The sequence below is a fragment of the Rhinolophus sinicus genome, chromosome 18 (genome assembly GCF_057876585.1).
Source record: "Rhinolophus sinicus isolate RSI-liver-muscle chromosome 18, RSI-T2T, whole genome shotgun sequence".
NCBI lineage: Eukaryota > Metazoa > Chordata > Mammalia > Chiroptera > Rhinolophidae > Rhinolophus > Rhinolophus sinicus.
The window spans coordinates 42,106,921-42,247,107 of NC_142518.1; the positions used below are offsets into that span (position 1 = coordinate 42,106,921).

Below are 140,187 nucleotides of genomic sequence, written 5' to 3' on the forward strand. Positions count from 1 at the left end.
AACTCTGTGTGTGTGTGTGTGTGTGTGTGTGTGTGTGTGTGTGTGTGTGTTCGCTGCAAACTTCCCAGATCAGGGTTTTAGAGCTTTTAAATGCCTGGCGCATTGTGTTGGAGATTGAGGACTTGTTTGCAAATAACCTTGATTGGAGGGGAGGAGGGGAGTGGGGGACTGGTATCCTGAGAGGGGCAGAGCTACTTCAGAATCCACATTTTCATACAGAGTTGGGGACAGGGCCATGCCACACACCTCCACCTCCACACAATGCTGCTTGGCTCTGGCATCTGGGCCCTGGTAGCTGTGTCAACTGCTTGGGGGCAATGTGGACATCACCAGGGTCATTGCCTTATTTGGAAGCTACACTGAAGCTCTCTCAGGGACTTACAAGTTTGCTTGTTGGAGACTGTAGTGAACAGGTAGGTCTTGATAGCAATTTATGTCACACTTTTGGGACTCTCAGACACAACTGTGGGAATCTTTGCCAAGTGGGCTGATGATGTCAACAGTGAAAATAGAGGGGGCTCTGCATCAGGGAACTTATTTGTATTAATGCACAGAAAACTGGTGTAAATATTTATAAATACATGTGTATAGCATTAAGTACGTCTATATCACTATTATTATAATTTTTACTATATTATAATTATCTTCCTGAGTATGCATTGAAAGTATGCACACAGGTAACCTCTGGATGTTGGCATTAAGGCTAAATATGTCCTAAACTCTCTGTGCTTTCAGGACTTGCAGAAATGTGTGCAATGAGCATGAAGTTTTCCTACAAGCCTAAAATACAAAAAGCTACAAAGTAAATTTCATCGTTCCTTGTCCGCCCAGGCCCAGAGTAAGTCTTGACTACTGTGATATCTTGTTTTTGAACTCCTGTAATACTTCTTGGTGCACACAACTCTGGATGCTCCGTCAGCAATCAAATCATTTGGTATTTTTTCTATTTACCGGCAATTTCTTGTTAATCTCCTTTATGATAAGAACCACATTTTGTAATAATGCCCTCGGTATAGCAACTACCGATTGAATATCTCTGATGGGCCAGACAGTGTGCCAAAGCAGAAGGGATGAAACTACAGTCTCTGTGGACATTTGCTGCTTCACAAACGTGTGTTACCGATCTGCAGTAAGTACAGAATTTGAAAGTATGTGTTTAGAAAATTCTATGGCATATGGTGAGGATCTCTGTGATATTCAAAAACCTTGGGGTTTGTATTTTGTGTGTCTTTGTCCTTTTTCTTCTTATATTAGTTCATTTTCCTTGTGTTATGCAAATGTATTGATCCATGAGTGATTGACGTGAGAAAAAGCAAAAAGAAAAACTTATGTAAACCACAGATAGTTTTAGAAGCAGCAGTGTAAGGGCTTTGTGAAGATCAGCTGGTTTATTTTCCACAATGTGTCTATACAGTAGGAGGCATTATTCATGTTTTTGGTGATGTACACATTATTCATGTTTTTGGTGATGCCACAAGTTTGTAACTTTGACTAGGTCCCCAAGCTATTATTGTGTAGACACCTTGGGTTTGGGACCAACATATTTCCACTCAACTTGCATAATGTACCTCTGCTACTGCTCCATTGGTGCCCAGCACTTGCTTATCTTGTCAGGACTTCAATAATGTCAATTACACAATCCTCCTGGCTTTTCCTCACCTTTCAACATTATATGAGGCCAGACCGCAGGACCAGTTAAGTGACAACGTACGTTGCAGGGCTGGGAGCATCTTGGAGGAGTATATCTCTGAAAAGAGAGAAATGGTTTCCAATGTGTTAACTAGAGCACTGTTTGAGGGAGAAACACAGTAAGATGATACTAAATGTCTTTTTGCAGAGGAGTGGGAACTTTAAGACTTTGATTGCAGTTTCTGGGTCAGGGATATTAGAGGTGGTAGAAAGTGGGTGTATGCCTTGGAGGAGCTCATCTATAAAATAAGTTGCCCTCCAAATCTGGGTCTCTGATGGTTCCAGTGCCTTCTCTTCTTCCTTTGCTCCTTTCTTCTCATGGAGTCTGAACTCATTCACTGGCTCAGATCAGCCACATAATTATTCTTTTCCCGGGATAGGCCTGGACTGTGTGACCTGAGATCCAATTCTGTGAAAGCCTTATCTGGCCTCAGGCTTACCCGACAGATGAGGCTCCACTTCACTGTGAAGCTCATGCTTAGGGTCATATTAGATGAGATCTTTTGCGAGACAGGTTGGGTAGGGACTATGGAGAAGACAGAATGAAGCCAATGGGAGGAAGCCTCCCACAGAGAACAAAGAGATTGTGTGCGTGTGTTCAGCAGTCTAAAGGATAGTGTCCAAAATGGCACAGTGGCTTTTAGTTTGATCAGTGTTGTTAATGTCCTCAGGGAGTTACTATCCTGGCTTGGTCAGGCAACTGGCCTTCTGGTGGTAAGGATGTGCTAAAAGTCAAGGAGAAGACAGTTCTGTGTTCTGGGATGTTGCTTCCACTTGGAGTTGGGCCAGCCTTCCCAGGTGGGGAGGGGGGTTCTTTTTTAAGCAAGTCAAGATCACAGGTGCTCTGCCACACTCAGCCTCAGACTCAGGATAGACCTCCAGCACTGAAATAGCAGTGTCATATAGAAAACTGAGGCAGGTGCTTGGACATACAGACTGGCTGTTGTGCAGTCATTCAAAGCAGCTGTGGTGCAGTGGGGAAGCTTGTTACCAGTGCAAGGGGCAGCAAACGTAATTGCATATTCTGATCTGCCAGCAGGTCTGAGCCTATGGTTATGACTTCCTTGAGAATCAGCTAAAAACTTGGGTTCTAAACTTTACTCCTCCAATTATTTGCTAAGTGCCCTTGGCCAGTCCATCTGACCACTTTGTATAGCACATCTCTAACTTGTAAAATGGAGATCATGATATAACCTACGTTGAGTTGTTCGGAGTATAAAGTGTTTAAAAGGTGCTCTGAAGTGTGCCTGGGCACATAATAAACAGATTCTCAACAGACACAGAGTTGCAGCAAATAGGAGTTGCAACAAATAGGCAGGCACCTGACCTCAGCTAGAGGAGTTTGTCGGTGGCGGTGGGTTGGGGGAGGGGGCGCAGGAAGCCTAGCTTACCTCCCAGGAGCCAGTTAACTACTTGATTTGCAATTCTTTGCGCATGCTATAGCCCTCCTCATTATGCAAGGTCCAAATGCCCTCCTGCTTACTCAAAGTGCTCCAAAAATTCTCTCTGCTTTCCCTGTGCTTGTTGATTTCACTCCTCTCGGCTGAGCACCTCGGTTCAGCATAATGCTGTTTCTTCTATCTGAAGTCAATCTGGTTCCCTCTTCCCTTACCAGATACTGCCCGATTTCTTTGCTTCCCTTTGCAACAAAACTCCTTTTAAGACACACCTGTACTCACTGACTCCTCTTCTCCCAGTATTTCTTAACCTGTCCAAAGCAGGCTTTATCACCTAGTCCTCCCATGAATCTGCTCTTATAAAGGTCACCAGGGACTTCTGCATCGTTAATTCCAATGGTCAACTCCCACTCTTCCTCTTATTTCATCTGGCATCAGCACTTTGAGCATAGCTGACCACTGGCTCTTCCTTGATACACTTCACAGGGCTAATGAGACAATATACTCTCAGCTTACAGTACTAGTGACACCTTTTCAGTCTCCTCAGCTGGCATCTCCTCTTCTCTCTGATCCCTTTATACTGCAGGTCTCTGACCATGATCTTTTGCTCTTCTGCTCTTCTCTATGTACTCGCACTCTCTAGCCAATTGCCTATAGTCTCATGGCTTCTTAGGCACACAACTTTTCAGCCAATTTCATGACTTCTATACTGCCTACTCAACTTACATGAGCGTCAAAGAGACATCTTAATTCAGTGTGTCCAGAACTGACTTCCTGATCCCCTCTCCTACCTATATAACCTACTCCAACCACAGCATCCCCCCATATCAACTGACCATCATTCCATTCTACTAATTGCTTGGGGGGGGAAAATGGAGTCAGGCTTGACTCCTCTCTGACACTCCACACCCAAATCATCAGGAATTCTGTTACGTCAACCTGAAATATACCCAAAAACTGAGCAGTTCTCACCATATCTACTGTTTTCAGGATGATCCAAATCATCATCTCTAGCTGGACTTATAGCAATAGCTACCTATCTTGTCTCCCTGCTCCCACCATTGCCTACTTTCACTCTGCTCTCAACATACTAAGTATTCAAAGTGATCCTGTCAAAAGGTACATCAAATGGTGCTACTCCTCTGCTCAATCCCTCACTGCCTCTCTCCTGCCCCACACATTTCATTACCAATAGGAGCCATGTTTCTTAAAATGGCCTACTGGGCCCTACATAATGTGAGATTCTGTTAATCTCTTTGGCCTTATCTCCAACTCTTGTCCCATTTACTCATAATGTGCCAGTCACAGTGGCTTCTCCACCCTTCTTCCTCAAACCTGCTAGATGCTCCTGGGCCTTGGAGCCTTTGCACTTACTGGTTCTTCTGCCTGAACAATATTTCCTTTACATATCAGCAAGGAGAGTCCCCTCACCTTCTTCATTTCTTTGTTCAAATGTCACCCCTCTAATGAGGACAACCCTGCTCACTCTGTATTGCATTTAATACTCCTTTATTCCCTGGCATTTCCAATCCACCTTTCCCTGTTCTTTGTGAGCTTACTACCATCACTCCCACCACCACCACCAACCAGAGTACTTATCACCTTCTAAGGTACTGTATATTTGTTATATAAAAGGTTTACCATGCATGAGAGCTTGTGATTTGTTCATATATGTATCTCAGGCAACTGGAACCGTGGCTGGCACAAATGGACCTTTGTAAATATGTGTTAAATGAGTGAATGCATGATTTATTAGATAATCTTAACATCCAAAACAACGTAGGTCCAGTTACTTTTGAGACTTTACAAGCTGAGAATGAATCAAGGGCCTCCTTGGTCAGAGTTACAGGAGGGATTTCAGGCACTTCTTATATATTACTTTTGAGATAACATTTGCAAGGGTGTCATTAGTCACAAGCACTGAGGCAGAAGTTGACCAGTCAAGAACTGGGCCTGATTTTCACCAGCAGTTTATGGGCTTTACCCTCGGCTTTAAAACTATACTGTGTGAGCTTTATGTCTATTGAGTGTTGAGCAGTACAAGCCTAGAATCCACTATTCCTCCTAAAACCTGTTCTCCAAGCGCTAGCTTTGACTGAGCGGAGACCCTCCTTTGTGCAAATGTCCTCACACAGATTTTCAAAGAAATTCCATTAGCTCTTTGATGTTTAACTGTTTCACGGCTTGCAAGCCCTGGAGTAACCTGTATAAAAGTTTCACTACCTCTTTATACCAATCACCCTTCTCTACCACCACCACTACTTCAAAATCATTTCCTTCAGAGAGATGGAATTCTGTATTTCTGCCAAAAGAAGGAGACAGAGGGGTCCTGATCACTACCCACCTCACAAGGGTGCATGTGAGCCTAGGCAGAATCCATATCTGCCTTTCACCATGGCCATGGTCTGCTCTGCCTGTGACTGCTGAGGCCATGACCACAACACTGGGTCCAAGGAGGACACCCCTCAGCCTGTTTTTTTTTTGATACCCACTGCTTGCTGCTTGTGTTTTACCCCGGGAAATCTACTCTGCTCAAGGTAAGAGTTCTGCCAGCCTGTTGTACCTTCTGGATTGGAAACAGCATCAGTGAACAATGTTGCAGACCCAGAAAGTTTGCTGTTTGGTTGACCTACTGTCTGATAACCAGGACCTATGATTTGAGGATTAATTGAATGTTCAGCGTGGTAAAGTTTCTGAGCAATGTGTTGTGATGGGGGAAGATATACTGGTCTTGGAAAGAAATATTCATTCCACACTTAGCAAACCCTCAAGGATACCTGGTGACTGGGGTGGCCACAAATCAGAATGAAGAGACATCCACAGCTAACCCTCGAATGGCTTTTTAACATTTTCCCATGCCTCCTCACCCCACCTCAGCATGCTCCTTCTCACTTTCACCCTGGGTCCTGGTGGAGTTTGAAGACAGAAGATTTCCCCAAGGCTGGGTGGAGTCCCAGACACCCTGGTGATGCAATCTTTGTTTTAGTGTAACATTGTGAGCTTTAGACTTGACAGGCCCTGAGTTCATGTCTAAGGCTGTCATTGACCAATCAGGTGACTCTAGCAACCTGAGTTTCCTCCTCTGTAAACTTGGCCTGGTGATGCCTACCCTGTTGGACTGTTGCAAAAGTTAGAGACAATGCATGAAAATAGCCATCAAAGTGACTGGCACAATTTAGGCACACAAGATGGTAGCTGCCACTTTTGTTATGCACTGGGGACTTTTGGACTCTATCCCCGAGCTTCCTGAACAACTGGAGGGTTCTAGGACCCAGAAACCCAATCCATTTCAGAGGCATCCTGGCAACTAAAACTGCAGCTTTTCCTCTCACTTTGTGGAAACTGCTGGGGTGGGGCCCGCTTAGGTTGCCAAGTAACACAGCTAGAGGCTCCCAGATGAGAAATGTTTCTCATCTGCATACTGCTCAAAGCTCAAAGAATTTATGGAAACGAAACAATTAATATTTTTTTTCTCACCACTTTCCAGAAGCCCCTTTCTCTGCTTCTCCCTCAGCCTTGTCATCCACTTCACAGGCACTGGAAATCTACCCCTTGTTCAGCATTTACCTAATCAAATGAAGATTAACTCTTTACCATACCAATGTAGTGTATTGAGAGGTGAGGGGGGGAGTGGGAGACACAGTAAACCTCCTGGGCCAAGGGGTGGGGAGAATGAGCCTGGGCCACTGATTGCTTCCTTGCTGGATTAGGGGAGGTCACCCAATCCTTTGTGCATTCCTGTGACGCCTCCTGCTTGAGCTCTTCAGGATTCCAGCAGTCATCTCTTTTACAGTGCAGCATGTGGTATACTCCTACTCTTTCTCCCTTTATACTGGGTACTACTGGTTCTCTGACTGAATTAAGCTTCTGGACCCACACTTGCAAATAACCATTGTAGATCATTGGATGATTATTCCCCACCAGAGCCAAAGAAAACATGGATTCAGTTAGGTTTTGGAAGGAAATTATTTCTTTCCCTGAGCTAGCTGGTGCTTCCTATAAAATGGGGGTGGGGAGAATGGCGGCTGCAGTCTTATCGACCTGGTAGAGATATGGCAAGCCCCTGGTACAGAGGGGATACTTAATAAATCTTTGCAAACTTTCCCACTTACTAGCTGACTGACCTGGAGCTGTCTGACTTCAATGAGCCCCTTTCTATAAAAGGGGGAGAATTTAAGGTCAGCGTTGTCCACAAATGGTTTTGAGGCTGCAGTTGGGGTAACTGAGAACTGTCCCACTGAATTCACCAGTTTCTTTTGAAGACAGAGACCTTGTGAGTGTATTGGCACACACAGATGGACAACAGGGTGGCCTATAGGAAAGCACTCTGGATTTGCAGGGAACGGACTTGGGGTTTTTCTAGAATCTGTCACTCGCCACCCCTATAGCTCTAGACAGGAAAGCCACTTAGTAATCTGAATCTCAGATTCGTACCTTGTCTACCTCTGGAGGTGGTCTCAGTAAATATGGCCCCTCCGTCCAGGGCCAGAAACATGCCTTTTGATTTCCTGCAGCCCGTTTCTGTTACACTGCCTGAATCATATAGAAGGCTTTATTTTCTTGTTTGCTGAATGAATTTGAAGCTGCTGAGGGGGGTCATAGTTCCTCCTTTTGTTTGAAGCCGCCTTTGCCTGCAGGCTTATATCTATGGGTCCCTGAGCCTTTGCCAGAAAGTAATTTGCTAGCCTACCCTGGCCCCGGGGACTTTACTTGCACACACCCCTGGAAGCAGGGTAAGACTAAAGACAAAGAAAGAAGGTACCCTGGCCACTGACTTGTGTGTGATAGCTGCTCCCTCTAAGTCCTACAAAGCTAGGTCAGGCATCCTTCCTTGGTGCTTCCTATTAGTGGACTTCATACAGTGTTTAGCTCTAGGGGTAAATGTGGTAGGCTTTGGGGGTGGCCAGAGCTTCTTATGTGTGTTCTTTGCCTGTAGCTGATAAGAATGTGTGGGATGGCTCCCACATCTCCACATTTGCTGTGGGGTGAGGTAGAGGATTCTGTAGGCTCTGGTGATAGAAAGGATAGGAAGGACATTGAACTCCTTGGTACAATGAGCTAAGAAATTGTGAAAGTTCCTGGAGGTGGGAAGAAACCTGATACCACTTGACTTACATGATGGGCTACCATGTGAGGTTTCCCTCTGGACTTACCACACTGGCTGAAGGAGAGTCAAAGTGCTAATTGTGACCTGCTCTCTACACACACACACACCTCACTTTTAAAACAATTCGTACACCTTAAAGAATTGTACTTCCTGAGAGAAATGCCAGGTTACCTCTCAGAGATGCCCAGGTTGAATCTTCCCTCTGATTCACCCAAGAGGTTCTGCTTTTCTGAAGCCTTTTATTTTTCATTATTCCAGGACTATTATTATTATTAATCATTTTGTTCTTATTAAAATCAGCCATAACTCCCACCCTTTGAGATTCTAGCCCCTTCTCACCTCTTCTCCATCTCATTTCCTTTTCTCTACTTTCCCCTTGACATAACCTTAATAACTCAATGTACTTTCCCCCTAATGACCATGCAGCCTTTACTACTTCCATATTTACTCTTTTCCCCATCTCCAATATTATTTTCAGACCTCATGTCATCTCACCAAGAATTTTCTGACAGTCACACCTTTTTAATTTTTGTAGTGCCTCATAATGTCCTTTTCCCTGCAACCACCCCTCTTTCCTCTGCCCTCCTGTCAAACTGACTTAAGTGTATTTTCTATTTCCACAGCACGCTATGATGTTCCTTTCCCTTTGCCAATGCCCCCTCCCCAAAGCTGAGTTAAGTATCCAAAAAGTACCTAATATACCATATTTTCATAGTACCCTGTTTCCCCGAAAATAAGACCTAGCCGGACAGTCAGCTCTAATGCGTCTTTTGGAGTAAAAATTAATGTAAGACCCGGTCTTATAGTACAATAATAAATATAATACCAGGTCTTATATTAATTTTTGCTCCAAACGACGCATTAGAGTTGATTGTCTGGCTAGGTCTTATTTTCGGGGAAACAGTATGTTCTGATGCCTCTTGCAAATCCCCCCAAGCTTATTTAAGCATCTCTTGGATTTTCATAGCACTCTGTGATGTCCTCTTTGCTGTCCCACCCCCAAGACAGGTCACATTAGCTTTCCCACATTTTCGTGCACCTCATGCTCATTCCCTATGATAGCGTTAACCACACTGCCAGTTTATATATTTGTCTCTCCCATGTAATCTAGAACATTCTTTAGAACCGAGTTCTGTGTGCTAAGGAGTATCCCCAGAACATAGACTGGTACTTCACACATAACCAGTGGTCAATAAATGAACAAGGTGTCCTTGTCATTATACTTTTATTTTTTTCTATATTCTGCAGTAACTAAGCAAAATCGTGACAGTTGTCAGTCTTCTTTACACAACAGCAGACACAAAAGTTTTCAGAAAGGTCAGACATGTATGAATCCCCCCATCCTTCTTTCACATTTTACTGGTTATTTCAAAGTTTCAAAGAACAGCCTATTTGAATGATATAAAATATGTACCAGATCACGGAATATGATGGAAAGACTTCATTATATAATGTTAGGAAAACTGTGACACTAAATCTCAATGACTGAAAATAAAAGAAAAATAATTTTTCTCCAATCATATTTTAAACATATTGTGACCTTAATCAACACTGTATTAAAATGAATAAAATTTTACAATATCCAAAGCAGATGCTCTATTTTGCAGTTAAACTATTAGCACTGATCACAAATACCAAATACAGTGCACCCCCTTCCCCATAATATTCAATTCAGAACCCAAGTGATATACTCCTTGGGGTACCTATGAAGCTCTTTCCAACCCCCCAACACAACGGTCTGTGCCAGATTTCCCTAAGGAGCAGAGTAACTCCTACCACCTGAATTGAGAATAGCCTCAACTTCTGCATCATCATCTGAATCCCAATCATAATTACATGGCCAGTCCTTGGAGCATCGATTACGCACCCTTGCCACAAAATGCATGACTTTCAGCTTGCTCGATTCCACGTGTGCTCGAGGTCCCCAGAAGAACTCGTACTCTACGGGACTGCTACGGGGCACTGGCTTATAAATCAGGTACCCTCTGCGCACGAACTCTTCTGTGACGACCTTCTTTGGATCTCCAAAGATGCTGTGCTGCCGGCCAGGCTGCATCCCCAACTTCCCCAGCACTTTCCAGACCAGGGCCTCCTTGGCGCTGTTGCCCATGATGAAGATGAGGGCTAATATGGACATCAGGAGACTTTTCTTCGTGCCTTGAAAATTGCTCCGGGCTACCAAGGGCTTTTGCGCTTGAGCAGTACTGGAGGATTCCTCGGGGGTGGAAGAGGCCTCCTCCGGAGTGCTCGGATCTTCCTCCGGGCCGCTCAGATCGTCTTCGGGGGTGCTGGGGACCACAGAAGCGGCCATTGGGGTCTCGGAGGCTTCTGAGGCCTGGATCTTACGATTGTTACGGTTCTCTTCTGCGGCTCTTGCGTTACGGCGGCGCCTACTCTTTCGTCCCCGTGGCATGTCTCTTGCTAGGGGCCCTGAGCCCAGCAATCCTAGGGAAGGATGCCTGTAACCTCTGTACAAAGCAACTATCTCTACCTTAAGAAGGGGCTGCCGCTGAAGCCACCAACGTCAAGAGTCTTTGTAGCAACAAGCCAGACGTTGTCAGGGAGCGCGCTCCCTCCCACGCAAACCGACTTGCGTGAGCAACCGCCGCCTACAATCGCCCCAGCTGCAAGCGCGCGAGAATGCCGTGCAGAATTGGCTCCGCCTCTCCTGCCACGCACTCGCCTAACTCTAAAAAGGAGGTGGACGGTTCCCCCACTCAGACTTCCGCTGTCAGATAGGAAAAGAGGTTGGCCACTGCAGGGGTGGGACTAGAGCAGAAATGACGGCTAGGGATTGTCAAGGTCGGGGGCATGCAGAGGAGAAATGCTTAGGGCAACTCTGTCTCTGTCTCTCTCTGTCTCTCTCTGTCTCTCTCTGTCTCTCTCTCTCTCTCTCTCTCTCTCTCTCTCTCTCTCTCTCTCTCCCCCTCCCTCCCTCCCTCCTTCCTCCCCCTCTCTTGGAGGGGGAGTGTATTCTTGAAAGGAATCAGGTAGTCCCAGCTCTCCTTTGTGTCTTGATTTACACAGCGCATTCATTCTCTCACCCTGTTTTCAGAACGAATTTACTTGTATGGTAATTCGTGGGCTCATCTAGGACCCAAATAAAATGGGTACGGCTGAAGTGCTGGGCAATAAGAGGAGGTGGGCCTGCAAAAGCGAACAGTGTGCCTGAGGTGCAGAGCCTTTAAAATGTTTTATATTCATGGGATTATTAAACCGGGCACTGACTGAATCTGACTTGCCTTTGGAGAGCCTTACAGGGGAGCAGACTATTGTCTGGCAGTTCACTTTAGGAAGCAATTAGAATAAGAAGCGAGAGGGAGTGAACTGAGTCTTAAGGTGGTTGCCATGGGGATGGAGAGGCAGAAAGGCATTTTAAGGGTGATGATTGACTGGCTTTAGAGACTAATTGGGTGGAAGTGGGGAATGGGGAGAGGGTGGTGGAGTGCAGGTTGGCTCTAAGGTTTCTAGGCTCCAGCCTACCTGAATACCTGATTTATTTTGCTTCTTTCTTTCATTTGGTAATCCGAATGTAATTCGGAGCATACTCTGAATGTTACTCGCTCCAGGTCTTTGCTCACAGTTTCCTCTGCCTGAATTGCCTTTCCTCTTGTCTTCAACTATGTAAATTCCATCTGCTTGCCCATCAGAGTCCTCTTCCTCCCTGAAGTTTGCCTTGGTCTGCCCCAAAGGGTAAAGAGTCCATTTTTGCTCCCCACTGTGGGAGTGGGCAGAGGAGTATTTAAAGCAAGCACTCTATATCTTATGTCATTACAAAGATACTATTTTGCACTAGCCATTTCACCTCTCTGAGCCTCGGTTTCCTCATATACAAAGTGGGGTTAATTAAAATACCAGCCTAATGGGATTGTGAGAATTAAATGAGATAAGTGAAAAGTGTTTAGCACACAGGAAGCACAGCCTTTGCCACTCAAGGTGGTTTAGTAATGTGTGAGTGTGGTGTTTAACAAATGCATGTTGAAGGACTACATGATGGAAAAGATTTTACACGTGTTTTTACCTGAACTTTTTAAAAGCAAGTTATACTTTATACCAGTTTGACTGGAAAAGATTAAACACTTGCTTGTCAGGACCTCAGAATAATCCCACTGAGGGAAGAAGCTCTGTCTAGCCCCTTGATGTCTCCCAGCCCTTGGTAGAGTTCGTGAAATAGGCTATGGCTATGCCTGGTGAATAAGTTCCGGGGTGGAGTAGTGTGTTCTGTTCAGAAAACAGAACTGCCAGCTGAATTGCACCCAACAAGGCCCAGTCATCTGTACATGTGTAGAAAGGGGATGCCTGGTATAGAAGAATGCACATTAAACTCAGACCTGGGAACATGTGTTCTGTCCTAGCCCCTGTAATTTACAAGCTCTTTGACCTTGATGAGTTTACCAAACATTGTGTCCTGTGATTTGTACTTTGAACAAACAGAAAAGGTTAATCTCTCCAGCCTTGTCTGCCAGGCTCATTGTGAGGCTCCCTGGAAATCCAACAGCACATACCAGTGACTCTGGATTAGAGCAGGTTGTTTTGAGTTCAGCTGTTTTTCTCATTTGCTGTTTGTTTTGTGTTTGCTGTTTGTGAATCTGTGTGCCTAGAGGACTGAAAAATTACCTATATTGTTTCAAATAGCTTCTCTATTCTGATGGGAGTTTATGAGAATGTAATGCGCAAACTAATTATCTTCCCAAACAGACACTTTCTAATGGAAATTTTCTTTATATCCAGAGTCTACCAAGGCCTCCTATTGGAGAAGTCTAGCCATAATCCAATCTTGGGCAGTGCATACTTGTTGTTGCAATGCTTTCTGCCCACCAACTGGCTGACTGAGGACGAGGTATCATTTCTGTGTCCATACACATTATATAGGTGTTTTTTTTTTGGAGCGGATTTATTTTTATAAGCATGTTTTAAATTAATTTATTTTCCAATTATAGATGATATACAATATTATATTAGTTTCAGGTATACAACGTAGTGATTAGTTATTTATATACCTTATGATGTGACCACCGATAAGTCTGACACCAGTTATTACAATATTATTGACTATGTTTCCTATGCTGTACTTTATATCCCCATGACTATTTTTATAACTGGCAATTTGTACTTCTTAATCCCTTTCACCTTTTTTCACCTGATGTTATTATCTAAGTTGGTAAATGTAGCTCTAGCTCATTTTAATTTTTAATTTAATTTTTGTATATGATTTCTTTTAGTATTTGCAATTTACCTTTCCTTCTGATGTACTGGAATTTTCAGTTTCCATTTTTCCAGAACAAATAATGTTCTCATTAGAATTTTTGTGCCTTGAGAAAATGTGCATGGATACCTAGGATCACCATCTATGAGTAGAATTACTGGGTGTGTCTTCATAGATGTGTTTCGATAAACTACATGGATATCTGCTTTGTTTCCTTTATAAAAATGTGATCATTCTATACACAATTTCCATTTTGTTCTTTTTCCTAATTAATAATAACATCTCCTCAACTCATACCTCTAATGCTTTCTTTATAAAGGCTGAATGATGTTCCTTGTAGTAGTTTTACCATAATCTCTTCAGGCATCCATCTTTTGGCTGGGTATACTGTATGCCAAATTATTTCCTCCTCTATAAACAATGCTTCTCCAATAAAAGTTCAATCATTAGTTTACTAGGATTTTTTTTAAATGAGCAATATATTTCAACTGAGTATGAGAGCCAAGTTTATATTCAGTATGTTTGATGAATGATTTAAAATTCTTTTTCTACTTCAGTTGAAATCAAGGTGATTTATGACATTTTCCTTAATCTCAAATAGGAAGCAAAGGCTTGCCTGATTAAATAATTCTATGATATATAAGGTTGGTTGAACATTATCCCAACGCCAGTGAATGGGACATCACTGAATGCTTTCCAGCAAGGGACTGGTCTGATTAGTGTTTTGGCTGCAGTGCAGAGAATGGACTGTGGAGGAGGGGAGAGTGTTGGGTGGAAGACCTGATTAGAGGCTGTGCCCTAATCTAAATTAGTGATAGTGATGGCCTGAGATAGAGTGATGGCAGTGAAGGTCATGGGAAGGAATGGATACCAGAGCTGATTAGAATTAACAAGCCTTGGTGATTGCCTAAATCTAGGCAGTGAGGGGAAGAGGCTAATTGGGCCTCTGAGGGTTCTGGCTTTAGTAGGTGATGAGATTAGGGATGTAGGAGGATATACGCATGTTGGCTGCCTGCTCTTCTCTTGGGTGCCTTGGCCTTCTGGAGCGGCCCTTTGTTTGGTCCACTCTCTGCAAAACCATTGGATTTGAAATGCCTGCAGAAGCCTTGCTGTGCTCAGCCTCTCCCAGAACACTGGTCACAGAGTAAGTCAGGGTGCAGCTGGCCCTCAGTATTTTGGAAAGACTGGATATTGTCTATAGAATTTGTGTCTTGGAGATTTTTTTTAAAGCAATGGTAATCCCATGCTGGATTTCCCAGACTCTCGAATCATAAGTCCCCACAAAACCTCAAAGTGAGCCTATTAGCCAACTCTGCATCATCACAGGAATGATAGCGCTCCCTAAAATTCACCTGAGGTTCTTTGGGGTCTTCAGGGTGCTGACTCGTCTCAAGTGACATCAGGGATAATATGAACAAAAGGTGCCAAATATTATACCCATGAAATCAGCCTGTGTGCTCTTGTGGACTCTAATTGCATACCACTAGTAGGCTTTAGGGTCCTTCTTTGGCTACTCCTGGACATGCCCAAGCTCTTTTCCATTGGAAATACTAGTCCTTCGTGCTGTTGTTGGGTGGGAATGACTGAGGAGGAGGTGGAATATCCCTCCTGGAAATAAAATAAACACGCAATTACATTAAAGTTCCCCCAGCTGTTAGCTGAAATGACACTTACTTTTAACCAATTAATAATTGCTGTGTTTCTTTCTTCACCATATATCTTAGATCCAGCCTAATGTCAATAAGTAACTTCCTTCTGCCATTCTTAATATGCCTTATCTCTAGGTGGTCACTCTCATTAGGATGCCCAATGTAAATATGAGGCATCTGATGCTGTGATGGGCCCAGTAACTAGCTGATATCAAATCTCTGACAGGTGATGGAGTCAGGATTTTTGACCCACTTCCCCTGGTACCACAGACATATTCTTTTCTCCTCTGAGTCATTAATGTCACAGTTCCCATTATCACCACTCTGACTTACAGTTTCCTATCTAGATTTATGCAGCAGCTTCCTTCCCGGCTTTACCCCACCTGCAGTTTCTCCTCAGCTAACTGTACCTTGCATGTGGACATAATAAGTTCCTCTAAGTGTGGGCCCCCACTCATTGTTCACCACCAGACTATGCTCTTTAGGTATTGTGTGAGGCTCCTTGCTAGCTCTGTGGGGCCTGGTGGCCCACAGAAAGTCCTCAAAAAGTGAAACCTGATGGACTGAATGAATGTAGAAATGAGGCGACCTATATTTCTTCCACAGTATCTCTCAGCTGAAGCCATAGTGTGCTTGCCATTTAGACCCAGGTTCACCTAGGTCCTGAGCTTTTCCTGACCAGGCAGGGGGAGACCCTGTGGACTCAGCCCCTCAGTGCGTGTGCATGCTTGTGTGCACTAATTAATGTAAGTGTCCACCATTCACATGTTCACCAGTGTTTGCTTGCCCACTTCTCTGCGTGGTTTTGGTTCTGTGTGGAGGTTCCAACATTGGTTCCTCTGCGTTAACTCATCTACTCAGAACCTGTCTAGTCAGGGCTTGGCATACATTATCTCATTTAATACTCACAACTTTCCTAAAGAGTGGGTACTCTAATTTGCATTTTGTAGATTTGGAAGCCTGACTTGTAGGTTCCTTACACAGGTAATAAACACAGACACAGAAGAGGAATGGGAGTAGGATATCTACAATAATGGTGACCATTTCTTGAGCAGCCAGGAATTTTTTGTACATTATTCCCACAGTAATTCTACAAGGCAGTTACTATTCTGCCCATAATTCTGCAGATGAGGAATGCTAGATTAAACAGGAGTATACAATTGCTCAGTGTCAGAGTTGAGTTTTGGGAACCTGAGTTTAAACCCAGGTTTGTTTTATATTACAGCCCTTGCCCTTATCACAATACTGAGACTGAAGTGTGGGGGTAGACTGGAGGAGCAAAGACTGCTTGTGTGAAGGATTGGAAGTAACAAGGCAACTGAGGGAAGGAATCTCACTTCACCGTAACCCTAGTCCTCACCACAGAGCACTCAGAATCCTGACAGTGCTTAGGCTGGGTCTTATCTGCTGGCCATCTTCACCTTCTCCACAGTTGCCAGGTGTTAATGCTTCATCACCCATAGGAGCCTTAATAACCTGGAAACTACAAAAGGGGATCAACTTCCTAATCACAACATGCTTTCTGTCTGTCAGTGACCCAAGACTAAATGGACCAGTATCCTTTCTAGAAGACATTGTGTGGCTCAGGACATTATTAGTATTAGTTGCAATTCTGCCAGCTCAGTGTGAGCCCTTGAGCTAATATCACTGTTGAATGAGTTCGATTGTTGAATGACTTTTTTTAAATTGGGGAATATTGGGGAACACTATGTTTCTCCAGGGCCCATCAGCTCCAAGTCGTTGTCCTTCCATCTAGTTGTGGAGGGTGCAGCTCAGCTCCAAGTCTAGCTCAGCTCCAAGTCCAATCGCCGTTTTCAATCTTAGTTGCAGGGTGCTCAGCCCACCATCCCATGCAGGAATTGAACCAGCAACCTTGTTGTTGAGAGCTCATTGTGGGGACAGAGCCCCAGAAAGCAGTTTCCAGGCTCTCGGCCTCACATAGAAAGGTGTTGGCTCAGGTAGTAAATGGCCATCAACTGTGATTGGATGGCCATCAGCTGTGGCTAGTTGGCCGTCAGCTGTAACCAGTGAGCCATTGGCCACTAATATAACTGCTGTGTCTACGCTAGCAGAAAATGGGGGCTAGCAAGAAGATGGCCACTGGGCTGGCAAGCGTGGATTGCAGTTAGGATGGCATGTTGTGGACAGTGTGGATCCAGTCTCCAGTGAGACTATAGTGTCGCCAGCGAGAATATACTAGTATGACTCCCCTACCTATGGCTCCGTGGGTGTTCCTTTTTGGCCTCACCATATCCTGCGTTCTACTGTGGGGAGCGGGAGCAGAGACCCCACAGGCCGCCCCGCACGACAAATGGCACAGTGAGCAGCATCTCCCGCATGACACCCTACATGACACTCGTGCTCTAACTAACTGAGCCATCCGGCTGCTCCTCCAGAAGCTCAGCAGCAGCTCGTTGTCTTCAATCTAGTTGTGGAGGGTGCAGCTCACTGGCCCATGTGGGAATCGAACCGGCAACCCTGTTGTTCAGAGCTCGCGCTCTAACCAACTGAGCCATCTGGCCGCCCCCTTGAATGACTTTCTTTACACTAGCACCTAGATGTTTGTACCCAGTGACCACAATAAGAAGTTCATTTTCAACTGTAAATACGCCATTTAATATCCTCTTATACTTGTGTTACAATGGTGGCAGTAGAGATGGAGAGCAGTGGACAATGTTAGAGATACACATGTGGTAAAATAGACTAGATTTAGTGTCTGACTGGAAAGCAGGAGAAAGGGAGGAGTCCAAGATAAGCCTAATGGGTGTTTGTTTAATTTTTGCTTTACATAATTAATAGGGTGCTGATACCATTTCCTTAGACAGGTAATAAAAAAGGAGGAAGAGGTTAATGAGGGGAAATGACAATGAGTTCAGTTTTGGATATTATGAGTTTGAGGTACCCTGGGACACCTTAGTGGAGATGCTCATTAGATAGGCAACTGGATAAAGGAACTTGGAATTTCTAAAGAGATCCAGGCTAGAGATTCAAAGGAATTACCAACACATAGATGATACATTAAAGAAAGATGAGCTCACCCAGAGCAAATGCTTGAGTGAAATTATACAGGAATGAGCAAGCCTAACGTTTAAGGTTTAGGAAGAAAATGAGAACTCACAATGTTTAGAAAGCATTGTAAGACATTAAAAAACAAGTAAAGAGTAAACTAGGTTTAAAAGTCATTTTATATTTGAAAGAGAGTTGATTTTCTGTTAGTACTCAAGTAGTAATCTATCAGTAAGATGCTGTGCAGAAAGTCATTTTAGGACTTGGTTTTGAAAACTCTGGAAAAAGTTAAATGACTTTTCTATTTTAGTAAGGCAGTATTATACTGTTACTCTGCAGTCAAGTGAGTAAACCTCTTTAGTTGTTTCTATGGTAGAAAATTCATTGTTTTAGGCCCACAAATATGAAACGTTTCTAAATCATGATTCCTTTTCTCAGGCATACCTCCCAACCCCTGTTGTCTTAGTCTTCTGGGACTACCATAACAAAATAGTATAGGCTGAGAGGCTTAAAAAACAGCAATTTATTTTCTCACAGTTCTGGAGACTAGAAGTCCAAGATCAAAGTCCAGTAGGGTCACTTTCTGGTGAAAGCGCTCTTATTGCCTTGCAGATGCCTGCCTTCTCTCTGTGTGCTCATATGACTCCTTTGTGCATTCAGAGAGAGTGAGCAAGCTTCCTCGTGTCTCATAAGTACTTTAATCCTGTTGGATCAGGGCCCCACCCTTATGACATCATTTAACCTTGATTACTTCTTTAGAGGCCCCATCAACAAACACTCACATTGGGGGTTAGGGCTTCCGTGTATGAATTTGAGGGAAACAAATGGTCAGCTCATAATACCCACACTCAAACCCTTCAGATATGATACCTCCCAGAAACAAACACATAGAATTGTACCAGTAGAAAAAGAGCTCACTGGAAAAGTGTCATGAAGTAAGAAAAGCAGAGGATACACCAGGTTCCAAATTGTTCTCTGCTTCTCTCACTCCCAAGTAGTTTACAATTACACATAAACCTCTTTATATTATATTTAGTATTTCTTCCCAGAGATACCTCTCTTTATAAATTCCAGTTTCAATCCAAGCCTATTTTTCACTTCCTCTTGTATACAGAACTGTTTGTGATCACAAGCGTGCACAATCATATGCCAAAGGTGTATTATGACATTCAAGATTTTTGAGAGACTACTTTTTTGTCATGAACTTTGAGCATCTGTACTCCCTAAACAAATGGAATTCACATGGTTTCACAACCTGCCCAGAGATAACTGCTATTCATAATTTTCTTTAGTTATTTTCCCCTCATACCTTTTTCTGTACATTTACACACAAAGGTATTTGTGCACTTACAAAGGCTCACTCTCTTTAGGTTATGTGATCTCCATGTCACATGCCAGATCTTCAACTCAGGTAGGTGAGGGGAGTGCTGCTAAGTGGATGAGGGTTTTATAGCCAGGATGTGAGATAAAACAAAACAAAACAAAACAAAAAACCCGAAGCTGGGTAAGGTCAGTGAGGAGGAAGATTTGGAAGAGTCCGAGCTTTGACCAAAAGTTAGGTTCTGAGACTTTTCCTGGAGGAAAAACAGGCTGGGAGTTCTCTCCTTCCCTTTCTCCCACAGGTTTTATGACAATTTTGGAGTTTTACATATTCTTCTTTTTTTCTTCTCCTACATAGTATGTACTATGTGATCATGATCAACAATGCTGACAAATAAAAGAGAAAAACAAAGTCACTCAAATTTCCAAAACCCATTTCAATCTTTCACAGTTTTTCCAGACAATATTCCCATGGTTAGGAAAAAAAAAAGCATCTATATAATTCTTTTACTGGCTACATAGAATTCTATTTCAAACTTTGAAACCATCCTGTTCTGTGAGAAAAATTTCATGCCCATTCCACGTGAAAGTGCACGCTTTCGTACAATTGTTACTTTTAGGTTAACTATGACTAATTGCCCACACACTATCCTGCAGAAAGAGAAACAACGAGAGGAAACAGGCAAAGTGATGGCTCTATAGAGAACACTGAAGTGTTAGGCAGAATATCTGCACCCCAGTACCAGACCCTTTACTCACTGCACCATTTTCCATAGGTCTCTTTTTCTCCCTGCCTCATTTATAAAACTGTGTGATACAACCCATCTCTCCTTAGCCATAAAAAAAAGACTTTCCAGTGTCTCCTCTCCTGACCACCTAAGGGGAGGCAGTAGTGCACAGTGGTAAAAGGCATGGGCTCTGGAGGGAGACTACTTGGGACCAATTCTAAATTCCACTATACACGAGACTGCGAACCTTGGCAAGATACTGAACCATTCTGTGCCTTGCTGTCCTTATCTGTGCAATCATGTAAGATATGCCTTTCTGGTAGAGCGATTATTTTGAGGATTAAATGAATTAATACATGTAAAGCACTTAGAGTAATGTCTTGTTTGTGGTACATGTACAAATAATAATAGCTGTCTCTGGGCTGCCCAGTAGGTGTTCCCCTAAAGTGTCTCCAGTTGTATCTAAAAAATTAATCCTCAGGATTTGCCCTCAACATCTAAATTTCCTGGCTGTTCAGCAACTTGTACTATTCTCATTGACTTCCTATCTCTTCTTCCATAACATCTGGTCCAGAATAAAATAGTAGTAGCAATAGCAATGGTTACCATTTATTGAACACCTACTATTTGTCAGGCACTTTATTCATTTAGAAATCATATTTACTGAGCATCTATTATATGCCAGGCACCAGTCTACTTATTGCAATTTAAGGATGTGGTCACAGTGGATACAGATAATTTAAAAAGCTAAGCATGACAGATACTGTCTTGATTAGGAGAATCCTGGATAAGGCACACGGGCATGAAGCAGGGGAAATCAGACCAATTTAGAAGATGTGGTACATATATGTAATGGAATATTACTTGGCCGTAAAAAATAATGAAATCTTACCATTTGCAACAACATGAATGAACCCAGAGGATATTATGCTAAGTGAAATAAGTCAAACAGAGAAAGACAAATACCATACAGTCTTACTTATATGTGGAATCTAAAGAACAAAATTAATGAACACACAAAACAGAAACAGACTCATAGATGCAGAGAACAAATTGATGGTTGCCAGAGGGGAGAGGGGATGGGGAATGGGATTAAGAAATACAACTTGGTAGTTACAAAATAGTCACGGGGATGTAAAGTACAGCATAAAGAAAACAGTTGATAATATTGCAACAACTATGTATAGTGCCAGGCGGGTACTAGACTAATTGGGGGGATCACTGCATAAATTATATAAATGTCTAGCCACTATGCTGTACACCTGAAACTAATATAAAACAGTATTGAATGTCAACTGTAACTGAAAAAATAATTAAAACAAACAAAAGAAGAACCGCATAGGCAGACAGGGTTGTAGAATTGACTGTTAAAAAAAAAGTAACAAGTGCCCCTCTGACACCCTACAAAATCTTTACAACATTATTGATTATATTCCCCAAACTGTCTTTCATATCACTAAGGGCAATATTGTGACTACCAGTTTGTGCTTACCACTTCATAGGCAATGTAGATGCCTCACCACTGAGCTATACATCTGAAGCTGAATAATATTGAATGTCAACTATAATTTAATATATATATATAGTCGCAGGATGTGGAGTACAGCATAGGGAATAGAATCAATGGAATTGGAACAGTTGTACATGATGTCAGAGGGGTAGTAGATTGGGAGGGGGGTTATCACTTTGTGAGGGGTGTAAATGTCTAACTGTTACATTGTTTTATAAACCTGAAATTAATTAAAAAGTTTCTTTAAAGTAACAATTATTATCTTACTAATACAGAGGGTGCCAAAAAAACGTATACACATTTTAAGAAAGGAAAAAACTGTACTAAAATTGTAATACTCAATATATACTGATAACAAAAGATGAATACAAGTCACGTTTGACTTCTGCAATTACAAGAGGTGCTCAAAGTGGTTACCATCAGCGTAATTTTAATACAGTTTTTTTCTTTCTTAAAATGTGCATACATTTTTTTGGCACCCTCTGTATAATCACATTTGGAATTATGGGATACCAACAATTAACAACAACAGGTAATAACCAAGAAACAAAGTGAGTGCCCATATAGAGAGAGCTAAATGAAATTAATCTACATTAAGTTCTAGGTAGAAACCCAAATTCCTAAAATTTTCCAATATTTTCTGACTGATAACATATATAGAGCAAAAAATGGAAATTATATTAATTATTTTTTAAATTTAATCTTGTTTCATTATTTATTTGTTTATCTATTTATTTATTTAAAGTTTATTGGGATGGCAATGGTTAATAAAGTTACATAAGTTTCAAGTGTACAATTCTGTAATACATCATCTATGTATCACATTGTGTGTTCATCACCCAGAGTCAGCTCTCCTTCCATCACCACATATTTGATCCCATTTACCCTCATCTACCACTCCCCTCCCCCCTTAATTAATTATTTAATGTCAGGATAACATTTCTGCCTAGATCATCACCTGCTTGATGGGATTGGGGAGGAGTAGGGTTCAAATCATGGAAACTTTCAAGTAATGTTATTTTACAATGCTTTTCAAACTTTACTGTGCATATGAAGAAAATGGAGAGTATATTAAAACATAAATTCCCAGTCCCTTTCTCCAGTAGGTGTGTGGTGGGGCCCATAACTTTCCATTTCTTACTCCTAGGTGATAATGATGCAGCTGATCCAATGACTACACTTTGACTAGTACTGACATATCTTGGAACTTAAGAATGGGGCCAAGAGTCGTAGTGTTCCAATAATATCCTGCAATTTTTGCCCTTTGAAAAAAGCTTCTGGAACTTTTTTTAAACAATTCTCAGCAAAATATTCACCTAAGTGTAAGTTTTCCTATTTAACTCTGTAGGAAATCTTCAGATTGGAGACAGTCAAATGAGCCTCAGTCTTCAACAGTAGAGACTTTTTAAAGTACTTCCACTCAGTATCAGGAATAACCTAGCTGTGTTCATTTGCAACTATGACTTCAAATACTTCATGGCCACCAGTTGATGGACACACTGCCTTTGGAGAGAATATATGCATTTCCAGAAAATAAAAACGCACATGTATTCAATGTTTAGAGATCTGTCTGCTGAAGCATTTTTTTCTTCTGAATAATGTGAAATCCTCTTAAAAACAATCAAATGATGCCACTGAGAATGGTGGAGTAGGGAGCTCCAAGGATCAATGCCATCATAGAAGCAACCAATAAGCCGGCAAAAACTGTCAGAATTAACTTTGTCAGAACTCTAAAATACAAGAAAAAGCTTAAAACAACAGGGAAGTGCTTAATGAAGAAAGAGGCTGCAAAATGTCATAAGAGAGCCTTGAAGTATTTTAACTACTCACCTACTGCCCTCTACTCCCCAGTCTAGCAGTGGCCATGAGACAGTGGCCAACTTTCTTGATGTGCCTTACTGCTGTCAGAGTTAAATAGACCCAGTTCTCAAAGAATTGTGGTTATATGCCTTTACCTGCCTTGCTTTTGCCCCTCTCAGAACTCTTTCAGAGGTGTAGGAGACTCCCGTGAAGCATTTAAAAAAATCATTTAAAGAAAAATATACTGCGTGAAGTTGTTTGAGGCAATGGACAACACAGGGGACAAGCACCAGACATACTGAAAACTTAGAAAGGAAGAAGCTGGGGACTGAGATGCCTGGGGGAATAAGGGCTTAGAAAAGACCCTGCATATACCAAGAAGTCCAGAAGGCCATGCATACACCAACAGTTATGTGTAAGCTCAGAAAATACCTGAGAAAACCCTAAATTTTTTGCTCAGGGTGATCTTTAGGCTCCCTGTAAGCAGAAAATGAAACCTAAAGCAGAGTTGTACGTAGCCTGTCTAAGCTTTGAAGGAGTGCCCCAACTGCATAAAGGAACAACTAACCGCAAACAAGCAACAACAACACCATAGAGAGGGAAGAGAATCTGGTTTTCAGAATTATCACACCATAATATTAAAAATGTCTCATTTTAAACAACATAAATAACAACAAAAAAAGGCAAACAAAAAAAACAAAGCAGAAGAAAGTCTGGCTCATCCAAAGGAAAAAAAAATTAAACAAAGCTGTCCTTGAGGAGCCCCAGACATTGAACTTAACAGAAAAGGACTTTAAATCAACTGTCTTAAATATGCTCAAAGAGCTCAAGGAAACCTGGCATAAATAAGTAATGGAATCTAGTAGAATGATATTTCACCAAAGAGAATATGAATAAAAAGAATTTATAAAAAGGAACCAAATAGAAATTCCGAAGCTGAAAATCACAATAACCAAAATGAAAAATTCATTAGAGGGGTTCAACAGCAGATTTGAGCAAGAAGAAGAAACAATAAGCAACTGTGAAAATAGGTCGATTGAAATTATTCAGTCTGAGGTGCAGAAAGAAAAAGAATGAACAAAAATAAAGAGTACACATGGTACACCATTGAGTGTATCTAACATATGCATATGGAATCATCAGAAGGAAAGGAAAGGGGCAGAGAGAAATTGATATCAATTTAAAATAGATTGTTATTTATTTTTAATACCCTGGTGCCTGGTGACCACTAAGAAAATAACAAAAACAAACTATACACACACACACACACACACACACACACACAAAAGTAAAATAAGGAGGGAATCAAAGTGGTACACTAGAAAAAAATCAATTGATCACAAATCAGGTAATAATAGAGGAATTGAGGAGCCAAAAAGATATAAGAAACATCAAAAACATAGCAAAGTGGCAAAAGTCCTTCTTTATCATTGTAAATGAAAGTCATTGTAAATGAATTAAAGATTTTACTTAAAACACAGAAATTGGCAACATGAATTTTTTTAAAAAACATGATCCATCTACATGCTGTCTACAAGAGACCCACTTTAGATCCAAAGACACATGTAAGTTGAAAGAGAAAACCATTAAAAAAAATGTTCCATGTAAAAGAAAGTTAGGGTGGTACATACTATTAATCGGACAAAATAGGCTTCAGTCAAAAATTGTTACAAGAGACAAAATGAGATATTATATAATGATAAAATAATCAATTCAGCAAGAAGATAGAACAATTATAAATATACATGCATCTAACAACAGAACCCCAAAATGTATGAAGCACAAAAATTAACTAAACTGAAGGGATAAATAGTTAATTCTATGGAAAACAGTATAGAGTTTCCTCAAAAAATTAAGAATAGAATTACCATATGACCCAGCAATCCCGCTTCTGGGTATCTACCCCAAAAATCTGGATACATTTATCCATAAAATATATGTACCCCTACATTTCATTGCAGTATTATTCATGGTGGCCAAGACATGGAAACAACCAGTGTCCTTCTATAGATGATTAGATAAAGAAGATGTGTTACATATATACAATGGAATATTACTCAGCCATAAAAAAAGATGGAATACTACCATTTGCCACAACATGGATGGATCTTGAGATTATCATGCTGAACAAAGTAGGTCAGAAAAAGTCGAGAAATATGACTTCACACATATGTGGGATGTAAAACTGAAAACAACAAATGAACAAGACAAACAAATAAACAAAAAGTCATAGATACAGACAACAGTTTAGTGGTTTCCAGAGGGTAAAGGGATAGGAAGGATGGTAGAAGAGGGTAAAGTGGACCAAATATATGATAATGGAAGGAAAACTGACTGGGTGGTGAACACACACTGCAATTATATAGATGAGGTGTTATATAAATGTACAGTTGAAACCTACATAATTTTACTAACCAATGTCACCCCAATAAATTTAATAAAAAATAAAAATAATAACAAAATAATAATTGAAGAAATAAATACACCACACTGAATAATGGATAGAACAACCAGATAGAAGACTAATAAGGAAATAGAGGACTTGAACAACACTATAAACTAACTACACCTAATAATAAATTATTATTTTATAATAAATAATAATAAAGAGCAGCCTACACATTCTTCTTAAGGGCACATGGAACATTATCTTGGCTAGGTCATATGTTAGACCCCATAACCAGTCTCAATAAATTCAAAAGATTGACATACAAAGTGTGTTCTCTGAATGAAACTAGATATTGATAGAGAAGGAAAATTGAAAATTTCACAAATTTGTAGAATTTAGGCAACACTTCAGCAACCAATGGATCTAAGAAGAAATAACAAAGTAAATTTTAAAAAAATACTTTGAGATGAATAAAAAGTAAAACAACATGCTAAACTTTATGAGATGCAGCAGGAGTGCTCAGCGGAAAATTTATAGTTGTAAATGCCTACATTAAAAGAGAAAAATATTTCAAAATAGTAAACTGCATTTACACCTAAAGAAACAAGAAAAAGAAGAATAAATTAGCTTGTCAACGAACTAGTGTAAGGAAGAAGATAATAAAGATTACAATAGAGATAAATTGAATAGAACATTTTTAAAGGATTAGAGAAAAAATAAAACCAAACATTGATTCATTGAAAAAATCAGTTTAATTGATCAACCTTAAGTTAGACTGATGAAGAAAAAAGAAGTCTCAAGTTTAAATAAAAGAAATGAAAGTGGGGACATTATTATCAACCTTACAGATATAAATTGGATTACAAAGAATACTATGAACAATTTTATACTAAGAAATTAGACAACATAGAAGAAGTGGCAAATTTAAAGAAATGCCGATTACCCAAACTGACACAAGAATAAATAGAAAATCTGAATAGACCTATTACTAGTAAGGAGATCAAATTAGTAATCACCTCCTAACAAAGGAAAACACAGGGCCATATGACTTCACTGGTGAATTCTATCAAATTTTTAAAGAAGTATTATAAATTCTTCTCAAATTCCAAAACAACTGACTTCGTAACTCAGTCTATGAAGCCAGCATTACCTTGATACAAAAGCCAGAGAGATTACAAGAGAATTACAGACCAATAACACTTATGGATACAGATGCAAAAATATTAAACAAAACTACCAAATTAAATCAAGCAGCAAATGGAAAGGATTATTCAATCATGACCAAGTTATATTTATCCCAGAAATGCTAAGGATAGCATTGTTACTAGGGATAGAATGTGGATGCTAGTGTTTCAACACATAAAAACCAATCAATGTAATATACCACATTAGCAGAATGAAGAAGGAAAACCATATGATCATCTTAATTGATGGAGTAAAAGCATCTGACAAACTCCCAACATTCCTTCATGATGAAAACACTCAAGCTAGAAAAGGAAGATCTTCAACATAATAAAGAGCATTTATGAAAATTTCACAGTTAACAGGCTAAAAGCTTTCCCTCTAATATCAGGAACAATATAAGGGTGCACATACTCATCACTTCTATTCAACATGATATTGGAAGTTCTAGTCAGATTAATTGGTCAAGAAAAAGAAATAAAAGCCATCTAAATTGAAAAGTAAAAAGTAAAAAATGTGCATTTGCAGATGACATGACCTTATATGGAGAAAATACTAAATAATCCATTAAAAATTATTGGATTTAATAAACGAATTTAACAAAATTGCTATGAGATCAACAAGGAAACATATGTTCTTTTTCTGTATATTAGAAGTGGACAATCAGACAATTAAATTAAGAGAAAATTTTATTTACATTCCCTCTGAGAATCATCAGGTTGTTCTCTGTATGTATGTGTTTGCTTCTGTTTTGTTTTGCTTACTCTTTTGTTTTGACCTTCAGATTCCACATATAACTAAAATCATACAGTAGTTATCTTTCTGTGTCTAACTTATTTAACTTAGCATAATACCCTCTAAGTCCATCCATGTTATCACAAATGGCAGGATTTCATTTTTTATGGCTGAGTAATATTCCATTATATACATATTCCATATGTACACAAATCTTTTTTTTTTTAAGATTTTATTGGGGAAGGGGAACAGGACTTTATTGGGGAACAGTGTGTACTTGCAGGACTTTTTTCCAAGTTAAGTTGTTGTCCTTTCAATCTTAATTGTGGAGAGTGCCGTTCAGTTTCAAGTTGTTGTCCTTTCAGTCTTAGTTGTGGAGGGCACAGCTCAGCTCCAGGTCCAGTTGCCATTGCTAGTTGCAGGGGGCGCAACCCACCATCCCTTGCGGGAGTCGAACCGGCAACCTTTGTGGTTGAGAGGACAGGCTCCAACCAATTGAGCCATCTGGGAGGCAGCTCAGCTCAAGGTGCCATGTTCAATCTCAGTTGCAGGGGCAGAGCCCAGCATCCCTTGCGGGACTCAAGGAGTTGAACCGGCAACCTTGTGGTTGAGAGCCCACTGGCCCATGTGGGAATCGAACCGGCAGCCCCCGGAGTTAGGAGCACGGGGCTCCAACCGCCTGAGCCACCGGGCAGGCCCCACAAATCTTATTTATCCATTCATCTGTTGATGAATACCTAGGTTGCTTCCATATCTTGGCTATTATAAATAATGCTGCAATGAGCATAGGAGCACATATACCTTTTCAAATTAGTGTTTCTGATTTCTTGGGATAAATGCCCAGACGTGGAATTGCTGGGTCATATGGTTCTAATTTTAATTCTTTGAGGAACTTTCATACTGTTTTCCATAGTGGCTGCACCATTTTACAATCCCACCAACAGTGCATGAGGGTTACCATTTCCCCAGATCCTCACCAACACCTGTTATTTGTTGTCTTTTTGATAATAGCCATTCTCACAGGTGTGAGGTGATATCTCATTGTGGTTTTGATGTGCATTTCCCTGATTATTAGTGATGATGAGCATTACTTCATGTATCTGTTGGTCATTTGTATGTCTTTGAAGAAATGTCTATTCAGGTCTTCAGCCCATTTTTTAATCAGATTTTTTTTGAGCTGTGTGTTTTTTATGTATTTTGCATATTAGCCTCTTATTGTATATATTGTTTACAAATATATTCTCCCATTTGGTAGGTTTCCTTTTCATTTTGTTGATGGTCTCCTTCATTGTGCAATAGCTTTTTAGGATGATGTAGTAACATTTGTTTATTTTTGCTTTTGTTGCCCTTGCTTAAGGAGACATATCCCAAAAAAATTGCTAAGGGTGAAGTCAAAGAATTTACTGCCTATGTTTTCTTCTAGGAGTTTTGTAGTCTCAGATCTTACATTTAAGTCTTTAATTCATTTTGATTTTATTTTTATACATGGTGTAAGAAATGGTCTAGCTTCATTTTGTTTCACGTGTCTGTCCAGTTTTTCCCAATACCATTTATTGAAGAGAATGTCTTTTCCCCATTGTATATTCCTGCCTCCTCTGTTATAGCTTAATTGACCATAGAAGCACAGGCTTATTTCTGGGCTCTCTATTCTGTTCCATTGATCTATGCGTCCATTTTTGTGACAGTTACCATACTGTTTTGTTTTCTATAGTTTTGTAGTATAGTTTGAATTCAGGGCACATAATACCTGAATTTGAATGCCTTTTAATTATTTTTCTTATTTAATTACTCTGGCTAAAATATCCAGTATTACTTTGAATAGAAGTGGTAAAACAGGGCATCCTTGTCTTGTTTCTGGCCTTAGGGGAAATACTTTCTGTCCAGTTGTGTGTTGATTTTGTATTCTGCAACTTGGCTGAGTGATTCTTGTTTTATAGTGCCAGATAGCTTAGCTTAATTGTAACCTGTAGCTGTGAGGAAACCCAAATTTGTAAGCAATACTTTAATATTTCGTTGAGATTTCCATGGAAACTGTTCAAGGTGTGGCCTGATTTCTTGCTGTTTATAGTAAAATGAGAGAGGAAAGGGATAAATTGAGGGAAGAACTGTTCAGCCTCAACGAACTATGACTTGATGATTCCAGAAATTCTCAGCCTGTCCAAATTGCAAAGAATGATAAAAATAAATACAATTAGGAGAAAGTGTCCTCTGGTGTGAAAGCCAAGAGTGTAGCTGGGGATCCTTTTCCTATGCCTTAAAAATATCAAAAAGTCAGGGGCCGGCCCGGTGGCTCAGGTGGTTAGAGCTCCATGCTCCTAACTCTGAAGGCTGCCGGTTCGATTCCCACATGGGCCAGTGGGCTCTCAACCACAAGGTTGCCGGTTCAACTCCTCGAGTCCCGCAAGGGATGGTGGGCTCCGCCCCCTGCAACTAAGATTGAACTTGGCACCTTGAGCTGAGCTGCCGCTGAGCTCCCAGATGGCTCAGTTGGTTGGAGCACATCCTCTCAACCACAAGGTTGCCGGTTCGACTCCCGCAAGGGATGGTGGGCTGTGCCCCCTGCAACTAGAAAACGGCAACTGGACCTGGAGCTGAGCTGCGCCCTCCACAACTAAGACTGAAAAAACAACAACTTGAAGCTGAACAGCACACTCCACAAGTAAGATTGAAAGGACAACAACTTGACTTGGGGGGAAAAAAAAGGCCTGGAAGTACACACTGTTCCCCAATAAAGTCCTGTTCCCCTTCCCCAATAAAATCTTTAAAAAAAAAAAGATGTGAGGAGGAAGTTTAAAAAAATATATATCAAAAAGTCAGATTATTCAATTGCAGAGAGGTCTTTGAAGAAATTTGGCATGTCACTCATGTATACCCTCAGGCATCTCAGCAGAAATCAGAAACAGCAATGGAATTATTTAAAAAAAAAAGTCTACCAGAGGGTAAGGGGGGTGAGGGGTGGGGGGTGGGAGATGAGGGTAAGGGGGATCAAATATATGGTGATGGAAGGAGAACTGACTCTGGGTGATGAACACACAATGGGATTTATAGATGATATAATACAGAATTGTACACCTGAAATCTATGTAATTTTACTAACAATTGTCACCCCAATAAATTTAATAAAATAAAATTTAAAAAAATGTGTATGAGTTACAAAATAATGATTTGGTAGTTGGTGAAATTTATTTTTAACCTTTTTAAAAGAAATTCATGTATACATCATGAAAGATAAGAATGAGAATACATGGTTTATAATATAAATAAAATTGCCCTTAAAAAAAATCACAAAACCAAAATTGCCTCCAAATTGTGAAAAACAGAATAGAAACTATATGCATAAACATTTTTTAAGTGTTTAACATACTAATTTTAAATTATATCAAATTTGTAAAGAAATGATACAAATCATTTAATTTCTCCCAATTTGGACTTTGTGTATTTTCATCAGAATACTTAAAGACTATCCAGATAATACATGACAAACTATGAATCATCTTTTGCTCAGTCAAGATCATCACCTCACAAATCAGTTTCTTTCTTTTTCTCAGAATAAGTCAAGAAGATGTTTCCTAGTTTTGTGCTTATATCAAGAGTAGTAGATGTGTTAGAAGGAAACCCTAGCCCTCCTGCTCCCTCAGCTGCTCCGTGGGTGTTCCTTTTTGGCCTAGCCACATCCTGCGTTCTTATGTGGGGAGCGGGAGCAGAGACCCCGCAGGCTGCCCTGCGTGACAGGTACATACATAGAAGTAATAACTGCTGAATCTTAAGGTAGTCAGATTGTAACTTTTAATAAACACCGACAAATTTCCCTTTAAAATTGGCTGCACCAATTTACACTCCCACAAGTAGTGGATGACACTGTTCTTGTCAAAACTTGATGTTACTGTTTTGTTTTGTTTTTTTCAATTTTTGCCAAAATAACAAGTGTGAATGGGCATCGCATAATTGATTTATTTTTCCCACATTAACCCCCCAGTTGAAACTCCCTGTATATTCCTCCCTAATCCTATGTTCTTTTCTCTCTTTTCAAAAATTACACTTACTTTACATGTTTTTGAATCTAGATATTTAAAATAGTGTTGTATTGCAGCTTTTAAAATTTAAATGATGACAAACAGTACATTGATTGCAAATTTTCATTCGAAATTATACTTTTGAAATTAATCCATATTGATAAGTGTAGCTCTGGTTCATTATTGTAATATTAGAATAATCCGTTATAATGATTATACCCAAATTTACATATCATTTTTCAAACTACTATGGACATTTAGGTTGTTACACATTTTGTTTGTTTAATCATTTCAAACTGTTCTGTTTCCCAGTGTGCACATGTGCAATAATTTAGCTAAAATATTCGCCTAAAAGTAGAATTCTCAGGTAGTGAGTTTTAAATATCTTCAAATTTACTGGATACTGTTAATATGATGGTGTGTAACATCATCTCATTTTTGTTTTAATTTTCACTTTTCTGATTACTAGTGAGGTTGAGCTTCTCTTGTGTTTTTATTGACCATTCAGTACTTTCATCTTCTGTGAATGGGCCTTTTCATATTATTTGCCTATTATATTGGGTTGTTAGTCCTTTTGTCCTTTTCTTATTGGCATGTTGGAGTTCCTTATGTATTCTTGCTTGTGTGTCTCATAAATCTTCCTCCAGCTTGTTGTGGCTTGTTTTAAACCTTTCTTTATAACGAATGGTGTGTGTGTGTGTGTGTGTGTGTGTGTGTGTGTGTGTGTGTATGTGTGTATGTGTGTGTGTGTCCACGTCCACGAGTTTTAAATTCACATGAAATCAATTTTTGTGTGTTTTTCTAAGAAATTCTTCCCTACTCCAATGATATAAACATATTTACTTCCCTGGATTTTCTTCTAAAAAAAAAATCCTAGTTTTGATTTTTACATTTAGGTTTTTATTTATTCATTCAACCAATATTTATTGATCATTTACTTTGAGCCAGGCACTCTTCTAGGCACTCTTCATTGAAAACAAATAGGCAGTCAAAATCTTGGTCTTCACTGATCTCATAGTTTAGTGAACAGAGACAGACAATAAACTAAATAAATAATGGAATTATATAGCATGTTAAAGAATGATAAGTGCAAAAGAGTAAAACAAAGAGGAATAAAGAATAATGATAGTGAGGTCTGTTTATGGATTCTGTTATGTTTTTTGGCCTTTTTGTCTTTCATTTTGATAACAGTCTTAATTTGCTATAGCTTTATAATAAGTCTTGGTGTTTGGTAGGGGATATCTCCTTAGTGTATTTTCTTTAATATGTCTTAGATATTCTAGGCCTTTTGCTCTTCCCTATAATGTGAGGATCAACATAAAAAGTTGCTTTGTTTTAAACAATCCTTTCGGGATTTTGACTGGATGGTACTGATTTTGAGTAAATTTCAGAATATTGATATTCTTATAGTATTGAGCCATCCAGTATGTAAATATGGTATATTTCTTCATTTATTAAGATTGTCTTTTATGTTCTTTAATATAATTTATTCATTTTGATGGTTTTTTTCTATCTTTTGTGGAAGGCATCATTTATATTATACATTCAATATGTTTTACTTTTTAATAAAATTGTTCAGTGACAGCTATAAATTCCCCCCTTTAAATACCACTTTACTACATCTCACATGTTTCAGAATATAATGTTTTTATTGTGGTTTGAGTTTGAATATGTTGTAATTTTCATTCTGAATCTTCTTTAACCAATGAGATTTTAAGGAGTGATTTTTGAAGTTTGTAAGCAATGTTTTACTTCATTATTATTTTATCATTATTCATGGTTAATTGCATTGTGATCAGAGAAGGGGTATGATATAGATTATGTGAATTTTTTTATAATTCCTTTGTGACCTACTAAGTGGTAAATTTTTGTAAATTCTTGAAAAGAGTATATATTTTCTATATCTTGGTGCAGGGTAATATCTCTCTATATAAGTTTATCTTTTAAATTTTATTGTTCGAAGCTTCTTATACGTATGATTTTATCTTTGTCATCTGTTTAGGATAGAGGACAGTATAATTCTCTGTCTTATTGGTGTATTTGCAAATGTCTAGTAATTCTATCAGCTTTTGTTTTATTTGTTTTGTCGCCACCTTGTGACACACATCCAAGTCCATAGTGCATTGTTTCTTTTATTATTATGGAGTATCTCTCTTTAGTATGGATGATTTTTTTCTTAAATTCTATTTTCTCTGATATTAGTATTTCCACACCAACGTTTTCTATTTTGGCATTGTTTATCATTTTTTTATTCTTTAATACTTTGTGGAGTGGTTTTATTTTAGGTGTAGTTCTTATAAATGGTATATACCTGGATAAAAAACTATTATGGCAATCTTATCTTTGTTAGGTGAGGCTAATTTGTTTACGATTATTCTGCATGTTGATATATTTTGATTCATTTCTACTCTCCTTTTTGTTTGTTTTTAGTTTAACATCAGCTTTCTTGGTTTCTTTGTCCTTCTATTATCTCTGCTGATTTGGATGCTATAAATTATATTTATATTCTTACCTTTTGTCCTTAAGTATTTTAGATATATATGTGTATATAGGTAACTGAGACTTTCTAAGAAATTCTTCAGTTATTTAATGTTTCCATCTTCTTAACTATGGCAAGGGCTTTAGTATGCTTGAATTACTCATTGAACCCATTCTTATTATTTTTGGATAGAATTTTAGTTTGCCCTTTTAAACCAAAAATCAGTTAATTTTTTTTAACAGTTCAGGCCATTTAATTAGGTTCTTTGTAATTAATTTAGAACACCAGTTTGTGAGGATAAACCCCATTTATAAGAGCAAACACAGAGTGGAGGTAGCCCTGGAGCTGAGGAACAGCTTTGATTTTTGGCAGAATTTGCGAGTCCACCGCTTTCTGATCAATTTTGCGCTGCTCTGTAATCTCGTATTTCTCTTTCTCCGTGTTGAAGAGCGCCCCCTCCCGGTGTCTGGGCTTACGCAGCTGCTTCTTGAAGTACGCATCAGTGAGATGTTTGGGGATTTTCACACCACTGATACCAATTTTGGTGGAGGTGGCGATGACAAATTTCTGGTGTGTTCTACGCAGAGGAACTCGATTGAGGAACAGAGGTCCAGTCACAAGTAGCAAGCCACTGCTCAGCTGCTTCAGGAAAACCACCCTCTCGCCTCTATGGCGCCCAGTGAGGATGATCAGAATGGTCCCGGGAGTGATGCTTGCCCGCAGTTTTCTCACGTGCTGACTGAAGAGTTTCTTGCCGTGGCTCAACAGCTTTCGAGGCACATCTTTAGTAGGATAGTATTTAGGCATTTGGCGAAGTTTAACTACTCGGGTGCCACCATTCTTGTTGCCACCAACTGGTTTTGTGACAGTAGCAAGAACCTTCTTCTTTTTCTTTTCAATCCTGGATTCAGCTGCTGAGTACTTCCTCTTGTACATGGCCTTTCGGGAATACATAGCCGATCGGGAATACTTAGCCGATCGGGAATACCTGCCTATTCCTCTGACCAGGACAGGCTTTCGGCTACAGTGCGGCTTCCCGTTCTTAGGCGTTTTGGCCCTGAGGTTAGCCTTCTTAACTTTGCCACCAGCATCAGCCTTCCTGGCTTCAGGTTTCTTCTCCTTAGTGTCCAGCTTCCCAGCTTTTTCACCCACCATCTTGCAAGTTGGGAAAGAGAACTAAGGCCCCGAAAAAAAAATCAATTAATTTTATAGTCATATTAAACATAACTTATCAGTTGCTTTGCTCATAATTGATTCTCTTTTTCCACTATATTTTCTCTTTGGCTTTTATTTTATTTATTGCTAAAATACATTGTTTACCTGAGTATATAATGACAGTACCTGTCGCTAGTTGGTTAACTCTAAAGACTGAAAATGTCTTCATTTTGCTCTCATGCTTGATTACTTGATTACTTGGTACAGAGATCCAGGCCAACAGTTTTATTTCAGCATGTGTAAATATTTCTGGCATCCATTTTTGCCTGCCCACAGTCTATTGGATCTTCAGAGGGAGGCATTTTTCCCTTCAAGTGGCTCTAAATTATTGTTTTATTATTATTGTATAATTCTTTTTACATAAAATAACAAGTACAGGCACAACTAATCTGTGGCGATATAAGACAGAAAGTAGTTGCAAGGGTAAATGAAGATTGATTGGAAAGGGGATGAGAAGACCTTCTGGGGTGACAGAAATGTTCCACATTTTGTTTTGGGTGAAGGTTACATGGCTATAACAGTTGTTAAAATTGATCAAACTGAATATGTTCTGTACATTTTAATGTATGTAAAATATTTCTCAATTTAAAAAAAAAATGTGAGAAGGCTTCAGTACATTGTGGTAAACTTCCTGCAAAGAGCTCTCGGAAGTCTTTGAGGCAGAGTCAACTGCTCAACCATCACACTGTACAATGGTCTCAGAGAGTGCATGTGAAACAGTTGGGGTCACTTCAAAGGAATAAAACATGGTATCTGGATCTGCATCTTCTAATCCAAATTGCACATCCAGGTTTAATCCAAATCGGACTATACTCTCCAGTGTCATTGTCTTTTTGTAAGTGAACCATTGGTTCTGTGCCTCCTCTCTGGCTTTAGCAATTAAAGCCTAACTTTAGCAATTGGCCTGCTCCCAACACAGCTTGTATGAGCATGAAATCTGCAGCTTTCTCACTGCTGCAGGGCAGTGGGAGGTGATTCTCTTCCCTATAGTTAGGCAAACTCACCTATAACGTGTGTATCCCAATAGCTATGGAACAAAGCTTGATCATCTCAATGGCATACTGCACTTAAAATAATCTTTGAAGTAATGAGAGAAGATTATTTCATATAAGGAACATGTAAAGGGCAGAAAGTACTGGTGGCTTCTCAAAGGTTCTGAGGGCTAACACACCTCCACCAGCACCGAATTCAGTAAAACTGTCATTGTATTAAGCACCCACCTTTCCTGACACTATACCTCATGCTATGAGGTTTTATCCATTGTGTCTGGGAGTTCATTGATTTATTTTAATTAAAATTTATTGGGATGACAATGGTAAAAAACTACATAGTTTTCAAGTGTACAATTCTATAATACATCATCTATATATTACATTATGTGTTCACCACCCAGAGTCAGTTTTCCTTCCATCACCATATATTTGATCCCCTTTACCCTCTGGTAACGACTAAACTGTTGTCTGTGTCTATGAGTTTTTGTTTCTTTATTTACCTTGTTCCTTTGTTGCCTTTAGTTTTATATCCGACATATGAGTGAAGTCCTATGGTTTTCGACTTTTTCTGTCTCATTTATTTCGCTTAGCATAATAATCTCAAGATCCATCCATGTTGTCGCAGATGGCAGTATTTCATCTTTTCTTATGGCAGAGTAGTATTCCATTGTGTATATGTACCACATCTTTATCCAATCATCTATCAAAGGACACTTTGGTTGTTTCCATGTCTTGGCCACCGTAAAATAATGCTGCAGTGAACATTGCAGTACATATATCTTTACAGATAAATGTTTTCAGATTTTTTGGGGAGATACCCAGGAGAGGAATTTCTGAGTCATGTGGTAATTCTATTCTTAATTTTTTCAGGAACCTCTCTACTGTTTTCCATAGCAGCTGTACCAATTTACATTCCCACCAACAGTGTATGAGGGTTCCTTTTTCTCCACAGCTCTCCAACACTTGTTATTATTTGTCTTGTTGATGATAGCCATTCTAACAGGTGTGAGGTTGTGGTTTTTTCATTGTGGTTTTGATTTGCATTTCCCTAATAGCTAGTGAAGTTGAACATTTTTTCATATATCTGTTGGCCATTTGCAGGTTCTCTTGGGAGAAGTTTCTGTTTATATCCTCTTTCTACTTTTTAACTGGATTTTTTGTCTTTTTGTTGTTGAGTCGTATGAGTTCCTTATATATTTTGGATATTAGCCCCTTATTGGAGGCATTTTTTTTGCAAATATGTTCTCCCATTAAGTTGGTTGCCTCTTTGTATTTTGTTGATGGGTTATTTTGCTGCAGAAGCTTTTTAGTTTGATATAGTCCCATTAATTTATTTTAGCTTTTACTTTCCTTGCTTTTGAGGTCAAATTCATAAAATCCTCTTTGAACCCAAGATCCATAAATTTGGTACCTAGGCTTTCTTCTATGCAGTTTATTGTTTCAGGTCTTATGTTTAGGTCTTTGATCCATTTTGAGTTAACTTTGGTAAATGGTGACACACAGCAGTCTAGTTTCATTCTTTTGCACGTGGCTTTCTAATTCTCCCAGCACCATTTATTGAAGAGGCTCTCTTTTCTCCATGGTATGTGTTTTGCTCCTTTGTTGAAAATCATCTGTCCATATTTATGTAGGTTTATTTCTGGGTTTTCAATTCTATTCCATTGGTCTGTGTGTTTGTTTTTCTGCCAGTACCATGCTTTTTATTATTTATTTATTTATTTATTTATTTTTAAAAATTTGTTGGGGTGACAATTGTTAGTAAAATTACATAGATTTCAGGTGTACAATTCTGTATTACATCATCTATATATCCCATTGTGTGTTCACCACCCAGAGTCAGTTCTCCTTCCATCACCATGTATTTGATCCCTCTTACCCTCATCTCCCACCCCCATCCTCCCTTACCCTCTGGTAACCACTAAACTATTGTCTGTGTCTATGAGTTTTTGTTTCTAATTTGTTTGTCTTGTTCTTTTGTTGTTTTTGGTTTATATACCACATATCAGTGAAATCATGTGGTTCTCTGCTTTTTCTGTCTGACTTATTTTGCTTAGCATTATACTCTCAAGATCCGTCCATGTTGTCACAAATGTTCCTATATCATCTTTTCTTACTGCCGAATAGTGTTCCATTGTGTATATATACCACAACTTCTTTATCCATTCATCTATTGAAGGACATTTTGGTTGTTTCCATGTCTTGGCCACCGTAAATAAAGCTGCAATGAACATTGGAGCACACGTGTCTTTATCTCTAAATGTTTTCAGATTTTCTGGGTAGATACCCAGGAGAGCAATTGCTGGGTCATATGGTAATTCTATTCGTAATTTTTTGAGGCACCTCCACACTGCCTTCCATAACGGCTGCACCAGTCTGCATTCCCACTAACAATGTATGAAGGTTCCTTTTTCTCCACAGCCTCTCCAACACTTGTTACTATTTGTCTTGTTGATGATAGCCATTCTGACTGGGGTGAGGTGATATCTCATTGTGGTTTTGATTTGCATTTCTCTGATGATTAGTGATGTTGAGCATTTTTTCATATGTCTGATTGCCATCCGTGTGTCCTCTTTGGACAAATGTCTCTTCAGGTCGTCTGCCCATTTTTCAATTGGGTTGTTTTTTTGTTGTTGAATTTCATGAGTTCCTTGTATATTTTGGGTATTAGCCCCTTATCGGAGGCACTGTTTGCAAAAATCTTCTCCCATTCAGTTGGTGGCCTCTTTATTTTGTCAATGGTTTCTTTTGCTGTGCAGAAGCTCTTAAGTTTCATATAGTCCCCTTCGTGTATTTTAGCTTTTACTTCCATTGCCTTTGGAGTCAAATTCATAAAATGCTCTTTGAACGCAAGGTCCATAAGTTTAGTACCTATGTTTTCTTCTATGCAGTTTATTGTGTCAGGTCTTATGCTTAAGTCTTTGATCCATTTTGAATTAATTTTGGTACATGGTGACAGATAGCAGTCCAGTTTCATTCTTTTGCATGTGGCTATCCAATTCTGCCAGCACCATTTTTTGAAGAGGCTGTCTTTCCTCCATTGCATGTTTTTAGCTTCTTTGTCAAAAATTATCTGTCCATATTTGTGTGGTTTTATTTCTGGGTTCTCAATTCTATTCCATTGGTCTATGTGTCTGTTTTTCTGCCAATACCATGCTGTTTTGATTATTGTAGCCCTGTAGTACAAGCTAAAGTCAGGGAGTGTGATACCTTCAGTATTGTTCTTTTTCCTTAAGATTGTTTTTGGCTATTCGGGGTCTTTTGTGGTTCCAAACAAATCTGATGATTTTTTGTTCTATTTCTTTAAAATATGCCATTGGAATTTTGATGGGGATTTGCATGAAATCTGTATATTGCTTTGGGTTATGGCCATTTGAACTATGTTGATTCTTCCAATCCATGAGCACGGAATGTCTTTCCATTTCTTTGTGTCTTCTTCAGTTTCTTTTAAAAATGTGTTATAGTTTTCAGCATATAGGTCTTTCACATCCTTGGTTAAGTTTATTCCTAGGTATCTTTTTTTATTATTGCTGCTCTGTAGTACAAGCTGAAGTCATGGAGTGTGATACCTCCAGCATTATTCTTTTTTCTTAAGATGGCTTTTGCTGTTCGGGGTCTTTTGTGCTTCCATGCAATGATGGGGATTGCATTAAATCTGTATACTGCTTTGGGTTGATTTTTATTTATCTTGCTCACTGGACTTTTGATCTGAGAACTCATGTGTTTCTTCAAATCTGCAAAGTAATGAACAATTTCTCTTCAGTTATCAATCATTATTCTCCTAATATTATTTCAAACTTAAATTAGATGATTTAGATGAATATATCCTGTACATCTTTTAACTATTCTTTTGTATTTTTATCTTCTTATCACTGTCTATTGCATTGTGGGTGAGTTCTTCAGTATCATATGTTCCAATTCACAAATTTGCTCTTTGGCCATGTGTAGTCGAGTTTGTCTTATCTTTTGCACATTTAAAATTCAGTGACATTTTTTATTTTCACAATTTTAAATTATTTCCCTTTCATATTTACTGCTTCCTTTCATTATATATATTTTTAATATGTTAGCTCTTTATCACTTTCAATATCCTGAACATACTTGTTTTATTTTCTAAATGGCTCCATAATAGTATTGGTACCTGGAATGAATTAATGATCTGGTTGTCAATTTTTCTTTATTAAATTTCTTCATGGATTTTGGGATTTTGGTTTTCAGCTTAATTTAAGTGGAAGAGTTTTATTATCTACCTCTGTTTATTAGTCTATGCTTACCCATCTCTATCTGGAGGTTTTTGGTTGCTTTCTTCCAGCTGTCCAGGCTCCAATCCACTACTAGATCTCATTATTGCCTCATGATGTTACTGAGGATACCACAGATACAGGCGATCCCATAGAACCAGTTAAAATAGCTAGTTGACGCCTTCGCTCAGCATCTGGTTGCAAGGTTTTGTCTGTGACTTTCTGCTTTCTTAAACCTGTCATTTGCCAGGGTTTGGAAGCAATAATTTTTAGCTTCTTTTCACAAGCAGAGGTTTCCCCATTCTAGTTCCTGACTTTTGGTCTCCTTTCCCCCAAAGAATCTAAATTCCTGACTTCCGGTTCCTGTTTGATTATCCAGAGCTCGGCAAGCCAATGTCTTCAATTCCATTAGTTATTTTGTGTTTCTGGGCTAATATGTTTTCTTATATTTGAGCTTGACTGTCTTTTATGGTCTGTCTCTCTATGTAATTTTATTCATTATTCTTTATATGTTTGGAGCAAAGAGGAGAGGGTTATCAAAGTGTGAGAAATTGAAGTGCCATATTACCTTGGCTAGAATATGGTTTTAATATATGTATGTTGCTATGACTTGTCCTCACAAGGATAACAAAAACCAGCTAAGATGGTGTGAAACATGTACTGTACTTAGGATCCTGAGTCTAATCTCTTTGTAGTTTGTGCTTGACAAGTCACTTAATCCTTATTGTAGATCTTTCTTTGCATTAAGCTGTATGAAGCTCACCCCAGCATGTAGCTATCTTGACAAGCTTTTTATTTATTTTTATGTTGTGTTTTGTCTTGTAGAAAGATTTCTTCCCTTGACCAGTCACTCAAGGTTGAACCCTTGGAGAGGATAAACAAGCAGTAAGTGGCAATGAAGAAGGAGTTATTGGTTTTCAAAGTGTCTCAGAACACTTGGAAAAAGTATTCCAAATAAAGAGGTGCTTTGCTCCCACAAATTCAATACTCTCAAAGCTTTGAAATAAAGCTTTGTCCTTTTGGAAGTCTTCCACCTATCTTTCCACTAAAGATGGATATAAAACTGAAAAATCGTGAATTCTGGTACAGTCTCCATGGCCAGGTCCCAGGGCTGCTGGACTGGGACATGGGGAATGAGTTCTTCCTTCCCATCACCACAGACCAATACCCCATTTCTCAGCAGCACCTTGCCAAATACGTACCCAGAATAGTGGAGCCCCCAAAGATGCCTCAAGTGAGAAGACCCAATCCCAACAAAGACGATCCTGACTCTGAAGCCAACCTCTGGATGTGGGTGAATCCCAAAATCGTGTGCCCCCTTGCCTGCCAGAAGGCCCCAAAACCCCGTAAGAAGATTAATCTGACAAGCATGCTTCTTTTCCCTCAGCCACTCCCAAAAGATAAAGAATCTAAACTGTAGTGATGGAGTACCTGCCATCTTCCTCCAGTGAGCAGTCTCCCCCACAAAAGCAATTTCCATCATCCTCCAGCAACTGGGAGCTCACAAAAGAGGAGACTGAGGAAAAAGATGACAACTCCTCTGTGGCCCTCCAATCCACTAACAAAGGGGAGTGCTTCCAGAGCTCAAAGCTGTGGCAAGGCAACTGTCAGGAGAGGAAGTCCAGGCTCTGCCCCCTCTCAATTACACTCATCTAATTGCTCTGGCATTAAGAAACAGAACCTCTGGGCCGGCCGGTGGCTCAGGCGGTTGGAGCTCCGTGCTCCTAATTCCAAAGGCTGCCGGTTAGATTCCCACATGGGCTAGTGGGCTCTCAACCACAAGGTTGCCGTTTCAATTCCTCGAGTCCCGCAAAGGATGGTGGGCTCCACCCCTGCAACTAAGATTGAACATGGCACCTTGAGCTGAGCTGCCTCCCGGATGGCTCAGTTGGTTGGAGCGCGTCCTCTCAACCACAAATGTTGCCAGTTCGACTCCCGACTCTCCTGCAAGGGATGGTGGGCTGTGCCCCCTGCAACTAACAAAGGCAACTGGACCTGGAGCTGAGCTGTGCCCTCCACAATTAAGACTGAAAGGACAACAACTTGAAGCTGAACAGCACCCTCCACAACTAAGATTGAAAAGGACAACAACTTGACTTGGAAAAAAAGTCTTGGAAGTACACACTGAACAATAAAGCCCTGTTCCCCTTCCCCAATAAAATCTTTATAAAAAAAAAGAAACAGAACCTCAATAGTATCATTTGTGACAACATGGATGGATCTTCAGATTATAATGCTAAGCGATATAAGTCAGACAGAAAAAGTAGAGAATTATATGATTTCTCTGATATGTGGTATGTAAAACTGAAAACAAAAGAACAAGACAAACAATTGAAGAAACAAAAACTCATAGACATGGACGATAGTTTAGGGGTTACCAGAGGGTAAGGGGGGAGGGGGGCTCTAGAAGAGGGTAAACGGGATCTAATATATGGTGATGGAAAGAGAATTGACTCTGGGTGGTGAACACACAATGTGAGATATAGACAATGTATTACAGAATTGTACACCTGAAATATATGTAATTTTACTAACAATTGTCACCCCAATAAACTTTAGTTAAAAAACAAACAAACAGAACCTCCCACCCCATGGCCTCAATGTGCAAGAGAGCTACAGTATCACCTGACAACATTTACCTTTATTCCAGACAGCTCCAAATAGCTAAAAGAACACAATCTGCCACAACTTCTACTTCCTGGGAAGCTTCAAGAAGACGCCAATCAGCCTTCTGGATGAAGTTAATGCAAGGCCACAGTCTGGCCTCTAGAGACTTACTGAGGATGGACACTGCCGCTTTTAGAAGGAGACTAGTGCCTTAGCTCCATTCATAGGGAGATGATCCAATCCTGCTCAAGCCAGCCAGATGTGATGACCTCTCCTTTGACCTCTGAAATACCACTGCTCCCTTTCTGGAACACTGCCCTCCTTAATGGGCCGACCCTGCCTGGTAGGTGCCAAGCCTGTACTGCTCCAAGGATGGTATCTAATAAAGTAAGAGATGGGTACAGAGGAGACAAAACTTAAATCTAGGTGGGGATTCATGGAAAAGTGGAAAGGGGACAATGGCAGTTCTGCATTTTGAGCAGAGGCAGGAAATCCTAGAAACAATAGCATGGAAGTCAAGGAGAGAAAGGGATATTTTATAAGAAAAGGGGTTCTTTTTACTGAAGAGTATGCTCACACATGAAAACAAATGGTGGAGACCCAGTAATCCCACTTCTGGGTATTGATCTGAAGAAACCCAAAACACTACTTCAAAGGGAAATATGCCTCTATATGTTCATTGCAGCATTATTTACAATAGCCAAGATATAGAGGCAACCTGGGTGTCCATCAATGGAAGAATGGATAAAAAAGAGGTGGTTCATATATACAATGGAATATTACTCAGCTATAAAAAAGAATGAGATCATGTCATCTGCAACAACATGGATTGACCTAGAGGGTAATATGCTGAGTGGAGTAAATCAGGCAGAGAAAGACAAATGCCATATAATTTCACTTATATGTAGGACCTAACACACAAAATAAATGAATAAACTTAAAACAGAAACAAACTCATAGAAACAGAGAACATTTTGATGGTTGCCAGAAGGGAGGAGAGTTGGGGGGAAAGGAATAAAAAGTACAAATTGGTAGTTTACATACAATATTATATTAGTTTCAGGTGTATAACATAATGATTAGACATTTATAAAATTCATGAAGTGATCACCCAATAAGTCACCCCATCTTACCTCATACATAGTTATTACACTGTTATTGACTATATTACCTGTGCTGTACTTTACATCCCTGTGACAATTTTTTTTTTTCCCTGTGAAAATTTTTATAAATGGTAGTTTGTGCTTCTTAATCCCTTCACTTTTTTCACCCATCCCCCACCCCTCTCCTATCTGGTGACCATCAATTTGCTCTCTGTATTTATGAGTTTGTTTCTGTTTTGTTTCTTCATTTATTTTTTTAGACCAAACAGCTACTTTTTTTTTTTAATTTATTTTTTTAATTAGTTTCAGGTGCACAAGACAAAGCAAAACTTAGACGTTTATCATTTACATCCCTCACACTGTGCAAACAGCTACTTTTAATTTGGATATTGAAAGCCCTTGAATTGAGCCTGTATTAACCCTAAGTCATTTGATGACAAAACGTTGCTTTCCATTCTTTAATTTGTCAAAACTTTGTTGAGGAAATGCCAATGTGTCAAAGTCCAGCTTAGGTGCTGAGGATACAAAGCTGACAGTTTAATGGGAGACAGACACATAAACAGATATTTGTTTTTCTTTTTGTTCTGTTCCCCCCCCCCCCAGATATTTGTAATGTAGACGGGATGAAACAAATGTGCAAGGTTGCCATGGAAATGGGGAGACATACTTACTGGGAAAGACATTGAAAAGGAAATAACTTTTGAACTAATTTTGAAGAATAGGGATTTGCTGGGCATATAAATTAGAGAAAAGACATTACAGAAGCAACAGTGTAAGCAAAGTAAATGCTTGGAGTGTTTGGAGGAATGGTAGGAAGTTCAGTGCAGCTTGGCTATATTGTATTAGGCCCAAGAGTGACAACAAACCTAGACAAAAGACCTTTCCTGTGCTACTTAGGTGTTGGACTTTATTCTGTGGGCTACTGGGAACCAAGAGATATCAGTGGTGTTTTACTAAAAAAACAAAAACGTAGAACAATGAGCATTTCAGCTTTTGGTTTTCTAATTTCAAAATTCTCTTTAACATCTTTTCTATACAAATAAACTTCCTTTTATCAGATTTAAGCATATTTTTCTGCCTTTTATTTTGGTATATTATTAAAGAAATAGCCAGGAGAAAATATATTAGATTTTTAAGTATGCATTTAGTTGCAAAACCATCAATAATGGGGATACAAATATGCTTGTAAAATACAGAAACAATTCAATATAGTTGTAAATCAATTGAAAACTGCTTTTTTGTAATGGTTTACTATAGCTCACACAAATCTGTATATTTAGGTTGAATTGCAAAGGCAACATTCAAACAGTACTCTCTGAAAAATAATTTAAATGCTACTTCTGTATCATAAGGCAAAGACAAAGTTGACAATACCTTGGAATTAATAAAATATTCTGGCTATAAGTATTAGACATTGTTTTTTTTTTTTTCCAAAATTAACACGTGTAAGTAAAAGAGCCTGTTTTGAAATTAACCAGACTGTTTTTCTTTTGTTGTTAAATCACAAACTACATTTCTAATATATGTAATATACTCTAAACTTCAGGAACAGTGCAGATTTTCATTTTCAGAACTGAACCTGAATTTTCTGCAACCTGGCACCTTGAGCTTTGAAACCCTCTATTTGATTTTTTGGTGAACCTTCTTTCTGCTCCGGTTAATGGCTAGGCACTGCACTTCTTCTCTTATCCGAGATAATTCAGATGAAGGCAGATTTTCCTTTGAAGTCATTTCTTGTTCCTGTTTTCCTCTTAGCCAGTATGCTGGTACTTCAAGTGACTTCGATGCCAGCAGCAGTTCTTGCGCTGGTATTATTAATACTTTGGGAGGCTTCAAAATCAGTTTTGGGGGAGTGGGTGATATTCACCATTCACATCGAGGAAAGCTTTGTAAATGTCAGTAGGTACTTTAATATTTGTCAGAACTGGTGTACAGTTGATACAGATATTTTTTCCCTTAAGCTTGCCACCTTCTTTCTTATTGAATTTGTAAACGACATTTTTCCTGGATTTATTGGGACCTAAACTTTTAGGTTGAGCAGAATGAGAAAAATATATGGATGGCACAGGAATATGTTCATCTAAGCTAATGTCATCATGATTGATCCCGTACCCTGCCTTTGTAATCTTAATTTGAAAACTGCCCTGAATAATAAAGTAAGTTATTTTAGGAAATGATTATATACCTATTTCCTCTGCCTTTCTTCCTCAAAGAGATTTCATTCTCTTTTTCTGTAAGCACAGTTATGAGGAATTATGTCAAATTCCTCTATCAAATCTTCCTCTTTAACTCTTCAAGAGCCCACAGTTCATCTGTATCAGTAGGTAAACTGCCTTTGAATTGTTACTCCCTGGTGCTAAATAAGCTTCAGAATCATGTACTTGACGAGACGGGGCAGTTTGATGGAGGCTAGTAATTAATTTTCTTGAACTTCTATGTCACTTTTAGTATCTTTTTGGGGGAAGAGTTCCACTCACCTGCAGGTGGGCCATTCCAGGCAACTCTTCTGTCATTGTATCTTTGGAATAGAAATTCATATTTTCTTCAAATAATCTAGTTTTTGCTGAGAGTATTTTTTTCTTTCCCAGTACTAAATCAAATGTATAGCTTGCTTTGTAGAGCACTTACAAGTTATCTAAAAGTGCAAGTTACTTCACTAACTAGTACAGACACATCTTGCTGTCACAAAGGCAAGAGGACCAAATGGTACCATAGTATTGTGAAGACAGTCTAAATATGGGGTTTTTTTTGAAGCACATCAAAAGTAACCAATATGAAATTCTGCCCAAACTGGATTCTTTCTGCGGATTGGAGGAGTTCATTTTCAAGGTCTTTAAACACTGACTTCAAAGGGAAGGTGTAATGATGAGCAGGGAAAAGAAGGAGGAGGGACACATGCTAGAGTGGGGCTAATGAATTTATTTAGCAATATCTAATCAATTTATTTAGCAATATGCAATAGCGAAAGACAAAGGCAATTAATAGACTGTGCTAATGACAGAAAGTAAAGGTGGTTAAGACTGAACTATATACATTGATACCAATGTCACGTCAAAGGAGTACACGTACTTATAAGTTTTAGAGATTCCCAACATGTTTACTATTGATCAAAAATCTCTTGGCTAAATATACAAATAACATCAGTAAGGAATATCCAAAAGCAGTACTGAGCTCTATAGGATGGTAACTATTACAGTAGATGTCAAAAGCTCACCAAACTGGGGGAGAACAGCACTGAAAAAGTCATAAATCAAAACCTTGAGAGAGTAATGCTGAGCGAAACAAGTCAGACAGAAAAAGCAGAGAACCATGTGATTTCACTGATATGTGGTATATAAACCAAAAACAACAAAAGAACAAGACAAACAAATGAGAAACAGAAACTCATAGACACAGACAATAGTTTAGTGGTTGCCAGAGGGTAAGGGGGGTGGGGGGTGGGGGGTGGGAGATGAGGGTAAGGGGGATCGAATATATGGTGATGGAAGGAGAACTGACTCTGGGTGATGAACACACAATGGGATTTATAGATGATGTAATACAGAATTGTACACCTGAAATCTATGTAATTTTACTAACAGTTGTCACCCCAATAAATGTAATAAAATAAAATTTAAAAAAACAAACAAACAAAAAAAAAACCTTGCCAGGTCTGTAGCTGAGAGAAACTCAGGCATCTCACACACCGCTATTTACAAGTTCTCAAGAATTTTGCTGCGGCTGTTGTTGTTAGAAGTCAAGGTGTCTTCTGATGCTATAAGCTGTAAACTGCATACAAGTTTTCTAGATGCTAATGAGTTCTCAAGAAGGCTAACCTTGGGGAACAACACTGGAGAGATCGGGAACCAGCCAGCAGTCACCAGGTTCCTGGCTGGAAGTCAGGACACCCCCTGGTGTTGTAAGCTGCATGTTGCTGGAAGTCTTCAAAATGTTAGAATGAGGAGAAATCACCAATGACAAAATGACCAAATGATGAAATAATAATTATTAACACTGCCAAATGAGGTCTGACTTATATGTTTTCTCAGATACCTTAGAGCCAAGTTTCTTGTTCCTGCCTCCCCCTCTGAGAATGGCCAGTTCTGGGAGGGTCTGGCAGTTACTGATATGAGGGTTGCCCATCCGGCCAAAGGGCCAATTCATCCGGATAAGCAATATCTACTGTTCTTGCTGGGACCATCAGCCCAAGGTCTTCCAAAGCCTGGCAACATGCCTGTCACGTCATCCTGATATAACTTAGTTACTTCTTTACTTCATCTGTTGATGTGGGCGAACCAGACAGAACAAAGAGGGAATTCTCTCAACCCCTGATCAAGAATTTCTTTAACCCTAAGCTAACCATTACTTCACAACATGGACAGAACAACAAACATCATCTCATATCTCCCCTACTATAGAGAATGAGGCCAAACAGAAAACCTCATCTCCTGTCTCCCCTGCTAGGGAGAATGAAACCAAAGGGGGACAGAAAAGCAACCTCATCCCATGTCTCCCCTGCTCAGGAGAATGAGACCAAAGGGGGAATTTACTCAACCCCTGATCACAGCACAGAAATCACCTCACATACAGGAACAAATAAAAGCTAATAGACAAAAGCTCACATCAACCAATGAAGGCAAATTTTCTTCAACACATTCCCTACAGAAGATGACAGAGGCAGCAAGGACAGCTGATTGGACCAATAGGCTGCTGACAGTGCCAGGGCTAAGGGTCTGGGTTAAGGAACAACAACGGGGACGGATTTGGGATCAGCCGTGACCGGGTGGGACTCAGCGGAGAGGCAGGAAATAGAGCTTCAAGAGGGGAGGCAGGAACAGGGAAGGGTTCAGAATAGGCAGAGGAGGCGGGGTTGGTTCCAGCTCCAAAGTCTGGCTCCCTCGTCCTTGGCAGTGATGTGGGCAGCTTCGCTGGTCTCTAGCTGGGTTTTCATTGCCAGGACTGAGGGAAGAAGGTAGGGCAGGGCAGTAGGGCTTCGCAGTGGTGCGGGGGGTGGGGGTGGGTCAGTGGCTACAGCTAACTAAACCTTTCTGGGAGAAGACTTGGCCATGCCTCCCACTCCGCCCCCAACTGATGGCAGAACTCAACGCCTGGAGACTGCCACTCAGAATCAGGCTGAGGCAACTTTGGTGAACGTTTCTAGCTTTTGAATCTCATACTGGCAATAACAGTCGCATATGTGCCACTGTCACCGTCAACAGCTCTTGCACACTCACGAAGGAGCTTTTGAAAAGGGGGAGTAACAAAAGTGCGTTTAAAACTTGGAACTCACAAGGGAAGTAAAAGCTAAAATAAATGAATGAGACTATCAAATTATATCAAACTATAAAGCTTCTACACAGCAAAAGAAACCATCGACAAAATAAAGAGGCAACCAACCGAATGGGAGATTTTTGCAAACAACGCCTCTAATAAGGGTCTAATATCCAAAATATATAAGGAACTCATACAACTCAACAACAACAACAACAAAAACAATCGAATTTAAAAATGGGCAGAGGACCTGAATAGACATTTCTCCAAAGAGGACATACAAATGGCCAATAGACATACGAGAAAATGCTCAACATCACTAATTATCAGAGCAAAGCAAATGAAAACCACAATAAGATACCACTTCACACCAGTCAGAATGGCTATCATCAACAAGACAAATAGTAACAAGTGTAATGCTGAGCGAAATAAGTCAGACAGAAAAAGCAGAGAACCATGTGATTTCACTGATATGTGGTATATAAACCAAAAGCAACAAAAGAACAAGACAAACAAATGAGAAACAGAAACTCATAGACACAGACAATGGTCTGGTGGTTGCCAGAGGTTAAGGGGGCTGGGGGGTGGGGGGTGGGAGATGAGGGTAAGGGGGATCGAATATATGGTGATGGAAGGAGAACTGACTCTGGGTGATGAACACACAATGGGATTTATAGATGATGTAATACAGAATTGTACACCTGAAATCTATGTAATTTTACTAACAATTGTCACCCCAATAAATTTAATAAATAAATAAAAAATAGTAACAAGTGTTGGAGAGGCTGTGGAGAAAAAGGAACGCTCATACACTGTTGGTGGGAATGCAGACTGGTGCAGCCGCTATGGAAGGCAGTGTGGAGGTTCCTGAAAAAATTAAGAATAGAATTACCATATGACCCAGCAATCCCTCTCCTGGGTATCTACCCCCAAAAATCTGAAAACATTTATCAGTAGAGATATATGTGTTCTAATGTTCATTGCAGCTTTGTTTACGGTGGCCAAGACTTGGAAACAACCAAAGTGTTCTTCAATAGATGAATGGATAAAGAAGATGTAGTATATATACACAATGGAATACTATTCTGCCATATGAAAAGATGAAGTAATGCCGTTTGCAACAACATGGATGGATCTTGAGACTATAATGCTAAGCGAAATAGGTCAGACAGAAAAAGTAGAGAACCATATGATTTCACTGATATGTGGTATATAAAACTGAAAACAACAAAGGAACAAGACAAACAAATGAAGAAACAAAAACTCAAAGACATAGACAATAGTTTTGTGGTTACCAGAGGGTAAGGGGGGAGAGGGGTGGTAGATGAGGGTAAAAGGGATCAAATGTATGGTGATGGAAGGAGAACTGGCTCTGGGTGGTGAACACACAATGGGATTTATAGATGATGTAATACAGAATTGTACTCCTGAAATACTATGTAACTTTACTAACCATTATCACCCCAATAAACTTTAATTAAAAAAACAAACAAACTGGAACTCAGTTCATCAGCTGCCATCCCCCACCCCATCCTCATTTGCCCTCTCCCCTCAGCTTTACTAGCCTCGGTGATTATGTGGACGGCAAGCAGATTATACTCCCACTTTAGATGAAGAGCGCGAAAAAGACCAAATAAATAATGGAATCATTTGTTCCCCCACCCAATCCGAGGTGAAATCATTACCCAGGGTTAATCTCCTTAAAGAGATTTGTCTGATAGGGACAGAGCTAGGTGCATAACAACAGGAAAACATAAAGGTCCTAGACTTCAAGCACTATTTTATTACAACTGTAAGAAAGTTATTTCATAGCTTCTTTCTCCTCACCTGTAAGATAGAAATAATATTGGATTATTGATTGCTATTAAATTTAAGGGAGAATTTATTTAGAAAGTGCCTGTTGTATGTAGCAAGCACTATATGTTTATTCTGTCTCACCATTTAGAATTATTGATTGCATTGCAGAGGATTAAGTCCTCTAGGCTGGAGGTTAAACAGCACTACCGTGTTTCCCTGAAAATAAAACCTAGCTGGACCATCAGCTCTAATGCATCTTTTGGAGCAAAAATTAATATTAGAGTTGATGGTCCAGCTAGGTCTTATTTTCAGGGAAACACGGTAGCAGCCGGCTTTTCTCTATTTGGGTTATTGGGAGTAAAGAAGTCTATCCACTTTGGTTAGCCTGTTGAGGGATAAAAAAAGAGGGAGATGGGATCAGCCCAGTTATCATTCCCAAACAACTAGAAGAACCCTTACTAAGTTTACTAGAGATCTTGCTTCTTCAGCTACTTGCTGAAGTATTTAGGGGTAAAGTGCCACAATGTAATTTGCTCTCAAATGAATGAGCTTTACCAAGGGAAATTTTAATTTTCATTATATTTTTATTAAATTATGTATATGAAAGTGTAGTGTATCAGGGACAGAAACAATCTTTTGGCACTTATTTTTTTAAATTCTGGAATTCTATAATCTGAACAGTAAATAGGCATATATAGTGCAAAAATTCTAAAGGTTTGAAAAAGTATATTAGTGAAAAGTTAGTTCTGAACCATTTTTAATGGTAGTATTTCTAAAATTTCTCATTTATTCAATCCATTAAAAGATAATTTTCAGAAAAAGGTAAAATCATAACTCATACAAATATAAAAATGAACAAGGCTAAATATTTAATATTACTCCTATGACAAAACATGACAGATGTTATTATAACCTGTTCAAAGGAAAAGTCAAAACAGCACAGATTTACATGTATTAAAGAAAAGTTGAAATGAATTGCAAAAGGAGACAAAAGTGGTTTTCCAACTGGGGATGAAAAGTTAATTAAATCTGAACCTGAAAGTATTTAATTTACATACTTATTAGTTATCTACAATTTAGAGAGTTGCAAAATAGCTCAAAGACAATGAATATGGCTATATTATGATAATCCCAAAGGCTTACTATAGACAATGGATAATTTTCCATTGAAATACAAAATGTCTCTCACAGGGAGTCACCCCGCTCCCTTTGATCAAAAATAGTCTCAAAGAAAGATTATTCTTACTCACAAAATTAAGTCTAATTATTTACATAGCTGCAGTAAGACTTGTTAATATAGCATATAGGCCTTCCTAAATTTGCTTTGCTGGGATCCTAGGTTGGACTTTTTTTAAAAAGTCTGAGGCTAGAAAGCCAAACAAAGAACTCACTGCCAGATTTCAAATATAGTACCTATAAATTTGGGCAAATACTTCTCCTCTCATAGTCCCTGAAATATTCTGTGCCCTAGGCATGCTATGTAGTGACCTTCCTCACTTGAAAGGCTGTAAACAGATGCCAGACAAGTTTTCCCAAGAAAGCTTTGTAAACATTTGCTCAATAAAGTCAACCTTAGATCGCTAAAAGAGTCTGATCATATCAGATTAAATGAACATCATTCTCAAATATGACATCCCAGTCAAAGCTTTGGTTGCATAATCACTGTTTCCAATTACATCCTGATGACAAGGAAAACTAATTTTTATTGAACCTATGCAAATAATTATATTGCCACGAAAATAAGAATACTATTAAGAATTTCCAAATTCTGGAGGGGTTAGGTAAAGAGAAAAAGATGTCATTTATAAGTGTTTCATTTCTGTTTACAAAAGCATAGTTTACTAAATTGTTATGAGTTATATGAAAGAGAAAGGAGTTCCTTATATATCCAGAAGATAGAATATTAAACATCAACAATATTCCAAACAAAATCCACAATCATCCTTCATTCATTCATTCAGTCCAATGCAATTAATTCTTCTTCTGCTTGATCTCTTGGGTTAGCAGTCTCATGAACCCATCTGCTTCTCTACCAGAATTCTGGAATTCTTCATTTATCCTCGTGTATAGTCTCAAAGTTGCAAAAGTAATGCTATTAGAAGCCTGTGACCAAGAGTACCTTTTCTCACAGGGCTCTGAGACAGATTTCTTTGTTGAAGATAAAGAACTCAGGACTGTATCTGATTGCAAGCATTTTCAGTGAAGAAAAACAAAAACTTTGTAGATGACAAGAAACTTAAAATGGTTGTGGTAATTTATCACAGATAACTTTCAAAAATAAAAGATCTGATGAGAATTTATAACAATAATAATGAAACTGAAATGGCAATTGGGTGATTTTTGTTGAATGCAAAACAAGATGATAAAGTCATTCCAAAAAATTAGTGAAATATCTAAAAACAAAATGAATTAACTTTTTTTCAAGAAAGACAATGTATATTATATTTAAATTATGAAGACGAATGAACAATACAAAACACTCCACACAGCAATAGGAGAGTACACATTTTTTTAAGTGCATGGAAAATGTGGTACATTTTCCAGGATAGACCATATGTTAGGCCCCAAAACAAGTCTTAATGAATTGTAAAAGATTGAAATTATACAAAGTATATTTTGTGTTCATAAATGGATTGACATTAGAAATCAATAGCAGAGAGAAAACTGGAAAATCCACAATATGTGGAAATTACATTATTAAACAATCAGTAGGTCAAAGAAGAAATCCCAGGGGAATTTGAAAATATCTTGAGACAAATGAAAACAGAAACACAACATACCAAACTTCTCAGATGCAGCAAAAGGAAGGCTAAGAGGAGAATTTATAGGTATAAATACATACATAAAAAAGAATAGTGATCCCAAATCAACAATCTAACATTATACCTTAAGGAATTAGGAAAAGAAGAACAAACTAAACCCAAAGCTGGAGTGGGTAGAGAAATGTGATGATTTGGAGAAGGGGGAAGGGGAGACTGGCAACAGGGAGACAGTGAATTTTTATAAAAGAGCAGTTTAAGGGAACAATTTGGTGAAGCCTGGTGGTATGGGGGGGGCTGGAATATATGTTTGAAAGCTGCCTTTACTTAACAAGCATATATTACTTACGTTGAATGCTTTTTTGGGGTAAGATGACTGATGAAGATTATTCCACCCACTCCCAACTCCTTTGGAACTGCCACTGTAAGAAAATCACTTAGGAGGCTATTGCAATTATCTAGGCCAGATATTATACAGCTGGAACACAAACAGCAGCAGTTTAAGAATAGGAAGGAGCAGACAAATTGGAGAACAGGACTAATGAGAACTGCAGAACTCTCAGCACATAACCCTGTCCAAACCCCTGCACCAAGAGACTTGTCATGCCCCAGCTCCCCATGGACACCAACTACCCATTAAAATGCTTGCCTGAGAAAGCTCAGCACTACAAGGAGAAATTACTGTTTGTTCTAGTCTGATGGTAGGCCCTTGACCTATTTTTCTCAGAGCACTTGGTAAAAAGGGCTTACATTGTGACTATGTATCTCTTACAACTCAGAAGTATCTTTCTCAAGGAACTGAGTGTCATGCAGGGTCTCTGGTCCCACTCCCACTCTCGGCGGGTGGACACAGAGTATGATGAGGCCAAAAAGGAACACCAATGGAGCCAGAGCTAGGGGAGCATACCACTATATTCTCGTTGGCGGCTGGGTTTGGAGACACAGGAAGCAGGAGCCACACGATCCTCAATCTGCCGTCCGCTTCTCTGACAACCAACCAACTTGCCAGTGGAGCCATGGCAGTTATATTAGTGGCAAATAGCTAACCAGTTACAGCTGATGGCCATATAATAACCGAGCCAGCACCTTTCCAGGTGAGGCCGAGAGCCTGGAAACTGCTCTCTGGGTCTCCATCCCTACACTCCACCCCTCCAGGGTCTTGCCTCACAATCTACATGGCAAATGTCTTCCACAAGGGGCCCTGAAAGAAATAGTCATAGGAACCAACAATGGCAAATCCCTCCCATCTGGGAGGATACATGCCAGCTTTTTGTCCTGGGAAAGGAGGATTGCTGCCACCGGCACCTTTCCTGGTTTGTGGTACCAGACCTTTATGGTGGTGCTTGGGTTCCTTGCGTAGTTTCAACATGAAGCAGAACAGGGGATCCCATAATAGGCCATAGTGAGAGCCCATAGGTTCCCCGCAAAATCATCCCAACATTGGGACCTCCATATACCACAGTCACTTGCAGTGGCCATTTGGCCACCACCCCTGGCATCACTTGCAAATCATGGGTCAAACCAGCCCCCCATGGGGCTATCAGGACCAACCACCGATGGTTGGGGCTTTTGACCCACCAGGGCCAAGTCCATTGCTGCCGTTCCCCTGCTTTCAAGCATGTGGGTGCTGGCAGCAAAATGTTTCCATTTCTGCCATAGCCTGGCTTTAACTGAGTTTCACTTTTGGTAACCTGTAACTGAAAGGGAGCAAGCCTTTCAATGTAGCAGAGCTCCTACTGGTGCGGGCCCTTCCTTCTGTGGTCTCTCATTCAGGACTCTCAAGACGTCCCATAGACGAGAGGCCCAGTCACGCATCGTGGGAGGGTGTTTTGACACCTGGAGGCCTTGCTTCAAAAGTCCGTTGTAGCGTTCAATCATGCCAGATGCTTGTGGATTGTATGGGGTATGAAACAACCATTGTACGTCCATCCTGGCAACCCAGTGCTGCACTTCTTGCCCCGTAAAATGAGTACCCCTGTCACTTTCAATGACTTGGGGGTGTCCATAGAGGGCGCACAGCTGTGTAAGAGTGACTACTGTATGTCGCTGATCCGCAGCTAGACATGGCCAAGCAAACATCAAACACGTAGCAGTGTACACTGCTGTAAATGTGTACACAGCATTGCAGGCCTTAGGTAGGGGTCCAATATAATCTACTTGCCAGCGAGTGAGGGGCACCCTCCCTCACATAATCTGCTGTGTTTCCCAGGAAAGCCTCCACCATTGGGAGCTGTTCTGGGCACAGACAGCACAGTCATAGCAGGCATCTGCTATCTCTTGCTATTTCAAAGGCAGACCCCAGCGTCTACTCACCTGCCACATGGTTTGGCTTCCAGCGTGCTGCAATTTCCTATACAGCCAATGGGCCACATCAGTGGCAGGGGCCTGTTCTAACCATTGGACCCATGCTAGGGTATCTGCTTCACTGTTACCTGGGGACCCTAAGGGGGAGTGACCTGTGACATGCATTAGGGTCACCTCCTTTCCCTGCCCTAGGTCCCAGAGGTCCTGCTACATGGCTTGACCCCACAGTGGACGGTGTCCTACCAAGTAGTTTTGGTGTTTCCACATGGGGAGCCACAACGTTAGGCCCTAGAACACCACCCAGTTGTCAGTACAAATAACTAGGGGCCCGGGCTCGTGGCTGATTACCATCCACACAGCCCGTAGCTCAGCCCACTGGCTACTCTGGCCGATCCCAGTATCAAACCAAATGGTGTCTGTTTTGGGCTGCACACCAATAGCCGTCCAAACGGCTGCAGCCTCTCGGCTAGAACCATCAGTATACCAGGCATCTTCAGGTACTGGGGACTGTTCTTCTCTGCAGGACGAGGCCTCCAAGTCCTCTCCCATAGGCAGAGTGCTTGGCTCAGCCTGGGTTACAAGCTCCACGGGCCCCAGGACCTGTTGCAGCTCTGTGCTCAAAGGGCTTGAACTAAGGGTGCTACATTGCTCCAAGTAGGCACCCCACTTGGCGAGGGTGGTGGTCTGTGCCACCCCCATTTTGGGTCCCTGGGTCCACGAACGGACCCACCCCTGGACAGGATAGGTTGTTCGAACCAACACCCATGCTGTTCCTGTGATGGCTACTGTGACCACTAGGGCTGCATACACAGCAGCCAGCTGTTTCTCTATTAGAGAGTAGTGGACTTCCGCTGCTCTCCACAATTGGGACCAAAATCCCACTGGTGACCAGAGACACTCTTGCCATTGCCAGAGGCCCCATCCGTACCCCTCTGGGTTTACGTGAACATCAAATTCAAATGGGTGACCAGGGTCTACCATTTGTAGAGCCTGTGCCTGCTGCACTGCCCGTTTTGTGACAGCAAAGTCTTGCTCTATAGCCTCTGTCCAATCCCATGAGGCCCCCTTTTTTTATCATGTTATATAAGGGCCTTGCCATTTGTGCTAAATGGGGTACAAACGCCTGCCAATACCCCAGCAGACCCAAATACATCTGCAGTTGGGAGACCATGGTTGGCTGCGGAAATGCTTGTATTTTATCAATAATCGCCTCAGGTGTGACCTTTGTCTTACCCAACCACACAACACCGAAAACCTTGACAGATAAGCCAGGGCCTTGGACCTTTTCCTCATTCACGGCCCAGCCACATGACTTCAGGTGGCGGAGAAGAGAGGGAGCTGCTCGCTCTAAATCTGAAAGAGAATCAGAAGTTAGTAATATGTCATCAATATAATGAAACAAGGCCACAGAAGACGGGTGATCCCACTGTGCCAAGTCCTGGGCTTCGAGCCCATGGCAGATAGTGGGGCTGTGCAATTATCCTTGTGGGGGGACTTGTAAAGTCCACTGCTGCCCGTCCCAAGTAAAAGCAAACTGCTCTTGACACTCAGGTGCAATGTCAATGGAGAAAAAAGCATTTTCCAAGTCCACTACATAGTGATACTTTCCCAGGCGGACAGTCATAGGATCCATCAAATCGTGAATTGACGGCACTGCAGCGTGCAAGGGTGGCATCTCCTTATTTAACTCCCTATTGTCCACAGTCATTTGCTAGGTCCCATCTGGCTTCTTGACAGGCCATACTGGAGAGTTAAAGGGAGTTAATCGGCCTCTCAATATGTGCCTTCTCCAATTCCAATATTGTACGACCAATCTCCTCCTGTCCTCCCGGCAGGTGGTACTGTCGCACTGTAACCACACGCCAGGGCTGTGGCAACACTTGAGGAGGGTGGTGAGCATGCCCACGTGTCACCGCTTTCACCACCCAGATCCGGAGATGGAACTCTCCCACCGACGTCTGTAAACTGAGGCCATGTAGCACGTCCACCCCTAGAATATACTCCGGGATGGAAGAGACATACACCGTGTAGGTACGGGGTGGGGGGGAAACTTTCCTATACCCAGTGGTAAGGAAACAGCTTTTACTGCCAGTCTTTCTTCCGTAGCCATCAATGCAGATTGCTGGTCTGGGGAACAGTTCTGGGTTCCCATGAATAAGGCTGCAGTCTGCGCCAGTGTCAACTAGGGCTAAAACCCTCTGCACATTAGAAGGGGACCAATGTATGGACAGTTCCACGTGGGGTCTCCAGTCCCTGCTCGTCCCCTCTGACCGGGTACCTTGCCCCCCCCCCCCCCAATCAAGCTGAAAGGAGTCGGCCTCAAGCTGCTGCATGAAGTCCTGGAGGGACACGGGTCACACTTTCCCAGACTTCTTTAGGCTTTGCCGGAATTGCTGTTCTTGGACGCAGCTGTTTCCAAAGTTCCAACAAGAGTGAATTGGGTTGTTGGTCTATTTTTTCCCGATCGACCCCTGCTGCCACGAGATCACGCCACATCTGTGCGCGTGTTACTCTCTCAGCCCCGCGATCTCACCCCTTTACTTTTGATTTGGGCTTCCAGGTCTTGACTTCTCGGACCTCCTGTCTTAACTTCCTTTGCCGCCGGCTTTCAACATCCCCCAGGGAGGCCATGGCGGTGGTAACTTCATGGATCTGCGGCCCCACAAAGGGCCTAAGAATGCCAACCAAGGATCCAAAAGCTCTTGCAGGGCAGTATCCAAAACCAGATCTCTCCTGCTGGTTGTAAAACGTTCATCATCTGGCACCTGCATATTAGGGTTGGACATAGCATGTCTCATACCCATTTCATGGATGATTTGAGTAAGTTCAGTATATGATTGCCATTTACTCACAATGTCTGGCAGTATCGCCAGCCTCTCCCCATACTGTGCGTACAGCAGCAGTGAGCCACTCTATTAGAATGTGGTTGCCCTGGTCTTGGGCCAACCTACGGCAATTCTGTAACCTTTGTCACAGGGACAGATACACTGTCATGGAGGTTAGCTTTTCCATTTTGCCTGGGGAGCAGAGAATGCTGTCTGCACCTTCATCCCATAAAGATAGTAGCCAAGTCGAGATTGGCTCTCCAGGACTCTGTCTGTACCGCGTCCCCAGCTCCTGCAACTCAGTGGGAGTGTAAGGGTTGTAGGTTGTGAACTCAGTCACAGCTGGGTTGCCAGCAGCAACACCCTGACAGTCCAAAGGCTGTTCATGCTTCACCTTTTGCTGCAGGATGGGCCAAGTGTGGGGATTGGGAGCTACATTGTTTCTACTCGCATTGTCCACCTCTGCCTCAGAGTCTCTGCCGTGGCACACCTCCTCTAATTGGCAGACCTGAGCTTTCAGCGCCTTCCAGCGAGGCTGCTGGTCCCGCACTTGGGCTATTTCAGCAAGCGCGCCTTCCATGTTATGACACAACGCAGTAAGGAACATCCAGCCCACATGGCCGGCTGTATCCTTCGCCTCCTCTAGCAACCGCTCAGCCAGAGCCTGCAGGGCCCTCTCTACGCTGGCCGGAGACCCATCCATGTCCTGCCACCCCTTCCTTGGGGGTCCAACTCCTGAGAACAGTGGCTACCGGGCACCACACACTGTGTGGGGGCCACATGTCCTCCTGCCCAGAGTCAGACTCCATTCCTACCTGGCTGGAATCCTGCTCACATCACCAGGTGTCTGACTGGGTGGTGGCCTTGGTGTAAGATGTCCACAACCCTTGGAGCCTACAGCAGCAGCAGATTACCAAAAGGAAGGTGATGCCTTCTATGGCCAAGGGGGTGGTGTGCCATCCAGAGGTTCAAATCTCCCAGGCAGACCGCGCCTCCCATTCCAGGCGTTACTCCTTATGGGCCTCCCGAAACTTAGCTTTCATACGTATAAACAGCTCCATTACCCCTTTGAAAATTCTGGACGGCACCATACCCTGCTCGCTGCACCATGTGTCATGCAAGGTCTCTGGTCTCACTTCGGCTCTCGGTGGGTGGATGCAGAGTATGGTGAGGCCAAGAATGAACACCAATGGAGCTATAGATAGGGGGTTCATACCACTATATTCTCACTGGCGGCTGGGTTGGAGATATAGGAAGCAGGATCCAAACGATCCGCAATCCATTGTCTGCTTCTCTGCCCACCAACCAACATGCCAGCATAGCCATGGCAATTATATTAGTGGCTAATGGCTAACCAGTTACAGCTGATGGCCATCTGATTACAGCTGATGGCCATCTAGTACCCGAGCCAGCACCTTTCCACGTGAGGCCGAGAGCCTGGAAACTGCTCTCTGGGACTCTGTCCCCACACCAATCTTTTGTAATTTTTCACTTCTCTGACTTTACTAAGCCCTAGATCTCCCCCACTCCCTCATTGTCCCTTTAAAATGACAAATTACCTCTGCACAAATCATAATGGAGCTCAGCTTTTCCCCCTACTGTCAATAGTTGTTAAATAAAATCTGTTCCACTGCTTTAAATCAGGCTAGGTTTATCTTAGACACTAATCATGACTTAATTTCACTGTCTTGTATGGAGGGCAATGAATCTAAAGTGACTTCCTGGTTTGAGACTCAGGGTCTTTCAGCAATCAGGGAAAACTAGAACAGGAGCTATTTTGGAGGCAACTTGTGGGGAGGAGGAAAGTGATTAGCGAGTGATAAGGCTAAGTGTGGGGACAGAGTCCCAGAGAGCAGTTTCCAGGCTCTTGGCCTCACGTGGAAAGGTGCTGACTCGGGTAGTAGATGGCCATCAGCTGTGACTAATTGACCATCAGCTGTAACCAATTAGCCAATTAGCCACTGATATAATTGCCATGGCTGCCCCGGTTGGTCTGTTGGTTGGTTGGCAGGCAGAGAAACGGACAGCAGGTTGCAGGTCGTGTGGATCCTGCCTCCAGTGAGACTATAGTGGTATGACTCCCCTATCTATGGCTCCGTGAGTGTTCCTTTTTTTGGCCTAGCCATATCCTGCGTTCTTATGTGGGGAGCGGGACCAGAGACCCCAAAGGTCGCCTTGCATGACAAATGGCACAGCAAGCAGAGTCCCCTGCACAACACTAAGGAAACCTGTGATCAGAATAGAATAAATTCGAGGAGACGTCATCAAAATGGAGGCGTGTGTGTACATGGAACATTCTCAAGGATAGACCATATATTGGGACATAAAACTAACCTCAGCAAATTTAAGAAGATTGAAATCATACCAAGCATATTCTCTGATCACAAGGCTTTGAAATTGGATATCAACTGCAAAAAGAAAGCAGGAAAAAACACAAATACATGGAGATTAAACAACATATTTTTTTAAAAAAAAAGATTTTATTGGGGAAGGGGAACAGGACCTTATTGGGGAACAGGGTGTACTTCCAGGACTTTTTTCCAAGTCAAGTTGTTGTCCTTTCAATCTTAGTTGTGGAGGGTTCTGTTCAGCTTCAAGTTGTTGTTCTTTCAGTCTTAGTTGTGGAGGGCGCGGCTCAGCTCCAGGTCCAGTTGCCGTTGCTAGTTGCTAGTTGCAGGGGGCACAGCCCACCATCCCTTGCGGGAGTCGAACCAGCAACCTTGTGGTTGAGAGGACACGCTCCAACCAACTGAGCCATCTGAGAGCTCAGCAGCAGCTCAGCTCAAGGTGCTGTGTTCAATTATTTAGTTGCAGGGGGCGCTGCCCACCATCCCTTGCGGGACTCGAGGAATTGAACTGGCAACCTTGTGGTTGAGAGCCCACTGGCCCATGTGGGAATTGAACCGGCAGCCTTCGGAGTTAGGAGCACGGAGCTCTAACCGCCTGAGCCACCGGGCCGGCCCCCTAAACAACATACTTTTAAAGAATGACCAGGTTAAAGAAGAAATTAGAGGAGAGATCAAAAGGTACATAGAAACAAATGACAATGAAAATACACCCTACCAAAATTTTTGGGATGCAGAGAAAACAGTTTTAAGAGGGAAATTTATATCATTACAGGCCTATCTCAAGAAACAAGAAAAATCCCAAATAAATAACCTCATGTTATGCCTAAAAGAACTAGAAAAAGAACAAGTGAAACCCAAGATCAGCAGAAGAAAGGAAATAACAAAAATCAGAGCAGAACTAAATGAAATAGAGAACAAAAAGACAATAGAAAAAATTAATGTGACAAAGAGCTGGTTCTTTGAAAAGATTAACAAAATTGACAAACCCTTGGCTAGGCTCACTAAGCTAAAAAGAGAAAAGACACTAATAAACAGAATAGAATAAATTCGTGTTGAGGCATGGCAGTTGTGGTGAGAAAGGATCACATAGGATGGAAAATGGGGAAATCTGGGAGCAGACAGCACCCTGTTTTTGTTGTTTTCCTTCTCTTCTCTCCTGTACTTCCCTCCTTCTTTCCTTCCTTTTCTTATCAATATACACATATGGTTTAACTATATGTATGTGTATTTCACTATATATACACTATATAGTTCCATCTCTCTTTCTCTCTCTCTCCTGCCCCCCTCCCACTCCAGAAAGAGAGAGAGAGAGACTACAAATGGGTTTAAGATGAAAAGCAATGGTCCCCTCACTTCCCATCGCCTGTCTCTCTCCAGAAGCAACCACTTTGAACTCTTTTGGCCATTTTTTTCTGGTGGTTTCTATATCTAAATATAGTAAGTACCATGTTTCCCCCAAAATAAGACCTAGTATGATGTTTCAGGATGCTTGTAATATAAGCCCTACCCCCAAAATAAGCCCCAGTTAAGATTGTCAGCCAGACGGACACATTTAGTACGTCTGTTGCAACACACAACGGACTTATTGAATTATAAAATAACAATATTAATATATAATTAAATATAAAAAATATTATTGACATTAATACTTTAAATAATATAAATTATAGTTAAGTATTTGTAAATACCCAATTGTGCGCCTTTGGGCAAGAGGTAAATGCCTATGTAAACAGATGAACTTGAGACTTAATGCTGAATGATCAATAGGAGTACAGATACAACGCACGAATAACATGCACACTTGATAACAAACGGACGTGATTGTGTCTAATATGAATTTTCATAATTCAATACGTCGTGTGTTGTAACATGCATACTTAATGCACTCGTGTGAAATAAAGAAATGTTTTCTGAATTTTGGTGGCTGCAATTTTTCGTCGCTGTCGTGTGGACCATCTTTCTTAGCTGTCATCATTCTTGTTGCCACTCCTGTCTCCTAAGTCTTCAATTAACACTTGATTTAATGGTAGATTTAAAGGGAATAATATTTTGACCCCCAGATAAGATGAGTGGAAAAAGAAAGAGTTATTCTGTCGAGTACAAGAAAGGAATCGTGGAGGACACCCGGGTCAAGAATCTTGCGGCTTTCTGCAAAGAGAAGAAGTTGGATCTCCGAATGGTCCACAAATGGTGAGCAAAGTACGATAATCTCACTCAACAGGTGGACGAGGGAAATGTAAGAAGTGCAAGTGTGGATCAGGTCGGCAACCATTATTTCCTGAGCTGGAAGACATTATGTGAATGGATTGCTGACAGGAGAACAAAGGCTTTGATTGTAAATAGGGCTGATAGTCAGGCATTTGCCCTTGCAATGGCACCACAGTTAGAAATATCCCCAGAAGACACTTGTCTTATTAGGGAGACCACCTCAGGGATGATGTAGATGCCTGATCACTGCACTGTACACCTGAAGCTGAAGCTGAACAATAATGAATGTCAACTATAATTTATATATATATATATATATATATATATATATATATATATATATATATATTTACAAGAAGTGAAGTACAGCATTAGGAAAAGAGACAGTGGAAATGTAATGGCTGTATGCGATGTCAGAGGGGCAGTAGATTGGGGGAGGGGGGTCATCACTTTGTGGGGGATATAAATGATAAATGTCTAACTATTACATTGTTTTGTACACCTGAATCTAAAAAAAAAAAAATACATAAAGAACTCTTAAAACCAAAAAAAAAGAAAGAAATATCCCCAGAAGAATTCAAAGCATCACAACACTGGCTGGATGGCTTCCTTCAGCGCTATGAACTGTCTGTAAGATCGACAACGCTGTTCAAGCTGGAAGATACTGAAGTTATTAAACGTGCACTTGCATTCAAGTCCTTTGTTGATGGCATCGACTTTTCTAAATACCAACTCTCCAACATGATTGCTATGGATAAAACTGCAGTGTTTATGGGCCAAGGATCTCAAATGACAACTGATCAGAGACGTGCCTCGTCAATCTACATTCCCTCCACTAGTTACGAAAGTGTACATGTTACCTGTATTTTGGCAATTTGTCTGGATGGCAAGAAAACCCCACCTCTAATCATCACTAAGGGCAAGAAAGATAAGGTTGAATGTGTTTCAGGCATTTATGTTCTTGAAACCAAAAAAGCCTGGTGCACACAAGCAGTTATAAGGAAGTGGGTCGATTTAATGCTGCCACTTGTTTTGTGAGGTGGCCAAAGAGGTCTGGGATTCAGCCAGCACTCACTGTGCTAAAGACATGAAGAACTTCCTTGTAGAGAGAAGAATAGATCAAATAATGATTCCCTCACGAATGACTACCTATCTCCAGACTCTTGATATTGCAATAAACAAGCCATTCAAGGACCATTTGCGCATGGAAATCAATGACTACACTGAAAATAGAATGGAGAGAAATCAGCGTGGAAACTTTGTGAAGCTTAGCCTGCAAGAGGTCGTGAGTTGGGCGAAGAATTCATGGGATAAAATCACCGACAGCTGTGTTGCAATGAGCAGGCTACATGGACAAGAAGTGCTCATTTAAGGAGAGCTCTGTTGCTGGACATGAGAGATTGGGGCCAATGGTTCTACAGGAAATGGAGTCGCAAGACGTTCAAGCCGGAATTCGGGGTTTGGAGAGTTATGATGATGTTCCAGAAGAAAATGACATGACTGTATTTGAATAAATGTAGATTTTTATACATGAATAAATGAATAAATGTAGATTGCTGTACATGAAAAAATAAGACATCCTCTGAAAATAAGCCCTAATGCGTCGTTTGGAGCAAAAGTTAATATAAGACCCAGTCTTATTTGGGGGGAAATATGGTACCTACCAGTAGTCCTGCAATTATCAATTTTAGACTTTATCTATTGACCTCTTACTATGGTATATGAGAATTTATTTCCCTTACTTCCAGTTTTAAACAAGTGGGGAAATGAGTGTGTCCTAAAATCCCTGATGAACCACTGGTCCCAACAATAATTTTTATTGCATGCTTACTATGTGGAAGACACAGTTGTAATCACTTAAGATGATAGTAACTCATTTAATTACAAGCTCGGTTACAGGGCCTAATAATGAAAAATAGGAATGATAAGGTATGTGGATAGAAATGTGCAGGAGAAATTAAGCCCTGATTAGAAAGCCACTTGCTGCAGCTCCTACTTGGGTCAAGACACCTGGCAGCTGCCCAACAGGGCTCCAGGTTTACATACACTTCTAAATCAGAGAGATATGTTGTTAAAAATCAGGAGAGGGGGGAACACATCCTGTTTTTCACCAATCCGTTACTAGTCCAACAGGATTCCAGGTTTTTCACACACCCCTAAGGGATATGTTTACATATGCCCTGAAATCAAGGAGATGTGTTTACCCAACCACCTAAATCAAAGAAATGCACTGCTAAATGCCAGAGGACCAGGCACCTCCGTGGGAGAGAGATAAGAGAAGGGAGAGGGGGAGGCAATTCCACCCATAGAAATAAAAGCCTTCAAACATTGTAAGGCTGCTTCCCTCTGTTGGGTCAGCCTGCTCCTTGTGTCAGTGTACTTTTTTTTTTTTTTTTTACTAATAAACTTCTGCTGTTCATGCTGCACAAATTTCTGTCTCTTGATTGAATTCATTCTTTCAAGAAGACGAAGAGCCGAGGTGTTCAACGTCACTTTCCCGGTAACATGAGGACAGACACTTGAAAAACAGACAATACTTGGCCTTCCCCACCAAGAACGTTAAGGGTGAAATAGCAGTAAAAACAAACAAACAAACGAACAAACAAACGAACAGACAAACCTAGCTTTGGGGCACTGAAATTGCAACCGGCTCCTTTAATTCTCCATGGCTGGCGGGTGCCCACCAGGGAAGTGCTGGCGGGCTGGCAACGCCCCACCAAGCCAAGGCTGAGTAAGAGCCTAGGGTACTTGACGGCTACAGGCGGCACTCTGCCTTTCTCCGCGCACTCTCTATGGTATTCTTCCCAGCGCCCCGCCCCTTGGGTAGCGGCAGTCACGTGACGGGCTCCGGGTTTACGACAGGTGTCCACGTGATCCTGGCCTGCAGTTGGGTGGCTGCGGTGAGGTACCTGGGTTCCTGAAGGGCGGGTGGTTAGGTTGTAACCATCCCCACCCACGGACTCTCCCCGGCGGGCAGGCTCGGGAACAGCGAGCGAGCTGAGGCGTTCACCGCTTAGTGCCTACGGCACGCACGGGTCTGCTCTTTCGGCCACCTCCGCCTTCGTTGTCCCCACCTCTTTGCGGGTGAAGTCACCTTTGGGTTTCAAGACCTTGGGTCCTGAGGCCCAAACTCGAGACAAAATCCCCACCCCCACACCTCTTAACCTCTCTTCCTTTGCACCACCGTGTCACTTAGCTTTTGAGTTGGCCGGCTAGGCCGTGCCTTGAGGCCAAGTTCGAGGCGGTAAAGGTAACCGTGGGGAAAGCAGCCCCCCAGTGGACAAAGGCGGAGGCAAGAATAGAGCGGCCGTGAGGGCCACAGGCCATGAGAATAGGCGGCTGAGGGGTTGAACAAGGGAGAAAAAAAAAGAAAGAGTTTTGCGGCTTTAGAAGGGACTGGAAAGGACTTGTTGCACGATGGAAGAATCTGACTCTGAGAAAAAGATGGAGAAAGAGAATCTGGGGCCGAGAATGGATCCTCCCATAGGGGAACCTGAAGGATCGCTTGGGTGGGTGAAGGGTATTATGCCAAACCTGGAAGGGGGGGTGGGGGTTGTTCTAACTGAAGAGAATATTGTGAATTAGAGCATGCCACCCACGATAAATTGATTCAATTTATCAGTAAGGTTGGTTGGTATCATGCTTTTGGTGACAGGATAAACTGGAAAGAGGACTGGTTGCTAACTGGGCTGAAACAACCCTTTCAGACGACACCGGACAGGCCTGATACCACTCGTGGTGCGGGTGAGGTGTGTTCTAATTGAGGTGACAGTTCTGAGTTGCTTTGATTATCAATAAAAGAGATTTGACATCATCATGCTGAAGATCAGACTGCGAGGAAGAGGGTTGGCATTTCCTGGGCAGAGATCAGTGGCTTGAGCTGCTTTCTGTGCTAATTTGTACCTGAAATTGAACGTTGTATTTTATATGCTTTGTGCCTCTAATGAATTAATTTAATATGACTTGGAAGGACAACTGAAGGACTAAAGATACTCCCAGATTTTAAAAATAGGCTGGTTTAAAAACATAGAGAATATTCAAATATGACAATATTATTTTATTTATTAAAGCACTTCTTTGTGTTGCTTTGATAATTTTTTAAGATAATGAATCTTGAATTTTAATGGCTCAATTATATTCCTAAATAAATCTTCCTAGGAGCTATCTCCTGAGTATGTAATTAAGTGATAGGAAACATAAATGCAGTTTTATAATTAAGGGAAATGAGGGCCTCTACTCAACTGAGGTCCCCACACAGTTTTACTCAGTTGTACTAAACATGCTCTTTTGCAGCTCCACATTTATTTTTATTTAGTTCAAATTTCTAAGGCACATGGATCATGGAAACTCTGTCTTGGTTTATATCTGCAGGTGGGTGCTACCAAATACAGCCATGAAGAAAAAGGTAAGATGTGTTAGGTACCTCAAAAACATGCAAGTAAAGGTAAGAAGTTACTATTCAGCAAATATATTTGTGGTGTTTATATACCATCTTTCCTGGACTGTTGCAGGAACCTCCTAAGTATTCTCCCTGACTCTTGTCCCCTTCTTTACTACTAGATTTAATTTTTCTAATATATAAATCTAACTTGGTCATTCACATACTTAACTTTTTGTAACTTCCCAAAACTCATAGTATAAAATCCAAATGATTTTATAGCATAGACTGCCCTTTAAAAATCTATTCCTGACTAAATCATCTGCCATTGCTATGAACCCTATCATAGCCATGCAGAATTTGTTTCTCTCCAAATTTACAAATTAATTTGCATTTTAATTTGCAAGTTAGCATGCAATCCTACACACACACACACTCTGAACAGGCCTCTGCCCGCACATTTATGTTGAACCCAACTCAGATTTTAACCACTTTCAAGTCTTACATGAGTTCTCCAGATAGAATTGAACACTCCTTCCCTTGTGCTCTTATGGTACCCGACTTGGGTTTAAGCAGAATCGATAAGAGCACAGCTCTGGAGCAAATTTCTGAAACTTTTGGGCTTTCAGTTTCTTCATTTGTAAAATGGTGGTAATGTTTGCTTACGAGTACCTATCTCATAGGGTTGTTATGAAATTTAAATGAGCAAATATATGTAGAGCACTTAGATTAGTACCTAACACAGTTAGCCTTGGTAAGTCTTTCATAAGTAATTGAGGTAAGATTTCTTAAATTAAAAACAAAAGAAATGCACCTATTTAGCCTTAACTTCATCTAATAACTCAGTTATATAAAAAACTTCAGTTTGCCAAGGGGATATACTTGATGAACCTGTCTAAAGTTATTATCAACAAGGATGTCTATGAAATACCTAGATTTTCTTCATGATTAAGAATAAAAAGAAAACTTTTTTGTAACAACTTTAGACTGGCTCTTTAATAACATTTCTTTAGTGAGGTAAAGTTACATAACTAAATAGCTAGATTAAATTGAGCCTGAGTGCAGTACATTTTCATCTGTAATTTAATTTCCCTGTATTTGTAATTAGAAATTTTTATAAAATGTCTTAGAATTGAAGATAGAATATGTACCCCTTTCATTTGAAAAGCAAGGTAATTGGAACTGTATTTCATACATTTCAAGTTGAAGACTCTTAAAAGTCACCTTACCCAATTCCTCCTAGTACAAGAATCCAAAGCATCTTTGACAGGTGTTTGTCTGTTTTTGTTAAATGCTGATATTGACAGCAAGGCTATTCACCTTCATAAGGCCACCCTTTCCATTGGGCGATTCTCATTATTAAAAACTTGCTTGTTTTATATCTTTGTTTTGATAGCTTGTTCATTCTCTTGACCATATTTTGTGCATCTGTTGTATGTTAGACACTGGAGATACAAAGGGGATTCTCTCTGCCATTCTGGAGCTCAGAGTCTTGTGAGAGACCAAAAAAATGGATAACTACAGTTCATTATGGTCTTTGCAATACTATAAGAGTGTCATGGGATGACAGAGGTGAGACACACCTAAGCCAATCTAAGGCTTTGGGGTCAGAGAAGCTTTTTGAGATGATTACTGAACCAAGTTTTGAAGGATGAGTGGAGCTTAGCTGAAGGAAGTAAAAGGAATGGAAAGTTACTGGCAAAAAGTATAATGTGAAACAGAGACCTAGAGCAGGGCTCCCTGGACATCAGGGAGCAATCAAAGGGACTATAGGCTGTTCAGTTCAGTAGGGCTAGACTCTATAAGTCCCAGGCCAGGAGGGTCAGAAGATGAGGGCAGAGGAGAAGATCAGCCATGTCAAGGAGAGTGTTGTATATAGTTTAAGGACTTGATTCTATAGGCCATGGGACACTTTTGAACAGAAAAAGAGACAGAGTAATTAATGGAACACAATTATGGAGGTAAGTAAAAGGTATGAGGTCAAGGGCAGAGGTGGAAAAATTGACCTTGAGCAGGAGGAAGAACTTTCAGTTATACTGAAATCCCCTTCCAGGTAGTTCAGTGCATAAAACATTAGTTTATGAGAGATCAGGGTTCAATTTCCTCTCAAGTTGGTATTTCTCTAACATAGTACTGAATATATGATAGCATATATTAATAGCATAATAAATTCACTGTGATTCTATCACCAAGAGGATGTGTGACTCATGACAGGTAAGTGCCTGGCCCCTGGAATTCTAGGTATCTCTGCCTTCACCATTGGTTTAGGAACTAGTTATCACTATCTGCACAAGGTTGTTGGTACTGTCACTTCAGTAAAACATCAAGTACAGGGGAGAAATAGATCCCTTTAGACTTGATTTGCTCTATATTGCTAACTTCTTTTCATTCTTTTTCCCCCACTTTGTCCTTAGGTGCTGTTGATGGGTAAAAGTGGGTCTGGTAAGACCAGCATGAGGTCTATTATCTTTGCAAATTATATTGCCAGAGACACACGTCGACTTGGTGCAACAAGTAAGATGTTTTATCTTATTGTAAAGTCAGGTGATCTTAACTATTAATAATCTGCATAACACACTTGGTTGCAGTAACTTGGGGATGCAGAGGTTGGAAGATTTGTTTTGGAGCATGTTTTCCCTTTTTTCATTTCTTCTCAGAAGTGTATGGCCTAATTCTGGTAACTGTTGCTCACTCTCTTGGGGAGGTTCTTTCCTTTGCTTACGAAGTGGGATGCCCTCATCCAACTTCTTTTTTATCCTGCTCTTTCTTGAACAAGCATAGGGGCCCTTTTGTTTATTCGGGTTTTTTTGGGGGGGTTGTTTTTAACTGTTACTATATAAAGGGAAATTAATTGATAGGTATTAACAATCATAACGATAAAATGCCCTAAGATTTTTTTTAAAGCAATACTTAGTCCTAGTCTTCTTTAAAAGGTAAATTGCTAGGGGCAAGGGGTTGTGAGAGGGAGGTTAACCTGATCTGTACTCTGCTGCTGCTCTTCCTGCATACACACCAATGTTCTCATTGGAATTCCAGCTTTGACTTGAGAAATGTTTCATTACCCTTTATGGTTTGAATGTTAAATCATGCTTCTTAGTTTAGGCTAGCTGGACGGCCAGTGGATCTATACTCCGGGGAGACCCATTTTGTCTCTGCTCTGTAATGCCATTTCATTTTTCAGCATCCAAACATTTCTGGATTCTGCCTTGGTCCTTAGCCTCTAGGTGAGGAAACCACTGCCCTACCTGGCTTTTAAACATTCCTGATCTGGGTTTCTAGCATCTTGAATGCTTTTAGGGACAAGTCACCCACTACTTCGTAAGGTATCTCACTGTTTTCAAGAAAAACAAACCTTATTTTCCAGACTCTGGGATACAAAGGAGAAGGAAACCTCATTTCTGTTCTTAAAGTGCTGCGAGTGTAGTATAGACTCTCATAATTGGGGCCGCTCTAATGGTTAGAAAGCTGTTTCTTAGTGCAGCCCCAAATCTGTTTCCCTTTATTTATCTTAGCTGGTCCCCTTTCTGTCCTCTCAAGCCTCTACAAATATTTGAGTGTGATTAATGTCTCAATGTTTCCAACTGTCTCTTCCCTCCCAAATCTTATGTTGCTTAAGTTAAACATCTCAAGTTCTTCTATCTGTTCCTCCTTTGAGATCATTTTAAAGAACTTTTAAGGACTTCTTTGAATATGTCTACATTTTTCTTAAAGTGCTGAGACTTGAATGCCAATGTGGTCTGATCAGGGCAGAGTAGGACTATTATATCTTTTGTTCTGGGCATCACACTGCTGTTAGCACAGTCTAGCCCCTACTCTCCTTTTGTGAAGTGACCTTCATCATACAGAGTCATACTAAAAGCACCCAATTTCTTTTCACATATATTGTTATTAAAACACATATTCTGTCTATTTTGCAGTTAATATTTTGAATCTGAGAATAAATGCTTATCTGTATTAAATTATTCAGTTTTGTTTGTTTTTAGCCCTTGATATGTTCCTGTACCCAGTGTTTATTAACTTTGAAGTCCAAGACAAGTCACTGCCTCACTGGGCCTCATTTTCCTTATCTGTAGGGAAGACTTTGGGTCCTATTTTTATTTTAGCTACTTAGTCTCTCATCGGATATGTTACCTATTCTTCTTAGCTTCATGTAGTATGTACATTGCATAAACATTTCATCTAGTTTTCATCTAAGTAGTTCATCAAAATTTTTGGTCAGGACAGGGTCCTTTGGCCTGTCATGCCTCAAGAGACTTCCTTCTAGAAAGTACCTGTCCAAACTTCTCCCTGTCTTGATTTGCTAGATTGTAATTTTTTTCCTATTCTTCCAAGTTAAATATCTGAACCTAATAATCATATCACTTTAGTAAAATTAGAGAAAGCTAATGTTTATTGTATGCTGTTTTATTTAGTCCTTACATTAACTTCATTTTAAAAGATGAAGAAAATATGATCTAGAAGTCTCAAGCTCACTCAACTTGTAAGTGTTAGAGCTGGAATGTCAATCTATATTCCTGTTCTATTCAGTATGCTACAGCCACAATTCCTGGCAGACTTCTTTCTATATTTTAAATTCCACACATTTTATTGAAGCACCTTTTTTCTAGTCCAATTAATATTCTTGTTTTCAGCTAATCAGTAGAGTTGGTGTACTGCCCTAAGTCTGGTGAATAGTCTTGCAACCCAAATTTCAGAACTATCCAAGCTACTTAAAGTAGTTTTGAAATAATCTAGCAGCATCATTAAAAAGGTATTAGGTTGGTGCAAAAGTAATTGTGGTTTTTGCAATTTTTAACCTTTTAAACCGCAATTACTTTTGCACCAACCTAATACAAACAGAATGTTGCAAATTAGATGATCCCTATACATTAAAGCAGGCCATTTATTTCAACAAATGGTTTTCTGGAGCTTCCTGTGTGCCAGGTACTATGAATGGGACAGGGCTCTTGCCCTTAAGAATATGGGACCTTTATTGATAATACTTTATTAGCAATTACTATATTTCCATAAAGGTAGTAAAAATGTACTTTAAAATAGTATGTTGGCCTTAATGTTTTAGTGTATCATTAGCTAGTTTGTTATTGCTGAAGAAAGATCTGGGTTCTACTACTTAACTTATAGACTAATTAAAAGTACTTACAGTACATTGATTTTTTTACTTGTTATTCCTTTTTATGCAGTGGCTAATTTTCTTTACAAGTAGTAAAAGAGTACTTCTTTGAAAATATTACATCACCTTTAATGTTTAGTGTTTTTCTAGATTGTCATTGCTGAAAAAAGTCCAGTTTTATTTTGTTAAACTTAGATTCTACTTTGCTTTGAAATTTGAAGTAAGGATACAAAATGGTGGTATAATTAATTTATTAGGAGGCTGTTAAAATGTGTTTGTTGGAATAGTAAACTTGTCAATAAAAATATGATTATGAAGTATTTTAGTCTAAAACACTGTTGACGGCTCCAAGATTTCCTACCTTCTCAAAATTCTCTGTTCTCTTGGCTTTTATTTAATGCTTTATTACCCTGGTTTCTTCCTTTATCTTTAACCTCCCCCCCCTTTTTTTAAAGAACATTTTCTTCTTTCTGCCCCATAAGTGTATGTGATTTCCCAAAGCTCTGTTCTTGGTTCTTTTCAGTTGCTCTTAGGACAGCAGGATAGAAAGACTAGGAGAGCCAGAGGGCTGCATAGGAGACATGAGGCTAAAGAAGGACACAGAAAGTGGGGAGTTAGGTCATAAAGTGCCTTATAAGCCATGTCAGGTAGTTTGAACTGAAGATAGAGGGAAGCCCCTACAGAGTTTTAAACAGAAAAGTAACACAGTCAGATTTTGCCATTTTTAATTTTCAACTTTAATTACAAGAGTAATACTTGTAAAAATTCAAACACTATGGAAGTGTAGAAAGTCTACTCCTTCCCTTATTCTTAGGACTACTTCCTAGGGACAACCACCACCATTAGTAGTTTGAGGTTACCCGTCTGGCCTTTTTTTTTTTTTTTTTTTTTTTCTGGGCGTATACAGTCATACATATACAGAGACACGTTTTATTTTTTATTTTTAAAGAAGAATAAAAATCTGTATTTTAGAGAGATCATTATATCTGTAATATGGAAGATAGATTAGAGGGAGGCAAGGGTAGAGACAGGTTGACAAGTTACGAAACTATTTTAGTAGGCCAGATAAGAGATGAGAGGGGCTTAACTTGGGTTAGGGTGGTTGTCGTAGATACGATGAAAAGCAAATGGACTTGGGCTATATTTAAGAGGTAGAGTCAGTAGGACTTGCTGATAGTTTGTGGGGGGAATGGTGGGGAAAAGAGTGGACTCAAGGATGAAACTAAGATTTTGGCTTAGGCAATTGGTTATATTCACTGAGATGGAGAAGACTGAAAGAGGAATAGATTTTGTGGGAAGAATGGGGAGATGATAAGTTATATTTGGATACATTGAGTTTGGGATACTTGTGGTTTTTTTCAAGTGAAGATGTCCAATGTATGATTCAGAAAAGGAGGAGAGAAGTCTGTGTTAGAGATACATATTTATGATTTACCAGTATCCAAATGGTAACTAAAGTAATGTGAATACAATAGCTTGCCTGGGAGAAGAATACATAGAGAAAAGAGTAGGAAGAAAAGAGATGGAATCCTGAAGAACTCCAACATTTAAGGGACAGAAAGAAGAATAGGAGCCTGTGAAGGAGGATCTGCCAGAGAGGTTGTAGGTGTGATATCAGAGGCCAAGAGAAGAGAATTTTTTGAGAAGAAAGTAGTCAACAGTGTCATGCTGCAGAAAGTAAGACAAGGACTAAAAAGTCCACTTTGGCAATGGAGCCATTGGTCATTTAATGAGAACACTATCTATGATATGGGAGTAGAAACCAGATTTCTATCCCATGTGCTCCATATCTAAACAGTCACTGAATCCTGTCACTTCTTTTGTTATTGTCTTTGCCTTTCTCAGTAGCACTTCTTTCCATTTTTTTTTAGTACTAGACCGTTTACATAGTCTTCAAATTAATAGCAGTTTGAGCACCTACTCTCTCGTAGACTCTGTTGGAAATACAAAGACATGTAAGATATGATTCCTTTTCCAAGGAGGGGGAAGTAAAGGGGAGAAGGGAAGTAGTTTGTGCAACTACTATGTGCCAGGCACTTTATATACAACTCTTTTAATCCTCATAGTAATGCTGTGAGGTCAATACTATGTCTGCCACCTTTTTTGAATAGAAAAGCAAACTAATACTTAGAGGTTAAGTGACTTGCGTAAGGTCACACAGAGAGGTAAAGCGGGTATTCAAACTAAGAACTTTTGACTCCAATGCCCATTAAAAAAAAACGCTTTGCTGCTTATGATCTAGTTTATGAGAAAATAAAATTACACAAAAGCAATCAGTTTAAGCAACAGCTTTGAGATAGTCATAGAAGAAACACAATTGTGTGATTGATTGACTATAAATTATAAAGATGATAATTGCTAGACCTTGAGAAATTTCCAGCATAAGAATTTTTATTATTCCTCATTGTGAGTTTTAGTGCCTGGCAGAGAGTAGATGCTTAATAAATGTTTGAATGAATTCAGAGGGAGTGATGACGGTAAGTGGGGGTGGCCAGGTAGGGCTTTTAGAGTAGGTGGGATTTAAGTTGGGTCTTAAAAGATGAGTCTAACTTTGAAAGAAAGGTGGGAAGGATTTTCTAGGCAGATAGACAGAATAGGCTAAGTATAGGGTGGAAGGGAAGTGTAAGGCAGAGGTCGCAAACAGGCAGCCTGTATGTTGGATAAGGCCTGTAGATATGTTTTGTTTGGCCTGTGTGGTGTTTTAGAAAAATTGGAATTAGTTATCAACATGTAAAAGTTTCCATAAAAATTTGGATTTCCCACACTACTATTGAAAAATTTAAAGATCTTGTAATCCTGAACCCCTGTTCTTGCATGGCAAATGAGCTAGAGCTGAGTAACTGCCACCCACTCCATCATCCCCTTGGGTGGGTGTTTACTCTCCATAAATGATCAACTTTGCTCTTGTACATTTACTGGCCTGGCTCCTATTAGCAAGTTTGCGACCCCTGATATAAGGTATGTTGGGGGTTGGGGAGGTAGTGGGGTTTGGAAGTACTATGAATAAACCAAATTGGATGGGAGCAAAAGGCATTATTAATGTGACTCATTGGGGAATATAAAGGTAGATTGAAAGCTAAATTCTGAAGGACCTTGAATGCCCCCCTATAGGCATGAAGGAGCCATTGAAAGTTTTTTGAATGGGGAGTGACATGTTCAAAGTAGTGTTAAGAAGATGAACCTGGCAGTAGCCCGTAGGATGAAATAAAGTGGAAAGGCTTCCTGGTGGAAGGTAATTATGGAGCTATGGTATGTAGTTGTGTAGGCTTGAGAAGATAAGGGCCTTCCTTAATGTTAGTGTCAGGTTGTAAAACAAGGAGTGGCATTGAGAGAGATTACAAAGGAATAGCAATGAATTGAATGTGGACAGAGGAGTCCAAAATGATCCCCCCCCCCCAAAAAAAAAGGGAACTTGCTAGGGTTAGTAACCAAAATAAGGAAATCAATGGAGGGAGTGAGTATAGTTATGTTGTATGTTTGTTTTGTATTTTTTGTTGTTTTCTAAAATGAAAAATTTGTTAAGGGTATTGGTCAGGGCAAGTGGGTCAAGGAAGAGCTATTAAATGGTATATGTTTCTGTCTTACATGTTGAAATTTTAACATTAGTGTTATAATTGGAGATTGTTTCTGCTTTAAGCACTAAACTACTAAAAAGTAAAATGACTTACATGAGAGCCAGTCTATAGCTCAGGGTAGTTTAGGTGCCCACCTTGCCACTAAACTGCGCTACTAAGCTGACCTTCTTGTGGCTTTGAGCATTTCACTCCACTTTGGTCCTTCTAAATTCCGTGGGTTAGTGCTTTGCTTGGTTTGAATTTCACCTCACATGCTACAATTACTATATTTGTCATATTTGTCTTCCAGTTGATGTAGAACATTCTCATGTTCGATTTCTGGGAAATCTAGTGTTGAACCTGTGGGACTGCGGTGGGTAAGTACCATTTGCTTACTTGTTTGTGAGGCCAATGGCATCTAGTATAATCAGCATGGAGAATACACTAGAGTGACTATCATTTGTAATAGATACGTTGGATAGAAATTACTTCAGAATTGGCACTTGATTCAATAAAGATCTCTGACTTTTATATAATTGCGAAAATGCCTTCTGTATGTGACATGTTTAAGCAGCAGTAACACAAGCTGTATCTAGGTATCTGTAGTATGGGATAGATTATCCCCCTCTTTTGCAGGTGAAGAAATTAGGTTTCTATCTCAGGCTGCCTAACATCAGTGCAGAGCTTTTAGCTATCAGACCATATCACCTCATTCTTTGTTATTTCAATCATTATCTCCAGGCAGTCTAAGCACTGTAGATGAGATTTGAGCACATATCCTTCAGCTGAGTTACCCACTGTGGAAGGAGGAGGAGACAGTTTTTCATCTTATGGCCAAGGCACTGGAATATCTCAACACAAATGCACATTCACTGTGCTTATATGTGGGTATTACTCCCTACTCTATGGCCATTTGCATCTCCGTGATGAAGCAGCAGCGTGTAGTGTAATGGTTAGGAGCCTAGGCTCTGGAGTTACATTTGGGTTTGTATTTCTGTTAGCTGTGTTACATTGAGTTGATGATTCAAACTCTCTTGAGTCAGTTTCTTCATCCGAACATTAAGGATAATGATGGTGCTTACTCATAGGGTTGTTTTGATGGTTAAGTAAGATAATACATATAAAATGCATAGCAAAGAGCCTCACAAAATAAGTAGATATTGTTAGCTCAGTATTTCCCAGCTCCTAGCATAGAACCAGCCATGGAATAGGTGCTCAGTGAGTATTTGTTGAAAGAATAATGAAATGGCCAAATAGTCTATAAGAAAATGACTCCATTATTCCTAGCAGATGGATCAGTTAACACCCTAGCAACTTTCTCCATACAAATCCTTCCTCATTATCATTTCTTCCAATTCTGTAATCTGTGTCAAGGGATTAGGTGAACTCCCTTGCTTTAATGCAATCAGATGTTATTTTTACAGATAAAGCAGCTGAGGTCCAGTGAGATTATGTATCTCCCAAGGTCACACAGCCAATTAATAGCAAAGTGCAGGACTAGAAGCAAGGTTCATATTTTTTATATTTTGTTTATTGGGGTGACATTGGTTAATAAAATTACATAGGTTTCAAGTGTACAGTTCTGTAATACATCATATATATATATATATATATATATATATATATATATATATATATTTTTTTTTTTTAAATTTATTGGGGTGACAATTGTTAGTAAAATTACATAGATTTCAGGTGTACAATTCTGTATTACATCATCTATAAATCCCATTGTGTGTTCACCACCCAGAGTCAGTTCTCCTTCCATCACCATATATTTGATCCCCCTTACCCTCATCTCCCACCCCCCACCCCCCTTACCCTCTGGTAACCACTAAACTATTGTCTGTGTCTATGAGTTTCTGTTTCTCATTTGTTTGTCTTGTTCTTGTGTTGTTTTTGGTTTATATACCACATATCAGTGAAATCACATGGTTCTCTGCTTTTTCTGTCTGACTTATTTCGCTCAGCATTACACTCTCAAGATCCATCCATGTTGTCATAAATGTTCCTATATCATCTTTTCTTACCGCCGAATAGTATTCCATTGTGTATGTATACCACAACTTCTCTATCCAGTCATCTATCGAAGGACATTTTGGTTGTTTCCATGTCTTGGCCACTGTAAATAAAGCTGCAGTGAACACTGAAGCACACTCATCTTTACAGATAAATGTTTTCAGATTTTTTGGGTAGATACCCAGGAGAGGGATTGCTGGGTCATACGGTGATTCTATTCGTAATTTTTTGAGGAACCTTCACACTACCTTCCATAATGGCTGCACCAGTCTGCATTCCCACCAACAGTGTATGAGGGTTCCTTTTTCTCCACAGCCTCTCCAACACTTGTTATTATTTGTCTTGTTGATGATAGCCATTCTGACTGGGGTACATCATGTATATGTTGTGTGTTCACCACCCAGTGTCAGTTCTCCTTCCATCACCATATATTTGACCCCCTTTAACCTCTTCTACCACCCTCTCCCCCTTACCCTCTGGTAACCACTAAACTATTGTCTGTGTCTATGAGTTTTTGTTTCTTTGTTTGTCTTGTTCCTTTGTTGCTTTCAGTTTTATATCCCACATATGAAGTCATATGGTTCTCGACTTTTTCTGTCTGACTTATTTCTCTTAGCATGATGATATTCTCAAGATTTTTTTTCCCCACAACTCTCCTGTTTTCTGCTAGGCAGCTGGTAATTGAGAATTTCATGGGAAACAGCATACAGCCTAAGTAGCAGAAAGCAACATTCTGCTAAAAAGTTATCTTGGAGTCATTTTCATATAGTTTATAGTATTTGACTCTTCAGTAAATATTCATCAGGCACTCATTCTATGGCAGGCTCTATGTTAAAAGCTGGGAAACAATGATGAACAGTAACAAACATGTTCCTTGACTTCATAGAACTTGCTGTCTAGGGAAGTAAATGCCATTAATTAAAAACTCACACAAATGTGTAATATCACACTTGTGGTAAATGTTCAAAAGAAGAACAGTGTGTTGGTATATGGCCTATGGTGACTGGATTTGCCCAATCAGGGAGGTCAGGGATGGTTTCTGTGAGGAAGTTCGGATTGAACTGATATCTAAAGGGACAAGTAGGAGTTAATTAGATGTAGAGGTAGGGGGATAGCATGTGAAACAGAGTGAACAGCATGTGTAAAAGACTTTTGGTGGATAGATCATGGGCCACTAGAACTGAAGAAAGGTCAAAGTGTATTTGGAACACAAGGAGAGGGGCATAGGGTGGTACAAGGTGTGATTCAAGAAGTAAGAGGTTGAGGCCAGACCAATTTGCTATTATTTGCCCTTTAATATGAAGCCTTAAGATTATCTTTCACATTTATTAAGCCAACAAAAATATAAGTAGGAGTGACTAACTGAGGGAGGACTTGCTTACTACCTAGATCTTTTTTTTTTGTACTAGACAGGACACCTTTATGGAAAATTATTTCACTAGTCAACGAGACAACATCTTCCGGAATGTGGAGGTTCTGATTTATGTATTTGATGTGGAGAGCCGCGAACTGGAAAAGGACATGCACTATTACCAATCATGCCTGGAGGCCATTCTGCAGAACTCTCCAGATGCCAAAATTTTTTGCTTGGTGCACAAAATGGATCTGGTACAGGAGGATCAACGGGACCTGGTAAGAAACAGAAAGGGTGCTGCTGCAAATGGTAGATGTGTTTTGTAAACTTCTTTGGTAGAGGTATAGGTAGATTTGTGCCATTCTTTTTTCAGGAAAAAAAAAAATTCTCCACATAAACTTTAAAAATAAAGTTCTGTCATTTGTTTTTTAAAACACTCATAAATTGTCCATGGTAAGGGAAATGTAGTATTCATTTAGGAAATAATTTTCATATTTATGTAAGGAACCTGATCGTGTGATATCACTGAGCAGCCTTTATATATGTTCGCTGCCCTGGTTTACTGTCCTTCAGAGCAGGCAGTTACTGTCAAGGCTAAAGACCCACCAGGGTTGAAAAGAAAAAAGGTCACAGCTGTTAACAGGTTGACTTAGGAAACTGGTGTGCACCAATTCAAGTGCAAATCCCTCATCATTGCACTGATATGGTATATTTCTCTTCTTTCTAGCATGGGAGTTGTTATATACATAAATTTAAACCAGAGAAGATGCAGTACAAAGGGCAAACTCCTAGCTAGCTAAAGACCCCAAAATTGGCAAGTCACAAATATAGTCTAGCTTTAGTTTGCTCAATACAAAATAAGAAGATTGGGTTTTAAAGTCCAAACTGAAAGAGAAGATCCTCTATTTCCAAAGGTAAAGATGATAAAAGCAGTTCTAAAATATGCTGATGAGGTAGAAGAATATAGTTCTGCTTTATGTTGGAATGTAGGAACCTAAGGATACCCTTTATTTAACTAAAGGATTTTTTGGGGGGAGGGTAATAGCAGTTGTCAGGAATACGTTATTCCATAACTAGTTATAGGATTGCCTCCAGTGTTCCAGTGTTTGGGTATGTTTTGGTGTTTCTAGGTTAATTTACATGCTTCCAAAAGCTACTTGACAGGGTTTCATTTTTGATTCTGAAAACTCCTTTGAGTGTCTAGTCTTTTTATCTCCTTCTCCCTTTCCTTCTCTCACTAAGTATTAATTCTGTTTTTGTTCAGCAGAAAATCATGTATGTAGTTGGGTCTTGAGATTGTGAGGGCTTTGTCATTGTTATTCTTGCTGTTGTTTTCTGTTTTGTTTCCTTTAAAAATCACTTCATTCCCTAATCCAATTTGTAATAGAAAAACTTAGAGCATTCCAACAAATGAGCTCCTTATGGATTTTTTAATTACTTCTAGTTTTTAGTGATCAACTTATTGTTTTCTAAATGCTTATATAAATATCCCCAAAGATACACTGATGTTCTTTGTGGGATTCTAAGCTTAATTAAGAAAAAATATACTCTGTTTCACTAAAGATTCAGACTTAGAAGTTTTGAAGTAAAAATGGCTAGGGTGCTTCCCTAAATACCAGTTTCAAGCAAGATAGATGTTTCCTTCAATATATTAGTCAGGGTTCCTTAAAGAAACAGAACCAATAAGGTAGGTGTGTGTGTGTGTGTGTGTGTGTGTGTGTGTGTGTGTGTGTGTGTAGATAGATTAGATAGATAGACAGACAGACAGACAGACAGACAGACAGATAGATAGATAAAGGAAGGCAGGCAAGGAGGGGGGGAGAGAGATTGATTGATTTTAAGGAATTGACTCACACGATTGTGAAGGCTGTTAAGTCTGAAATCAGGGCAGGCCTAGAGGCTGGAGATACAGGAAAGAGTAGATAGATGCTGCAGCTCGAGTCGGAGGGCATTCTGGAGGCAGAATTCTCTCTTCCTGTGGATGGCAGTCTTTCCGTCTTAAGGCCTTTAACTGATTGCAGAAAGCCCACTCCTTATGGAAGGGAATCTGCTTTAAGTCTACTGGTTTAAATATTAACCTCATCTAAAAACTACCTTCACAGCAACATCTAAACTGGTGTTTGACCAAATGTCTGGGTACCATGGCCTAGCCAAGTTGATACATAAAATTAACCATCACAGTGTGTACATGCACTTACTACAAAGTCACCCAGTCATGGAAAATCTCTCTCTCTCTTTCTCTTTCTTTCTCTTTCTCTCTCTCTCTCTCTCTCTCTCTCTCTCTCTCTCTCTCTCTCTCTCTCTCTCTCTCTCTCTGTATTTGTATAGATAGATATTTTTCCATATGTATGTGGGAACTTACAGATAGATACATATCCAAGATGAACAGATATTTATGAAGGGGGTGTTATATAGCCAAATAAATACAATCCATACAGAAATAATATATATGAGTGTATGCATATATGTATGCCTGAGAGAAAGATGTCTACAAAGGTTAAATAAAGTATTTTGATTTACAAAACTTTGATATGGGATAGCTATCTTTTTTATTTATTTATTTATTTATTTATTTATTTATTTATTTATTTATTTATTTTTTATTAATTAGTTTCAGGTGCACAAGACAAAGCAAAACTTAGACATTTATCATTTATATGGGATAGCTATCTTAAAAGGCCCAGATTGGGTGATTTGGAATGTTAGATATGTTTCTTAAGACTCCTATATATGGTAAATTTTATTTCTCAAAATAGTGCTCTCAGTGAGTACACAGCAGAAGCAGCATGGGCCTGAAGAATTCTAGTAGCTATTGCACTTTTAGACCTGACCTGAAACTATTTCTGCCATCCTAGTTTCTGAAGTAAGGTATACACTGAAAAATTCCTCTGAGGAAAGAGGAAATTCCCCTCTTTAAAATATGCTGAAATAATTACATCTCAGATTTTGCAAAGAAAGAGGAGAGCTGTTTATGCTGATCAGTATGTTGGACTTTTTAATTCAGATTTTTAAAGAGCGAGAAGAAGATCTGAGGCGTTTGTCTCGCCCATTGGAATGTTCTTGTTTCCGAACATCTATCTGGGATGAAACTCTCTATAAGGTGTGTATGTTTCTCTGAGTTCCTTCATTTTAAGAGCATTAAAAAAGGCTAGAAGGTATTATCAAGACTAAAAGATTTTAAACTCTTTCATAGCCATATAAATGTGTTGAATTAAAAAAGAGAAATAATCTATAATAAATAGTTTGAAAACAATATCAAAATTAACCTTAAGAGATTTTGGTTTTGATCATAGATTGGGTTGATACACCTACCAGACCACACTGAACTAGCCAGTTTAGTCACAGTTAATTTGATACTGATCTTCCTGACAGCTGAGGTTTCACGGGCCATGATCCATTTTGACCTGTTGTGGTCCCAGTGCTGATTGGAGCTATGTCTAATACTCAGGTACCTCTATAGGATACACGCTGGTCTGCCTAAGTTGATGGCAATAGAAGAACAATATTTAGGGGAGAGATTGGAGAAGGGAGTCTTAGAATGAGACATGTTATATCTAGAATTTGGTAGCTTCAACTTTCATGCCAAATGGAGACTAGCATTCTTTCAACCAGAAAGATTGTTCCTGTTGCTGGAATGGATACCACACTGCTTGTAGTAGTTGTAGCGGTTACAATAGGTGTGTTATGGATGAAGCTGAAATTACCTTATTGGCACATAGGCTCCTTATCCTGCTTCCTCCCTTTCTCCTACTGAACTAGTGTTTTGAAAGACTTGTTCCTTTTGGGTCCCCTTGTGGTCAGATCTTTCCTTCAGACTGCTTCTGGTATCCATTGACAAGTATGACTCTGGGTGGGAAAGCATCCTTCTCTGTCACTGGTAGCTACAGCCTCAGTATCAACTGCATTTGACAAGTATCTACAACCAGAAGCACAGAAACCTGATTTGCCAAGGAGAAAAACCGTTGGACTTTAAATATAGCCATTGATTTATTTTTTTAACTAATTTCCCCCCCCCCAATATTATGTTGACCCAGCCTCACTCTAATAACAGATCATTTTTGAGATAGATACCTGTCTAGGAAATACTGTTCTAGATTAATTTGGGCCGAATTTCTCTCAAAGCCTTATTCCCATAGAACAGGTAACCGTGAATAAGGATGGACATGACGCACTGATAAGAACCAACTGCGGTGTGAAGGATGGCAATACATAACACGACCAAAGACAATTGGCTAATCACAACACTGCTGTGAGTGACAATGTCTCTGCTGTGGTTAGCTTTGGTGCCTTCTCCAAGGTAAATTCAGCAGTGACATTAACACCGATCTGGGAATTTGGAACCTAAACCCCCATGCCTGAGTAATAAAACTAATTGGAACAGAGACATGGCACTACTATCTCTTACATAAATGTTGCATAGAGCTAACTTAAAATTTTATATTAAGTTTTATTCTACAAACACTCATTGCCTATCTGCTTGATGCTGTTGGACGCACAAATGACTAAGACCAGGTTCCTGCCCTCTAGTAGGGGAGAGAAGAACATTGTACACCTTAGGAGACAAATTAGAGTGAGATTTAAGGAAGTACTAAAATGGAAATTCAAATAAAAAAGCCTTAAGAGAATAGAGGGAGGGTGTGGTTAATTTCAACTCCTTACATTCATCATACTCTTCTAGATGAAGTCAGTTTTAAGAAACGCACAATGTATCATTTTTAATTTTATTGGATCAATAATTTATACAGCTAAAAATAAGCCTTTACAAATGACAATGCCACTAATTTGTCTTGTAATTTCTTTTGTATGTTATCCCATTCAGGGGAAGGGCCATTTGTTCATGTGGCTCTGATATTTTCACAAAATTGATTCTTAGATGTATGTTAAATATAGCATTAGTTTCTGATCTTTAGAGCAATCTATACTATTGGACCTAAATATTTGTTGAATGACTGGATTAGAAGCTTTTTATCCCAGTAGATCAGAATTTTCAACCTTTTCTGAGACCACAGGATGGAATTTTTTTTTTTTAATAATCAGTGGAAAAAAGTTTCACCAGCATTTTACAAAATTTTTGGAAAATTTTTTTAAACTTCAACTGAAGGAGAAAAATAAAATATTGGCTTTGTTTTCTCATTTTATTTATTTTATATCATGTTTGTTATCAGTATTTGGGACTCAATTTTATCACCATATTTTTCTGTCCATATGCTATAATGTACTTACTCATTTGCAAAGGTCTGGGACAGGCTACCTATTGGTAATATTACACCACGCTTCTGTTCTGTTAGGCTTGGTCCAGCATTGTTTATCAGCTGATTCCCAATGTTCAGCAGCTAGAAATGAACCTAAGGAATTTTGCTGAAATTATCGAGGCTGATGAAGTGCTTCTATTTGAGAGAGCTACATTTCTGGTGAGAACTTCATGCTCTGTAGATGTACTTCCACTTACGTTCTTTTATTCAACAACAAATAACAACATGTTGCCACTTTCAGGAAGAACCTTTTCCCTCTTGTCATTACTTTAGCATGCATAACCTGATTTATAAAGTAGTATTGTCAGCAAGTGACCTGAAAGAAGTGCTTTGGTTTGTAGCTCTTTAGTAATTGGTAAAACTTAGTTTTCTTTGCAGGTATGCCTTACTATAGTTTAGATTATTTCTGCTAATCATTGTTCATTTGTATTCAAGTATCTCTATTTCCTATTGACTTTTATTATGAAATGAGGGTTATTTCCCTTTTGAGGAAACTTACATCCCACCCCTTTCTCCAAAACAGTTGAAAATTTTTACCGTGGAAGAGATGTAATTAATGGTCAGTTCAGTGACATAGCTTAAGAATTCAGATGGAGAGGTTGAATGGGAAAGAGGCATGTTAATATTTAATCTTTTTATAAATTCAACTTAACTATATTAGAGCCTATTGTATGTAAGGCCCTGAGAGGGGATACAAAAAAACAATATTTATAAGTAAAATTTTTAAATAACAGTAATAGAAACTAATTTGAGAGGTCTGAAGCACTTCATAAATAATTGCTGATTAGCTTAGTAAATGTAACTCTAAGAGCAACTCATAGTAAATGATTTGTTTCTGAGCTCTACCAATGTTTGGTGATTTTAGACACATTCTTAATCTCTCTGAGCTTGGTTCCCATTCTATAAAATGGAGATAATCTCTATATCATAGATTCTGGCAAGTGAGTCCGTTTTGCTTCCTACTAGAAAACTTCATATCTGTATATTCAGCCTATAGGAAATGCTTGTCTGGTTTTATTAAAATCTGAAAGTGTTAGGGGAAGTATTTTTACCAGGCGTGGGTGTTCATCATGAATAGGTTCATTCATAGATAGTAAATTCTCAGAGGTAAGAATCATTTAGTTAACATTTTTAAATATAGTATCAAAAGCCATTTGGTTATAACTGTCTTTAGAATTAAATACATTAAGTATACATAAGGATTTTTATTTCTTTTTCCTTTTTTGACTTGTACCTTTTTAAAACGAAAGATCATCCTATGAAATATTGAAATAAGATGAATATTAAATGATTAAAGTAAGTGAGAAGGTACAGCAATGAACCAAAATAGATAATGCTTAAATGATCTAATAAAATTGTAACCAAACGGTACGGGATGGGTCATCCATAAGGACAGTGAAATTTTGCATAATGTCGGCAGGCTATTAGACAGAGGAAAAGAGACAGTAAGCCAGGTGCCAAGTCTATCCTGAAAATCAGGGTGACCAAGAGACTGACAGAAGCCTGCCTTGAGGAGTAGCAGAGAGTGGTATGACTACATTGCATGGATTTAAAGGGCATTGGTCTTTTTCATAGGTGATTTCTCACTACCAATGTAAAGAGCAGCGTGATGCCCACAGATTTGAGAAAATCAGCAACATTATTAAGCAGTTTAAGCTGAGTTGCAGGTAAGAGATCTTATGTGATCTATTTATATCTGGAAAAGATTATTGTTATTTTTGAGAAGTTCAAATAACTATAGTGGACTGCACTTGTATATTCAGAATAGTTCCTTCAATTGGAAAGAAAGCTAACGTCCAAGGGAGCCTACAATTGACTTAGGTGAAATTCATTTTCCTTTAATGCAAACTCAAGTAATACAGAAGAAGTGTATAAAAAATGCCTAAATAGAGTACCATGTTGAGATGTTTGATCCTATTTGGGAAGAAATAAAAAAATGTCCAAGAGATTTGAAGAAGAAGAAAGAAGGATAACTTACCCTACCAAATACCAAGATTTTCTATAAAACTACATTAATTATAATAGCGAGGTACTGATTCAGGAATGGTACAAAATAGAGAGTCTAGAAATGTCTAATCATGTTGTCTCTGCTTTGATTAAATACAATTTCAGTCTTAGCATTGTGAATATCGGAAGAAGAAATGGCTGAAAATCATAATTTAGTAAAGATTCAAGAACTAACATTCTTACCCTGGTAAACTTTGATACCCAGACAACACATAGGTATAAGTTTACTCCTTTTATGCCTTAGGATAAAAAGCACTTTGAGGTTTTTTTGGCATGTTTAATGCTAAAATTTTTAAGAAGAAATATCAAATGGCATGCAAATATAATTACCTTGTTTGTTTCAAAAGATATGGAATCATTTCTTGAATTTCAGTGTAACTAACATTCCAAATAAATAGTTATTAATGTCAGTGATAGAGAAATTTCAACCTTAAAAAGTTTCTTTTTTTATTTTTTATTTTTTTATTATTATTATTATTTTTTTTTTTTTTAAGATTTTATTGGGGAAGGGGAACAGGACTTTATTGGGGAACAGTGTGCACTTTCAGGACTTTTCTCCAAGTCAAGTTGTTGTCCTTTCAATCTTAGTTGTGGAGGGTTCTGTTCAGCTTCAAGTTGTCCTTTCAATCTTAGTTGTGGAGGGTGCAGCTCAGCTCCAGGTCCAGTTGCCGTTGCTAGTTGCAGGGGGCACAGCCCACCATCCCTTGTGGGAGTCGAACCGGCAACCTTGTGGTTGAGAGGACATGCTCCAACCAACTGAGCCATCCGGGAGGCAGCTCAGCTCAAGGTGCCGTGTTCAACTTTAGTTGCAGGGGGCAGAGCCCACCATCCCTTGCGGGACTCGAGGAATTGAACTGGCAACCTTGTGGTTGGGAGCCCACTGGCCCATGTGGGAATCGAACCGGCAGCCTTCGGAGTTAGGAGCATGGAGCTCTAACCACCTGAGCCACCAGGCCGGCCCCTTTTATTTTTTATTTTTTAAAAATTTATTAGGGTGACAATTGTTAGTAAAATTACATAGATTTCAGGTGTACAATTCTGTATTACATCATTTATAAATCCCATTGTGTGTTCACCACCCAGAGTCAGTTCTCCTTCCATCACCATATATTTGATAGCCCTTACCCTCAACTCCCACCCCCAGCCCCTTACCCTCTGGTAACCACTAAACTATTGTCTGTGTCTATGAGTTTTTGTTTCTCATTTGTTTGTCTTGTTCTTTTGTTGTTTTTGGTTTATATACCACATATCAGTGAAATCATATGGTTCTCTGTTTTTTCTATCTGACTTATTTTGCTTAGCATTATACTCTCAAGATCCATCCATGTTGTCACAAATGTTCCTATATCATCTTTTCTTACTGCCAAATAGTACTCCATTGTGTATATATACCACAACTTCTTTATCCATTCATATATCGCAGGACATTTTGGTTGTTTCCATGTCTTGGCCACTGTAAACAAAGCTGCAATGAACATTGGAGCACACGTGTCTTTATGTATAAATGTTTTCAGATTTTTTGGTAGATATGCAGGAGAGGGATTGCTGGGTCATATGGTAATTCTATTCGTAATTTTTTGAGGAACTTCCACACTGCCTTCCATAGCGGCTGCACCAGTCTGCATTCCCACCAACAGTGTATGAGGGTTTCTTTTTCCCCACAGCCTCTCCAAAACTTGTTACTATTTGTCTTGTTGATGATAGCCATTCTGACTGGGGTGAGGTGATATCTCATTGTGATTTTTATTTGCATTTCTCTGATGATCAGTGATGTTGAGCATTTTTTCATATGTCTATTTGCCATTTGTATTTCCTGTTTGGAGAAATGTCTCTTCAGGTCCTCTGCCCATTTTTCAATTGGGTTGTTTGGTTTTTTGTTGTTGAGTTTCATGAGTTCCTTGTATATTTTGGGTATTAGCCCCTTATCGGAGGCACTGTTTGCAAAAATCTTCTCTCATTCAGTTGGTGGCCTCTTTATTTTGTCGATGGTTTCTTTTGCTGTGCAGAAGCTTTTAAGTTTCATGTAGTCCCATTCGTTTATTTTAGCTTTTACTTCCCTTGCCTTTGGAGTCAAATTCATAAAATGCTCTTTGAACCCAAGGTCTATAAGTTTAGTACCTATGTTTTCTTCTATGAAGTTTATTGTGTCAGGTCTTATGCTTAAGCCTTTGATCCAGTTGAATTAATTTTGGTACATGGTGACAGATAGCAGTCCAGTTTCATTCTTTTGCATGTGGCTATCCAGTTCTCCCAGTACCATTTATTGAAGAGGCTGTCTTTTCTCCATTGTATGTTTTTTTGCTTCTTTGTCAAAAATCATCTGTCCATATTTATGTGGTTTTATTTCTGGGTTCTCAATTCTATTCCATTGGTCTATGTATTTGTTTTTCTGCCAATACCATGCTGTTTTGTTTATTGTAGCCCTATAGTAAAAGCTAAAGTCAGGGAGTGTGATACGTCCAGTATTGTTCTTTTTCCTTAAGATTGCTTTGGCTATTCAGGGTCTTTTGTGGTTCCAAACAAATCGGATGATTTTTTGTTATATTTCTTTAAAAAATGCCATTGGGATTTTGATGGGGATTTGCATGAAATCTGTATATTGCTTTGGGTAATATGGCCATTTGAACTATGTTGATTCTTCCAATCCATGGGTATGGAATGTCTTTCCATTTCTTTGTGTCTTCTTCAATTTCTTTTAAAAATGTCTTATAGTTTTCAGCATATAGGTCTTTCCCATCCTAGGTTAAGTTTATTCCTAGGTATTTTATTCTTTTTGCTGCAATTGCAAAAGGAATTTTTTTTGTGTTTCTTCTTCTGAGATTTCATTGTTAGTATATAGAAAAGCAATGGACTTTTGTACGTTGATTTTGTAGCCGGCAACTTTACTGTATTCGTTGATTGTTTCTAATAACTTTTTGGTGGAGTCTTTAGGGTTTTCTATGCATAGCATCAGGTCATCTGCAAAGAGTGACAATTTAACTTCTTCATTCCCAATTTGAATGCCTTTTATTTATTTATTTCCCCTCATTACTCTGGCGAGGACTTCTAACACTATGTTGAAAAGCAGAGGTGATAGGGGACAGCCCTGTCATGTTCCTGAACGTAGAGCAAAGGGCTTCAGTTTTCATCATTAATTATGGGATTAGCTGAGGGTTTGTCATATATGGCCTTTATAAGGTATTTTCCTTCTATACCTATTTTATTAAGTGTTTTAATTATAAACGGATGCTGTATCTTGTCAAATGCTATTTCTGCATCACTTAATTTAATCATATGATTTTTGTCCTTTATTTTGTTTATGTGATGTATCCCATTGATGGATTTACGGATGTTGAACCATACTTCTGCTCGGGAATGAACCCCACTTGGTTGCAATGAATAATCTTTTTAATGCATTGTTGTATTCGATTTGCTAGAATTTTGTTTAGGATTTTTGCATCTGCATTCATCAGAGATACTGGTCTGTAGTTTTCTTTTTTTTTTTTTTTAATATTTTATTGGGAAAGGGGAACAGGACTTTATTGGGGAACAGTGTGCACTTCCAAGACTTTTTTCCAAGTCAAGTTGTTGTCCTTTCAATCTTAGATGTGGAGGGTGCCATTCAGCTTCAAGTTGTTGTTCTTTCAGTCTTAGTTGTGAAGGGCGCAGTTTAGCTCCAGGTCCAGTTGCCATTTGCTAGTTGCAGGGGGCACAGCCCACCATCCCTTGCGGGACTCGAGGAATTGAACTGGCAACCTTGTGTTTGAGAGCCCACTGGCCCATGTGGGAATGGAACCGGCAGCCTTCGGAGTTAGGAGCATGGAGCTCTAACCGCCTGAGCCACCGGGGTGGCCCTGTAGTTTTCTTTTTTTGTGTTGTCCTTACCAGGGTATTGTATCAGTGTAATATTGGCCTCATAAAATGAGTTGGGAGTTCTGTCTCTTCTTCAACTTTTTTGGAAGAGTTTGAGCAGGATTGGTATTAGATCCTCTTTGAAAGTTTGGTAGAATTCACTAGTGAAGCCATCTGGTCCCGGACTTTTGCTTTTGCGAAGGTTTTGGTTGACTGATTCAATTTCGTTACTGGTGATCGGTCTGTTTAGATTTTCCAGTTCTTCATGGCTCAGACTTGGAAGGCTATATGTTTCTAAGAACTTGTCCATTTCTTCTAGGTTATTGAATTTGGTGGCATATAGTCCTTCATAGTATTCTTGGATGATCCTTTGTATTTCTGTGGTGTCCGTGATAACTTCCCATTTTCATTTCTCATTTTGTTAATTAGTGTCTTTTCTCTTTTTATCTTAGTGAGTCTAGCCAAGGGTTTGTCAATTTTGTTAATCTTTTCAAAGAACCAGCTCTTTTTCACATTAATTTCTTCTATTGTCTTTTTGTTCTCTATTTCATTTAATTCTGCTCTGAATTTTGTTATTTCCTTTCTGCTGCTGACCTTGGGTTTCACTTGTTCTTCTTTTTCTAGTTCTTTAAGGTGTAACATGAGGCTATTTATTTGGGAGTTTTCTTGTTTCTTGAGTTAGGCCTGTAATTATAAATTTCCCTCTTAAAGCTGTTTTCTCTCCATCCCCAAAATTTTGGTAGGATGTATTTTCATTGTCATTTGTTTCTATGTATCTTTTGATCTCTCCTCTAATTTCTTCTTTGACCCAGTCGTTCTTTAAAAGTAGATTGTTTAATTTCCATGTATTTGTGTTTTTTCCTTTCACAACTTTCTTTTTGCAGTTGATATCCAATTTCAAAGGCTTGTGATCAGAGAATGTGCTTGGTATGATTTCAATCTTCTTAAATTTGCTGAGGCTGATTTTATCTCCCAATATATGGTCTATCCTTGAGATTGTTCCATGTACACTAGAAAAAAATGTATAGTCTGATGTTTTAGGATGAAGTGCTCTATATATGTCAATTATGTCCATTTAATCTAATGTGTCATTTAGTGATGCTATTTCGTTATTTATTTTCTGTTTGGATGATCTATCCATAGCTGTCAATGATGTATTTAAGTCTCCTAGTATAATTGTGTTTTGGTCAATTTCTCCCTTTAGTTCTGTTGGTAGTTGCTTGGTATATTTTGGTGCTTCCTGATTTGGGGCATAAATATTGATGACTGTTATGTCTTCTTGTTGTATAGTCCCCTTTCCCATTATGAAATGTCCATCTTTGTCTCTTGTTACCTTTTTCACCCTGAAGTTTGTTTCATCTGATATCACTATGGCTACACCTGATTTTCTCTGCATACCATTTGCTTGGAGTGTCAATTTCCACCCTTTCACTTTGAGTCTATGCTTGTCCTTGTAGCTGAGATGTGTCTCTTGGAGACAGCATATGGTTGGGTTTAGTTTTTTGATCCAATCTGCTACTCTGTGCCTTTTTATTGGTGAGTTCAGTCCATTTACATTTAGGGAGATTATTGATATGTGAGGATTTCCTGTCATTCTATCTTTAGTTTTCTGGTAAGACTGTGTCTCCATTGTTTCTTTGCCATTTTGTTGTTGTCTATTATGTCTGTGTGGTGGTATTCTATGATGTTTCCCTCTGTTTCTTCTTTTATTACAGTATGTATTTCAGTTCTGGATTTTTTTTGATGGTTACCCTTAAGTTTATGTAAAAGAAAGTTTGATATTTAGAGTATTCCATTTTCTTCAGCACGCTTACTTTCTCCATTCCCATATTCCAGTTCAGGCCTTTACTCTCCCCCTTTTTATGTTTTGGTTGCCACAACTTGTCCCTGTTGATGGTGGTCGAATAGCCTCCTTTAGTATTTCTTGTAGTGCAGGTCGTGTATTAGAAAATTCCCTCAGCTTCTGTATGTCTGGAAAGGTCTTTATTCCTCCTTCATATCTAAAGGATATCTTTGCTGGATATATTATTCTTGGCTCATAATTTCTCTCAATTTCTTTCAATAGTTTGAATATTTGGTTCCACTCCCTCCTGGCTTGTAGAGTTTCTGCTGAAAAATCTGATGATAATCTAATGAGCTTTCCTTTGTAGGTTGCCGTCTTCTTTTCCGTGGCAGCCTTGAGGATTCTTTATTTGTCGTTGATTTTAGACAGCTGCAATACAATGGGCCTTGGAGAAGGCCTTGGGATGAGGTAATCAGGTGTTCTCTTTGCTTCTTGGATTCGAGGATCCAGTTCTGTCCACAAGTTTGGGAATTTCTCATCGACAATTTGTTTGAATATATTCTCTGTTCCCTTCTTTCTTTCTTCTCTTTCTGGCATGCCCATTATTCTTATATTTGTCTTTCTGATGGAGTCAGAAAGTTCTTGTAGTGTTCTTTCATTTCTTTTAAGTCTCCAGTCTCTTTCTTCTTCCATCCGTGTCATTTCCACATTTCTATCTTCGATGTCACTGATTCTTTCCTCCATCTGGTCAACTCTACTACCTAAGCTGGCTGTTTGATTCTTAATTTCTTGTATTGAGTTCTTAATCTCCAGAAATTCCATTTGGCTCTTTTTTAAAATTACAGTCTCTTTTTTTAAAATGCTCACGTTGTTCTTTGGTTGTGTTTCTGAGTTCATTAAACTGTCTTTCTGTTTTCTAGCACCTCATTGAGTTTTTCAGAACTGCAATCTTGAATTCTCTGTCATTTAAGTCACACATTTCCATATCTTTAAGTTCCTTTTCTGGAGACTTTTCACTTTCTTTCTGAGCTGTCTTGTTGCCTTGGTTATTGATGGCATTTACTGATTTATTATTTCTCTTCCTAGACATCTACAGGAGTGGCTTCTGCAACAGGTTGATAGGAAGAGGTCTTTGTTTTGTTTTCCAGTACTTGTTAGTAGAATGTTTTATTTTCTTTCCGACTGCAGCCTTATTTTCTTTCTCACACGGTAGTGCTACGTTTTCTTTGCACTATTCCAGCTTCTCACACAATGGGGGGATTCCCTGGGGGATGGGTTTCTCCTCTGTTAATAGTTTGCCTGGGTCACAGGGCGCAGTGTCTGTGTGGGTATGTGGAGGTTTTTAAAGTTCCAAAGCTCTTCCTGCACCAGATTCAGAGCCCGTATGTTTCAGCAGTTCTGTTTACTCTTGCAGGGATCTGCCCAGATAGGTGGGGCCAGGGGCGGGGTGAGTTGTGAGAGTTTGCCCAGAACAATGGTGGCGACCACCACCACAGCCGGTCCTGCTTCCACAGCTCCCTCCCCTTTGCTGGAACTAGTTGGGCTGTGAATCTTTGTCTGAGGGCCACAGTTCTCAGAACATCAAATATTCTGTTCTTTTCATCTGACACTGCTACTGTTCTGCTTCTAGCACCAGGCAGGTGCGGTCGGGGTGAGCTCTGGGAGGGTAGGTAGGGGGCGGCTAATCTCAGTGCCTAAGTCCGTTCTCTTCTCAGCAGTGAGCGCTTAAACCACCATTTTCAGCCTTCTTACCTCAGTCTTTGCTCCGACGTCTCTGCCGTGAGCGTTGGGTTCAGCCGTGTTATTTGCTGTCCCCTCAGCCCTGTGGGCCACAAGTGGAGCCCTAAGAGTCCGAGTTCTTCCCTCTCCCGCAGCTGCGGTAGTTCCGTGATGCAGCGAGCTCGGAGCACTGAGCTATGTCTGCGTCCTGTGCCCGCGTGGTTCCGTCTCCTCACTTCTCCCTTCTCTCCTCCCCTGCTCGGGCGATTCACCCACCTTTAGGTGAATTCGGTAGTGGGCCTCTTCGTCTTGCCTGTCTGCTGTGCAGGGAGTCCTTTGTGGAGTTATATTGTTCAATTAGTTGTAAATAACAGGTTAGATTTACAGAGGCTTACCTCTCACTGCCATTTTGATGTCGTCTCCTCGTGAACTGTTTTGTTACAAGATTTTTAACATGGATCTAGGTCTAAGCCCACTTTATTTCACAGTCAATATTAAGTCGTAACTCACATTCTAAGTCACTTTCCAAAACATGTTAAATTGAGCATTAGAGTTTCCTTGGAAAACCAAGTGGAGTTAGTGATTAACTGTCTTAATGAAGTGTTGAATTGAGGTATAATGCTATGAAAATATTTCACACAAAAGATAAGAATTTTTTATATTTTTTTATGTTTTTCACTCTTTTCTCCTTTCTCCTATAGCAAGCTGGCTGCCTCTTTCCAGAGCATGGAAGTCAGAAACTCTAACTTTGCTGCTTTCATTGACATCTTTACATCCAACACTTATGTGATGGTTGTGATGTCTGATCCATCCATTCGTAAGTTTAAATTTAGCTGACATAGGTTCAAGCCACATATTCTTTAAACTAATAGCTCTAGAGGTAGTACTTTAATCGATACTGAAAAACTATTTTGTAGTGAGGATGGTTGCATAACTGTGTGAATGTACTTAATGCAACTTACCTGTACACTTAAAAATGGTTAAAGTGGTGAATTCCTTATTATGTGTATTTTACCGCAATAAAATTATTTTAATACTAGTAATAAATAGTTTTTTATGTAGTAGACTTATATCTTAAGCTTAAAAATGATTTAGGCTCTAGGGTATTATGTTTTCTTTATGTGAACTTCAACAATCAAGTTACTAAATCTAGGGATTTTAAAGAAAAGAGAACTGAACTATATGATTTATGCCCCATATATTGTAGTTTTTTAAAAGATGAGTCAATATAAGCTTTGAACTATTAAATGTTGAACGTTTTATATGTCATTGTATATTCCTAGGTACCATATTCCCATATTTGTGTTATGGGAATAAAGGGAGGTATTTGGTGCTTCCATGTCATAATAGCCATGTCCATCACAACCATTAAAATAAAGGTTCTAGCAGTATTTCCAGGATGTTCCTAGAAGTTTAAATTAGCTCTGGTCCACTGGTTTTTTCTACTTTAGATTAATATTAAAATATAACATAAAATAACGGGTTTTATACTATTAGCTCCAAACCAAAAGATTTTGAAATTTTGTCTTGGAAATTTTGTGTTTAGGTATATATAAGTACGTCTTCTACTTTTTCAGAAAAATTACACCCTTGTTAAGTTGGGGCCACCTATTCTTGTATGTTGTCTGTGACGTGCTATGTTGAGGGATTTGACTCTCTGTTTTTACTAGTCAGGCATTCCTTTGGCTGCCTGTACTTATTCTGTTGGGTTTCTCCCCTACCCTTACCCTCAGCTTCTGCAGCTACTCTGATCAACATCCGCAATGCCAGGAAACACTTTGAAAAGCTGGAAAGAGTGGATGGACCAAAGCAGTGTCTTCTCATGCGTTAAACACTGCCAAATGTTGTTTCAGGAAAAAATTGAAACACTGTTTCTTAATTAATCTTCATGTTGTATTTGTGTATGTAAGCTCTGAAATGTGTTGCTTACCATTCCTGTATTTCTTCCCTACTCCCCAGTCTTAATGTTTAACCTTGAATGCTGTTTACTCAAATAGTCAGTGAAAAATTAGAAGATGACCTGTCCATGAATTCAGTGTGTCATAAAAGTAGATGATATGTAAGTGTGCTAATAACAAGGTTCTAATAGTGTAAGTGTTCTGATAAGCTGGTTCTGATAGCTGTGTATGCCAAAGCCTTTCCCAACATTGTCTTGTATTCCTTATCATATAGTAACCTATAAGTTTGGAATATTAACTGTTTTTTCAGCATGCATTAAAAATATTCCTTAACTTCAATTGTAAATAAACTTTTGCTGTTAGGGATTTCAGTGCCTCTTTTTCTTTTCCTTGTTTTTTAAAGTTTTCCCTAAGAAAAAGTCAATTTTACAGTTATTCTATGGGGAGAGGACCTGCAGGTTGTGAAATAGTACAAAATTAAGTTGTAATAGGGTAGGTAGATAGACAGAAATGAGCAGGAGAAGGAGAGACCTAGAGCCCCGGTTAGAAAGCCCCTTGTTGCAGCTCCTACTTGGGTCAAGACCTCTTGCAGCTGCCCTCACTTAGGGCACCAATGCCTTACTAGCCCTGCAGGATTCCAGGCTCACACATGTCCCTAAATCAAAGGGATGTGTTGTTAGAATTTAGAGAGAGAGAGCGAGAGAGAGAGAAACCATCTTGCTTATCAGAATGTACACCCTGCTTCTCAGGGCCATTGTAATGAGCTCAGACAACCTTGGGAGCAAGAAGGGAGTACGAGGCGTGCCAGCTAGGAGAGTGAGAGACACTAGAGAGGGAGAGGGGGAGATAATTCTACCCATAGAAATAAAAACTCTCACACAAAGTAAGACGAGGCTGCTTCCCTCTTTTGGGTCAGCCTGCTCTGTGTCTCGGAGTGTACTACTTTTACTCATAAACTGGCTGTCCTATGCTGCACAAACTCTGATTCTTGACTGAATTCTTCCTTCAAGAAGACAGAGCCGAGGTATGTCAGTCCCGGTAACAGTTGTATGGGAAGAATGGAGCCTTATTATAACCTTAAATCTAGGCAGGATAATTTAAATGTAATGTGAAAGGAAATCAGAAACCATTGTAGGCTTTTGAGGAGGGAATTACATGAAAGGAATTTTGAGAAAAAAAATTAACCTAGACTGTACTGGCTGACTGATAGCAGTTGGGGGAGTTCTGGTAGTAATTCAGGCCTGAGGTGTGTTGAAAGTCTGTTCCAAGATGCAGCTGGAGAAGAAATGAATAAAACGTTGAGGGAAAACAGATAGGATTTATGTGATGTAAGTCTTCTTTCTTGAGGTCCAGGAATGGTTAATTTTATACATTCTATGATGCCTAATGGGATGTGCCTTTATTATGCTAGTCAAGTAGTATTAAAACCTTTTTCAAGTTAGGAGTTGTATTTGACTTCATCCCCTAAGGAAAACATGACGCATTGTGAACGGAGAAAAGGAGCTTGACAACACTAACTAGAATTACTCAAAGCCCTAACGTTTTTAATTTCTGTAGATAGGATAACAATACAAAAACGTTTAGCGAATCTACAGCACAGTAACTCATTTCATTTCTTTTTTTCTTTTTTTTTTTAAATTTTATTTTATTAAATTTATTGGGGTGACAATTGTTAGTAAAATTACATAGATTTCAGATGTACATTTCTGTATTACATCATCTATAAATCCCATTGTGTGTTCATCACCCAGAGTCAGTTCTCCTTCCATCACCATATATTCGATCCCCCTTACCCTCATCTCCCACCCCCCACCCCCCACCCCCCTTACCCTCTGGCAACCACGAAACTATTGTCTGTGTCTATGAGTTTCTGTTTCTCATTTGTTTGTCTTGTTCTTTTGTTGTTTTAGGTTTATATACCACATATCAGTTTTCTGTTGTTCCTATGTCATGAAAAACTTCGTTCAGACCACCAGAACCTCACCTTTCCCCATCTTATTATCCCCAGTTGAGAGAGTTTCTACTGAGCAGGGAAGAACCTGTTGTTTTTTAGTAGGTAGCCCATATTATGTAGACTAGAAATCTCAAGTCTTAAAAAAGCCTCATGGGACTAATTTTATCAACAGTTGTATTAATCTTCTGCAAAAGGAGATTTTTAAAAATAGATGTTCCAGACTTTTTGTTCTATTAACATCTAGTAGGAAAATGAAAAAGAACAAATGAACCAGGGATCTGTTCTGTGACTAATAGGAGTAATGATTTGGCATGTTCTCATCCTCAATATTGGGTGGGATTTGAAGGAGCTATCTAAAGTGTTTTGTTTTTTTAGAAGTTGGATAGATAGATATAGATATAGGTAACAGAAATTAGATTAGCATAAACAGTGCTCAATCTATGACAGGAAGCAGGCAAGAATATACAATGGGGTAAAGACAGTCTATTCAATAAACAGTGTTGGGAAAACGACAGATACTTGAAAAAAAACTAGACCACCTTCTTACTCCATATACAAGAATAAACTCAAAATGAATTAAAGACTTAAGTGTAAGACCCAAAACCATAAAACTACTAGAAGGAAACATAGGCAGTAAACTGACATTACTCGTAGTTATATTTTTTCTGATATATCTCCTTGGTCAAGGGCAAGGAAAACAAAAGAAAAAATAAATGGGTCTACATCAAACTAAAAAGGTTTTGCACAGCAAAGGAAACCATCAAAAAACGAAAAGACAACCTGCTGAATGGGAGAAGATATTCACTAATGATACATCCAAGAAGGGGTTAATATCCAAAATATGTAAAGAACTCCTGCTGCTAAGCATAAAAAAAATCTGATTAAAATTTGACAGAAGACATGAATAGACATTTCTCCAAAGAGGACACATAGATGGCCAACAGACACACAAAAAGATGCTCCACATCACTAATTATCAGGGAAATGCAAAGTAAAACCACAATAAGATACCACCTTACACCTGTCAGAATGGTGATCATCAATAAATTGACAAGTGTTGGCGAAGATGTGGAGGAAAGGGAACACTCATGCACTGTTGGGATTGCAAAGTGGTGCAGCCACTATGGAAAACAGTATGGAGGTTCCTCAAAAAATTAAAAATAGAACTACCATACAACTCAGCAATTCCACTTCTGGGTCTTTATCTGAAGAAAAAGAAAACACCAATTCAAAAAGATAATATGCACCCCATGTTAATTGCAGCATTATTCAAAATGTACAAGATATGGAAACAACCTGTGTTCATTGATAGATGAATAAATTAAGAAAATGTGTATAATACATTGTTAATATGCATTTATTAATAGCTATACATTATTAATATATAATGAATGCATTAACACAATAACTAAAATTTAAACATTTAGCCATAAGAAAGAATGAAATTTTGCCATTTGCAACAAAATGGATGGAACTTGAGGGTATTATTCTAAACCAAATAAGTCAGAGAAAGACAAATACAGTATGATCTCACATGTGGAATGTAAGATAGAAAAAAAAAATGTCATAGATACAGAGAACAGATTGGTAGTTGCCATAGGTGGGAGGTGGGAATGGGTAAAATGGGTGAAGGACATAAAAAGGTACAATCCTTCCAGTTATAAAATAAATCCTGGGGATGTAATGTTCAGCATTGTGACTAGTTAATAATACTGTATTGCATATTAGAAAGTTGCTAAGAGAATAGATCTTAAAAGTTCTTACCACAAGTAAAACATTTTCTTAAATATATGTGGTATCATGTTAACTAGACTTATTGTGGTGATCATTTCACAATATATACAAATATTGAATCATGTTGTAAACCTGAAATTAATATAATATTGTATGTCAATTATACCTCACTTAAAAAATGTAAAAAGCACTTTAAATAATTGCCCAACCAGGTGTGGGCAACACTTGGCTAAGACATGGTGTTGCTCCCCAGCTCGGAAGGCAGGGGATTCTTCTCTAACCTCAGTGGAAGCCTCAGATAGTTTGTCATTATGTTGTGTTTTTATGAGACTTTGTCGTGCGGGAGACCCTGCTCGCTGCACCATGTGTTGTGCAGGGCGGCCTGAGGAGTCTCAGCTCCCGCTCCCCACATAAGAACGCAGGACATGGTGAGGCCGAAAAGGAACACCCACGGAGCCATAGGTAGGGGAGTCATACCACTATAGTCTCGCTGGCGGCTGGGGTGGAGACACGGGAAGCAGGAGCCACACTGTCCACAACCCGCCATCCTAACTGCAATCCACACTTGCCAGCCACCATCTTCTTGCTACCCCCTTTTTGCTGCTAGCGTAGCCACAGCAGTTATATTAGTGGCCAATGGCTCACTGGTTAAAGCTGACGGCCAACTAGTCACAGCTGATGGCCATCTAATCATAGTTGATGGCCATTTACTATCTGAGCCAGCACCTTTGCACATGAGGCCGAGAGCCTGGAAACTGCACTCCTGGCTCTGTCCCCACAGTAGACCTTTTCTGAAACTTTTAGATGAAGACACCCATTATTTGTAGGAAGATACTGAGTCAATAATCTGGTTGATTCCCAGATTAAAGCAAAAATATGCAGATTTTCCCTTAAAAACAGACTACAGGGCATCTGTTGATTAATCAGCCTTCTTTTGACAAGAATATTCCCATCATGGAGGAAATTCTCAGAGATGACCTAGATATAAGTGTGATTTGTAGACCTTGCTACTGAAAAGAGAATAGGAGGTCCCACCTTCCTCTTTGGAGAGTGGGTGTGGCAACAGAGTCCCAGAGAGCAGTTTCTAGGCTCTCAGCCTCATGTGGAAAGTTGCTTCCTCGGGTAGTAGATGGCCATCAGCTGTAACCAGTTAGCCATTAGCCACTAATATAACTGCCATGGCTAAGCTAGCAAGCACGGATTGCAGTTAGCAAGTGGGATGGGTTGGTTGGCAGAGAAGCGGACAACGGATTGTGCATCATGTGGAGCCTGCTTCCTGTGTCTCCAACCCAGCCACCAGCAAGAATATAGTGGAACACCCCCATCCATGGTTCCGTTGGTGTTCCTTTTTGGCCTTGCCATATCCTGCATTCTTATGTGGGGAGTGGGACCAGAGTCCCCATACGACAAATGGCACAGCGAGCAGGGTCTCCCGCAGGACAGTGGGTAATAGAGGGACAATCAAATTCAAGGATTGTGGAGAAACTCAGGCACAGTCCAGGCAGATGTTGTTATTAAAGAGGGACCTGATGTAAAGCAGGAGTTTAGAATATGGTATTGGGATTTGTGTGAAATAGCTGTATTCATAGGAAAAAAATGGATCTTTAACAGAGAAGGCAATTTCATACAAAACAAATGCCTGAACAAAGATCAACTCAAGGAAGGTGGACTTATAAGAACGTTACCAAAAGTCTAAGCAAACCATTCCACTGCTGTCACCATTATCTCTGGCCACCACACTACTGCTGTCAATGTCATGACCACCATTACCATCACCACCAGCATTATATATGCAACTACCATCATCATTGTCACTGTCCCTATTAACCCTTGGGATTCCCTTTAACACAATTCTATCTCACCAGCCAGGACATAGGGCTGGCTTCGAAGTAAGAAATACTAGTTACAGGGTAGATGAGATGGCAGAACTGAGATAAGTACATTCCACTTTCTAAATTTACTAGATAGGATTCAGAGCTTATGTCTCCAGTCTTGATTCTTAGTCCCATATTTGAGGGAAAGAAGATCAGGTAGGTCACTGCAGCCCAATTCTCTCCCAGGCCCTCAAGACCTATTTACTCCTGTCTTGCACTCAAGACAGGCATAAACTATTCCCAGTCCCACAACATCCCCCTCTTGTTAATGGGGAGGGAACTTCTAAAAGTCTTGTTGGGTGGGTCCTTAGTGGTTCTAGGACTGCTAGTTAGGGCAGGGCCTACAGCAGATCTGTAATCATAGAGAGCTGGGGCACGGTTGGGGCAGGGCTGGGGCAGGTGAGGACTAACACAATGCAAGATAAATAATCTTTTAACACAGATTTCAAAATACTATGAATTCCACAAGTACTCCGCAGCAGGTGTCACAGTATTCTTGGGATAGAGGAAGCTACTGTTGAACTCGCTGGAGTATATAAAATAAGCTGTTGGGTTCTTCAAAAGAAAAATTGGCAGTTCTGAGGCCAAGCCTAAATCAGGATTCACTGGAAACAATCCAAGGACAATCAAGGAGATACAAACCAGGAGATGTCAGGAATCATGGTTTGGGGGATGCCAGAGACTGGTTAAACATCATATTAGGAAATAAGATTGTGCCAGGAGTTCAGCCCAAGGATGATACAGGACAAGAATCAACCCCACTGGAGACTAGAGGAACATATCCAGACAGCAGCCAGGTAGTTGTATGGAAATCATAGCGGAACTCATCTTCAGGCACTGGTGCCCTAGAGAAGGATGGGGAAACCCATAAGATAATTGAAGAGCAGTGTGGAGCTTAGGGTAAGAGATAGAAGGCAGGTAATTATGTAGCTCACCTGCATTCAAGCATAAGCCAACCATGTCTGGTCTACAGCGAAGTTTATTGGCTTCAGGAGAGGGGCACAGACTGTAAATATTGTGGTACATCCAGAACAGCTGGTACAGGCATTGGAGCATGGTGAGGGGCAATAGTAAAACTTCCCAAGTGAAGAAGGGGGCCATCATAGCGACACATGCAAGCATAAAGATGTTGCTGTGCATAGAGAACATAGAATAGGCATTGGAGTTTGTAAATGTGTTGTCTGGCAGCTGTATACCTTTGGTCACTAGAGGTGTAATAATATGTTCTGGCATAGCTTATATGAAATACTCTATAGGACCATGCTGTATCCTTTAATTTGATTTTGAGCTGGCCAAGCAAACCTCCAGGATTCTCAGTGCTAAAAAACCCTTTCATTAAGCACCTATTTCATGCTATTCATCTATTAAACATTTGTTGAACACCTACATCTGTCACTAACATTGCTATGTTATGAGGATACAGATATAAATTAGACATGATCCCTGGCTTCTAGATGTTCAGAAGCATATATGAGCATGCAAGTTTGAATTTCTATCTATGTTTAACGGGAAGAACTAATTGCAAATAATTACAGTATAACATGAAAAGCATTATTCTATGGGTCTGTTTAAATCCTGTGGTAGAATGAGGTAGAAGTAGCAATTCCATGTATGAGAAATCATAAGATATCATAGAAGAGGTTAGCATTTTAGCCAAATCTTGACATATGAATAGGAGTTTTCCAAGTGGAGAAAAAGTAAAGGGAACTATAGGAAGATAAAACAGCATAAGAAAAGCACAGAGGGGGTGTAAATGTCTAATCACTATGTTGTTTTGTACACCTGAAACTAATAATAAAATGAAGTTAAATTAAAAAGAAAAGAAAAGCATAGCGGCCTAAAAGTGCCTGGTGTATTTAAAGAATAGCAAGATGTTATGTGTAATTACAGTGCACAGAAGCTGGGAAACAAATAAGAAGGGAAATGTGAGTTGAAAAGTAGATTAATGACAAATAATTTATGTAATTCTAAGGAGTTTGGATTTTGTTATAAAGGCAATGGGGAACAACTTAAGAATTTTAAGTGTACAAGTAACAAGAAAAATATCTGTTTTAGGACAATAAGAGTGTGGGACAGAGCCCCAGAGAGCAGTTTCCAGGCTCTTGGCCTCACGTGGAAAGGTGCTGGGTCAGGTAGTAGATGGCCGTCAACTGTGGCTAGTTGGCTGTCAGCTGTAACTATTGAGCCATTAGCCACTAATACAACTGCCACAGCTACATTGGGGAGTCGAGTCGAGGGGAGACGAGGAAGAGTCGAGTCAGTCAGTTGGCAGAAAAGCGGACAGCAGGTCGCACGTCGTGTGAATCCAGCCTCCAGTGAGACTATAGTGGTATGACTCCCCTACCTATGGCTCCGTGGGTGTTCTTTTTGGCCTCACCATATCCTGTGTTCTTGTGTGGGGAGCGGGAGCTGAGACCCTGCAGGCCACCACACATGACAAAGAGAAAGCAGGTGACAAAATGGTTATGAACATGGACACTGGAGTCAGGCTGGTTTTGAGTCATAAATATGCCACCTATTAGTAATATTTTGGGAAATAACTTCTCTGAGCCTGTTTCTTAATCTGAAAAATGGCATAACAAAATCATCCAACTCCTAAGATTATTGTGAGGACTAAATAAGATAATAAATGAGATAAGGCATATAATGCTATTAGCTCAGTGCCAAGTTCATAGTAAGAACACAATAAATGGTGGTTATTATTATGATTGTGGATTCATTGTGGAGTGTTGGCTAGAGTTAGGGTACTAAACACAGCTAAGTGCAGATGAGAAACAACGCAGAATTATACCCAGGTCTGAGCTATAATCAATTTTGACAACTGGGAGACGTCATCAAAATGGTGGCGTGAGGTGAGCCTCTGTAAATCTCCCCTGGAATTTATAACCAATCGAACAACTATAACTCCACAAAGGACTACCTGCACAGCAGACAGGCAAGACGAAGAGGCCCATTACTGAATTCACCTAAGGGTGGGCAAATCACGTGAGGGGGGAGGAGGGAAGGGAGAAGTGTGGAGACAGAGCCGTGTGGGTGCAGGACGCAGACCTAGCTCAGTGCTCCGAGCTCGCTGCATCCCGGAATTACCGCAGCTGTGGGAGAGGGAAGAACTTGGACTGCTAGAGCTCCATTTATGGCCCACAGGGCTGAGGGGACAGCATATAACACGGCTGAACCCAATGCTAACGTCAGAGACCTCGGAGCAAAGACTGAGGGAAGAAGGCTGAAAACGGTGGTTTAAGCCCTGTTGTGCGGGGTGGCCTGCGGGGTCTCGGCTCCCACTCCCCATATAAGAATGCAAGATATGGCTAGGCCAAAAAGGAACACACACGGAGCCATAGGTAGGGAAGTCATACCACTATGGTCTCACTGGAGGCTGGGTTCACACGACGTGCGACCTGCTGTCTGCTTTGCTGCCAACGAACCGACTCTCCTCGACTCTCCTCGACTCTCCTCGACTCTCCTCAACTCTCCTCCTCTCTCCTCAATTCTCCTCTGTAGCCGCGGCATTTATATTACTGGCCAATGGCTCAATGGTTACAGCTGACAGCCAACTAGCCACAGCTGATGGCCATCCAGTCACAGTTGGTGGCCATTTACTACCTGAGTGAGCACCTTTCTGCGTGAGGCTGAGAGCCTGAAAACTGCTCTCTGGGGTTCTCTCCCCACAAGCCCTCACTGCCAGGCAGAGAATGGAAGCCTTAGGCACTGAGACTAGTTGCCCCCTCCCTACCCTCCCAGAGCTCGCCCCGTCCGCACCTGCCAGCTGCTAGAAGCGGAACAGTAGCAGTGTCAGATCAAAAGAACAGAATATTTGATGTTCTGAGAACTGTGGATCGCAGACAGATACGCAGCCCAACTAGTTCCAGCAAAGTGGAGGGAGCTGTGGAAGCAGGATCAGCTGTGGCGGTGGTCACCGCCATTGCTCTGGGCCACCTCTCACAACTCACCCTGCCCCTGGACCCCGCTATCTGGGCGGATCCCTGCAGGAGTAAACAGAACTGCTGAAACATACGGGCTCTGAATCTGGTGCAGGAAGAGCTTTGGAACTTCAAAAGCTCTCCGCATACCCACAGGGACACTGCACCCTGTGACCCAGCCGAACTATTAACAGAGGAGAAGCCCATCTCCCAGGGAATCCCCCCATTGTGTGAGAAATTGGAATAGTGCAGAGAAAACAGAGCACTACCGTGTGAGAGAGAAAAAAAGGCTGCAGTCAGAGAGAAAATAAAACATTCTACCAACAAGTACTAGAAAACAAAAGAAAGACCTCTTCCTATCAGCCTCTTGAAGAAGCCACTCCTGTAGATGTCTAGGAAGAGAAATAATAAATCAGTAATTGCCATGAATAACCAAGGCAACAAGACAGCTCAGAAAGTAAGTGAAAAGACTCCAGAAAAGGAACTTAAAGATATGGAAATATGTGACTTAAATGACAGAGAATTCAAGATTGCAATTCTGAAAAAACTCAGCGAGATGCAAGAAAACACAGAAAGGCAGTTTAATGAACTCAGAAACACAATCAAAGAACAACATGAGCATTTTACGAAAGAGATTGAAATTTTAAAAAAGAACCAAATAGAATTTCTGGAGATTAAGGACTCAATAGAAGAAATTAAGAATGAAATAGCCGGCTTAGGTAGTAGAGTTGACCAGATGGAGGAAAGTATCAATGACATCGAAGATAGAAACGTGGAAATGACACGGATGGAAGAAGAAAGAGACTTGAGACTTAAAAGAAATGAAAGAACACTACAAGAACTTTCTGACTCCATCAGAAAGAGAAATATAAGAATAACAGGCATAACAGAAGGAAAAGAAAGAGAGAAGGGAACAGAAAATATATTCAAACAAATTGTCGATGAGAACTTCCCAAACTTGTGGACAGAACTGGATCCTCGAATCCAAGAAGCAAATAGAGCACCTAATTACCTCAATCCCAACAGGCCTTCTTCAAGACACATTGTATTGAAGCTGTCAAAAATCAACGACAAAGAAAGAATCCTCAAGGCAGCCAGGGAAAAAAGACGGTAACCTACAAAGGAAAGCCCACTAGATTATCATCAGATTTTTCAGCAGAAACTCTACAAGCCAGGAGGGAGTAGAACCAAATTCAAACCATTGAAAGAGAGAAATTATGAGCCAAGAATAATATATCCAGCAAAGATATCCTTTAGATATGAAGGAGGAATAAAGACTTTCCAGACATACAGAAGCTGAGGGCAGTTTCCAATACATGACCTGCACTACAAGAAATACTAAAGGAGTCTATTCAACCACCATCAACAGGGACAATTTGTGGCAACCAAAACATTAAAAGGGGGAGAGTAAAGGCTTGAACCAGAATATGGGAATGGAGAGAGTAAGCGTGCTGAAGTAAATGGAATACTCTAAATATAAAACTTTCTTTTACATATACTTAAGGGTAACGGCTCAAAAAAATTTTCCAGAACTCAAATATGTACTATAATAAAAGAAGAAACAGAGGGAAACAACATAGAATACCACCACACAGAAATAATAAATAACAACAAAAAGGCAAAGAACCAATGGAGACACAGTCTTACCAGAAAACTAAAGATAGAATGACAGGAAACCCTCACATATCAATAATCACCCTAAATGTAAATGGACTGAAGTCACCAATAAAAAAGCACAGAATAGCAGATGGGCTCAAAAAACTGAACCCAACCATATGCTGTCTCCAAGAGACACATCTCTGCTACAAGGACAAGCATAGACTCAAAGTGAAAGGGTAGAAATTGACACTCCACGCAAATCGTATCCAGAGAAAATCAGATGTAGCTATACTGATAACAAATGAAACAGACCTCAGGGTGAAAAAGGTAACAAGAGACAAAGATGGAAATTTCATAATGGGAAAGGGGACTATACAACAAGAAGACATAACAGTCATCAACATTTATGCCCCAAATCAGGGAGCACCGAAATATACCAAGCAACTACTAACAGAACTAAAGGGAGAAATTGACCAAAACACAATTATACTAGGGGACTTAAACACGTCATTGACAGCTATGGATAGATCATCCAAACAGAAAAGAAATTACGAAATAGCATTCCTAATTGACACATTAGATGAAAAGCACATAATTGACGTATATAGAGCACTTCATCCTAAAACATCAGACTATATATTGTTTTCTAATGTACATGGAACATTCTCAAGGATAGACCATATATGGGGACATAAAATCAGCCTCAGCAAATTTAAGAAGATTGAAATCATACCAAGCATATTCTCTGATGACAAAGGCTTAGAAATTGGATAGCAACTGCAAAAGAAAGCAGGAAAAAACACAAATACATGGAGATTAAACATACTTTTAAAGAACGACTGGGTCAAAGAAGAAATTAGAGGAGAGATCAAAAGATACATAGAAACCAATGACAATGAAAATTCATCCTACCAAAATTTTTGGGATGCAGAGGGAGCAGTTTTAAGAAGGAAATTTATATCGTTACAGGCCTATCTCAAGAAACAAGAAAAATCCGAAATAAATAATCTCATGTTACACCTTAAAGAACTAGAAAAAGATGAACAAATGAAACCCAAAGTCAGCAGAAGAAAGGAAATAACAAAGATCAGAGCAGAACTAAATGAAATAGAGAACCAAAAGACAATAGAAAAAATTAAAAATTAATGTGACAAAGAGCTGGTTCTTTGAAAAGATTAACAAAATTGACAAACCCTTGGCTAGACTCAGTAAGATAAAAAGAGAGAAGACACTAATTAACAAAATCAGAAATGAAACAGGGGAAGCTATCATGGACACCACAGAAATACAAAGGATCATCCAAGAATACTATGAAGGACTATATGCCACCAAATTCAATAACCTAGACGAAATGGACAAGCCTTCCTAGGCTGAACCATGAAGAACTGGAAGATCTAAACAGACCGATCACCAGTAACGAAATTGAATCAGTCATCCAAAACCTTCCCAAAAGCAAAGTCCTGGACCAGATGGTTTCACTAATGAAGTCTACCAAACCTTCAAAGAGGATCTAATACCAATCCTGCTCAAACTCTTTCAAAAAATTGAAGAAGAGACAGTACTCCTGAACTCATTTTATGAGGCCAACATTACCCTGATACCAAAACCTGGTAAGGAAAACACAAAAAGAAAACTACAGACCAATATCTCTGATGAATACAGATGCAAAAATCCTAAACAAAATTCCAGCAAAGCGAATACAACAATGCATTAAAAAGATTATTCATCACGACCAAGTGGGGTTCATCCCTGGGGCACAAGGATGGTTCAACATACGCATGAGAGAGTAATGCTGAGCGAAATAAGTCAGACAGAAAAAGCAGAGAACCATGTGATATCACTGATATGTGGTATATAAACCAAAAACAACCAAAGAACAAGAGAAACAAATGAGAAACAAAAACTCATAGACACAGACAATAGTTTAGTTGTTACCAGAGGGTAAGGGGGGAGGGAGGTGGGAGATGAGGGTAAGGGGGATCAAATATATGGTGATGGAAGGAGAACTGACTCTGGGTGGTGAACACACAATGGGATTTATAGATGATGTAATACAGAATTGTACACCTGAAATCTATGTAATTTTACTAACAATTTTCACCCCAATATATTTTAAAAATTTTTTAAAAAATCAAGAGAAAGGGGCTGATACTACACTTGATCGTAGCCGAAGGCAGAGTTTCTTATTGCTCTTCAATGTGATCAAAGTTAAAGTCCCACCAGCAGTTTATGAGAGTTCCTGTTGCTCCACAAATCTGCAAACACTAAGCCCTAAAACAAATTAATAAGTGTCAATATTTTAAATGTGAAGTGGTACTTCATTGGGGTTTTAATTTGCATATCTGTGAAAAGTACTTAAGTTTAACATTTTTTCTTTTCTTAAAATTACAGTTTATTGGGGTAACAATTGTTAGCAAAGTTACATAGATTTCAGGTGTACAATTGTATAATACATCATCTATATATCACATTGTGTGTTCAGCACCCAGAGTTAGTTCTCTTTCCATCACCATGTATTTAATCACTTTTACCCTCATCTACCATCCTCCTTCCCCTTACCCTCTGGTGAAAAATAAACTATTGTGTGTGTCTATGAGTTTTTGTTTCTTCATTTGTCTTGTTTTTTTTTTTTTGTTTTGTTTTCAGTTTTATATACCACATATCAGTGAAATCATGTGGTTCTCTACATTTTCTGTCTGACGTATTTCGCTTAGCATTATAATCTGAAGATCCATCCATGTTGTTGCAAGTGGTACTATTTCATCTTTTCTTATGACAGAATAGTATCCCACTGTGTATATATACCACGGCTTCTTTTTTTTTAAATTTTATTTTATTAAATTTATTGGGGTGACAATTGTTAGTAAAATTACATAGATTTCAGATGTACATTTCTGTATTACATCATCTATAAATCCCATTGTGTGTTCATCACCCAGAATCAGTTCTCCTTCCATCACCATATATTCGATCCCCCTTACTCTCATCTCCCACCCCCCACCCCCCACCACTGCTTCTTTATCCATTCATCTACCGAAGGACACTTTGGTTGTTTCCATGTCTTAGCCACCGTAAATAAACCTGCAATCAACATTGGAGCACATATGTCTTTATGGATAAATGTTTTCATATTTTTGGGGTAGATACTGAGGAGAGGTATTGGTGGGTCATATTGTAATTCTATTCTTAATTTTTTTCAGGAACCTGTATACCGCTTTCCATTGCAGCTGCACCAATCCACATTCCCACCAACAGTGTATGAGGGTTCCTTTACCTCCACAGCCTCTCTAACACTTGTTATTATTTGTCTTGATGACAGCCATTCTAAATGGTGTGAGGTGGTATCTAATTGTCGTTTTTATTGGAAATTCTCTGGTGATTAGTGATGTTGAGCATTTTTTCATATGTCTATTTGCCATCTCTATGTCCTCTGGAGAAATGTCTCTTTAGGTCCTCTGCCCATTTTTTACTTGGATTGTTTGTTTTGTTGTTGTTGAGTTGTATGAGTTCCTTATATATTTTGGATATTAGCCCCCTTATCAGAGGCGTTGCTTGCAAAATTCTTCTCCCATTCGATTGGTTGCCTCTTTATTTTGTCGATGGTTTCTTTTGCTGTTCAGAAGCTTTTTAGTTTGATATAGTCCCATTCATTTATTGTAGCTTTTACTTCCCTTGCCTTTGGAGTCAAATTCATAAAATGCTCTTGGAACCCAAGATCCATAATTTTGGTACCTATGTTTTCTTCTATGCAGTTTATTGTTTCGTGTCTTATGTACAGGTGTTTGATCCATTTTGAGTTAATTTTGGTACATGGTGACAGATAGCAGTCTAATTCCATTCCGTTGCACGTGGCTTTCCATTCTCCCAGCACCATTTATCGAAGAGGCTGTCTTTTCTCCATTGTATGTTTTTGTCTTCTTTGTCTAAAATTGTCTTCCACATTTATGTGGGTTTATTTCTGGGTTCTTAGTTCTATTCCCTTGGTCTGTGTGTCTATTTTTCTGCCAATATCATACTGTTTTGAATATTGTTGCCCTGTAATACAAGCTGAAATCAGGGAGTGTGATACCTCCAGCATTGTTCTTTTTTTTTCTCTTAGATTACTTTGGCTATTTGGGGTCTTTTGTGGTTCCATACATATCTAATAATTTTTTTTTCTATTTCTTTAAAAAGTGCCATTGGGATTTGGATGGGGATTGTATTCAATCTGTATATTGCTTTGGGTAATATGGCCATTTTAACTATGTTGATTCTTCCAATCCATAAACATGGAATATCTTTCAATTTCTTTGTGTCTTCTTCAATTTCTTTTAAAAATGTCTTATAGTTTTCAGTATATAGGTCTTCCACATCTTTGGTTAAGTTTATTCCTAGGTATTGTAGTCTTTTTGTTGCCATGGCAAAAGGAATTGTTTCTTTTTTTTATTTCTTTTTCTGAGATTTCATTGTTAGTATATAGAAATTCAACAAAGTTTTGTATGTTGATTTTATAGCCGGGAACTTTACTGTATTCATATATTGTTTGTAATAGCGTTTTGATGGAGTCTTTAGGGTTTTCTCTATATAGCATCATGTCATCTGCAAAAAGTGACAATTTAACTTCTTCGTTCCCAATTTGGATGTCTTATTTTTTTCTCTTGCCTGATTGCTCTGGGTAGGAGTTCCAATATTATGTTGAAAAGCAGAGGTGACAGTGGACAGCTCTGTCGTGTTCCTGAACGTAGAGCAAAAGACTTCAGTTTTTCACCTTTAATTATGATATTAGCTGAGGGTCTGTCATATATGGCCTTTATTATGTTAAGGTCTTTTCCTTCTGCACCTATTTCATTAAGTGTTTTAATCATAAATGGATGCTATATCTTGTCAAACACTTTTTCCATAAAATCATATGATTTTTGTCCTTTGTTTTGTTTATGTGATCTATTACATTGATGGATTTGTTTATGTTGAACCATCCTTGTGCCCTGGGATGAACCCCACTTGGTCGTGATGTATAATCTTTTTATTGTATTGTTGCATTAGATTTGCTAGAATTTTGTTTAGGATTTTTGCATCTGTATTCATCAAAGATGTTGGTATATAGTTTTCTTTTTTTGTGTTATCCTACCATGTTTTGGTATCGGAGTAATCTTGGCCTCACAAAATGAATTAGGGAATATTGTCTCTTCTTAAATTTTTTGGAAGAGTTTGAGTAGGACCGGTATTAGATGTTCTTTGAATGTTTGATAGAATTCACTAGTGAAGCCATCTGGTCCCGGACTTTTGCTTTTGGGAAGGTTTCAGATGATTGATTCAATTTCGTTACTGGTGATCAGTCTATTTAGATTTTCCAGTTCTTAATCATTCAGCCTAAGAATCCTATATCTTTCTAAGAACTTGTCCATTTCTTCTAGGCTATTGAATTTGGTGGCATATAGTCCTTCATAGTATTCTTGGATGATCCTTTGTATTTCTGTGGTGTCCGTGATAACTTCCCCTTTTTCATTTCTTATTTTGTTAATTAGTGTCTTCTGTCTTTTTGTCTTAGTGAGTCTAGCCAAGGGTTTGCCAATTTTGTTAATCTTTTCAAAGAACCAGCTCTTTGTCACATTAATTTTTTCTACTGTCTTTTTGTTCCCTGTTTCATTTAGTTCTGCTCTGATTTTTATTATTTTCTTCCTTCTGCTGACTTTGGATTTCATTTGTTCTTCTTTTTCTATTTCTTTAAGGTGTAATGTGAGGTTATTTATCTGGGATTTTTTTTCTTTCTTGAGATAGGCCTGCAATGATATTAATTTCCCTTTTAAAACTGCTTTCGCTGCGTCCCAAAAATTTTGGTAGGATGTATTTTCATTCTCATTTGTTTCTAGGTATCTTTTGATCTCTCCTTTTATTTCTCCTTTGACCCAGTCGTTCTTTAATCTCCACATATTTGTGGTTTTACCTGCTTTCTTTTTGCTGTTGATATCCAATATCAAAGCCTTGTGATCAGGGACTATACTTAGTATGATTTCAATCTTAAATTTGCAGAGGTTAGTTTTATGTCCGATTATATGGTTTATCCTTGAGCATGTTCCATGTACACTAGAAAAAAATGTGTAGTCTGATGTTCTAGAGTCTGATGACTCTGTAAATGTCAATTATGTCCATTTCATCTAATGTGTCATTTAGGGCTGATATTTCTTTATTTATTTTCTGGTTGGACGATCTATCCATAGCTGTCAATGATGTATTTAGGTCCCCTACTATAATTGCATGTTGGTCAATTTCTCCCTTTAGTTCTGTTAGTAATTGCTTTGTATTAGGTTATGCAAAAATAATTGCCATTTAAAAGGTTAAAATTAATTGCAAAAAACCGCAATTACTTTTTCATCAACCTAATATGTTTTGATGCTCCCTGATTGGGTGTATAAATATTGATGACTGTTATCTCTTCTTGTTATATAGTCCCCTTTATCATTATGAAATGTCCATCTTTGTCTTTGTTGCTTTTTTTATCCTGAAGTCTGTTTCATCTGATATCAGCATATCTACACTTGCTTTTCTCTGAATATCATTCGCTTGTAATATCAATTTCTACCCTTTCACTTTGAGTCTATATTTGTCCTTGTAGCTGAGATTTGTCTCTTGGAGGCAGCATATGGTTGAGTTTAGTTTTTTTATTTTTAATCTAATCTGCCACTCTGTGACTTTTTATTGGTGACTTCAGCTTTTTTAACTTTAGAATGATTATTGATATATGAGGATTTTCTATCATTCTACCTTTGGTTGTCTCCATTGTTTCTTTGCATTTTTGTTGCTATCTATTATTTCAATGTAGTATTCTATTATTTTTATCTCTGTTTTTTTCTGTTTTTATGTTATATATTTCAGTTCTGCATATTTTTTGAGTGGTTACCATTACGTTTACATAAAAGAAAGTTTCATATTTAGAGTATTCCATTTTCTTCAGCATGCTTCCTTTCACCGTTCACTTTTGCTGGTTCAGACCAGGGCCCATCAACTCCAAATCGTTGTCCTTTAATCTAGTTGTGGACAGCTTAGCTCAGCTCCCAGTCCCGTTGCCGTTTTCATTCTTTAGTTGCAGAGGGTGCATTCCACCATCCCATGTGGGAATTGACCCAGCAACTTTGTTGTTGAGAGCTTGGGCTCTAACCAACTGAGCCGTTTGGCTGCCCCCCTCCTGTTTTATGTTTTTGTTGTCACACAGTATCCCTATTTATGCTGTGAGTTGATTTTTGTGCTGCAGTAGCAAGTTGTCATTTTCCTGTTTTAAGTCTTTTTTCTTCTTCTTTACCTTGTATGTTATGTTTAAGTGTATAGTGTCCTATTTGGTGTAGGGGTTGCCATTTCCTGCTTCTGTCTGTCTGTTCATAATACTACTCATTGTTTTGTATTCTTTTGCTTTTTTGTTTCAGGTCAAAGAACCTCCTCCAGTATTTCTTGTAGAGCAGGTGGTGTGGTATAAAATTCTCTTAGCTTCTGTATGTCTGGAAAGGTCTTTATTCCTCCTTCATTTCAAAAGGGTATCTTTGCTGGATATATTATTCTTGGCTCATAATTTCTGTCTTTCAATAATTTAAGTATATGATTCCACTCTCTCCTGGCTTGTAGATTTTCTGCTGAAAAATCTGATGGTAATCTAATGGGCTTTCCTTTGTAGGTTACTGTCTTCTTTTACCTGGGTGCCTTGAGGATTGTTTCTTTGTTGTTAACTTTTTTTTAACTTTTATTTATTTTAAGTGAGTTTTTCCAGGACCTACCAACTCCAAGTCAAGTAGTTGTTTCCAGTCTCCTTGTGGAGGGCACAGACTCACACTGGTCCAGCAAGTATTGAACTGGGCAACCCTGGTGTTACAAGCATCGTGCTCTAACCAGCTGAGCTACCTGGCAACCCCTCTTTGTCATTGATTTTTGACAGCTTCAATACAAAGTGCCTTGGAGAAGGCCTGTTGGGATTCAGGTAATTAGGTGTTGTACTTGCTTCTTGGATTCGAGGATCCAGTTCTTTCCACAAGTTTGGGAAGTTCTCGTCAACTGTTTGTTTGAATATACTCTCTGTTCCCTTCTCCCTTCTCCTTGTTATGCGCATTAGTCTTATATTGCTCTTTCTGATGGAGTCAGAAAGTTCTTGTAGAATTATTTCATTTCTTTTAACTCTCAATTGTCTCTCTTCTTCCATCTGTGTCATTTCCAGATTTCTATTTTTTATGTCACTGATTCTTTCCTCCATCTGGTCAACTCTACTACCTAAGCTGGCTATTTCATTCTTCATTTCTTTTATTGAATTCTTAATCTCTAGAAATTGTATTTGGGTCTGTTTTGATATTTCAATCTTTTTGCTAAAATGTTCCTTTTGTTCTTTGACTGTTTTTCTGAGTTCTTTAAACTGCCTGTCTGTGTTTTCTTGCATCGCATTGAACTTTTCAGAACTGCAATCCTGAATTCTCTGGCATTTAAGTCACATATTTCTGTATCTTTAAATTCATTTTCTGGAGACTTTTCATTTTCTGTCGAGGTGACTTTTTACCTTGGTTATTTATGGTAATTAATGAATCATTATTTCTATTCCTAGGCATCTACAGGGGTGGGTTCTGCAACAGGTTGGCAGGAAGAGGTCTTGCTTTTGTTTTCCAGTAGGTGTTGGGAGAATGTTTTATTTTCTCTCTGACTGCAGCTGTTTACTCACTCTAATGGTGTATTGTTATATTTTCTCTGCACTGTTCTGGCTTCTCACACAATGGGGGAGTTCCCTGGAAGCTGGACTTCTCCTCTGTGAGCAGGTAGCCTGGATATGAGGGAATATTTCCCAACTTATTTTATGAGGCCATTCTTACCTGTGATACTAAAACCAACGATATGATAAAGAAATCAAATTGCAAACTGATAACTCTTGTGAAGTTAGACATAAAACATTGATTGTAGTTTTATTGTTTCAGATCTTACATTTAAGTCTTTAATCCATTTTGAATTAATCTTGTATATGGTGTAAGGAGGTGATCCAACTTCACTTTATTACATGTGTTTCCCAGCACCATTAATTGAACAGATTGTCTTTACCCCAATGTAAATTCTTGCTTCTATTGTCATAGATTAAATGACCATATAGGCATGGATTTATTTCTGGGCTCTCTGTTCTGTTCCACTGATCTATGTGTCTGTTTTTATGCCAGTACCATGCTGTTTTGATAACTATAGCCTTGTAGTATGATTTGATGTCAGGTATCGTGATACTTCCCACTTTGTTCTTATTTCTCAAGATTGCCGTGGCTATTCAGGGTCTTTTATGGTTCCATATAAACTATAGGATTATATATTCTATTTCTATGAAACATGTCCTTGGTACTTTGATAGGAATTGTGTTGAATCTGTATATTGCCTTAGGCAGTATAGACATTTTTACTATATTAATTCTTCCTATCCATGAGCATGGTATGTGTTTCCATTTACTTGTATCTTTTTTAAATTTCTCTCTTGAATGTCTGTAATTTTCTGAGTACAGTTCTTTTACTTCTTTGGTTAAATTTATTCCTAAGTGTTTCATAGTCTTTGAAGTAACTGTACATGGGACTGTTTTCTTAATTTCTCCTTCTGATAGTTTATTATTTGTGCATAGAAATGCAACTGATTTCTGAATATTAATTTTGTATCTTGCTACTTTACTGAATTCATTTATCAGTTCTAATAGTTTTTTGGTGGAGTCTTTGGATTTCTCTATATATAGTATCATGTCATCTGCATATAATTAAAATTTTGCTTGCTCCTTACCAACTTGGATGCTTTTCATTTCTTTTCCTTGTCTGATTGCCGTGGCTAGAATTTCCAGAACTATGTGGAATAAAAGTGCAGAAAGTGGGCAACTTTGTCTTGTGCTTAATCTTAAGGGGAATGTTTTTAGCTTTTCCCCATTGAGTATGACGTTAGCTGTGGGTTTATCATATATGACCTTTATTATATTGAGATATGATCCCTCTATTCCACCTTCCTGAGAGTTGTTATCATAAATGTTACTGGATTTTGTCAAATGCTTTTTCTGCATCTATTGATATGACCATATATTTTTTATTTTTCATTTTGTTAATGTGGTGTATCACGTTAATTGACTTGTGGATATTGAACCAACCTTGCATACCAAGAATGAATCCTACTTGGCCGTGGTGTATGATCTTTTTAATGCATTGCTGAATTCTGCTTGCTAATATTTTGTTGATGATTTTTGCACTTATGTTCATTAGGGATATCAGCCTGTTGTTTTCTTTTTTTATAATGTCTTGTCTGATTTTGTGATCAGGGTGATAGTGGCCTCATAAAAAGAGTTTGGGAGCCTTCCCTCGTACTGGGTTTTTGGAATAGTTTGAGAGTAGGTGATAATTCTTTCTTGAATGTTTTTTAAAATTCACCTTTAAAGCCATCTGGTCCATCGCTTTTGTTTGTTGGGAGCTTCATGATTACTGATCCAATTTCACTGGTAGTAATCAGGCTATTCAGATTTTCTGTTTCTTCTTGAGTTAGCCTTGGAAGGTTCTGTGCTTCTAGAAAATTATCCATTTCTTCCAAATTGTCTAATTTGTTGGTGTATAGTTGCTCATAGTATTTTCTTAAATTTTTTTTTGTATTTCTGTGGTGTCTGTTGTCACTTCTCCTCTTTCATTTCTGATTTTATTAATTTGGGTCCTCTCTCTCTCCCTTTTTTTTTTTTAAAAATGACTCTCACTAAAGAGTTGTCGATTTTGTTTATCTTCTCAAAAGACCAGATTTTGGTTTCATTGATCTTTTGTATTGTTTTTTGGTATCTATTTCGTTTTTTTCTTTCCGTCTGATCTTTATTATCTCCTTCCTTGTACTCCCTTTGGGCTTATTTTGTGGTTCTTTTTCCAGTTTCCTTAGGTGTAAGCATAAATTGTTGATTTGAGATTTTACTTCGTTCTTTAGGTAGGCCTGCATTGCTATAAATTTCCCTCTTAGGAATAGTTTTGCTTCATCCCAGAGATTTTGAGTCATTGTGTTTTCATTTTCATTCGTCTCAAGGTATCTTTTGATTTCTTCCTTAATCTCATTGTTGACCCATTTATTATTTAGTAATGTGTTATTCAGCCTCCATGTATTTGTCTGTCTTCCAGTTTTTTTCTTGTAATTGATTTCTAATTTCATAGCACTGTGGTCAGAGAAGACGCTTGATATGATTTCAATTTTCTTAAATTTATTGAGACTTCTTTTGTAGTCTAACATGTCGTCTATCTTGTTAAATGTTCCATGTGTGCTCGAGAAGAAGGTATATTCTGCAACTTTGGGGTGAAATGCTCTAAAAATATTGATTAAATCCAACTGGTCCAATGTGTCATTTATGGCAGCTGTTTCCATAATGATTTTCAGTCTCAATGATCTGTCCCTTGTTTTCAGTGGAGTGTTGAAGTCCCCTACTATGCTAGTGTTACTGTTGATCTCTGTCTTTATGTCAGTCAATATCTGTTTTATATATTTAGGTGCTCCTATGTTGAGTGCACAGATGTTTACCAGGGTTGTGTCCTCTTGTCGGATCGATCCCTTTATTATTATATAGTGCCCATCTTTGTCTTTTAATATGTTCTTCATTTTAAAGTGTATTTTGTCAGATATAAGTATTGCAACTCCAGCTTTTTTCTCATTTTCATTTGCATGAAATATCTTATTCCAGCCCTTCACTTTCAGACTGTGTGTGTGTCTTTTGATCTGAGGTGAGTCTCTTGTATACAGCACATACAAGGGTCTTGCTTTCTTATCCACTCAGCCACCCTATGTCTTTTGATTGGAGTATTTAATCCATTTACGTTTAAAGTGATTATTGATAGGTACACAGTTATTGCCATTTTTTAAATTTGTAGTTAGATTGTTTTCATCTATCTTCTGTTTACAGCAGCCCCTTTTAACATTTCCTGCAATACTGGCTTGGTGGTAATTAATTCCTTTAGGTTATTCTTTTCTGGGAAGCTCTTTATCTCTCCTTCAGTTTTAAATGATAGCCTTGCTGGATAAAGCAATCTAGGTTGTAGGCCTTTGTTTTCCATCACTTTGAGTACCTCTTGCCACTCCCTCCTGGCCTGCAATGTTTCTTTAGAAAAGTCATTTGATAGTCTTATAGGAGTTCCTTTTTATGTAACCCGCAGTCTTTCTCTTGTTGCTTTTAGGATTCTCTCTTTGTCTTTAACCTTTGCCATTTTAACTATAATGTGCCTTGGTGTGGACCTGTTTGGGTTTATCCTGGTTGGAACTCTCTGCACTTCCTGGGCTAGTACGTCGGTTTCCTTCACCAGGTTAGGGAAGTTTTCGGACATTATTACTTCAAATATGTTCTCGATCCCTTGCTCCCTCTCTTCACCTCCTGGTATTCCTGTGATGTGCATGTTATTGTGCTTGATGTTATCCCTGAGGTCTCTTAAACCATCTTCATTGTTTTTTATTCTTTTTTCATTTCGTTGTTCCATTTGGGTGATCTCTGCTAACTTGTCTTCTAAATCACTGATTCGATCCTCTGCTTCACCTAACCTGCTGGTAATTCCTTCAAGTGTGTTCTTTATTTCAGTCATTGTATTCTTTAGTTTGAACTGGATGTTCATTATGATTTCTATATCCTTCTTTATGTCGTCACTAAGCTCCTTAAACATTCTTACTGTCAGTCTTCTGAACTCTGTCCCTGATAGGTTGGTTACCTCTATTTCATTTGGTTCCAATCCTGGAAGTTTCTTCTGTTCTTTTATTTGGGACATGTTTCTTTGTTTCCCCATTCTGGCTGACTCTCTGTGTTTGCTTGGATGTATTAGGTAGATCCCCTAGGGTTCTTGGTTTTTGCTGGGTTATCTTATGTAGTATGTGTCCTTTATATTTGACTTGCACCACTTCCTTCTTTTCCTGTGCATGTGCTCCAAAGGTGACTCTTGTGTTGTGTATATTGCCTTTTAAAGTTGATCTTTAATTGCTTTTGACTTGTCTGTTGGTGGGATTGACTCCTAGGCTGACCAGTCGTGAGACTTGGCTCTGCTCACAGTGGATGTTCTATTGCCTGAGGGTTGACCGCTTCAATGAGGCTTGGTCCCTATAGGCTCTTGTGCCTGTAGAGAATTCCCCCTGGGTGTGTCACTTGTAGGTCAAACCCGGTAATACTCTGGTTTGGTCTGGAGTTGGCCTCTGGGTGTGTTGAATCTTGTGCCTCTAGGACTGGGCCCTGGTGTAGGGCAATTTCAGAAAGAAGCAAATCACAAAGCCCAACAACAACAACAACAACAACAACAACAAAGAAAAAACCAAATACACTCACATATAAAAACAACCAATAACCCATACTCAACACAGACAAAAATATCAAAAACACAGAAACAAAAACAAAACAGAAAAAGCAGCGCCAGTCTTGGCTTAAGCCCACCAAGTAATGTCCAGGTTGTGATCTGCTGTACGAAACAGTCCTCTGCATTTGTGCAGGCAGAGCTGGTCACCTGGTGCCCAGAGTTACACTGGTACTACAGTTCTAGATGAGTGGGGCTAGGGAGTCTGGATGGTAGTTTTTACAAAGTCAGTGCAGTTTCTGCTCTTGCCTGCACATGTGCATACTGAGAGTAACACAACTAGCCCTGTGCCCAGGTCTCCTGAGTCTTAGGGTACTTCTTCCGTGTGTGTGTGTGTGTGTGTGTGTGTGTGTGTGTGTGTGTAGGGAGGGAGATTTCTGAGAGGCTGAAAGCCCAGAGCTGTGTCTGCCACCTAGTGCTGACCCCTGGGAGTGTCTCCACAGTTGTAATTGCCCTGCCCTAGACAGGCCAGAAAAGATGGGGGTTGGGGATGGAGGAGTCTTCTCTCTCCCAACCCAGCAGTATCACACTCTTCCCAGCCTCTTTCTGGGGTCAGAGCTGCAAGCCGGGTCTTCCCAGATCCTGAGCGCTATAGCTCCTCTGCAATCTGACATTACTCCTCAGTTCAGGGGCCAGCTTGAGTCTCTGGAAGGGCAGGGTTAGGATTGGGAGAGTTGGGGGAGGGGCCCAGGTATGGAGTTTATGTCCTTTGTCTGACCTAGGGCCCAGCTGGAGGTCTCAGCTGAGCTTACTGCCTTAAATGCTGGATATGCTGCTCTCTCAGCATGAGAGATCAGCTGTGGGATTCAGGTAGAGTCCACCTCCTCACTTTTGTGGTCTCTGTTCTGTCCTGGGACCCCTGCGTCTCCGCAGCTATGGATGCGGCCACGTCTCCACTCTGTTCCCTTCCCTCTTCCCCTGCTTGCCCAATTTGCCCACCTTCAAGTAATCCTCCTATGAGTCTCTTAGCTGTTCTGTGTGATGAGCAGAGAGTCCTTTGATGGGTTATAGATGTTCAATTTGTTGCAAGTTCTGGAGGAGAATTCAAGAAGACCTCCTCGCTTCCGCCATTCCTATGATGTCCTATAATGTGTCTTGATGTGGGCCTGTTTGTGTTCATCTTGGTTGGAACTCTGCACTTCCTGGGCTTGTATGACTATTTCCTTCACCACGTTAGGGAAGTTTTTAGTTATTATTACTTCAAATATGTTCTCGATTCCTTGCTCTCTCTCTTCTCCTTCTGGTATTCCTATGATGTGCATGTTGTTGCACATTATGTTATCTCACAGGTCTCTTACTATTTTCATTGTTTTTTATTCTTTTTTCTTTTTGTTGTTCTGCCTGGGTGATCTCTGCTAGCTTGCTTCTAAATTGCTGATTCGATCCTCTGCTTCATCTAACCTGCTGGTAATTCTTTCGAGTACGTTCTTTACTTCAGTTATTGTGTTCTTTAGTTCTAACTGGTTGTTTTTTATGATTTCTCTACCCTTCTTTATGTTCTCACTAAGTTCATTAAACATTCTTATTGTCAGTGTTCTAACTCTATCTCTGATAAGTTGGTTACCTCTATTTTATTTAGTTCCAATTTTGCAGGTTTCTTCTGTTCTTTTATTTGGGACATGTTTTTTTTGTTTCCTCATTCTGGCTGACTCTCTGTGTTTGCTTAAGTGTATTAGGTAGATTCCTTAGGTCTCTCAGTCTTTCCAGGGTGGACTTATGTAGTATGTGTCCTTTGTATTTGAATTGCACAGTCTCCCTATTCTCCTGTGTGTGTGTTCCAGAGGTATCCCTTGTGTTGTGTGTATTCTCCTGTTGAAGTTGTGCTTTAATTGGTTTTGGCTTGTCAGTAGGTAGCATAGACTCCCAGGCTGACTAGCTGTGAGAATTGTCTGTGCCCACAGCATGTGAGCTGCTGTGTGAGGGTTGACCTCTCAGATGAAGCTTGGTCCCTATGGGCTCTTGTGCCAGTAGGGAATTCCCTTTGGGTGTGTCACTTGTAGGTGAAACCCAGTAGTGATCTGGTTTTGTCTGGGGTTGCCCTCTGGTTGTGTTGATTCTTGTTACTCTTGGGCTGGGCCCTGGTGCAGGGGGGATTTCAGCACAAAACAAATCAACAAGCACAACAACACCACCAACAACATAAAAACAAATACACTCACATGTAAAAACAACCGACAACCAACACTCAAAACAAACAAGAATATTAAAAATACAAAACAAATGAAACAAAATAAAAAACAGTAACATCCCCCCAAAAAAAATCAATACAGAAAAATGGAAAGAAGTAGGAAACCTAGAGCAAGAAAAATAAACAAGATGAGAGAAAGAAAGAAAGGGAAAAATGTATAGATAGATAGATAGATAGATAGATAGATAGATAGATAGATAGATAGATAGATAGATATAATAATAATGTTAAAATAAAAAAACACACAACAACCCCCCCAAAAAAAACAAACAAACAAAAAACAGTGCCAGTCTTGGCTTAAGTCCACCAAGCTATCTCCAGGTCGTCTTCTCCTGTAGAAAAACTCTTCTGTATCTTGTGGAGGCAGAGCCAGCCACCTGGTGCCCAGAGTGACCCTGGCAATGCAGTTCTAGATGATCAGGGCTATCGGGTGTGGTTGGTAGTTTTTACAGAATCAGTGCAGTTTCTGCTCTCGCGTGCACAAACATGGGCTGAGAGCACCCCAGCCAGCCACCGAGAGGTGGGTTCTTCCCTGTGCACAGGTCTCTTTGGTCTTAGGGCACTTCTTCTGTCAGGGGGTGTGGCGTGCGTGAGATTTCTGAGCTGCTGAAAGCCCAGAGCTGCCTCTGCCACCTGCTGCTGTCCCTGTGTGGGTCTCAGCAGCTGTAATTGCTCTGCTGGGAGGCACCCAGAAAAGGTGGGGGCTGTGTAGGCAGGTGTCTTAGTCTCCCTGCCCAGCCTCTTCCTTAGGTCACAGCTGCAAACTGGCTTTTTCCAGTTCTCGAAGGGCTGCAGTGCCTCTGTGATCTGACACTACTCTGTTCAAGGACCAACTTAAAACTCTGGAAGGGTGGGGGTAGAATTGCTGTGGGAGAGTGGGAGGAAGGGCCCAGGTATGGAGTTTGCTTTCTGTCTGACCGATAGAGCCCAGCCACAGTTCTCAGCTGAGGTTTCTGCCTCAAATGCTGGGCACTGCAGTCCTCTATGCTGATCTCTCGGCAGGACTGTGGGGTGCAGGGTAAATAGCCCATAGCCTGGCTGTTGGGATCTCTTGTCTGCATTCTGGGGCTCCCGTGTCTCTGCATCCATGGATGTGGGCTAGTCTAAACACCACTCCCTTCCCTCTTCCCCTGCTTGCCCACCTTCAGGTAATCCTCATGCGAGCCTCTTAGCTGTTCTCTGTGATGAGCAGAGAATCCTTTGATGAGTTATAAATGTTCAATTTGTGGTAACTTCCAGGGGAGAACTCCAGAAGCCCACCTCACTGCCACCATTTCTATGACCCCAGGTCTCCTCTTTTAATGGGCCCATGCAAAGACTCTCTCACTCCCAGGCACTCACCTTGGGATCTGGAGGAGGGACTGTGGCACAGGTGGCACCAGAGACATATAAGGAGAGACTGAGTTGTGTGGATTAAAGGTGAGGGCTAGAGCGACAGCTGCCATTGTTTATGTGTTGAGACCTCCTCCTGTGCAGCTGGCGGGCTGATGCCATCTTTCTTGTGTTGAGCCTTCCCACCTCTCAGTCAAATCTGAATCTGCATTACCATGATGATCTCCACTTGCTCCACCCTAGTGACTCTCTGGAAACCCCTGCCCCCAACTTGCTTATCAGGTGAGGCTCTTTCGGTGGTGGGCAGCCAGCATTGGCCCACACTGCAATCTTTCTTGAACAACTCTTGGTGGTCCATGGACCCCAGGTGGGCAGTACATGGCCTCGGTGTACTCTGTGACTTTTGCTGAGTGGCCCCAGGTTCAGCATAGGTGCCAAATCTGAATCTGCATTAACCTGGTGAACAGTACTCTCCTCACCCTGGTGGCTCCCTGAGACTCCATTTAATGGCTGGAGGATCTGTAGTATTATCTCCCATTTCATTCCGGATATTGGTAATTTGTGTTTTCTCTCTTTTAACTTGTATCAGTCTTCACAGAGGCTTATCGATTTTATTTTGTTTTCAATGAACTAGCTTTTAAAGATTTCATTGATTTTGTCTATTTTCCTATTGCAATTTCATGATTTCCGCCCTCGTTGTCGTTATTTCCTTCTCTCTGCTTGCTTTGGGTTCATTTTGTTCTTCTTTTACTCATATCTGAGGTGGAAACATTGATTTTTTAAAATTTGAGACACTTGCTCATTTCTAATGTAAGCATTTAATGCTGTAAAATTCTCATTCTGCCTGGAATGACATATTTCAATATACTATATTTTCATTTACTTAGTTACCTAATTTTTTCATTTATTTGAAACCACCTCTTTGATCCTCTGATTATAAAGATGTTTTGTTTAAATTTCATATATCTATAGACTTTCTTGTTATATTTCAAACATTGATTTCTAGTTTGATTTTATTTTGGTCAGATACAAAATTTTGTATGATTTCAACTCTTTTAAATTAGTTGAAGTTTGTTTCATGGTCCAGCATACGGTCTCTCTTGGTTATGTTTCTGTGGATAACTGAATAAAATATGTATTTTGATGTTGTTTGGAATGTGCTATATATCAATTAAATATCACCATGTTAGTTCATTATGATGTTCAGTTCTATATCCTTGCTGATATTCCACCTTGTAGTTCTATCGGTTTCTAGAAGGGGTATTGAAGTTCCTGAATAAAATTGTGGATTTGTCTATTTCTTCCTTCAATTCTATTAATTTTGTTTCATGGATATAGATTTTTAAATTGAAGTAACATTGGTTTACATCATTATGTAAGTTTCAGGTGTGCAAAATATTAATTCAACATCTGCATACACGATGTCATGCTCACCACCAAAAATCCAGTTTCCATCTGTCACTGTAACATTGACCCCCTTTACTTATTTTGTCCTCCCTTCATCTACCTTCTCCTCTGATAAGCACAAATCTGTTGTCTGCCTCTGTGAGGTTTTTTTTATTTTGTGGTTTGTTCATTTTTTGTGTGTGTGTTTAAATTCTACCTGAGTCAAGAGATGTCAACAAAATGGCGGTGTGAGGTGAGCGTCCGTAAATCTCCCCTGGAATTTACAACTAATAGAACAACTATAGCTCCACAAAGGACCCCCTGCACAGCAGACAGGCAAGACGAAGAGGCCCACTTCTGATTTCACCTAAAGGGGGGCGAATCACGCAAGCGGGGGAAGAGGGAAGGGAGAAATGTGGAGACGGAGATGCGTGGGTACAGGACAAAGACCTAGCACAGTGCTCTGAGCTCCCTGCATCCCGGAAATACCGCAGCTGTGGGAGAGGGAAGAACTTGGACTGCTAGGGTTCTGCTTATGACCCACAGGGCTGAGGGGGAAGCATATAACATGGCTGAAACCAACGCTCACGGTAGAGACCTCGGAGAGAAGACTGAGGGAAGAATGCTGAAAATGGTGGTTTAAGCCCTCACTACTGAGCAGAGAACGGACGCCTTAGGCACTGAGACTAGCTGCCCCCTCCCTACCCTCCCAGAGCTCACCCCACCCGCACCTGCCCGGTGCTTGAAGTGGAACAGTTGCAGTGTCAGATCAAAAGAATAGAATATTTGCTGTTTTGAGAACTGTGGAAAGCAGACACAGATTTGCAGCCCAACTAGTTCCGGCAAAGGGGAGGGAGCTGTGGAAGCAGGACTGGCTGTGGTGGTGGTTGCCACCATTGCTCTGGGCCACCTCTCACAACTCACCCCGTCCCTGGCCCCACATATCTGGGCGGATGCCTGCATGAGTAAACAGACTGCTGAAACATATGGGCTCTGAATCTGGTGCAGGAAGAGCTTTGGAACTTCAAAAGCTCTCCACATACCCACACGGACACTGCGTCCTGTGACCCAGGCAAACTGTTAACAGAGGAGAAAGCCGATCCCAGGGAATCCCCCCATTCTGTGAGAAACTGGAATAGTGCAGAGAAAACATAGCACTACCATGTGAAAGAGAAAACAAAGCTGCAGTCAGAGAGAAAATAAAACTTTCTACCAGCAAGTACTGGAAAACAAAAGAAAGACCTCTTGCTATCAACCTCTTGCAGAAGCCACGCCTGTAGATGCCTAGGAAGAGAAATAATAAATCAGTCATTGCCATGAAAAACTAAGGCAACAAGACAGCTTAGAAGAAAGTGAAAAGTCTCCAGAAAAGGAACTTAAAGATATGGAAATATGTGACTTAAATGACAGAGAATTCAAGATTGCAGTTCTGAAAAAATTCAACGAGATGCGAGAAAACACAGAGAGGCAGTTTAATGAACTCAGAAACACAATCAAAGAACAACATTAGCATTTTATGAAAGAGATTGAAACTTAGAAAAAGAACCAAATGGAATTTCTGGAGATTCAGAACTCAATAGAAGAAATTAAGAATGAAATAGCCAGCTTAGGTAGTAGAGTTGACCAGATGGAGGAAAGAATTAGTGACATTGAAGATCAAAACTTGGAAATGACATGGATGGAAGAAGAAAGAGACTTGAGACTTAAAAGAAATGAAAGAACTCTACAAGAACTTTCTGACTCCATCAGAAAGAACAATATAAGAATAATGGGCATACCAGAAGGAGAAGAAAGAGAGAAGGGAACAGTGAATATATTCAAACAAATTGTCGATGAGAAATTCCCAAAACTTGTGGACAGAACTGGATCCTGGAATCCAAGAAGCAAATAGAACACCTAATTACCTCAATCCCAACAGGCCTTCTCCAAGGCACATTGTATTGAAGCTGTCTAAAATCAATGACAAACAAAGAATCCTCAAGGCAGCCAGGGAAAAGAAGACGGTAACCTACAAAGGAAAGCCCCTTAGATTATCATCAGATTTTTCAGCAGAAACTCTAAGCCAGGAGGGAGTGGAACCAAATATTCAAACTATAGAAAGAGAGAGATTATGAGCCAAGAAAAACATATCCAGCAAATATATCCTTTGGATATGAAGGAGGAATAAAGACCTTTCCAGACATACAGAAGCTGAGGGAATTTTCCAATACACGACCTGCACTACAAGAAAGACTAAAGGAGGCTAGTCGACCACCATCAACAGGGACAATTTGTGGCAACCAAAACATAAAAAGGGGCAGAGTAAAGGCCTGAACCGGAATATGGGAATGGAGAAAGTAAGCGTGCTAAAGAAAATGGAATAGTCTAAAAATCAAACTTTCTTTTACATAAATTTAAGGGTAACCACCCAAAAAAAATCCAGAACTCAAACATGTACTGTAATAAAAGAAGAAACAGAGGGAAACAACATAGAAATAATAGACAACAACAAAAAGGCAAAGAAACAATGGAGACACAGTCTTACCAGAAAACTAAAGATAGAATGAAAGGAAATCCTTACATAGCAATAATCACCCTAAATGTAAATGGACTGAACTCACCAATCAAAAGGCACAGAGTAGCAGATTGGATCAAAAAACTAAACCCAACCATATGCTGTCTCCAAGAGACACATCTCAACTACAAGGACAAGCATAGGCTCAAAGTGAAAGGGTAGAAATAGACACTCCAAGCAAATGGTACCCAGAGAAAATCAGGTGTAGCCATAATGCTATCAGATGAAACAGACTTCAGGGTGAAAAAGATAACAAGAGACAAAGATGGACATTTCATAATGCTAAAGGGGACTATACAACAAGAAGACATAACAGTCGTCAGTGTGATTATTGCTATGTGAGGATTTCCTGTCATTCTATCTTTAGTTTTCTGGTAAGGCTGTGTCTCCATTGTTTCTTTGTCTTTTTGTTGTTGTCTATTATTTCTGTGTGGTGGTATTCTATGATGTTTCCCTCTGTTTCTTATTTTATTACAGTACATATTTCAGTTCTGGATTTTTTTTGAGTGGTTACCCTTAAGTTATGTAAAAGAAAGTACCCTCAGCCCAGTCAGCCATAAGCAGAGCCCTAGCAGTATGAGTTCTTCTCTCTCCCGCAGCTGCGGTAGTTCCGGGATGCAGTAAGCTTGGAGCACTTAGCTAGGTCTGCGTCCTGTGCCCATGTGGCTCTGGCTCCGCACTTCTCCCTTCCCTCCTCTCCCGTTCGTGCAATTCGCCCACCTTTAGGTGAATTCAGTATTAGGCCTCTTCGTCTTGCCTTTCTGCTGTGCAGGGAGTTGTTGTGGAGTTATTTTTGTTGGATTAGTTGTACATTCCAGGGGAGCTTTACAGAGGCTCACCTCACGCAGCCATTTTGATGACATCACTCCGTAATGGTTTCACTTACATATATTGTGAAATGATTAACACAATAAGTTAGCATCCATCATCTCATGTAGATACAATAAAAAGCAAAAAAAAAAAAAAAGTATTTTTTTCCTTGTGATGAGAACTCTTAAGATTTACTCACTTAACTATATAGATATAGATATAGATATACAGATATATAATAGAGCAGTGTTAACTATAGTCATCATATTGTACATTACACCCTTAGTACTTATTAATCTTATAACTGGAAATTTGTTGCTTATGATCACCTGCCTCCAAGAATTAAAAATTTAAGGTAACATTTATCTTAGCTTAGGTTCAAAGTTATTCTTCCCTATTATAAAAATCGATTCAAATGTATCTGTCAATGATTTGTTTTGAGTTTTTATGTGTTTTATCTTTGAAAATATATTTTCATACAGATAGGTACTGCCAAATATTGATATTAATCCATGTGGATGATTTTTTTTAGTAACCATTTTAAAGAATACAACTAAGTACATTCACAATGTAGTGCCATCATCACCAATATACAATTCCAAAATGTTTTCATTATCCGAAACAGAGATTCTCTGCCTATTAAACAATACCTCCCTTTTCCTCCCTCCCCTCAACCCCTGGTAACTTTATGTCTCTACGAAATTGCCTTTTCTATGTACGTCATATAAATGCAATCGTATATTTGTCATTTTGTGTCTGTTAAAGGTTCATCCATGTTGTAGCATGCATCAGAATTTTATTTCTCCTTGAGGCAGAAAAATATTCCATTATATGTATATGCCATATTTTCTTTATCCATTCATCCATTGATGAACATTTGGGTTGTTTCCACCTTTTGACGATTGTGAATAATACTGCTATGAACATTGGTGTACAAGTATCTATTTGAGTCCCTGTCTTTGGTTCTTTTGAGTATATACCTAACAGTGAAATTGCTGGATCACATGGTAATTTTATGTTTAACTTTTTCAGGAACAATCATTCTATTTTCTACAATGTCTATACCATTTTACATTCCCACCAGCAATACACAAGGTTTCCAATTTTTCTGCATCCTTGCCAATACTTATTTTCTGTTTCTTTTATATATAACAACCATGCCAATGGATGTGAAGTGGTTATCTCATTGTGGTTTTGATTTGTATTTCCCTAATTATTGTGATGTTGAGCATATTTTCATATGCTTACTGTCCATTTGTATACCTTCTTTGGAGAAATGTCTATCCAAGTCTTTTGTACATTTTTATATTGAGTTGTCTTGTTGTTGTGTTTGAGTTGTAGGAGTTCTTTGTATATTCTGGATACTAATCTCTTATCAGATATATGATTTGTAAATACTTTCTCCCATTCAGTGTGTCTTCTTTTTACTCTCTTGAAAGTCCTTTGATGCAGAAAAGTTTTTTTAAATTTTGATGATATCCAATTTATCTATTTTCTTTTGTAATCTAAGCATTTGGTGTTACATCCCAGTAATCATCACAAAATCCAATTTTATGAAGCTTTTCCACTATGTTTTCTTTTAATGTTTTGATAGTTTTACCTCTTACATTTATGTCTTTAATTCACTTTGAGTTAATTTTTGTATATGGTATAAAGTACGGGTCCAACCTCATTATTTTACATGTGGATATCCAGTTTCCCCAGAACCAATTATTGCATTTACTGTCCTTTCCAAAGTATTGACTTTTAAAACTTGCTTTAAGGGAGTGATGTCAGCAAGAAGGTGAAAGAGGAGTTTTCCACTGTCATTACCCCCACAGAACAATGATTTTGACAGTCACCCACAGAGGAGAGTACCTTCGTGGGAATGTAGGAGCCCAGTGAAGAATTCCAGAGCATGGTTAGAGAAAACAAAAAATCCACGAATAGATACATTGAAGAGGGTAAGAGGAACAATTTAACTTTGCCCATGTCACCCCTCTCCCAAAGTGTCATGGCTCAGTGCTGAGAGACCCTCTCAGCATACAATTTTTCCCATAAGGGAAAGTGAGAGACATAGGTGAGTACCTCCTGGTTTTCCCAGATGTACAGGATGCTGCCCAAAAGGCCCAATTCTTTCTCACCTCACCCAGATAACTATGGTGATCTGCAAGGCTGAAGGATTAGGAAAGGCTGGGAATATGGCAGCCAGGGCTCAGAACTCATCAAAGGAATACTACTAACTGCTTCATAGTTCTTCCTATTAATTGATTCATGGAGACCATCAGGAATCCTTCCCATAAATCACTGTAGGTGCTTCACCTGCAGAACACCAGAAATAGACTATAGGTACCCCAAATGCTCTGGCAACCTCACCCACGCTCCCTGCACTCCTTCTATGACCAGGTCCTGACACGCACTCCTACAGACAGTGAGTGCTGGTCTTTGCAGATGGCTAGTAAGCAAACATAGAAAGTAGGCTCCACTATGAGAGATTGGGAAAAGGCTCTCACACGTAAGCATTTCAGGGCATTGACCTATGGAAAACAATGGGAGTTTCTCAGAACCTGGTCTGGATTTTCAGGATCAAGAAAAGGCATACATACATAAAGCAGCAGAATACACATTCTTAGGAACAATTCTCTAGATATATAATACGTTAGGTCACAAAACAAGTCTTAACAAATTTAAGTACATTAAAATCATATCAAATATCTTCTCTAACCACAATGGTATGAAAATAGATATAAATAACAGTAGAAGTGATAGAAAATTCACAAATATGTGGAAATTAAACAACACATTCCAACGGAACAGGATAGAATGCACAGAAATAAATCCATGCATGTAAGGTCAACTAATCTTTGACATGGGAGCAAAGAACACACAATGGGAAAAGAATAGTCTCTTCAATCAATGTTATTGGGAACTGGATATTTGTCTGCAGAAGAATGAAATGGGACCCGTCTTATACCATTCACAAAAATTAATTCAAAATGGATTAGTCTTAAGGGTAAGATATGACACCATGAAATTCCTAGAAGAAAACAGGAAAAAAGCTCCATGACATTGGTCTTGTCAATGATTTCATGGCTATGACACCCAAAGCGCAAGCAACGAAAACAAAAATAAACAAGTGGGACTACAACAAGCTAAACAGCTTCTCCTCAACAAAAGAAACAATCAGTAAAATGAAAAGGCAACCTATGGAATGGGAGAAAATATCACAAACCACATTTTTTTTTTTCAGGTGTATAATTCTGTATTACATCATCTATAAATCCCATTGTGTGTTCATCACCCAGAGTCAGTTCTCCTTCCATCACCATATATTCGATCCCCCTTACCCTCATCTCCCACCCCCCACCCCCTGCCCCCCTTACCCTCTGGCAACCACTAAACTATTGTCTGTGTCTATGAGTTTCTGTTTCTCATTTGTTTGTCTTGTTCTTTTGTTGTTTTTGGTTTATATACCACATATCAGTGAAATCACATGGTTCTCTGCTTTTTCTCTCTGACTTGTTTCGCTCAGCATTACTCTCTCAAGATCCATCCATGTTGTCACAAATGTTCCTATATCATCTTTTCTTACTGCCGAATAGTATTCCATTGTGTATATATACCACAACTTCTTTATCCATTCATCTATCGAAGGACATTTTGGTTGTTTCCATGTCTTGGCCACCGTAAACAAAGCTGCAATGAACATTGGAGCACACGTGTCTTTATCTCTAAATGTTTTCAGATTTTTTGGGTAGATACCCAGAAGAGGGATTGCTGGGTCATATGGCAATTCTATTCGTAATTCTTTGAGGAACCTCCACACTGCCTTCCATAACGGCTGCACCAGTCTGCATTCCCACCAACAGTGTATGAGGGTTCCTTTTTCTCCACAGCCTCTCCAACATTTGTTATTATATGTCTTGTTGATGATAGCCATTCTGACTGGGGTGAGGTGATATCTCATTGTGGTTTTGATTTGCATTTCTCTGATGATTAGTGATGTTGAGCATTTTTTCATATGTCTATTTGCCATTTGTATGTCCTCTTTGGAGAAATGTCTCTTCAAGTCCTCTGCCCATTTTTCAATTGGGTTGTTTGTTTTTTTGTTGTTGAGTTGCATGAGTTCTTTGTATATTCTGGATACTAGCCCCTTATCGGAGGCACTGTTTGCAAAAATCTTCTCCCATTCAGTTGGTGGCCTCTTTATTTTGTCGATGGTTTCTTTTGCTGTGCAGAAGCTTTTAAGTTTCATATAGTCCCATTCGTTTATTTTAGCTTTTACTTCCATTGCCTTTGGAGTCAAGTTCATAAAATGCTCTTTGAACCCAAGGTCCATAAGTTTAGTACCTATGTTTTCTTCTATGCAGTTTATTGTGTCAGGTCTTATGCTTAAGTCTTTGATCCATTTTGAATTAACTTTGGTACATGGTGACAAATAGCAGTCCAGTTTCATTCTTTTGCATGTGGCTATCCAATTCTCCCAGCACCATTTATTGAAGAGGCTGTCTTTGCTCCATTGTATGTTTTTAGCTTCTTTGTCAAAAATTATCTGTCCATATTTCTGTGGTTTTATTTCTGGGTTCTCAATTCTATTCCATTGGTCTATGTGTCTGTTTTTCTGCCAATACCATGCTGTTTTGATTATTGTAGCCCTGTAGTACAAGCCAAAGTCAGGAAGTGTGATACCTCCACTATTGTTCTTTTTTCTTAAGATTGCTTTGGCTATTCGGGGTCTTTTGTGGTTCCAAACAAATCTGATGATTTTTTGTTCTATTTCTTTAAAATATGCCATTGGGATTTTGATGGGGATTGCATTGAATCTGTATATTGCTTTGGGTAATATGGCCATTTTAACTATGTTGATTCTTCCAATCCATGAGCACGGAATGTCTTTCCATTTCTTTGTGTCTTCTTCAATTTCTTTCAAAAATGTCTTATAGTTTTCAGCATATAGGTCTTTCACATCCTTGGTTAAGTTTATTCCTAGGTATTTTATTCTTTTTGCTGCAATTGCAAAAGGAATTGTTTTTTGTATTTCTTTTTCTGAGATTTCATTGTTAGTATATAGGAAGGCAATGGACTTTTGTGCGTTGATTTTGTAGCCGGCAACTTTACTGTATTCGTTGATTGTTTCTAATAGCTTTTTGGTGGAGTCTTTAGGGTTTTCTATATATAGCATCATGTCATCTGCAAAGAGTGATAATTTAACTTCTTCATTCCCAATTTGGATGCCTTTTATTTCTTTCTCTTGCCTGATTGCTCTGGCAAGGACTTCCAACACTATGTTGAAAAGCAGAGGTGATAGGGGACATCCCTGTCGTGTTCCTGAACGTAGAGCAAAGGTTTTCAGTTTTTCTCCATTAATTATGAGATTAGCAGAGGGCTTGTCATATATGGCCTTTATTATGTTAAGGTATTTTCCTTCTATACCCATTTTATTAAGTGTTTTAATCATAAATGGATGTTGTATCTTGTCAAATGCTTTTTCTGCATCAATTGATATAATCATATGATTTTTGTCCTTTATTTTGTTTATGTGATGTATCACATTGATGGATTTGCGTATGTTGAACCATCCTTGTGCCCCGGGGATGAACCCCACTTGTTCGTGATGAATAATCTTTTTAATGCATTGTTGTATTCGATTTGCTAGAATTTTATTTAGGATTTTTGCATCGGTATTCATCAGAGATATTGGTCTGTAGTTTTCTTTTTTTGTGCTGTCCTTACCAGGTTTTGGTATCAGGGTAATGTTGGCCTCATAAAATGAGTTAGGGAGTACTGTCTCTTCTTCAATTTTTTGGAAGAGTTTGAGCAGGATTGGTATTAGATCCTCTTTGAACGTTTGGTAGAATTCACTAGTGAAGCCATCTGGTCCCGGACTTTTGCTTTTGGGAATGTTTTGGATGACTGATTCAATTTCGTTACTGGTGATCGGTCTGTTTAGATTTTCCAGTTCTTCATGGTTCAGCCTTGGAAGGCTATATGTTTCTAAGAACTTGTCCATTTCTTCTAGGTTGTTGAATTTGGTGGCATATAGTCCTTCATAGTATTCTTGGATGATCCTTTGTATTTCTGTGGTGTCCATGATAACTTCCCCTTTTACGTTTCTGATTTTGTTAATCAGTGTCTTCTCTCTTTTTATCTTAGTAAGTCTAGCCAAGGGTTTGTCAATTTTGTTAATCTTTTCAAAGAACCAGCTCTTTATCACATTAATTTTTTCTATTGTCTTTTTGTTCTCTATTTCATTTAGTTCTGCTCTAATTTTTGTTATTTCCTTTCTTCTGCTGACCTTGGGTTTTACTTGTTCTTCTTTTTCTAGTTCTTTGAGGTGTAACATGAGGTTATTTATTTGGGAGTTTTCTTGTTTCTTGAGATAGGCCTGTAATGAGATAAATTTCCCTCTTAAAACTGCTTTCGCTGCATCCCAAAAATTTTGGTAGGATGTATTTTCATTGTCATTTGTTTCTATGTATCTTTTGACCTCTCCTCTAATTTCTTCTTTGACCCAGTCCTTCTTTAAAAGTATGTTGTTTAGTCTCCATGTATTTGTGTTTTTTCCCACTTTCTTTTTACAGTTGATATCCAATTTCAAAGCCTTGTGATAAGAGAATATGCATGGTATGATTTCAATCTTCTTAAATTTGTTGAGACTGATTTTATGTCCCAATATATGGTCTATCCTTGAGAATGTTCCGCGTACACTAGAAAAGAATGTATAGTCTGATGTTTTAGGATGAAGTGCTCTATAAATGTCAATTATGTCCATTTCATCTAATGTGTCATTTAGGGCTACTATTTCGTTATTTATTTTCTGTTTGGATGATCTATCCATAGCTGTCAATGATGTATTTAAGTCCCCTAGTATAATTGTGTTTTGGTCAATTTCTCCCTTTAGTTCTGTTAGTAGTTGCTTGGTGTATTTCGGTGCTCCCTGATTGGGGGCATAAATATTGATGACTGTTATGTCTTCTTGTTGTACAGTCCCCTTCACCATTATGAAATGTCCATCTTTGTCTCTTGTTATCTTTTTCACCTTGAAGTCTGTTTCATCTGATATCATTATGGCTACACCTGATTTTCTCTGGGTACCATTTGCTTGGAGTGTCAATTTCCACCCTTTCACTTTGAGTCTATGCTTGTCCTTGTAGCTGAGATGTGTCTCTTGGAGACAACATATGGTTGGGTTTAGTTTTTTGATCCAATCTGCTACTCTGTGCCTTTTTATGGGTGAGTTCAGTCCATTTACATTTAGGGTGATTATTGATATGTGAGGATTTCCTGTCATTCTATCCTTAGTTTTCTGGTAAGGTTGTGTCTCCATTGTTTCTTTGCCTTTTTGTTGTTGTCTATTACTTCTGTGTGGTGGTATTCTATGATGTTTCCCTTTGTTTCTTCTTTTATTTCAGTATATATTTCAATTCTGGATTTATTTTGAGTGGTTACCCTTAAGTTTATGTAAAAGAAAGTTTGATATTTAGAGTATTCCATTTTCTTCAGCACGCTTACTTTCTCCATTCCCATATTCCGGTTCAGGCCTTTACTCTCCCCCTTTTTGAGTTGTGATTGCCACAAATTGTCCCTGTTGATGGTGGTCGAATAGCCTCCTTTAGTATTTCTTGTAGTGCAGGTCGTGTATTAGAAAATTCCCTCAGCTTCTGTATGTCTGGAAAGGTCTTTATTCCTCCTTCACATCTAAAGGATATCTTTGCTGGATATATTATTCTTGGCTCATGGTTTCTCTCTTTCAATAGTTTGAATATTTGGTTCCACTCCCTCCTGGCTTGTAGAGTTTCTGCTGAAAAATCTGATGATAATCTAATGGGCTTTCCTTTGTAAGTTACCGTCTTCTTTTCCCTGGCTGCCTTGAGGATTCTTTGTTTGTCATTGATTTTAGACAGCTTCAATACAATGTGCCTTGGAGAAGGTCTGTTGGGATTAAGGTAACTAGGTGTTCTATTTGCTTCTTGGATTCGAGGGTCCAGTTCTGTCCACAAATTTGGGAAGTTCTCATCGACAATTTGTTTGAATATATTCTCTGTTCCCTTCTCTCTTTCTTCTCCTTCTGGTATGCCCATTATTCTTATATTGCTCTTTCTGATGGAGTCAGAAAGTTCTTGTAGAGTTCTTTCATTTCTTTTAAGTCTCAAGTCTCTTTCTTCTTCTATTTGTTTTATTTCCAGGTTTCTATCTTCGATGTCACTGATTCTTTGCTCCATCTGGTCAACTCTACTACCTAAACTGGTTATTTCATTCTTAATTTCTTCTATTGAGTTCTTAATCTCCAGAAATTCTATTTGGTTCTTTTTTAAGATTTCAATCTCTTTCGTAAAATGCTCATGCTGTTCTTTGATTGAGTTTCTGAGTTCCTTTAACTGCCTATCTGTGTTTTCTTGTATCTCGTTGAGTTTTTTCAGAACTGCAATCTTGAATTCTCTGTCATTTAAGTGACATATTTCTGTATCTTTAAGTGCCTTTTCTGGAGATTTTTCACTTTCTTTCTGAGCTGTCTTGTTGCCTTGGTTATTCATGGCGATTACTGGTTTACTATTTCTCTTCCTAGACATCTACAGGAATGACTTCTGCAACAGATTGATAGAAAGCGGTCTTTCTTTTGTTTGCCAGTACTTGTTAGTAGAATGTTTTATTATTTCTCCAACTGCAACTTATTTTTCTTCTCCCACACAGTAGTGCTATGTTTTCTCTGCACTATTGCAACTTCTCACACAGTGGGGGGATTCCCTGGGAGACGGGATTCTCCTCTGTTGATAGTTCGTCTAGGTCACAGGGCGCAGTGTCCCTGTGGGTATGCGGAGAGCTTTCGATGTTCCAAAGCTCTTCCAGCTCCTGATTCAGAGCCCGTAGGTTTCAGCAGTTCTGTTTACTCCTGCAGGGATCCGCCCAGATAGGTGGGGTCAGGGGCGGGGTGAGTTGTGAGAGGTGGCCCAGAGCAATGGCGGCGACCACCACCACAGCCGGTCCTGCTTCCACAGCTCTCTCCCCTTTGCTGGAACTAGTTGGGCTGTGAATTTGTGTTTGCGGTCCACAATTCTCAAAACAGCAAATTTTCTGTTGTTTTGATCTGACACTGCTACTGTTTCGCTTCTAGCACCCGGCAGGTGGGGGCGGGGCGAGCTCTGGGAGGGGAGGGAGGGGGCGGCTAGTCTCAGTGCCTAAGGCTCCGTTCTCTGCTTGGCAGTGCGGGCTTAAACCACCGTTTTCAGCCTTTTTCCCTCAGTCTTTTCTCCGAGGTCTCTGCCGTGAGCGTTGGGTTCAGCCGTGTTATATGCTGTCCCCTCAGCCCTGTGGAGCCCTGGCGGAGCCCTAGCAGTCCGATCTCCCGCAGCTGCGGTAGTTCCGGGAAGCAGCGAGCTCGGCGCACTGAGCTAGGTCTGCGTCCTGCGCCCGCGCGGCTCCGTCTCCGCGCGCCTCTCCCCCTCCTCCTCCCTCCACTCGCGGGAATCTCCCACCTGTAGGTGACCTCAGTCAGTAGTGGGCCTCTTCGTCTCCCCTGTCTGCTGTGCAGGGAGTCCCTTGTGGAGCCTTTGCTGTTCGATTCTTTGTATGACCACATTTTTGATATAGGGTTAATATCCAAAACATACAGAGGGTGCCAAAAAATGTATACGCATTTAAAAAAAGGAAAAACTGTATTAATTGTAATACTCAATATATACCAATAACAAAAGATGAATACAAGTTACGTTTGACTTCTGCAATTACCACAGGTGCTCAAAGTGGTTACCATCAGCGTCCAGACACTTCTGATTACAGTGAACTACTTCTTGAGCATAGATAATATCTCTTAAAATGTGTGTACATTTTTTGGCACCCCCAGTAAAAAGAACTCACACAACTCATTAGCAATACTACTACTACTACTACTACTACTACTACTACTACTACTACTACTGATAATAATAATAATGGTAATAATAGATTAAAAATGTGCTAAGGACTGGAGTTTTTCCAAAGAATACATATAAATGACTTTCAGGTACATGAAAAGATGATCAATGTCACTAATGTGAATCTAAACCATAATGACTTATTACCTACACCTGTTGGGAAGCCTATTATCAAAAAGTCAAGAGTTAACAGAGGTTGGTGAGGATGTGAAGAAGGGAATCCTTGTACACTGTTGGTGGAATGTTAATTGGTATACATTATGGAAAACAGTATGGAAGTTCCTCAAAAAATAAATATAAAACTACCATGTGATCCAGCAATCCCACTTCTGGGTATTTATCTGAATGAAACAAAAACAATACCTCGAAAAAATATATGCACTCCCATGTTTATTGTGGCATTATTCACAATAGCCAAGATATTAAAAGAACCTAAGTGTCTGCTGATAAATGAATGCATAAAGAAAAAAAATGTTACATAGATATAGGTATAGATATATATCCATAAAAAGAAAATCCTGTCATTTGCAACAACATGGATGAAACTTGGAGGGCATTACACTAAGACAGACAGGGAAAGACAAATATTGTATAGTGTTACCTATATGTGGAATATGAAAAAAAATAAGTCAAACTCATTGAGAAAGAGAGTAGAAGGATGGTTGCCAGGGGGATTGGGATTGGGGGGAAATGGAGAAATGGTCAAAGTGTACAAACTTTCAGTTATAAGATGAATAAGTTCTGAGGCTCCAATGTATAACATAGTGACCCTAGATAATAATACTGTATCAAAAACAAAAATTTCTTGAAATTTGTCAAGAAAGATCTTAAGCATTCTCATTACTAGAGGGAAAAAGGTATTTATATGAGGTGATGTATGTGCTAATGAA

General features: G+C 39.5%; 3 protein-coding genes and 1 pseudogene across 9 annotated transcripts; 2 read left to right on the forward strand and 2 right to left on the reverse strand.

Annotated features, from left to right (window-relative positions):
- Positions 1 to 9,401: 9,401 nt before the first annotated feature.
- On the reverse strand, positions 9,402 to 10,862 carry MAGEH1 (MAGE family member H1). The gene has a single exon (XM_019719546.3). The coding sequence runs from the start codon at positions 10,604 to 10,606 to the stop codon at positions 9,947 to 9,949; it is 660 nt and encodes a 219-aa protein (XP_019575105.2). The 5' UTR covers positions 10,607 to 10,862; the 3' UTR covers positions 9,402 to 9,946.
- A 23,621-nt stretch (positions 10,863 to 34,483) lies between these two features.
- LOC109439285 (large ribosomal subunit protein eL6 pseudogene) lies at positions 34,484 to 35,365 on the reverse strand (annotated as a pseudogene).
- Positions 35,366 to 41,706: 6,341 nt separating this feature from the next.
- FOXR2 (forkhead box R2) lies at positions 41,707 to 45,051 on the forward strand. The gene is given in 6 exon segments (XM_088794749.1): positions 41,707 to 42,064; positions 42,067 to 42,276; positions 42,279 to 42,333; positions 43,239 to 43,474; positions 43,477 to 43,605; positions 44,969 to 45,051. Coding segments are annotated over 6 exon segments (1,071 nt in total).
- Positions 45,052 to 66,659: 21,608 nt separating this feature from the next.
- Positions 66,660 to 97,127, forward strand: RRAGB (Ras related GTP binding B). 7 transcript variants are annotated; one of them, XM_019719551.2, is made up of 12 exons: positions 66,745 to 66,761; positions 67,512 to 67,605; positions 68,228 to 68,261; positions 70,649 to 70,748; positions 75,216 to 75,299; positions 77,209 to 77,275; positions 80,327 to 80,549; positions 83,276 to 83,371; positions 85,560 to 85,682; positions 87,099 to 87,190; positions 95,565 to 95,680; positions 96,597 to 97,127. In XM_019719551.2, the coding sequence occupies exons 3-12, from the start codon at positions 68,250 to 68,252 to the stop codon at positions 96,692 to 96,694; spliced, it is 1,011 nt and encodes a 336-aa protein (XP_019575110.1). In that variant the 5' UTR covers positions 66,745 to 66,761; positions 67,512 to 67,605; positions 68,228 to 68,249; the 3' UTR covers positions 96,695 to 97,127. The 7 variants fall into 7 exon arrangements, with proteins under 7 accessions (XP_019575108.1, XP_088651437.1, XP_074179527.1 ...); XM_019719549.3 differs by lacking the exon at positions 67,512 to 67,605 and having other exon boundaries at positions 66,660 to 66,756; XM_074323426.2 differs by lacking the exon at positions 67,512 to 67,605 and having other exon boundaries at positions 66,684 to 66,761.
- Positions 97,128 to 140,187: the final 43,060 nt, after the last annotated feature.

Bases quoted from the DNA above. Each gene is read 5' to 3' on its own strand.
- RRAGB (XM_019719547.3), top strand. From the start codon at position 67,274: ATGGAAGAATCTGACTCTGAGAAAAAGATGGAGAAAGAGAATCTGGGG. The intron at 80,550-83,275 runs GTAAGAAACAGA...TTTTTAATTCAG, and splicing joins AGGAGGATCAACGGGACCTG to ATTTTTAAAGAGCGAGAAGA. The intron at 87,191-95,564 runs GTAAGAGATCTT...TTTCTCCTATAG, and splicing joins CAGTTTAAGCTGAGTTGCAG to CAAGCTGGCTGCCTCTTTCC.
- MAGEH1 (XM_019719546.3), bottom strand. From the start codon at position 10,606: ATGCCACGGGGACGAAAGAGTAGGCGCCGCCGTAACGCAAGAGCCGCA.